Source organism: Apodemus sylvaticus, chromosome 7 (assembly GCF_947179515.1).
Source record: "Apodemus sylvaticus chromosome 7, mApoSyl1.1, whole genome shotgun sequence".
In the NCBI taxonomy this organism is placed as follows: domain Eukaryota; kingdom Metazoa; phylum Chordata; class Mammalia; order Rodentia; family Muridae; genus Apodemus; species Apodemus sylvaticus.
In genome coordinates, this window is record NC_067478.1 from 120693806 (window position 1) to 120805523 (window position 111718).

At 45.6% G+C, this 111718-nt stretch overlaps 4 protein-coding genes across 8 annotated transcripts; 3 read left to right on the plus strand and 1 right to left on the minus strand.

Moving 5' to 3' along the window:
- Positions 1-11755: 11755 nt before the first annotated feature.
- On the minus strand, positions 11756-58523 carry Mre11 (MRE11 homolog, double strand break repair nuclease). 4 transcript variants are annotated; one of them, XM_052189097.1, is made up of 20 exons: positions 58372-58523; positions 57631-57746; positions 56169-56301; positions 54605-54765; positions 49556-49643; positions 48228-48369; positions 45706-45820; positions 40051-40236; positions 38107-38278; positions 35054-35134; positions 32964-33090; positions 31607-31710; positions 30083-30256; positions 27633-27695; positions 24743-24959; positions 23609-23689; positions 20877-20935; positions 19641-19705; positions 16452-16527; positions 11756-12802 (listed from the first exon to the last, which is right to left on the minus strand). In XM_052189097.1, exons 2-20 carry the CDS (start codon positions 57648-57650, stop codon positions 12746-12748), a joined length of 2121 nt encoding a protein of 706 aa, XP_052045057.1. In that variant the 5' UTR covers positions 57651-57746; positions 58372-58523; the 3' UTR covers positions 11756-12745. The 4 variants fall into 4 exon arrangements, with proteins under 4 accessions (XP_052045057.1, XP_052045058.1, XP_052045059.1 ...); XM_052189098.1 differs by having other exon boundaries at positions 58316-58523; XM_052189099.1 differs by lacking the exon at positions 57631-57746 and having other exon boundaries at positions 58372-58522.
- Positions 58524-58563: 40 nt separating this feature from the next.
- Ankrd49 (ankyrin repeat domain 49) lies at positions 58564-63361 on the plus strand. Of its 2 annotated transcripts, none has more exons than XM_052189102.1 (3): positions 58564-58660; positions 60194-60544; positions 61562-63361. In XM_052189102.1, exons 2-3 carry the CDS (start codon positions 60287-60289, stop codon positions 62021-62023), a joined length of 720 nt encoding a protein of 239 aa, XP_052045062.1. In that variant the 5' UTR covers positions 58564-58660; positions 60194-60286; the 3' UTR covers positions 62024-63361. The 2 variants fall into 2 exon arrangements, with proteins under 2 accessions (XP_052045062.1, XP_052045061.1); XM_052189101.1 differs by lacking the exon at positions 58564-58660 and adding an exon at positions 58667-59043.
- An 11645-nt stretch (positions 63362-75006) lies between these two features.
- On the plus strand, positions 75007-95100 carry C7H11orf97 (chromosome 7 C11orf97 homolog). The gene is made up of 4 exons (XM_052189408.1): positions 75007-75211; positions 78367-78471; positions 85332-85457; positions 94970-95100. The coding sequence occupies exons 1-4, from the start codon at positions 75073-75075 to the stop codon at positions 95098-95100; spliced, it is 501 nt and encodes a 166-aa protein (XP_052045368.1). The 5' UTR covers positions 75007-75072.
- A 5715-nt stretch (positions 95101-100815) lies between these two features.
- Fut4 (fucosyltransferase 4) lies at positions 100816-104885 on the plus strand. The gene is made up of 2 exons (XM_052189103.1): positions 100816-103730; positions 104447-104885. The coding sequence occupies exon 1, from the start codon at positions 101229-101231 to the stop codon at positions 102528-102530; it is 1302 nt and encodes a 433-aa protein (XP_052045063.1). The 5' UTR covers positions 100816-101228; the 3' UTR covers positions 102531-103730; positions 104447-104885.
- Positions 104886-111718: the final 6833 nt, after the last annotated feature.

The following is a 111718-nucleotide window of genomic DNA, read 5'->3' on the forward strand; positions in this document are numbered from 1 at the left end:
GCAGGGATGGCTCAATATACAGAAATCCATCAATGTAATCCACTGCATAAACAAACTCAAAGCAAAAAGACCCACATGAACATCTCATTAGATGCTGAAAAAGCATTTGACAAAATTCAGCACCCATTCACATTAAAAGTCATGTTGAAAGATCAAGAATTTAAGACCCATACCTAAACATAGTGAAAGCAATATACAACAAACCAGTAGCCAACATCAAACTAAATGGGGAGAAACTTGAAGCAATCCCAACTAAAATCAGGGACTAGACAAGGCTGCCCACTCTCTCCCTATCTATTCTATATAGTACTTGAAGTTCTAGCTAGAGCAATTAGACAACACAAGGAGGTCAAAGGGATACAAATTGGAAAGGAAAAAGTCAAAATATCACTATTTGCAGATGATATGATAGTATACCTAAATGACCCCAAAAACTCTACTAGAGAACTTGTACAGCTGATAAACAACTTCAGCAAAGTGGCTGGATATAAAATTAACTCAAACAAATCAGTAGCCTTCCTATACTAAAGGACAAACAGGCTGAAAAAGAAATTATAAAAGCAACACCCTTCACAATAGTCAGAAACAATATAAAGTATCTTGGTGTGACTCTAACTAATCAAGTTAAAGATCTGTACAAGAACTTCAAGTCTCTGAAGAAAGAAATAGAAGAAGACCTCAGAAGATGGAAAGATCTCCCATGGTCATGGATTGGCAGGATTAACATAGTAAAAATGGCCATTTTGAAGAAAGCAATTTATAGATTCAATGCAATCACCATCAAAATTCCAACTCAGTTCTTCATTTAGAAAAAGCAATTCTCAAATTCATTTGGAATAACAAAAACAAAAACAAACAAACAAACAAAAAACAGGATAGCAAAAACTATTCTCAACAATAAAAGAACTTTAGGGGGAATCACCATCCCTGACCTCAAGCAGTACTACAGAGCAATAGTGTTAAAAACTGCGTGGTATTGGTACATGACAGGCAGGTAGATCAATGGAATAGAACTGAAGATCCAGAAATGAACCCACACACCTGTGACCACTTGATCTTTAACAAAGGAGCTAAAACCATCCAGTGGAAAATAGACAGCATTTTCAACAAATGGCGCTGGTTTAACTGGCGGTCAACACGTAGAAGAAGGCAAATTTATCCATTCTTATCTCCTTGTACAAAGCTCAAGTCCAACAGGATCAAGAACCTCCACATAAAACCAGATACTCTGAATCTAATAGAAGAGAAAGTGGGGAAGAGCCTTGAACACATGGGCACAGGGGAAAAGTTCCTGAACTTTCCCAGTGGCTTATGCTCTAAGATCAAGAATAGAAAAAAATGCATAAAATAGCAAAGCAAAAAAAAATGCATAAAATCGTAAGGCAAAGGACACTGCTACTAGGACAAACCGGCAACCAACCTATTGGGAAAAGATCTTTACTAATCCCACATCCAATAGAGGGCTAATATCCAATATATACAAAGAACTCAGGAAGAGAGTTTGGTTCCAGAGAACCAAATTAAAAACCTATTTAAAATGGGGTACAGAGCTAAACAGAGAATTCTCAACTGAGGAATACCAAATGGCAGAAAAGCACCTAAAGAAATGTTCAGCATCCTTAGTTTCTGGGCTGCTCTGGCTAGGGGAGCGCTGCGCGTGAGTTCTCAGGACCCGGCAGTAGTTCTGTGGTAGTTAGGAGAGATGTGCACTGACTTCCGCAGTGCCATGCCACCTCACGGGGTCCCTGCAGTAGTGTGAACTGCTCCTCCTGCCCCACACGCCCAGCAACATTGCTTCTTTCTAGCTGGTGGCCACTCTGACCCTGTGAGATGGAGTCAGAGAGCAGCTTTAGTGTGGGGGGCCGAACACTTAGTAATTTATTGAGCATTTCTGTTCCCCTTTAGTTGAAAACTGGCCATCAATTCATTAACCCCTTACTGACCAGATGGTTTAAGATTTGTGTGTGTGTGTGGGGGTGTCTAATTTTCACACTGTGTTGCAGGTATCAATCCCCTGTCTGGTGGGTTTGGCAAGATTTGTTCTCCCATCAGCCTCTCTATCCTGGTGATTGTTTCCTTTGATGTGCAGCTTTTCCATTTTCATGTGATCACATGTACCCGGTCTTGGAAATATGTTCTCTGCTACTAGAGTCCTTCCAGAAAGTCCTTGCCTGTGCCTGGCTACACAGTGGTCAGACAGTTCCTGAGTTGGTTCCCTCCTGCCGTGAGAGTCCTGGCTGTTGAACTCAGGTCGTCAGACTTGTTACCTGGCGACCCATCTCAGCAGCCATTGATCTGTGTTCTATGCTGTCAGACTCCATCTTTACAACTTAGTTCCATGGTGCATTTTGTCAACGACGATGACGGTTCTTACCTCCGGTCTGAGGAGCCCTGCCATGGGATCAGGATGCTTTTCTGTGACGGTGGGAGTCCATCTAGAGTCTGCCTTTTACCCTTTATTGTGTAACTGGGAGTTGGGTTCTAGGTGTGGTGTGGGGTCACATTTCATTTGTTCTGTTCTGACTAGTCCATCTACTGAGATGGCCCCTCTTTCCTGGGGAGTGCTGGGCTGTCTTGGTTATTATTGAGTTCCCACATACACACCAATCACGTTTTTAAACTCTGTTCCTTCCTCAAGGCCTATTTGAAATTAATTTCTGTAGTCTTATAATAAGTGTTTAACAGAGAGAACTGCTCTTTGCTACTTCCCTTTTTATTCTTAAAGGCTGCCTTGGGACTTCTTGGCTCTTTAGATTTTCAAATACATTTAATAATTACATGTACTACTGTGACCTAATGCAAGGTTTTAACAAAAATCTTATATGTTTCAGTTTTATTAAGGTTCATAGCTATTGCCAATTGCAGTTGGTTTAATTTAAACCTTGGTCTTGTTCCCAGGATTGACTAGACACTTCCTTTGACAGAGAAGATAATTATGTTCCCCAGGGCTAAAGCTTGTAGTGTGAGCTTAGCAGCAATTCCATCCTGACTGGACTCTTTCCACTTCCCCTGAAGTGCTGCCACATCACTGACAGGCTAATGTTCATGTGCCCATTTGCAACACAACCCAGTTGAGAAAACTATGTAGTTTCTCAGGACCGCCCCTCATCTGCCTTCTCTCCCCCAGCTGTGCTAGCATTGCATCCTCCCCCCCCAGCTGTGCTAGCATTGCATCCTCCCCCCCAGCTGTGTGAGCATTGCGTCCTCCCCTTCAGCTATGTGAAGCTTTGTGCCCCTCCCTCCCTCCTTCCTGGACCCTGGATTAGGCACAAACCACACCCCAAGACCCATATTCATGCCTTTTGTTGGGCAGAGAAGAAAAGTGGCTGATTTCTGACTCAGGCAGAAACCAGCAGCAAATGACCTTGCAGGTGTGATTTTTAAGAGGAAAAAAGAGGAAGTCTGTGTTAGAATGGTCTTATTAGAATAGGGTAGGATTCAGTGGTTAGCTTTGATTGGTCAAATTAACTAGGGTAGCTCAAAGAGGGCTCTTGGGTGGCTGGACTTTAGTACTTTGAAAGCGGGACCTTGGTGATCAACCGTAGGGGTGAGTCTGGCATGAAAAGTGTCCAAGGAAGGGAGTAGGCCTTGGTGGCTAGGTTCTTGGAGGGAAGCTGTGGCTCGGAGGAGAGAGGAGGAAGAAGAGCAAGGCCTGCGGGCACCATGTTTGCAGGCTCAGGCCTGCTAGATCCCTTCTCTCCTCCCCATGTCTCTTGAGCCCCAGATGTAGCAGTTGCTTTTCTCATCTCTGATCAATTGTCTGGCACGGGCGGCCTTAGCCGTATGAGGTTTACTGTGGCTCTCTGACTGCATGGGACAAGAACTCCAGCAGATGGTCACCTGGCGCCTGCAGTCTGGACTCAGAGGGATGCGCGCTGCTGTTCCGCTGGCTTTTCCACATCCCCATCTGCTCTGAAACAAAGTCTCACAGTGCAGCCCAGGCCAGCCTTAGCTAAGTTCCTCCAGGCTTTGCTTTGAGAGCACCAGAGGTTACAGTCACACCACCACAGCAGTTCCTTCCTCTGCACGGTCATACTTCCCCAACTCCACTGAGGCTTGTAACATAACTTATCATGACTCGCAACTGAAAACGTTAGCCTCGAGTCCTGAAGTTAATTTGTGTGTGTGTGTGTGTGATTTTTTTAATTTAGTTTTTTTTTAATTAATTTCTTTATTTACATTCCAAATGTCTTCCCCTTTCCAGGTCTCCCCTTCAGAAAACCCCTATCCCATCCCTCCTCCCCTGCCTCTATGAGAGTGCTCCCCCACCTATCTAAGGAGACAGCCATATCAGACTCCCATCTTCCCAGCAGGGGTTTGGTGACTATAATATAGGATGTCTAATATCCACTTATCAGTGAGTGCATACCATGTGTGTTCATTTGTGCCTGAGTTACCTCACTCAGGATGATATTTTCAAGTTCCATCCATTTGCCTGTGAGTTTCATGAAGTTTTTAATAGCTGAGTAATATTCCATTGTATAAATGTATTACATTTTCTGTATCCATTCCTCTGTTGAGGGACATCTGGGTTCCTTCTATCTTCTGGCTATTATAAATAAGGCTGCTATGAACATAATGGAGCAGGTGTCCTTATTACGTGTTGAAGTATCATCTGGGTATATGCCCAGGAGTGGTATACCTGGGTCCTCAGGTAGTGCTATGTCCAATTTTCTGAGGAACCCCCAGACTGATTTCCAGAGTGGTTGTACCAGTTTGCAATCCCACCAGCAAAGGAGGAATGCTCCTCTTTCTCCACATCCTCACCAGAATCTGCTATCACCTGAGGTTTTGATCTTAGTTCAGAAATTAGCCTGAAGGCCAGTAGCAGCTTAGTGGCTAGCAAAAAGATACGTGTACACAGTGAAATTTTAGCCAGCTGTGAAGAAAACTGAGATTATGGCGTTTATAGAGAAAGTGGTGTAACCGGAAATCACTGTGAAAGAAGACTGAAAGAAGTACGTTTTGTCTTGTGTTTGGAAGCTATATTTAAAGGTGTGTGTGCATGTGTGCGTGTCTGTGTACATACATGTGTATGCATGTGTGTGTGTACATACATGTGTGTGCATGTGTGTGTGTCTGTGTACATGCATGTGTATGCATGTGTGTGTGTACATACATGTGTGTGCATGTGTGTGTGTCTGTGTACATACATGTGTATGTATGTGTGTAGATGGTGAAACTGGAAAGAATACAAGACAGTGGAGGTAGAGCTCTTCAGGGAAGAGAAAATATGGCAACGGAGCACACGTGTTTAGAAGGCTTTCTAAACTCTAGGGCTAACTAGGGAAGGGCTGGGGGCACTGGGAGGTGCTGGGAGCAGCAAGAACAGCCAATGAGAAGAAAATGCAGCACCGTGCAGGAAAGACCTGATGAAATCCCTTCCCCTGGATCTAAAACAAACAAAAGAACAACAAAACCCCACTAAATTACACACGTGAGTAGAGCTCAGGAACAGAGCAGCCTCGCGCGCACTGCCAGGTCCAGCAGAGCAAGGACACAGGACACTGCCACTCCTTTAGAGTCCCCTGAGGGCCTGCTCTTACAGAAAGGATCACCAAAGGTGAAATGAATGAAAAGATCTACCCCTCCAATTGGTAAAGGCTGTGTGGGGAAATTCTAAAAACATCATCAAAGGGACTTGGACCACTGCCGCCACTTCAACAACAACAGAAAGGGAAACTCATAAGATTATCAATATCAGCACGTTTTTATATAAAAATTACATCTTTGTAACTAAGATTTCCCTCCCCAATGGGCAAAACAAGTGACTTAGCAATCATCCGCCACAGAAATAGAAATGGCCCCTGGCCCACTCGTGAGAAACGCAGGCGTGGCTGCTCTGAGAAGCTAACAGAGCTTCAGCAAGGCGTGGCAGGTGAGAGGCACACACAGCCTCACACCTGCAGCCTCACACACACCTGCAGCCTTACTCAAAGCCTCACACACACCTGCAGCTTCACACACAGCCTCACATACACCTGCAGCCTCACATGCACCTGCAGCCTCACCTGCAGCCTCACACACACCTGCAGCCTCACACACACCTGTAGCCTCACTCAAAGCCTCACACACACCTGCAGCTTCACACACGCAGCCTCACACACACCTGCAGCCTCACATGCACCTGCAGCCTCACACACACCTGCAGCTTCACATGCACAGCCTCACACACACCTGCAACCTCACACACACCTGCAGCCTCACTCAAAGCCTCACACACACCTGCAGCTTCACACACGCAGCCTCACACACACCTGCAGCCTCACACGCACCTGTAGCTTCACATGCAGCCTCACACACACCTGCAGCCTCACACACACCTGCAGCCTCACACGCACCTGCAGCCTCACACACAGCCTCACACACCTGCAGCCTCACACACACCTGCAGCCTCACACACACCTGCAGCCTCACTCAAAGCCTCACACACACCTGCAGCTTCACACACGCAGCCTCACACACACCTGCAGCCTCACACGCACCTGCAGCCTCACACACACCTGCAGCCTCACACACACCTGCAGCCTCTGTGATGGGAATATGGCAACACTGAGCTAACAGTATCTGCATGTACTCATCTAATAAGGGCTCGTACTTCTCAAAACTCTAGAGAAGTGACTCTGAAAATGTGAACACACTAACACAACACTAGCATTTGTAATCATAAGAATCAGAACTATCAAAACGCACAAACCCAGGATAACAGACTACTGGTATTTAAATTCAAATGTATATTCAAACTTACAAAAGTGAGGGGAATATGTTTTTAAAATATGAAGCAATTTCCAGGGGTTAATACTCAAACAAAACAGGCTCAGTAATAGCAAAAATCTTTTGTGTACAAAAGGGCAAATGATAAAATAATTCTATTATTTTGGCAAACAACTATGGAAAAGGCAAATTATAATGGAGCCGTTAAACAGCAGTAGGTAGGCAGAAAGGTTTGGAAGATTTGAGTACATACTGAAAGGCTCAGAATTTAAGAAACATGTTAATGTTTTACATATACAAAAAAAATAAAAGTAAACCCTAGAGGGAAAAATATGCTGTGAGGAAATTATTGGGAACACCTGCTTTTGAGTAGTCTGTACGCTGCAGACCCACCATGCCAAGGTCGTAAGTGGAGAAATCCCGAGATCATCCACGTGGAGGAAAGGAGGTGCGGGGCTGAGATCTACTCTGTAAAGATCAGAGAGAAGTCATACATGTGACGATGTATGAATACATGTGTAGACATGTCATAATGAGCCTATATATGGATATAGCTGTAGAAAAGTCATATATGCACCTATATATGGATATATCTGTAATATACACATATATTAAATGTATACATAAATACATAAAAACAAATATATCATGTAAATATATACATATATTAAAATGGAAAATTTTTACATTTAAATGAGGGATTAAACCCATTATTCTTAGCAACTTTCTGTGACATAAATATTTCAAAATTTTTAGGAGCTGAATTTTCACTCAGTGATAAAGTCTGTGTTTAACATGTTGGAGTCCCTGAGCTCCAACCCTGACAAAAGAAAAGTAATAATGTTTTTGAAGCTATCATGGGGGTGGGGGGCTTGGAGAGATGGCTCAGCAGTTAAGAACGGTGGCTATTCTTCCAAATAACCTGGGTTCAATTCCCTGCACCCACATGGCAGTCTTGTGATTACAGTTCCAGAGGATCTGACACACTTACATGGACACACATGCAGGCAGAACACCAATTCACATAAAATAGAAATAAACTATATATGGCTATGTAAATATATTATTTAAATATATAATTGACATAAACTGTCATCTGGAATCAAAACACCAATAAAAAGCTTAGGGATTGACGGAGGAGCCCCTGGGGTTTTCAGGGGTAAGAGACAGGCTAATTTGATTAGTTTCAGATAAGCTCTTAATGTAGCATATGTACTTTTTTCCTAGGTTACGTCCAAGAGAAATGCAGCTGTGAGTCTCACCCTATCGGCTTTGTCCTTTTTTATTTATGTATTTCCTCACTCTAGAAAAATATGCTCAACGTCAGATACCTGCCACATCACTTCCAATACATGAGCAGAGGGTATTTTGAAGACTGTGCTATAGGAAATACGTCCTTTTAAATAAGCTTCAACAATCTTGAAACTAAACAGGCCTTGTGACAAAGCAACTTTAGCAGCCACTAGGGTTGCACAGCAGCCGACAGAGCCAAGTGTGGTCTGGGGTACCCATGTGAGACTCAATGTCCCAGTGCCAACCACTGGACTGTACAAGGCCTCGGGCCCTTTAAAAACTGCCTTCACTCCGGACATCCAGGTACCGGCATTTAAGACACCTTTTGGAAAACTGTGGTTAGTCCTTGAAACAGGCAGTGATAGTTTAATATAGAGGTTAATGCGGCAGATGTAGAAGAAGCAGGGTACCAAGGTGAGCATGCGGCTGGGCAGGAAGCCTCTAGAACACTTGGCTGGCGGGTGGGGTGGGCTCTAACCCAGCACGGCGCCTCAGTTGTCATGTGAAAAGGATCAGAGAACCAACCAAGTACCTAACTGCTGACAGCTTGTTTGGGAAGAGAGGGTGCAGCCAAACACACGCACTTGGGTCTGATGTCAATTTCTGAACTTTGGAGAACTTTTATTTTATGAATATGAGTACACTGTAGCTGTGCTGATGGTTGTGAGCCATCGTGTTGTTGCCGAGAATCTGAATTCAGGACCTCTGCTTGCTCTGGTTGGCCCTGCTCACCCCAGCTCGCTCCAGCCTAAACATTTATTATTATTATACTTATTATTTAAAGTCCACCCAGTTGCTGTCTTCAACCGCACCAGAAGAGGGCGTCATATCTCTTTACGGATGGTTGTGAGCCACCATGTGGTTGCTGGGATTTGAACTGAGAACCTTTAGAAGAGCAGTCAGTGCTCTTAACTGCTGACCCATCTCTCCAGTTCTGAACTCTGGAGAACTTAATGAGAACTAAACGGAGAGCCAGTGATCTGAAGCACACCCTGATGGCCACTTTACAAACAACAGAAGAAAAGTGTGGTGTGATCAGGTCCAAGAAACCTGTTCAAACAAAGAGACCGTGTTCAAAATTCAACAAAAACAAATCTTTATTATATAATTCTTCTGTAATGTCTTAATGTCAGCTCGTAAAACCCTCAAAATACTAGTTGGAATTAAATGTCTGATAGATACAGAAAAGGGCACCTGCTCACTTTAGGGGGAAATATCACTTTATGCCTGGAGACCATTTTTACTTAATTTTTGTAGTAAAAGTTTTTTCCCTTTATGAAGGCATCAACTGTTGATTCTTCTTGAATCTTTACATGTAAAATGTATCAAATGAGCCATTCTACACAATGGGAGAGGACAGGTGAAATACATAGTCTGCACATATGATCGAGGGTAATTACAGCTTTGCTGCCTATATTCTCAATCACTGCACAAATCTAAGTACGGAGATTTGCTGCTGTGACACTTTAACTGCCACACTGCTCCTGCAGCCAGGGTGCAGGCTCTGCACTGCAGCCACACCACCCCTCGGTGGCACACTCATGCCACTGGTTCCTGCCCAAGGGGCTTCCCTGCAGAGTTGAAGGCATGGCTTCTCTATAGTTACTGTCATCAGCAACTTCAAAGGTTTATAAAAATGTTTCACATGCTCCAAAATTAACCTTTGCCTGTTTAGAGGCTTGACGTGTAAGCAGCTAGAGGTACAGTGATCTCCCCACACGTGCCTACAGGGTGCAGTGCCAGGAAGAGATGGACTCTTTGGTAAGCGTAAAGGACAAAGGTCTTCGTTCATCGTGAATCTATCACATTTTTAAGAGCAATCAAAAATCACCTGGAGGGCTCTTGGGAGCCAGGCCCATGCAAGGCATTCTCAAGATGCCCCATGAGAGGACAAAGGGAGCTCGGATCTGTGTCCTCACCCAAGGCACACTTGGCAAGGTCTGGGCTGGAGCTAAGGCCTTGATGGAGGTAAGATTTTGGTTCCTGAGAACTTATCTTTTCCCCCTGAAGAGACCGAATTCATCAGTCCCAAGGGCACTGTGTGCTCAGTCTACGATGCCCTGGAGATACCCCATGGTTCCTTTGTGCAGCATGGCTTGATTGGCTTCCTGCTGATTTCACCCCATTGTACGGTAGCTTTCTGCTTATGTCCTATTTTCCCACAACGCACTCTATGTAAGATGTTGTACTTCTGAAGAACTTGCCTGGCATAAAGACAGACAAGTCTGTGCAAGACTTCCTGAGCCCAGCATTCCTATCTTCTTTATTTTCTGAACCTGTGGCACTTCCCCTCAGAAACCTGTCCCTGAAGAACAACTTGTTCCAGGTCACAAGACTTCAACCAGCTGACACCCACTGGCCTGAAAACTGCCACCAAAGAACTAATGCCAGATTTGCTGCATCTAAACAAACTCCAAAAAACTTTGTGGTACAGATGATTACACAATGACCTTCAATCAATAGCATTCCCCTTTGTACTCCTGTAAGGAGCCATTCTCACTTAGATCGCAAAACCTCCTCCCTCCGGCCCTCTCACATGCTCAAGACTGCCATTAGAAGAAGAAATATTAGCTCTCAGGGTTGCAAATACCAAGTTGGTCAGCACATATAGAGCTTATGTTAGTTAGAACAAACAGAGCTCACCTGCAGTTAGGTTACTATAACAATCTCTTTCCACTTCACCTCCTCGTGATCATTTTAGTTTGCCAGCTTCCTGGAAGCCCAAGCCAGCTTTGTCATGAGATTCTAAGAGAAAATTCTGAGAGACTACTTCCTAGAGAAAATGCTTAAACACAGTGCTTGCCCCTGAGAGACTGTTCTCTGGAGACAATGTTTTCCCCTTCACCCGTCTCCACACCTGCTTGCTTGCCTATATAATGCCTTGTGTGAAAATTAAAGATTGACAGCTTGATCAGAATACAGACTTGCTGTCCAGTTCTTTTGTGTCTTTCTTGTCTCTAGTCCTCTCCTAGGTGGTCCAGGGACCCTGTTGATTGTCCTGCGGGTCGGGACATACTCCCATACTGCTAGGGCGTGCTGCGTGCGATACAATGGTTGCTTTCACACCGCCCGGGACTCACTCCCCCAGCAGCTCTCAGCATTTTATACTCTAGCTGGGGTCTTTTAATGGCGGGAAGGCCTCACTGACCTTTCCAGGAGCCTGTCAGGGACTTTAAACCAAGTCCTCACTGTCACTCCCCTATGAACATCTCCCTGGCACACAAGTCAAGGCACCACCTAAGGCTGGCACCACTCAGTGTACCAGAGAGTACCACCTCCCACTCGACTCCAGCCCACAGAGCCCCACACTTCCTCTCCATTCGAACCCTGGGACACTTCAGGTTCAATGTGATAAATGTGAGGCCTGAAGGGACCTCACAGGACCAGGCCTTCTGCTGTTAATGCTCCCCTCCGACAGTCCTTTGCCCATATCAGTTACAAAGCTTCTTCTAAGCAGCTCATCAGTACTGAATTATAATCCTAACTGAAACCCCTTTCCAGTCTTGGTGGTTCTGTGAGGTGCTGGGCTTCAAAAACTTGGCAAGTTCCAGATGGGATTGATTTGATGGTCATGAACACTGTTTAGCACAAGCACTGATGTCTACAAGTATGAAGAACATCATGCTGTTGTACTACAGGGATAGAGATTTTCTCAAAGAGTGTTTGAACATACTTGCCTTATAAAATTAAAAGATCAGCAGAGGTTTTTAGAGTGTGGGAGAGGAAATGAGATTATTTAAGTCAACTCTGAAGGGATAATATTTTTATTTCCTTCCTAAAACAAGTAAGAAAATATAAACTTGCTGTTTCAGTCAGTTTTGGGATCATCTCTTTAGAGATGTTTATAGCAACCAAAGCCAGGGTACAGTACTGCTGCTCAAGGAGGCCTTGCCCTGACCCTGGGAAAAAGCTGTATTGCAGTATGTCAGCCTGAACTAACCACAAGGTCAGCTGGCTGCATTGTCAAAAAAAAAGCTTTTCAATATTTTTAAGAAAACAGAAAAATCCTATTAACCTTTTCTCCCTGACAAATATATGAGAAAGAAAAAGAGGTTGTCACTAATGACAGAGTCATCAGGAAAATGACTACTGCCCCATGGGAACAGGGTCTGAATCTCTGCTACAACATGAATAAAAATCAAAACCAAAATGCTCAACAAAAACCTTATACTAACTGTTGAAATATAAGGCCCTTCTGGTCCTAGGAGATGGTCCTCTAGCAAGCTCTGAAATCCACACTAGATAACATACAGGGAGCTCAGGCTGCTCCACACACAGGAGGGCCTTGCTTTCTGGAGATACAGGAAATGACTACAGCACATACCACCCAAGTCCGTCAGCTTTCCAATCGACTCTGTGGCACAGAAGGCTGAGAGTCTCTGATTGTAAAGCAGAAATGAATAATGGAGGGGTTTCTCTAATCTTCATTCAAAAATGGAATTTTAGCAAAATTCTTATGAGCAAGAAACACAGTTATGTCAGGAAATTAACATTCTCAATATGGCAGAGCAGCCCCACCAATAGCCAGGTGAAAGGCTAAGAAGCAGCAATCTTTTCATTGGGCTAGGAAATGGCTTAAAGGTGTCACCGTTCAGGAAACAATACTTTAAAATATAAACCCATATGTTTTAGACTCCATAGTCAGTGGCACCATTAAAACATCTTCAGCTGTAAAGTCAGCATGTGGTGCTTTGATTTCTTCCTGCATTGTGACAATTTCTAAGTTCCATTAAAAACATTATCTTCGGTTTCTTCTTGGACAACTACTGCTCATGAAAGGGTCGTCGTCATCGTCCTGAAATGACACAAACATTATGCTATGTCAGTGACCATGCATCCTCTCTGAGCCAAGAAAGAAACTCTTAGTATTAAAATGGTATCAGGGAAGTCACATTTATCTAAAACCTATTCCTTTTAACTGTGAAATATAAATGCCCAAGTCACTTCTCTGCATTAGAGTACGAACCTGCCAGGCAAGCCTTGCGTGTGACTGCACATATCTATAACACACAATGCACACATTTTCCTAGTCACAAACCTTATTAATAAAAGCACGAGGTGTAGGAAAGCCAGGACAGAAAATATTCAAGTCATTTCTATTCTGTTCGTGATGTTTCTCCCTCACATTACTATTAGTGTTAGTATTACTGTGTTCATGTGTGCCCTCACATGCAGTTGTGTGCTGTGACAGGACAACTTCCAGGGTCTGATCCTCTATCCTCCCTTGTGGTCTCAGGGCCTGGGCTGCCGCTGGCTCGTGCAGAGGCCACTTCACCCACTGCGTGTCTGGCCACTCGCTGGCCTCACTTAGACCTATTACTGTCTACCCTCTTGGAAAGTAGACTGAGGGACAAGAAAGGTGCAGGAAAACGTCCCAAGGACCGTGATTCTTGCTTCCTGTCACCCATTTCACAACAGAGTGGACTGCGTCAGGGGATGCAGAATAGAGTGGAGTAAAGCTGTCTTTCAGCTTTTGCAGAAACAAGCAGACGGAGTATTTCAGATGGGATGGAGACTACACGCATGGTAAGAGTAAATAGGAACATCAGACATTAACTAAGAATTGAATGAGAATGAAAACAACTAGCTAAGTCTGGAATCCCAGGCGTTCATGGGATTTCATGAACTTCCAGGGAAGATGAGGTAGAAAGATTGCAATTCAAGGCCTGTTTGAGCTACAGAGTGAGCCCTGTCTCCAGGGAGAGAGGGAGAAGGCTGGAGCTACAGCTCGGTGGCTGAGAGCCGTACACGTACCTGGCCCAGGGGTCAAACCCAGGCATAAAGCAAAAACAACAGCCTTAGAAAAAGCCTGCTTATATAATGATGAAAGATAGCACTGGACAGACTGTACTTTATAGCTATATTAGAGAGGTAAACACTTTTATAAAAGTGTTACCACTAAGATGTTAGTAAACACAAACGACCCCTTAGTATTAATTAGACTTCTGACTTTAACAGATCCACGTCTGATGAAGTTCACCAGTGAGAAATGACAAATTCTGCTGCTTTGCTGATCCATTTTCCTCATGGTCAAAGGCAGACCTTGTTCGAGACATTCAAGGAAAACCCATGACATGCCTTCGGCTCTTCTCTAGTTAAATGCAAAACAGCATACACGCACTCTCTTTCTTCCGTGTGTCTGCATTTTCTGTTCAAGTGCATCTGCTCCTAAGCTCCTGGGGTCTGTGTGGCCATGCCCGACTCGCACACAGGGATCAGATGCCAGGTCTCAGGGCCTCAGGCTTACCCAGCAAGCCACCTCTCGCCCGTTGGCATACTCGTTTTAAACTCTACCATATCCAGATATGTGCCTGCCTCCCTACTGGCCGTGACATGTCACCACTCAGCAGACAGACTGAAGTCACAGCCTGAGGCGCAGCAAGGCTGGCAAGCACTGCGAACTCACAGCTAGGACATGAGGACTATGGCGGCATCAGCAGATGCTCCCGACTGACCAAGAGCCGAGGCACACAACGATGACTACCAAAGACACACTGCAAGTGTGATAAGCCAACCACACAAAAGTCAACGGAGATGCCATTACACAGGTGCACACAGTCACAGAAAAGAGAGCACAGTGGTGAGCGTCGGGCTGGGCACAATGTACGGACAACGGGCTGTGTTTAAGGGACGTACTTGGGGTTCTGCAAAACGAAAGCCCTTGAAGTTTTTTCCCGCTCATATATCACAACCCTAACCCTTCCAGCCTCTTCTTCCCCTTTCGCCCAGATTCACTCTTCCCCTTCTCCCCTCAGACAAGGGCAGGCCTTCCAGGGACATCAACCAAACATGGCATAACAAGCTGCAATATGACCAGGGACATATCCTCACCAAAGGCAACCCAGTAGGAAGGAAAGCGGCAGAGACAGTCCTGCTCCCACTGTTAGGAGTGCCACGAGAACACAAACTACAGTCTCGCACACACGCTGAGGGCCTCCCTGATCTCCGTGAGCCCACTGAGTCAGCTGATGAGCCTTGATCCATCTGGGTCCCCCAATTCTTCCTTCCCCTCTGCAGGACTCCGAAGCTCTGCCTAGTGTTTGGCTGTTGGACCTGCATCTGCTTCCATCAGCTGCTGCTGGACGAAGTCTCTCTGGTGATGATTACAATAGGCTCTGGGCCCAGCATATCAGCAAGCAGGACAAAGCATAGGTCAGAGGTTTTGTGGCTGGGCTGGTGTTCTAATCCCTGCACTTGAGGCCTTGCTTGGTTACAGAGGGTGGCTGTTTGAGGCTCTATGTCCCCATTACTAGGAGTCTCTACTACTGTCACCCTTGTAGTTTCCACTGTATTAGGTGACTAGCTCACTTCTGAAATGTCCCCCAGTTCCGGCTGTCTCTCCCATATTCTCTCCCTCTCTCCCCCATCCCACCTGACCCCCACCTGCCCCAATCCACCCACAAAATCCATTCTCTTTCCTCTTCCCAGAAAGATTCTGTGTCCCCGCTTAAGTGTTCCTTGTTCCCGAGCCTCTCTGGGTCTGTGGACTACAGCATGGTTAGCCTTGACTTTGCAGCTAATACCCACTTATAAGTGAGTGCGTGCCACGTTGTCTGGTCTGGGTTACCTCACTTGAGGTCTGTTTTACAACAAGGATATATTTAATACTACTAAGCTACATTTAAAATAGTTTGGATGTGATTTTTATGTTATGTGTTCTGACTACAATATAACTGTTTAAAAATAAAAACTAAATGAAAATGAAGACAGGTTTAACAGCTTCTCTAAAGCCCGCAGAGGTTCAAGTGGCCACCAAGAGGTAACAGGAAAGGCCAGGGTCCTGTGTCTCACAGCTCTGACCCTCTTCATTAAACAACAGAGGAACACAGACAGACGAGTCATGACTACACTTCCTCCCACTGCCTATAGAGACCATGACAGCTCAGTGCAGACCGCCACCGTCCTCATGGAGCACGGAGACCGTGACACTGTCCTCATGGAGCACGGAGACAGTGACAGCTCAGTGCAGACCACCACCGTCCTCATGGAGCACGGAGACCGTGACACTGTCCTCATGGAACATGGAGACCATGACAGCTCAGTGCAGACCACCACCGTCCTCATGGAGCACGGAGACCGTGACTCTGTCCTCATGGAGCACCAGTGCTGGGGTAGTATTCTGTCCAGAATGCAGGGAACATCTCACCAAGTTAACCTTAAAAGCGTCTACACTAGCAGCACCCCACTCTCCAAATACGAACGCTAGAAGCTAAATTAAAAAAAAAATTAAAAACCCCAGCTTTGATCCCATTAATGGGACAAGTGAGAGCAGTGTGAACAGCGTGCTTTAATCCTGCAGGCCATAGGCAACCGCACTGAAGGCACTCACTGACTTTAGCATTACAGGTCGCAGCAAGGTTATCAGGTCATGCAGGGCCTAGCCTGTGGTCTCCATTGACATTTCAGAGGCAGTTAAGGTAAGAAAAAGACAATGACATGATCACCTCATCTGATTCAAAGTCCACCCCTTTGGCTGTCTGGCTCTGGGACATCCGTTTGCTAGATGTTGTGCCCGACCACCTGAGGAAGAAAGAAAAACCGAAGACAACGAATGAGAGCATCCGCACAAGCATTCAATTCTATCGTAAGCACTGGGTACAAACAATACGCAGCTCCCCTTCATATATGCAGCAATTCTGTGTATCTATGTGCACTAAGAGACAATAGATTACATGCATGCTGTGTGTGTGCATCCTATGGGCTCTGTTTCTCTGAGTCCCAAGAGCAGCATAGTCTATTTCTCAGTTATCGAATGTTTTTATAGCAAACATTTTCTAATTAAAAAAAAAAAATCCATCTATACTACCCCCCTGCACCTAAATTTCCTCATCTGTCAAATGGGGAAATATTTGTTTTTTAAAGAGCTATGTGCTAATCTGATTGAGCACCAAGCCACAGTGTGATGTGTTAGCACCCCCTGAGTGCTGACTCCTGCCTCAATGCAGGCCCGGCTGAGATACTGCAGGCCCGGCTGAGATACTGCAGGCCCGGCTGAGATACTGCAGGCCCGGCTGTGATACTGCAGGCCCGGCTGAGATACTGCAGGCCCGGCTGTGATACTGCAGGCCCGGCTGTGATACTGCAGGCCCGGCTGTGATACTTCAGGCCCAGCTGTGATACTGCAGGCCCACAGCTGTAATAAATACTGCAGGGCTTTCCCTTCAAGCCGTGGCAGCTCAGGGGGGTGGGGACAACCTCAGCACTCCAAGTATCTCCTGTCATATCCCACATTTGCTCTTTTCCATGAGCACTCACAATCAAGAGCCTGAATCACAACGTTTTACACACAGTTGTGAGCTAATTTACTCATCCTTGGACAAGGTATGTACAATGCCCGGAGGCCAGATGGATCCCTTTGGACTGAAGTTACAAATGGCTGTGAGCCATCATGTGGGTACTAGGAACCAAACCCTGGTTTACCCACAGGAACACCAAGTACACTCACCTACTGCGCCATCTTCCCAGCCCTCTTGATTATGTTCTTAAGTAGAAATTTTCATTAAATTTAAACAGTATTTGCCCAAAATATTAATATATAAAAGAAAACAGTGATTTAAAATAAGGTTTAGTAAATATGCCAAAGTAAGTCAATTACTCCAGAATTAAGTCTATGTCAACTATGTAAGTACTCCAGAGTAAGTCCACTAAGTACTCTAGAATAGGTCTAGCCAGCCATGTAAATACTCTAGAGGAAACTCACATTAGTCATGAAAGTAACAGAGGAAGTCCAGACAGACATATAAGCACTCCAGAGGAAGTCCAGACAGACATATGAGTACTCCAGAGGAAGTCCAGACAGACATATGAGTACTCCAGAGGAAGTCCAGTCAGACATATAAGCACTCCAGAGGAAGTCCAGACAGACATATGAGTACTCCAGAGGAAGTCCAGTCAGACATATAAGCACTCCAGAGGAAGTCCAGTCAGACATATAAGCACTCCAGAGGAAGTCCAGACAGACATATAAGTACTCCAGAGGAAGTCCAGACAGACATATAAGCACTCCAGAGGAAGTCCAGACAGACATATAAGTACTCCAGAGGAAGTCCAGCCAGACACATAAGTATTCCAGAGGAAGTCCAGTCAGACATATGAGTACTCCAGAGGAAGTCCAGACAGACATATAAGTACTCCAGAGGAAGTCCAGTCAGACATATGAGTACTCCAGAGGAAGTCCAGTCAGACATATGAGTACTCCAGAGGAAGTCCAGTCAGACATATAAGCACTCCAGAGGAAGTCCAGTCAGACATATGAGCACTCCAGAGGAAGTCCAGACAGACATATAAGTACTCCAGAGGAAGTCCAGACAGACATATAAGTACTCCAGAGGAAGTCCAGACAGACATATAAGCACTCCAGAAGAAGTCCAGTCAGACATATAAGTACTCCAGAAGAAGTCCAGTCAGACATATAAGCACTCCAGAGGAAGTCCAGACAGACATATGAGTACTCCAGAGGAAGTCCAGTCAGACATATGAGTACTCCAGAGGAAGTCCAGTCAGACATATAAGCACTCCAGAGGAAGTCCAGTCAGACATATAAGCACTCCAGAGGAAGTCCAGACAGACATACAAGTACTCCAGAGGAAGTCCAGACAGACATATAAGTACACCAGAGGAAGTCCAGACAGACATATAAGTATTCCAGAGGAAGTGCAGACAGACATATAAGTACTCCAAAGGAAGTCCAGTCAGACACATAAGCACTCCAGAGGAAGTCCAGTCAGACACATAAGCACTCCAGAGGAAGTCCAGTCAGACATACAAGTACTCCAGAGGAAGTCCAGTCAGACACATAAGTATTCCAGAGGAAGTCCAGTCAGACACACATAAGTACTCCAGAGGAAGTCCAGTCAGACACACATAAGTATTCCAGAGGAAGTCCAGACAGACACACATAAGTATTCCAGAGGAAGTCCAGACAGACACACATAAGTACTCCAGAGGAAGTCCAGACAGACATAATAAGCACTCCAGAGGAAGTCCAGACAGACATAATAAGTACTCCAGAGGAAGTCCAGTCAGACACATATAAGTACTCCAGAGGAAGTCAAGACAGACATATAAGTACTCCAGAGGAAGTCCAGACAGACATATAAGTACTCCAGAGGAAGTCCACACAGACATATGAGTACTCCAGAGGAAGTCCAGACAGACATATGAGTACTCCAGAGGAAGTCCAGTCAGACATATAAGTACTCCAGAGGAAGTCCAGTCAGACACATGAGTACTCCAGAGGAAGTCCAGTCAGACACACATAAGTACTCCAGAAGAAGTCCAGACAGACATATAAGTACTCCTAAGTTCATAAGTACTTCTAAGTACTTCTATTTAGTAAAGCACTGTGTATATACAGCAGAGAAAAATATACAATGAAAATAAATCTGAAATCCAGAATTAAGAAAAGTGTTTTCTATTACTGGGGAGACAATCTTTCATGAAGAGGGCATGAATCAGAGGCTGTTTTTCCAGAGGAAATCTGTACAGCAATGCTGAATCATATGTGTTTTTCATTTCTCTACATAATTGCTAGATGAAAAGAATTCTATTTATCCTCTCTAGCATAGAAAGATGTATTGCCATAGAATTCTGCATAATTATATTTTTGTTTTCAAAGGATGTCACTGGCCTACCTTTGATCAGCCCTGGAACTGGCAGGAAAAATGTCATCTTCATCAGATTCATCCACCTCAATGGTCTATGGAAGGGAGGAAACAAAGTGATAGACTCATCTTGACAGACGAACTAAGTAACAGTATGAAGACACATGCAGCTATGTATCCAGGTCACATCAACACTGTGGTTAACACAGACCTGGAAGCACATGTGGCGCAGTGGTGCAGGAGGAAGAAGGGAAAGGCAGCCTGAGCCCCATCAAGGCCCCTCTTCCTTTACAAATTTTACTCCCTTATCCACGTCCCACCAAGCCTGAGCTCCAGAACACACAGAAGCTGAGTGACTTGTGCGGCGCAGGTGCAGCCCTGCCCTGAGGCTTTCTTCCCAGGTTCTGAGAGGGTGACAGGCTGCCAGGGTTTTAACTTCAAGTTTGTCTTTTCAGGAGTAACCCAGGCTACTTTCAAACTTGTAATCTTTGGACTTCTGCCCACTGAGTGTGACATCATCGATCTGTACTACCAAAATCACCTAGTAGTTACATTTAAAAAAACAAAACCTTGGCTCACATGGGAAGCAGCAGAGAGGTAGGTATTTAGAGTTAAGAGCCGACAGACACCTACCCAGTCCACCAGGCTCTGTGTCTGTTATATCTTGGCCCTTGACAGGTATGTGCTATGTTTTCCCCTACTAAGGTGTAAATGAGGAAGAAGCCAAGGACAAAATTCCAAAAGCATCATGCGAGGCCATGGGCTCTGCTACGCATCCTGCAGTGCTCAGGACATAGCTTCACCAAGGGCTGCCCAGCACAGGAAGAGTCCTGGCCTGGGCCTAAGATCCATGGATTATAACAGTGAGACGGCAGGTCAGACCTATCTTGAATTTGCTTGCAGAATCCCAAGTGGTAGAAAGGCCCATGTTAAATCAGTAACAGGATTGTTACGGGCCTGGTCCTCTCAGTCGTCAGTCCACAGCAGTATGAAGGAGCACGCCTCCCAGCACGTGAGGACTACACCTCCTGTGTCGGGGTTTCTGAGTCAGGCCTTCAGGTCAGCACTGCTGCCCTTTACAGCGCTATCAGACACACGAGACTAATGTATGTGCAGCGTGAAGCCGTGAGCTTTGCTGTTGGCTTTAGGAGTCTGAATAGCCATCAAGTTCTCACCAATGCTGATGGCCACACCACATCCCTATTAGGAAGTCCTAACGATGCACAAAGCACATTATTAAAATCAAATCAAAATCAACTTTCTTACCTCTGAGTAATTCTTAGTGGCTACATTTCTGGAAGGCTGCTGTCGGGTAGATCTGAAAGCTGGTATAAAAAAGATGAAACTCCTGTTACATAGTTCTTAAAGAAACTAAAAAAATGTATTCACCTCCTCATCTCAAGGACTTTAAAGTCCTACCTGCAAAAACCTGCAGTGATCAATTGGAAAACCATCTTTTATTCTGGAATCTGAAAGGATGTGAGACTGTATACACTTAAAGTCTACAGTCTGCCCACCAGGCTCACGGCTTCCCAGCCCACTCAAAGACAGTAACAGGCAGAACTCATAAATACACTCACATTAAAATAGTTATAAGACAGGCCTGAAAGATGAAGTCCTGACACTCAGCCATGTCAGCTACGGTGACCCTCCGCCCTCCCAGCCGAGCAGCCTTCCCGAGGCTCACCAGCCACCACGCCTCTCCCTTGTAGCCACACTGGGCACATGAGAACACACCAGAGGGGAATTCTGCAAATCATGTATCCTTGAGTCCCTGATAAAACTTTCTATAAATCCTCACATTTTGCTTTACAGACACTTCAGATTTCACTAAACTGCCTCTTTCCTGTCATTTGATATTGAACTATGCGATAGGTCCTAACACCTACTCGGAGTTTGCTTTCTCCTACACATGGTCAGTTGCTAGCATCAGACAGAGCTTCTCCAAGACAAGCCACTCTAAATTGGGCTAAAGGTGATAACAGCCAAGGTGTCCCTCTGACTCTCAATGCCCTAGTCAGGAGGCTTCAGCAATTTTCTGTGCAGACCAACTTTATCACTGCTCCCGCTTCCCGCCTCAGGTTTCTGTGTCCAGTTTTGTGATGTCTGAGAGGAAGATGAAAGGCAGGAAGCCCAGGTCTTGTCTGCCCTCTCACTAACAGGTCTCCCCCCACTTTCTTTAATGGAGAAGCAGGTCACATGAACAGAAGGACAGTGTGTGCAGAACTTTCGGAGAATGCTGTTAGCACTTACTAATGGTCCCCAAATCCTGAGGTCCTGGAAATCAAGGAAACTTTCTTTTGCTCCCTAGCGGACAGCTAGCAATGAAGGAGTGCTTAGAAGGTAGGTGACTTTTATCAGAAGACACCGTTTTGTCAGGAAGGCCACACGCCTCGGCAGGTCAGAGGTCTGCTTTTGGAACTGGACCCACTCTGACTTTCTAGAGAGCAGCCACTGCCAAGTTGCTTGGCTTGTTCAAGTGTCACTTTCCACACCTGGAAAACAGTGCCAATATTTCACACAAGTGTTGAAAGGATCAAGAGGTGCTTAATGCAGACTGCTTTGACAAGTGCCTGGCAGGCAGAAGGCACTCGCACACACAGGGCACTAGCATGAAAACGAATGCGGTGACTCGGTAGGAAGTCATGGGAAGGCAGTGGCCATACGGTGTCTTTTCTCTGCTCAGTCACCATCCTCTGCTGAATAACTTCAGTGGAAAAAATCTGGCTGTTATCTCCTAATCTCAGCAGCTGCTGGCTACGCATGTGATTTCTTCCTTTCCCAACAGTAACAATCTTGTGCTGTGTGGGGCTTGACTAATTTTCTTTGTCTGTCCCCTGCTCCCGCTACAGTGGACATCTAGAAGTATAGTTCCAACGCTGCACCTTCTTGGGGTGCTGACAGCCAGCACCTCCAGGCTGAAAACACCTTACGGATATATGCTTTGAACAGTTAATAAAACATTAGAAAGAACATGGAGAGGGACAGGGGAGGGTTTGCAGAGAGGAAAGGGAAGGTTACAATTATGCAAGTATTGTAACTCAAAAAAAGAAAAGAAATAATTGAAAAAACCATGAAAAGATAAAAATAGAAAAAAGAAACCCTCATGAAACTTACTACAATAAAAACATTTCGTGAATCCACACAAACACTCAGTCCATGTTTAGGGAACAAGGAGACTAAGGGGAGTGAGGAGGGGACAAGAGGATGAACAGGGACAGCAGAGTGTTGTGAAATGCCAATGCACTACCTCCACACAGCCCGATGAGTCCTAAACAGTATAACAACAACAACAACCAACAACACCATAGGTAAAGGCCACAGCACTAATCTGAGGGAAGAAGAGGTCTTACTTTAAGGAAAGTTAACAGCTGATACCTTAACAACAGTGGAAACAGGGAGAGTCCCTTTAATTAAGGTGAGTACACACCCTGGAATGTTTCACACAAACCCATTAGCCCTGAAGGAGAGAGGCAGGCTGGGCCAAGGCACTGGGGTATCTAGTCACAGGCTGGGCCAAGGCACTGGGGTAGCCAGTCAGCCCAGCGAGCAGAGCACACTGGGCCTCTGGCAGGGAAGCGCACAGGGAATTGGATGCACTTGTTTTCCCCATGAGATCTCTGAGCTCAGCTCAGTCCCCCATGCACACTGAGCACGCTATGAGGCACCCTACCCCACTGCCTCATTCTCTCTGTATTTGGGATCTGTCAGCAGGGAAGGGAAGCTATACTCTACACGTTAATCCACTGAAAAACTTAGAAGGCTCCAATAACCCTGTTGCATAGCAAAACTTTTTCAGTTTTTTATTTTGTTTCCCAGGGGTGTAGGGAATCAAACCTAGGGCTCGACCCAGGCAAAGGCAATCCTTCTACTGCAGAGCTGCCTCTCCAGCAGAAGAACTACCTCTAGAGAGTATTTCAGCCTGTCATCTCGACGGTGGCCCACGGCGAGTGCGGCCTTCCGGGGCAGGAGTGTATACACCACGGCTACGTACTCACCATCTATGATGGACATGTTTCTAGATGTTGATGAGGCGGTCTTTGAGCCCCTGCCTCGAGTGGTGATCTCCAGCCCAGTGTCTGCAAGAGGAATCACAGTGGTCAGTAACTTCCTCAGCACAGTGCAGAAGGGAGCACTCACTAACGAAGCATGCACAGAAAGCCAGCAGCACACAGAACAGAGTCTGAGGGTCAGATTTCAGACTGTCCCTAGTCACACTGGTCCTCGGTCACAGCTTACGGACACAAGCTGCAAATGGAAAGGACAGGACTCACTATGTAGCTCTCGCTGCCCTGGAACTTACTCTGTACCAGGCCCACAGAAACCTGGGTGTGCACTCCATGCCTGATTCTTCAAAGCTCTTATATTAAGTCACATTTTATGTTACCAGCTTGGGTTCCCTTGGGTTGAATATTCTTTTAATTTTTGTTTTATTTTTATGCACATGCGTGCTTATGTAAGCGTATGGTCTCACATGTGGCAGGGCACTGTAAAGCAGAAACGGGCCTAGGATCCCGGAACTGAACTTACAACATAGTTGTAAGCTGCCACGTCGGTCCTGGGAATTGAACAGCTAGTGCTTTTAACACTAGCTGTTAGAAGAACAGCTAGTGCTTTTAACCCCTGAGCCATGTATCCAGCCCTCCCATGGACAAATCTTCAATGAAGAACTGTTCCTAGTGATAGATTTATGGGTTAAACTAGGAAGTCACTGGACGGCCATGCTCCGTCATCTGGACTATGCCAGGACTACAGTCCCAGTGGTGACAGCTGTGCTGTGACGGCCTTTAGAAGGTAAGATGTTGCGTCCTTTTCACTCTTAAACAAGCTCAAAGAGACTCTAACATGTAAGTACTTTGTCTCCTGATAGTAGCAGTATTTCTCTGATCTGAAATTGTGAGATTTCCTTCCTTCACATTTGTCATCCATTACTCCTCCATACACAAGAGAATACATACAGGAGACATACACAGAGAGGCTCTTAATTATAACTTAAAAACAGCCAAGACCCTATGGCTGCACACACCCAGTTAAATCCATCTATTCAATTCTGACCAAAGGACACAACTTGGCAAGGACAAGACTTGTAGCTTACAAGTCTGCAGTGCTGAAAGGCAAAGATGGGTGCTGACCTCGGCCTCTCTGAGAACCCCCTCTGGGTGCAGTGCTCTGCCCTCTGCCTCCTCTTCGGCCCCGGCCTCGGCCCCGGCCTCTGCTAGGCACTGCTGACAAGCTGTCATCAGAGTCATTTGCTGTCTGCTCCATTGTATCAAAACTCAGGTCATCCGCACTAAAGGCTGAGGCGGAGTTCTCTGATTGTGATCTGAGGGCCCGGGCTCTGCTCATGGCCTGTGCAGCAGAGACAGCACATCAGGAGAGACAGCACCACACCCACCATTCATCCAGTCACATCAACCCACTAACATGCCATGCGCACTAAGTGCTGTACAAATGTGGAAGGAGTGTTCTATCCATCAAGTTCACTCACTACCTTACCTTACCTTACCTGTGCCATGACCTGCAGGAGACCTCTTACGGGGGTCTCCAAGAAACTCAGTTTTGTACTCAGCACTTCTAGAACCAAAGAAGATGCTGAAGATCACTCCTCATCCCACACAATGTTTGTAAAAGACAGTCATTCACTTCTTTTTTAGAATGAGCTCTTAATTAAAAAGATAAAGAAAAAACCATGAAATATTAGGGTGCCTTTATTTTCTTTCTGACCTACGTCCCACCGAGATGCTTATTTGTAAGTGATAAACTACCATTTCCAAAATGATCTATTTTTCTTTGTCTAAATACCATCTTTATTTTCATTTTCTCAAATATTATAGTCAACAATGTTCTAACTCACCATGTCTGTATAACAGCTTTAAGTTACTGACTGTAGAACTTACTCTACATCTTAAACTTAAACTCTACCTATTCTCTACCCCCAAGTCCCTGGGAACCCCAGTCTGCTCCAGCAATATAATATCTGAACAGCACAGTATCACATACAGATGGAATACGCTAGGCCATTGGAATCTGGCTGTTTCCCACGCAGCGTGTGTCCAGACTCCATGCACAGTCTGTAATGATGTGGCAACACTTCCTTGCAGGAAGGTACCACATGTCGCTCACCCAGTGACCTGCTGACAGAAACCTGCTGTATCTGACTTTGCTACTGCCAATCATACCCTAGGAGCACTGGCGGATGAGGATTCACTTGAGGCTCCACCTCCAATCCCCTTGACTGTATACTTAAGCCTGTGCTTCTTCTTGCTCAGGAGTGGCCATATTGCTTTCCACCCCAGGGCATCAGGCCCTCCTTGTACCACGAGGCATAGGGCTCCATGTGCACACAGAGGTGCCAGCCCTGACTGACCCTGTGACTGTTCTGTTCACACGCTCACTCTCTCTCCCTGGTCTCACTCTTGCTTCTCTCATGTGGGTGGCGTCAAGTCTGCATTGTGAATACTTAGAATCCGTAAGTGCTGACCGAGCATTTGAAAACCTTTGAAAAGACCACTAGCCACGGCTTTTGTCCATTTGTAAGCTGCTGTTATTGTTGAATTGAAGAAGCCTTTTTAATGCCATGTGGACACCAATTCCTCCCATCCTATGAATCCCCCTTCACTCTGAGTTAGGGCCGGCATCTCATTTTGTACCAACCCTGTCTGAATTCAGAAAGGACCCAGGAATTTATAAGCCAGAAAACCAAGGAGTGTGTGCCAGACTAAGAACAGTGCTAGGTTTTACAGGCCCATAAGAGACAGCAGTGCATAGGATGGAGATCATGGAAGCCAACAAAACCCAGTCTTTACTGTCTGGTCCTAGTCCTATGTTTGCAAGTCAACCTGTACCTAAAAAAAAAAGTTGAGTTTTTCCCATGTGGACAAGTAGCTCTATGGTATGTATTTTTTAATTTGTCTGTTAAAATAACTAATGCACAGTAATAGGATACATATTCTGAGCTCATAAATTCTGGCAAAGCTGTGAATTACATCGTGGGAAATGTCAACTCTATCACTCAAGTCGAGTAGGATACTGAGGCTGAAACCCTGTCAGCACCCACAGCATTCTGGACCTACAGAGTGCTGTGATTTAATGTATCTTCCAGACTTCACGTGCTGTAAGCTTTCTGCGCAAACACCTGTGAATGCTATGGAAAGGTCACGGCATGAGGCAGGCCTCATGAGTGGATAATCTATTCACAGGATCAATGGACTCATGAACTATGCAGGCAATGGTTCTGTTCTCAAAGAAAGCAGCACACTCACTCCCTACCATGTCATGCGATTTGAGAAGTCAGAGCCCTCCAGGAAGACTCTAATTAGATGCTGCTACCATGTTCTCTGGCCTTCCAGCTGCTGGTACTGTGAGCTCAAACATTTTTCTACACTTTCTGAATTACATGGTCTCAGGCACTTTGATACATCTGACCACTGAGATGAGCCCTCAGCACAGCTCTTACCCTTTTAAAAAGACTAATGAGACTGCGAGGGAACGCTTGTGGTCAAAGACCACACTTGTCCATCCTCTTCCACACTTGTACTCCTCAAAGGATACTCATAACAACCACAAAACAGTGACAATAATCAAACACAGAGAACACACAACCAGGAAACAAACATGCACATTTTAATCGTGAGGTGACGGAGCACCAGTGACAGTCAGAAGCCCAGAACTTCAGGAAGCAGTCTCAAACCCACCTTTCTAGACACTTATGGAAACTTGGGAGGATTCCAACATTCTAACTTAGAAATATCTCTACATGTTCTTTTCAATAATGAGGATTTTCTCTAAATCTGTGCCTATCCCATGTACAAATACATTTCAACAAGAACAGAAGGGGGAAAAGCAATGATAGTCACATACTTGTCACTGATGTGACCTGAGCTCAAATCAGCCAATGGTGGCCAGAAGGTTCACTCCTAGACACAACATACCTACCCTTGGGCAATCTGGCCAACTATACCGACTGGCACTTCTGGTTCACAAACCAACCTACAGACACAGTACGCTGCAGCTGTAAATTACCTCTCGGACTTCATCATCTTCTTCGTTGGTATTTTTCTGTCTGCTTTCTCTGAAACGTCGGACCTAAACCATAACAAAGAAAGTCACTGTATATTCTGATAGCGGAGCCCCATCAGAATACAGGTGACGGAGGACAGAGGCATGAGCAACTTGGTGGTTTTCAGTCTATGTAACTCAAAGACTGAAGTCCATAGAACTCTACTGGAAGAGCAGGGCAGAGATTGGGCATTCTGCTTGGGAGATCTGTTCTTTGTACACAAGGAACAGGCAAGGAACTGTGCACGTCTGGAGATGAGGAAGAAAGCCATGAAGCTGGGTTAGAAAGTAGGGATACAGATAAATGGGCCCAAGACTAAGTAAGCTATGGGAAGTCCAGCTTGTGAGGACGGAGAGATGAAGTTACCAGGAAAGGGAACACCCCGTCAAGGAGGGAGGAAAGCATGCCCAATGTGTGGGAGTCCTTCATGTAGACCTGTAAGACAAACATGTCTCGGGAAGTTTGGTAGCAGTCGAAGTAGGTCCCTGACAGGGGTGCTGGCAAAAGGAGTCCCAGAAACCTTGACAAGAGCAGTGGAACCAGGGTTAAAAGCCATTATGGAACATGGCATGGTAGAACACATCTTTAATCCCAGTACTCAGGAGGCAGAAGCAAGAGGATCCCTGTGAGTACTAGGCCAACCTGGTCTACATAGCAAGTAGTGAGTAGCCAAGGTTTCTGTCTCAGAAAAACAAAAAAACACACAAAAACACACACACAACAAAACCAGTTAACAGAGTAAGACATGGTGCTTTGGACACCAAAAATGCTGCTGCTGCCACAGAACAGCATGTGGAGCAAGAACACTGCATCAGGTAGGAGGCAACCTGATAGACAGTGTTTTAATCCCCACAACCGTGGAGGAGACTTTATTACTTGCTCCATTTTACAGATAAGGTACTGAGAGTGCAGAGAACTCAAGAATCAGCACGCAGACAAGGCTTCTGATTTGAGGCACAGACAGTCTAGTTGAAAGGCCATGCTCTTGGATACTATGATACAGAGACACAAAGACCCAGACACACACTGTGCAGCTCAGCTGGCTCAGCACATCTAGTCACTCAGTGAGTGACGCTGAGGACCCGGCACTGAATGACACACGTGACACAGCAGGCTTTAAGACGACCATGCTAAACACACTAAGGTGAGAGGCAAGGGACTGCATCAATGAAACAATGTTCTGTTCTACAGAGATGGTGAGCTCATGGGATACAGACCTGGAACCAACGCTTGCCGGTGTGTTTGGAACCTCAAAGTATCTATTCACACTTATGCATGCTATGAACCTGAGTAAATAAGTCAGTGTGTACATCTCTGCATCCTTACAGTCCTATTTGCCTGTAACATTATACTGAAAATACTTTTCTATGACTTTCAAACACATACTGCTTGATTATTTAAGACAGGGTCACATGTGGCCCAGGCTGGACTGAAACTCATGATGTAGTGAGGATGACCTTGAACTCCCAATCCTCCTACGTCCACCTTCTCAACTCTGGAGTTATGCAGTTATGAACATGCCATTTCACCTGGCCAAAATCATAACACCTAACAGCATATTACTATATAATACTTAATACTTAATGGAAGTCTTTAGACTTCTAGAGTATGTGACAGTGTTTTCTTTACCCCCCCCCACCCCCAACCACAGTGCCGGCAGCTGTCCTGCTGTGCACTGCTGCCTGCTTCACTACTTCCTCAGGACACCTCCGGGCCAGCCTTGCTGCTGTCAGGAAGCTGCTCGGAGCGCCTCAACAGTGCACCTGCTGCCACTTTTCTCAAATTAAATCTGACAAACAAAATCCAGTAGGATGAATGCCCTTGGTTAACTGTGATTAAATGCCCCCTTCTCAAGCTTATTGGCCATGTATACTTCTTGTGAACGCCCTTTTCATGTCTTTTGTTAACGGCTCTACTGAAATGCCTAGTATTTTCTAAAGCTTTCTATGAGCCTTTTAATACTATATTGAAACGTTAGCCTTCTCTCCTGCACACTTCCCACATTTAAACCTTTAGTTTTGCTTCCTGATGTGGCAATGCACTCCAGTGGAGGCTTCCTCTGTCCCTCACTGGCCTGCAGAGGGGAAGCACGCTCTAGGTGAGATTCGAAGCTCAGTCAAAACTAATGAAAAGAGTGAATGAGAGAGAAGCAGACCCACACTACCCCGCTTCATTCAGAGCCTTCCTGGGAGTTGGAAAGACGCTCTCCACAGGGCAGACCCAACCTTTGCTCAGCACCAGTCACATGGCAAACTCTACAGGCTTCTGCCTAGACACTGCCTCACTTATTCATTGTTTTATCCCTTAACTGTCTATAAGTTATAGAGGGACCCAAACAAAACAGAGACTTAAACAGTGGTGGATCCAAACCAAACCAAACCTTAGAGGACTCTAAAGGCTGTCGGCAGCTCACCTCCTCATCAATCTTGTCTTCCAGAGCATCGATATGGCGCTCCTTAAGAAACCGCTGGGTTTTCTCCAGCTGGTACTTCACTAATTCCTCGATGGCATCTTTCTCTTCCTTGTCCACAAACTCTTGAACTGCTTCACCCATCCCTCTTTCTGTCAGCAGTGAGAGCTGAACATTCTGTGTAAGACAACAAAGCTGTTTGATGCACAAGTACTATCTGTTCCTCATCCAGGAACTACCTAAGAATGAAACCACAATCTGCTTGGGAAAGATAAGCTCTGAGGTGTGGGTAGCGGACAGCGCTTAGACCAATGGCTAAATATCAACAGGGCCAGAAAAAAGTGGGAGGGGAGTCAAAGACAGGTATAGCTAGCGGCAGAGACCCGAATGGCTGACAATCCCAGAGAGGCCACCAAACACTACTAGAGATGAGGATAAAGCATTGGGCTAGGCAAGATGATGGCCTTAAAGATGTCCCCGACTCACTTGGGACCTTTGACTATGTTATATGGCGAAGGAGCCCAAGGCTACTAATGATCTTACGGGTGTTCATCACCCAGCTACAAACTATGGAGCTTGTCAAGGGCTCTCCAGGCAGCCCCACAGAATCACAGGGCTCCAGAAAGAATGAGTGAGACGCAGGGTCAGAAATTCAATACTGCTGGCTGTGCTCATGGAGACTAAGCCAACATAAGGAGCGCTAGTAGCTGGGGAAGGTTAAGAAATACACACTTCCTTACAACTTCCAGAGAGGAATATGGACCTGCTGATTCCTTGATTTCAGCCCAGAAAGACCAGTGCTATTTCTGACTTACACAATTGCCAGGTAACGTACATTTTAAAAATATATACAACTACAGAAATCCAAGTGACTTCACTATCATATGGCTGTATTGGTAAAGTAACTAAAACAAAACCAAAAAAACAAAAAAACCAGGCTACATTCAAACATAAGATCAAGACTTTTACAGCAGCAATAGAAGAGAAACAGAGCCAACAACACTTCCTGTTATTTAGATTAACAATGTTCACAACTACTTGGATCCAAACTATCTCCCACTGGTTACCTCACAGACACACCAAAGAGTCATTTACTTATGAATTACACAGTCTACACTAAAATCTGCTGTGTCACCCATTCTTACAAAACCATGAGTGTGCTGGTTGGATAGGTATGGCCTCCAGAGACTCATGTGTGTGAATGCTTGGGCCACAGGGCCCTAGGGCACCTATTGGAGGAAGTGTGTCACGTGGGGGTGGGGGTGGGGGTTGAGGTCTCCTATGTTAAAGCTCCACCCAGTGTGGAAGACAGCCTCCTCTGCTGCCTGTAGATCAAGAGCTCTTCGTTCCTCCAGCACCACATCTACATGCAGGCTGCCATGCTTTCCACCATGGCGATAATAGACTGAACCTCTGAACTGTAAGCCTGCCCCAATTAAACGGTTTCCTTTATAAGAGTTGCCCTGGTCATGGTGTCTCTTCACTACAATGAAATCCAAAATCAGACAGTGAGTTCTAAGGAGTCACCTTCTCTGCAGTTTGGAAATACTGCTTTACGAGGTCTTCTACTCTGAGCGTGGTTCCTTCTGAAGCAGGTTTTGTGATGAGCATCCCAAAGTTGATTTCTTCTCCTACAGCAAAAAACAGCAGCTTCTATAGCGAGTTAAAATAGTCAAACTCTCACCAACTCCTCAGTGGTTCCACATCCATTTTAAGGAGAAAAGAGAGCTGTATTTGCTAATGGTCTTGGGGTTATTTTGGATTTGCTTCTTTTTCTGCACAGCCCACATTAACTTTCCCCATCTGAAAGGACCATGGCTCTTGCCACTGTTCTGCTAAGATTGTCCCCAGAGCCTTCCTTTCAGGAAGTATCAGAGTTAAAACACACAATAACATAGCGTTACTGACGTCTTCCATTATGTGGCCATCTGCACTAATAAGAGGTGGTACAGAACCTCCAGGTCCCAGGACTAATCACAGCAGTACCAAAAAGTGCTGCTGACATCACCACCACACACCCCCAGTTCAAAATAAAGGAAGCCAGGTCACTGACAATGCCTCTTACAGACAGACTATATTAAGTCTCAACTGTGAGGACCTGTCAGCATTCTGTGCAAACACTAGCAGGAAACATGCTTAAAGCACTTCTGCTGACTCCCTGTGCAGGGCAGTTTAACCATGCCCACCGAGCAGGAGGTCAGCAAACAGCCCAGCTCTGGCTCTGCTGACCCCGTCATATCAGCTGACTGAATATGGTGCTGTGAACACAATGTGAAAGGAACGACTCACTGCCCATGAGAGCAAATGATGGCAGGACGAAGTGGCAAGTGCGACGGAGAACGAGGCACACCGAGAGCCTGGGTCCCCTGGAAGGGCAGGCAGTGCTCATTACCACTGAGCCGTCTCTCCCAACCCCACCATTCTCAATTTCTGCCACTGCTGAAAATCCTCCTACTAGCTACACAGGGAAGGGTACTCTATAATAATAAACATGATGGATATTTCTTATGAAAAAATATTATTGTAGTTGATGGCTGTTTAATAGTTAACAGGGCACTAGGCATTTATAAAATTTAACTGGAAATGAATTATTCAATAGTCACAACTTTAAAAAACAGAATGCAGCTGGGTGGGATGGCACAAGCCTGCAGTCCAGGCACGCAGGACACTGAGGAAAGATCCAGTGTGAGGCCAGAGACCTTGCCTCTAAAGGCAAGTAAGCAATAAAGCACCCCAAATGTTCAGAAGATAAAATATTCGCTTACCTTTTTTGGTCTAACATTACAAATACTAAAATCTTCTATTTGGTATTTATCTTACCAAAGACTGGTTTATACAAATACTGCAAGATAAATTCCTTAACTTTCTAAAATAACCAGTTTACCTGCTTTTCCCTTTTGTTCCCTGTGTCTGAAAAAGTGGATAACATCTTTTGGGTTGGCGACTCGATCCACAAACTTCTGGCTAAAACGAAGAACGTTGAAAGGTTCAAAGCCTCCACTGTAGTCCACCTGGAGGGACAGAACAAATTATTAAATAGGAAACAGTGTGCCAATTTTTGAGAAATACACATTTTTGGGGGCACAGTTTGGTATTTATATCAATCTGAAAGTTCAATATTTTTACATTTCTAAACTGATGTTCTGTAATGACTATGATGATGTTAAACCATTTATTCTATTGACAGAATGAATAATACTCAGGCGATGTTTACATAAACACACTTCCTATTCAATAGAGCAAGGCCATGCCAGCCCAGGATGGAATGAAGGCACTGTCTTCCCTGACAGCCTAGGCACACAGCATGGTACTAGCTGGAAACAAGGTGGGACTTTAAACCAGCTTCTCAACGTTCAAAATAAAGGGAGAAACCCTTAACAAAACAAAATATGCTGCTTACATACGTCGGCTTATTTACCTGGGCCCCAGGAAGACAGCTCCAGACCAGACAAAGACAGTGCAGGAAAATCCAGACAGTGAAAATGTCATGTCAGTGGGTTCTGAAAAGTGGCTTTAGGGTGGCTTGATGAGAGGTCCCCATCGTCTCTGGCTTAGGTGGTGTGGCCTTCCCACAGGTAGGCCTTGAGAGTACAAAGCATCAACTGCTGCTGACTGGCACTCTCTACTTCATGCTTATGGGTAAAAATATGAGCCCTCAGCCTGCACCAGCCACTGCGCCTATCGCCTGCTGCCTCTGCCCACCAGCAGACTGACTCTTAGTTGTCTTGATTGTGAAAATCCACTCCCAAACATGGGTGGTGTGGGTGGCCTCTCGCAGTAAGAGCTCAGATAAAAAGGGCAGGAAGAAGATTTGAGTCCCATCACTCGCCCTTCCCTGCTGCAGCTGCTGCTGCTGCAGCCACAGATTCCTTAACTTACATTACAATGAGCGTTTCCAGGCTTTGGCCTCTGACTGGGGACCCAGTGGCTCTCCAGATTGGGACTGCTGAGGGACCAGCCTCCTGAACTGTGCAATTGCAGAGTTCTTGTTCTCTACAGTGTGAGACTGTGACTACTCTGACCACCGAAGCGCTGTCAGGTTCTCAGCCCCTCAGGTATATCCCGGGACTTCTCAAATGGTAATGTGCACGCAAACGTGCAACAGGGTCACTGTGGGACCTGGAATTCCACATTTTAACCACTGGTGATGCCACGGCTGCTGGCTTGAGGCCACGCCTCCTAAACACAGGACTTACAAAAAAAAATCAGGACTCACCACTACCAAATGCTGTTAAAGCCATATGATTAGAATGAAAAGATGGCTAAGAGACAGGAGCAGCTGGAGAAAGGTCAGAGAGTGACTGAGAGGAATTCAGTGGCAAAAACTGAAGGGAACTCAAAACTACCACTCACCTCCTGCTGCATCAGAGCTTGATGCCAGCGCCTGCAGGCTCTGTGTGTCTTAGGACATGGAAGATAAGCAACACGCAGCAGGGCTGGAGGAGAGGGAGAGGGTGGGGCAGATGAGCATACGCTACCCTGTTTCTATCAGAGTGGAGAGACAGGCTGGCTCACAGGACAGTGCAGCTCACAGTAACCAAAACAGCAAACTGCACACAGTGCATGTAAGAATTTGTACTGAGAACAGCAAGGACAACAGGAGTGAATCGGCATGGCGGGGGAGCCACAGGCTCCGTGTCACAGCTCCAGGCTGCAGGGAGACTGGAGCAGACTTGAGGGGAATGAGAACACATGCAATTCCTGCCAGGAGCTGCAGCTAGACCAAGGTGGGGGGTGGGTGGACAGTGGGGCTGAGCAAGGACAGATCAGAAACAAATTCTTTAGGAAACAACTGAAGTATGAATAAGCTACCAAATCAATAAAGTCCCTGAGACTGGACCAAGCCCACGGCTTCGCTTCCCATTTTTGCGTCTTCCCGTTACTCTAAGCACTTACCTCACTAATTTTCAGGAAAGCATGGTAAGTGGGCATTATTATAAACTAACAGGCCTGGTTAATGCACACAGCACTTACCCGGAGTCGGATAAGAGGCTTCTCCGGCTGCTGAGGATTCCCCAGCCGCTCCCGCTCAGCATTGTCAAGCATTTCTTCAATCTCAGAATAAAAATGGCAGAGTATTAGACTTTGTGTAGACTGATGACATAGCGTCCACTACTGCAGCTCTGCCCGGCTCCTCAGCCACCCTGCTCCCTATCTTGCTGGCTGCACCTTTAAAGCTTGTGCTGCCCCCACCAATCTCATCCCCTAACATTACTTTACAAACATTCTCAGTACTGTGTCCATCCCCATCGTAACTTCTTCAAAAGACAGTCTACAATACTGACTGTTCCAATTTCCTACTCAAGTTTCAACATGGGCTACACCATTTAACTTTAGTTCAAAATAAACCGAGTTGTTCAGTGGTGTCATGTAGACACGGCAGGAATCTATAGGATCTTGGATTGTTTACCTTGGAAAGCTCAAGTAAACAGGATGAGTGTTGCCAATATAAACCAGACCGAGTTTATAACATCTCAGAGATGCCAAAACGAAAGCATTTATCCTACACTGCTCCTGAGAGAGCAAAGGTCCAGGAAGGCAGCTTTGATTTCCAACACATCTTCCTACTGGCTGCAGCTGTTTGCCAACCTGAGGTCTTTTCCAAGTGTGAGATTTTATAATGCTGCCCTGATCTGCCTGCCTCCCACTGCCAAGTACCGGGATTATAGGAATGAGGTACCATGCCTGCTCCTCAGAAATAATTATTTTACCTGTGTAGTATCTGGTGCTACTGCCATGAATCACATGTGGACATAGGATACTTGAAATGTGGTTAGCACAATCAAGAAAGTGAACCCTGAGTGTGTTAGTCTATAGCCACAGGTGCTGGTGACTGTGTTCCTGGACAGAAGGGGGCTTTACGGACATCTGCTCAGTAGCTCTCAGTCAGCCAGCATGTGCACAGCACCCAGGCACCAGGCACTAGCACAAGTGCTAAACAGAACGGTAAGAAGCTGGGCATGGTGGCACCTGTCCCCCTGGAACCCACATTCCAGAGGCAGAAAGAAGGCTGAGCTTTTGAGGCTCCAGTGAGCTCCAGGCCAATTTTGCAATAGAACAAGACTGTTTCAAAAAAACAATAAAAAAAAAAAGTTTAAAGTACAAAACACTTAACAAGTGAGCCTTGTCCTCACAGGTATGAAAATAACAGCATAATTAAGAACCATATCAAACAGATATCAGAAATGACCAAGCTATGCACAGCTTAATACTGTTGCTAATAACCATTCTTCCTGTCTGTATTCTTATGACTCTTCTAAGGGTGGGGCTTGCCAGTAATCCAGGCACTTGGGAGGCATAGGCAGGAGGTTCACAGCAAACTCAAGTTCTAGGCTTGTCAGGGCCTCATGTCAAACACCCTGTCTCACAATGGAAGGAAGGAAGGAAGGAAGGAAGGAAGGAAGGAAGGAAGGAAGGAAGGAAGGAAGGAAGGAAGGAAGGAAGGAAGGAAGGAAAGAAAGAAGGAAAGAAGGAAAGAAGGAAAGAAGGAAAGAAGGAAAGAAAGAAAGAAGGAAAGAAGGAAGGAAGGAAGGAAGGAAGGAAGGAAGGAAGGAAGGAAGGAAGGAAGGAAGGAAAGAAAGAAAGAAAGAAAGAAAGAAAGAAAGAAAGAAAGAAAGAAAGAAAGAAAGAAAGGAAGGAAGGAAGGAGAAGAAGAGCAAGAAGAGGGGGAGGAGGAGGAGGAAGAGAAGAAGAAGGTTTAGAAGGGAAGACCAGAATGGGACTGCAGCAGAGCTCAAGCGGAGGTGATTTCAACCACATGTTGATCCTTCAGCTGTGGCAATGGCCATCTGTGTGATCTAAGGTCCAGCTTGTGGTGGAGAACATGGATAAGAAGGCTAAAGCACTCACAGTAGAGAAATGGTGTACCATCTGTAAAGCCCTAGATTTGATTCCCAGAAATAATAACGAGGAGGAGAGGGGAGGAGGGAGCAGAGGAAGATGGGAAGCGGGAGGGGAACCTGTCCACACACAGGCGCTGTGAATGGACTGAATGACATGTGGGCCAGAGTTCACAGAAGCAGTCAGTACGCACCAGGGGTCACATTATCACCCCACTTCCCACTTTAGGTGAGAATAAGATGTAAGGCAAAGCTGACAGAGAGCCTGGACTAAACAATGGCAGCGACTCCAATGATGGCAACGAAGCTGCAGCCTGTGTGGTAAAAATGTGCGGCCTGACAACAGCAGGACCTCCACGGAGGCTGAGGGGCGGCCGCAGTCTACACCAGAAAGGGAGGCTAAGATTTTAAATGGGGTAGTTTTTAGGGCAGGAGGAGTGTGCAATGGAAATCAGAGGTGCAGGACCACAGTGTCCTCCCATCTCCAAAGTCAGCATCTGCTCACAAGGAAGGTGAGCCAGTATCGAACGCAGATCTGTGAGGAAGCTGATGTGTGTGCTCTTTAAAAGACATTCCAGGAGAATTAATGATAACTTCTCTATGACTAACATTCTTCCATGTAAGAAGTCTTCGCAGTTGAATACTCAGCCCTAAAAGTCCAAGCGCACGCTCCCCTCTCAGGCTCAGGGAACACTGAGAAAGCTGGGCAGAAGATAAGACTGGCTGTGAAGCCTCACCAGGGCAGGGCATAATACTGCAGTCACTCACTGTGGCTGCTCGGCCTTGCCCAAGACCAGGCACCAATCGGTTCCAAACCCAGGGGCACACAGAAGGCCCTGTTTAAACTCGTGAGTCACAAAACAAAGACATGAGTGTGGAAAAGACTTCATATGGGGATCAAGAAAAAAGGAAGAGAAGGGGACATTATATACATATATGAAATTGTCAAAGAACAAATTAGTCAGTAAATTATTCTAAATGAATGAATGAATGAATGAACAAACGGAAGAATGAATGAATGAACAAACGGAAGAATGAATGATGAATTCATGTCCTAAGCACCAGTGGTGCTGCAGCTTCATGAGCCAAGAACACAGATGGTGTCCCTCTACTCTGCTCAACCTTATAACCGAGGGGCAGTACCTTCCAAACAAAGCGGACCTCACTGCTGTCCTCTCAAACAGTTACCTTTTCCAAACAGAAGCTCTGGATGGCCTGGGCCACCTTAGGGTTGTCGGGGTTGAACAGGCTTGGGTGGTTGGCCAGAACCACGTCTTCCATGAAGAACTGTCGCACTGTGCGGAGAGGCAGCTTCTGCATGTTCATCTTTCTCCCTTTAATGCGCAGCAAGCCTACATGTCTACACAGGAACCAAGAGCTCAGACAGAAAGTAGGCATCCTCAGGAAGATGAACAAACACATGCAAAGCTATCAACAAGGCTGGGGGGCACATGCCTGTGATCCTAACACCCAGGACACTGAGGCAGGAGGATAACAAGTTAGAGGCTAGCTGGGACCCTATCTTAAATAAAAGGGTCCATTTTTTCTTAGTTCTCATAAAATATTTGTTTATAAAACAATACTGTTAAAAATAGATGTTTCTGTCAATTTAATTTTAAATAGCAAACATTCTTCCTAAGAATAAAACAAACTCCTCCATCTTTTCCTCTGTCTCTCTTATCTGAGCAAATACAGTTTCACAAAGGGACAACCCTGACTGTAGCATAATGAACACTACCCAGATCACCACAGACAGACAACACCATAACAAGCACACACCCACTGCCACACTCTTGTACATGTTGGTACCACAGTCATCAGGACCTGAGCAGATCCACCGCGTCAGACAGGAGCCCATTTCACAAGATGTCGACAACTTAGATTGAATTAGAAAGCTAGGCATGGTAGAACAGTCTCTTATCCTAGCATGTGGGAGCAAAAGGAGGAGAACCATGAGTTCCAGGCCAGCCTAGGCTACGTGGTTAGACGCCATCTTAAATGCCATCTCCCAACATGGAGACGAAAGAAATTAGATATGCTACAGTCAAATAGAAGGGAGTCAAGTCAGACCTTTAGTGCAGTGACACCGCTGAGAGATCTTGCCAACTGCCATTTAAATGTCCAAATCTAAATCTAATCACACCTGAGTGGAAATTCTAGGAGAGTGACCGACCCTGCGAGGTTGCAGAACTGAAGGCCGAGAGAAGCAAATTCAGGAACATCAACTCTAGGAGTGTCCCAGGCAAGCCAAGGCTGAGCTGGGAAGTCTTAGCCCGGTAGCTACAGCTATTAGACTAAAACCACGGTGGCTTACATGACTGCTCTGTCTCAGAGGAAGAGGGAACCAGAGACTTGAGAGGCTAGAAAGGACCTTGGCAATTAACTAGTTCAACCCTGTTCCTCCTTAGTAACTGAGCAAGACTATGTCCAGACAAGCTGAACAGAAACTATTCAAGATCATGAACTTTCAGAAAAACCTTTTTCCTATTTTATTGTGGAAAAAAAAAAAAACAATGGTTGCACAGCCAAGTTAGAACTTTGGTAGGGAGCCCATTTTACCCAGTTCTTGGATGCTATAGTGAGGTACTAACAGAATTATCTACTCAGCTACTGACGGACCCTTTCCTATTATCCCCACGTATGTTTTCAATGTATTCCAAAGTGAACTACAGATATTTGTACTCTTCTCTTAAAGCAGAATTTCTTTTGTTTTTCATTTTTTACTTGCCTAGGAATAAATGAGACAATTAAAATAAAAGACAACAAACCAACCAACCTTAAAACAGAGGAACTCTAACAGCCACCCTCATACACAGAGTGACCTCAGGGCAGGTGAGATGGCTCAGCGGGGTAAGCACTGGCCTGCAAGACTGTGCGTGATTCCAGAACCCAAGCAAAGTGGACTCGATTCCACAAAGCTGTCTTCAGACCTCACCACAGCCTATGTGCACCCTCACACACATCTCTCTCTCTCTCTCTCTCTCTCTCTCTCTCTCTCACACACACACACACAGTAATAAGTGAAATCTCAGATCTAGACAAGCTGTCCTCTGCTGCCGACAGCACCAGTGTGGGATGATCAGACAGAGCACGGGTTTCTGAAAACCTGACTTAGAATATTAAAGGACTCACTTCTTCACAGCTTCCCCAGGGGAGAGGGATGTCACCACGGAGCTTCCAGGCTGAGACACGTAGAAGAGCTGCTGCTCATTTTTGGTTGGCCCAATTTTACACTCATGTTCATGGCCCCAGATAACAAGGTCAATGAAGTCATCCAAAAACTGCTCAGGGATGAAGTTGGTACTTCCGTGTTTACTTCTACACCAAGATTTAAAAGCAGAACATAAGCTCACAGTAGCAAGGGAAAATTCCATCTTAAGTCTACACAAGTCTCTTTCCTCCATTCTTGTCAGAAACTGTCTAGGGGTTGGTAACTGTACTGAACTCCAAAGCACAGCCTTACAAACTTACAGGATACAATCAAGACAGAGGCATGACAGGAAGCAGGAAGCCTCCAGGTCTTCCCTGTAAGGAGATGGCAGAGTCAGGCAGGAAAACAAGAGCTCTGTCCACCTCAAATCCACAAGTGAACCTGATTACATACCCCAAAAGGAGAAAAAAAAATAGGTTAAATCTAAACTTCATGATAAAATAACAAACTCCCAAATGTTTCCAGTGACTTTAAAATTTGTTTCTTTTATCAATTGGAATAAATTGGTCATTTACATTAAGAGTTTTCAGCACACTGAAACACAACAACTTCAACTGAAAGCTGGGCCTGTGGAATCAGCAGGCCTCTTGAGTGATCCATATGAGAGGATAGAGTGCCTGAACTACATTGAGAATAAGCTCTATGGAGTCACAGAATAGCAAGACATGTAGCTAAACTGAAGAGCTCAGGGAAGATGGATAGTGAGTTCAGGGGAACAGCAGGCCCGTGTGTTTATGTCACATATGAGTCGAGCACAGGGGTGTGGGGAAACGCAGGACACACTCAAACACAGCACAATGCCAGTGTGCCTTCACAGAGCACACAATCTTTTCTGGAAGAAAGGGATAAGGATGCTGGCAGCCTGCTTCAAGACTGCAAAACAGTCTCTTGCCACTTCAGTCTCCCTCCTTCTGCAGTAAGAACCAAGCTGGTCATTGTAAAGAAGTAGAAATACAGTGTGTGTCCCAGCAACGGCTGAAGGACACACACTCAACTCAGCAATCCTGCTTTCCAGGACTCGTACAGATGTAATAACACCAGATGTGTGTAAGAATGAGAAGGGAAAGAAAGTAATCTGTCTATTAAAAACCACACACCTCATGGTGCAAAGGAGGGAGAAACAGGGCAGAACAGCTTTGAACCTGGCATGCTGACCACATGTGGAAGGCCAGGAACTGAAATCCAGACACTGTACTCTGATGACAATGTGCTCCTCACAGAGAAGCAGATGAGGAGTATCAAGGGTTTTCTGTTCACTTTATAAACACCAGTAACAACTGTGAATGCAGTTCAGTGGCAGAGCACTTGCCTACTAGCATGTGCAAGGGCCTGGGTTTGATACACACACATACACACATAGACACACGCACGCACGCACACATGCACGCACGCACGCACGCACGAACAAATATACCCAGAGCTCACATACGTTAGTCCTAAGTACTACCTATAGAAGCAATCAGAACTCATTGGAGAAGTGGTGGACTCCAGGGTGAAAACAGGAAAACAAGATTGGTCTGCAGGATCTAAGGCCATTCTCAACAGATAAACAAACGTACACATACTCTCTCCTCGCTTCCTCTCCCTCCTTTCCATCTCCCCACATTCTTAATGATATAACACATAAAGAAGTGAATAAAGAGGAAGGTCTGGTCTTTTCTACAGGAATACCAATGACTAACATGGAAAGAACCAACAAACAGTGTAAGTCTTAAACCACAATGCTAACTGCTGGGCACAAACACTCTTCAGGCTTAAGTTAGAGCTTCTGCCTAACTTTGTAAGGCTCTGGCAGGGTCTCTCAAGAGATAGTCCTATCAGGCTCCTTTCAGCAAGAATTCCTTGGCATCTGTCTGGGTTTGGTGACTGTATATGGGCTGAATCTCCAGGTGGGAGTCTATGGATGGCCTTTCCTTCTGTCTCTGCTCTATTCCATTATTTGCTCCTGTAAGTATTTTGTTCTCAGAAGAACTGAAGCACCCACACTTTGGTCTTTCTTCTCCTTGAGCTTCATGTGGTCTGTGAATTTTATCTTGGGTATTTCAAGCTTCTGGACTAATATCCACTTATCAGTAAGTGCATACCATGTGTGTTCTTTTGTGACTAGGTTACCTCACTCAGAATATTTTCTAGTTCCATCCATTTGCCTAAGAATTTCATGAATTCATCATTTTTAGTAGCTGAGTAGTACTCCATTGCGTAAATGTACCACATTATCAGTATCCATTCTCTCTTGAAGGACATCTGGGTTGTTTCCATCTTCTATTATAAATAAGGCTGCTAGGAACATAGTGGATCATGTGTCCTTATTGGAGCATCTTCTGGGGAAATGCCCAGGAGTGGTATAGCTGGGTCTTCAGGTGGTACTATGTCCAATTTTCTGAGGAACCACCAAACATTTCTAGAGTAGTTGTACCAGCTTGCAATCCACTAGCAATTGAGGAGTGTTCCTCTTTCTCCAATCCTCTCCAGAATCTGCTGTCATCTGAGTTTTTGATGTTAGCCATTTTGACTGGTGTGAGGTGGAATCTCAGGGATGTTTTGATTTGCATTTCCCTGATGACTAAGGATGTTAAATATTTCTTTACGTGCTTCTCGGCCATTCGGTATTCCTCAGTTGAGAATTCTGTTTAGCTCTGTACCCCATTTTTAATAGGGTTATTTGATTCTCTGGAATCTACCTTATTGAGTTCTTTGTATGTATTGGATATTAGCCCTCTATCTGATGTAGGATTGGTAAAGATCTTTTCCCAATCTGTTGGTTGCCATTTTGTCCTATTGACACTGTCCTTTGCCTTACAGAAGTTTTGAAATTTTATGAGATCCCATTTGTCGATTCTTAATCTTAGAGCATAAGCCACTGGTGTTGTGTTCAGGAAACTTTTCCCTGTGCCCATGTGTTCGAGGCTTTTCCCTACTTTCTCCTCTGTAAGTTTCAGTGTATCTGTTAGGGTACATGGGATTTCAATCTTTTTGTATCTGGTTTGTGACCAATTATATGGTCGATTTTGGAGAAGGTACTATGAGGTGTTGAGAAGGTATTCTTTTGCTTTAGGATAACATGTTCTATAAATGTGTTAAATCCAACTGGTTCATAAGTTCTGCTAGTTTTACTGTGTCTCTGTTTAGCTTCTGTTTCCATGATCTGTCCATTGCTGAGAGTGGGGTGTTGAAGTCTCCCACTATTATTGTGTGGGTGCAATTATGTGTGCTTTGAGCTTTAGTAAAGTTTCTTTTATGAATGTGGGTGCCCTTTCATTTTGGAGCATATTCAGAATTGAGAGTTCATCTTGGTAGATTATTCCTTTTACTAGTATGAAGTGTCCTTCCTTATCTTTTTGTTAACTTTTGTTTGAAAGTCAATTTTATTCGATATTAGAATGGCTACTCCAACTTGTTTCTTGGGACCATTTGCTTGGAAAATTGTTTTCCAACCTTTTACTTTGAAGTAGTGCCTGTCTTTGTCACTGAGGTGCATTTCCTGTATGCAGCAAAATGCTGGGTCCTGTTTACGTATCCAATCTGTTAGTCTTCTTATTGGGGAATTGAGTCCACTAATATTAAGAGATATGAAGAAAAAGTGATTGTTACTTCCTGTTATTTTTGTTGTTAGAGGTAGAATTATGTTTGTGTGGCTATCTTCTTTTGGGTTTGTTGAAAGATTACTTTCTTGCTTTTTCTAGGATGTAGTTTTTCTCCTTGGGTTGGCATTTTTCATCTATTGTCCTTTGTAGGGCTGGATATGTAGAAAGATATTGTATAAATTTGGTTTTGTCACAGATTATCTAAGTTTCTCCATCTATGGTAATTGAGAGTATTTCTGGGTATAGTAGCCTGGGCTGGCATTTGTGTTCTCTTAGGGTCTGTATGACATCTGCCCAGGATCTTCTGGCTTTCATAGTCTCTGGTGAGAAGTCTGGTGTAATTCTGACAGGTCTGCCTTTATATGTTACTCAACCTTTTTTCCTTACTGCTTTTAATATTCTTTCTTTGTTTAGTGCATTTGGTGTTTTGATTATTTATGTGATTGGAGGAATTTCTTTTCTGTTCCAGTCTATTTGGAGTTCTGTAGGCTTCTTGTATTTTCATAGGCATCTCTTTCTTTAGGTTAGGGAAGTTTCCTTCTATAATTCGGTTGAAGGTATTTACTGGCCCTTTAAGTTGGGAATCTTCACTCTCTTCTATACCTACTATCCTTAGGTTTGGTCTTCTCATTGTGTACTGGACTTTTTGGATGTTTTGGGTTAGGAGCTTTTTGCGTTTTCTTTGAATGTTGTGTCGATATTTTCTATGGTATCTTCTGCACCTGAGATTCTCTTTTCTATCTCTTGTATTCTGTTGCTGGTGTTTATATCTATGACTCCTGATCTCTTTCCTAGATTTTCTAACTCCAGAGTTGTCTCCCTTTGTGATTTCTTTATTGTTTCTATTTCCATTTTAGATCCTGGATGGTTTTGTTCATTTCCTTCACCTCTTTGATTGTGTTTTCCTGTAATTCTTTAAGGGATTTTTGTGTTTCCTGTTTACGGGCTTCTACCTGTTTACCTGTGTTCTCCTGTATTTCTTTAAGGGAGTTATTTATTTCCTTCTTAAAGTCCTCTATCATCATAAGTGATTTTAGACATAAATCTTGCTTTCCTGATCTGATAGTGTATCCAGGACTTGCTATGGTGGGAGAACTAGGTTCTGATGATGCCAAGTAACCTTGGTTTCTGTTGCTTATGTTCTTAAGCTTGCATCCTGCCATCTGATTATCTGTAGTGCTACCTGCCCTCGCTATATCTGACTGGAGATTGTCCTTCCTGTGATCCTGGTTGTGTCCAGCTGTCTCTGTGATCCTGAGATCCTGGGTGTGTCAGAGCTCCTGGGAGTCAAGCTGCCTCTGGGACCCTGAGATCCTGGTGTGCCCAAGCTCCTGGGATCCTTGAATCCTGTGACCCTGGGTGTGTTAGAGCGCCTGGGAGTGGAGCTTCCTCTGGGTCTTGTGGGACTGGATGCAGAGTTCGCAACCAAAGTCTGCTCAGGGTACCTGCTCAGACCAGAAGGAACACAAGCAACTGGAAGGGTGGGGTCACTGGATCCCCATATCAAAAATTTTAAGAGCAAAAAATTAGAAATAAAATGTTCACTGACAAGAGAAAAATACAACTGCAAATCAATAAAAGTCAGTAACAGTTCTAAGCACCAGTAATGTTATATTAAAAACCTTGCTGTCTATAACATACACACAGGCGATTTCTACTATACTAAGTACCTCCTATGGATAATTCAGTCACACAGTGAAGGACATGGAATAGTCACTGCTTCTAAGGACCATGAGGAGCAGATGGGGTGGTGACACTCCACACGGGGCACTGGTGTCTGTTCAGTTCCTTTCTTGTCTCACCCACTCCAGGAACCATTTGCTCACAAGTATCAATACTTGTGAACTAGGCTCAGCCTGAAGTCACACTAACCTGAGGCCCATCTGAACAAGTCCTGGTGATGGTGACGGAGTCAGGACTTTATTAAAGGCCTGCACAAACAGGTTTTGGGAACCTCAGTGCTTCACTTAAACATTTTCAGAGTATTTTTACCTGTTCTGATGAATCACAAATAAGTTGAACCATGAGTTCTCATCTTCCTTTGGTCTTAGCATTGTTACTTTTTTATTGACAAACATCCGATAGAGCCTTTCATCTGGAATGGACCCTGTAGAGAGACGTGACACTATTTTAAAACTGTTTTCCTACTGTGGATTTAAAAGGTAAATAGGGTTTTACTCCTAAATAATACATTTCTCAAAAGTATATTTTCCTGTTCAGCTATATATCTGAATTCTAGAATCAAATGTATAAATGGTATCTATTAACCAATATCCAAGGTTTATGCACAACAGCACTCAGTTACATTTAAAAAAACACTTCCCACTTTGGAAATCAGGATAATGTGTAGGGGAAATAAAGGAATTCCCAATGCTTACACCCCACTAAAACATCTGACATCACCCCTCATTCTTTCACCATGAATGTTAAGTAAATGTGTTTTTCAGCTATGATATACCAATAACATGCACAGAAATAATGGATGTTTAAAAGGAATGAGATTTCTAAACTGCATTTTAAAGTATACTAATACTATTTCATATACTAAGTTTATGATTTTTAGTAATTTAATGGTTTTAAATAATTCTTTCTATACTAAGAGACTTGTCTTGGTCTAGTAGAAGATACCAAGAAAACAAGTAACAAAATGGTAATAAATTGGAGCCGGTTTGCCACTTCAAATGCTGACCACAGAAGAAAAGCGAGTGATTGGACGCATAGAGACAGATGTACACTACGTGAACTGTGTATACTATGTGAACTGTGAGGTGGACATGGGACGGGCCCCGCCCAGCACACAGGCCGAGCGCTGGTGGGAAAGCCTACATGCTAAAGCACTTGAAGTGCTGGTAAAGCTGAAGGCCCAGGCTGAGGAAAGGGCCTCCCGCAGGGCAACGGCTTCCTTGGAGCTGAGTCCGTGGAGACAGCAGATTGTGGATGTGAGAGGAACAGCGATCCCCACTTCTGCCCCAACACCCACAGGTGTAAGAACTGTGAGGGACACAGGGACAGCAGGCGTCAGACATGCTTCCCTGAAGACAGAAGGCAGATGTGGGGTCCTGAGAGGACTGAAGGTGTGGAGAAGGTGCTGATCACGAAGCACATGCTCAGGGTTTCGGATGGAGCCCACACCGATGACGTGGGAGGCAAGTGGGCCACGAGAGGGGTGGTGCCCCGGACAGCAGCCAAGACACAGTTCACAAGGAAGACAGCAAGCCATTTTTCTGGAGACATTCCAAATACTGCAGATGCTGAAAACTACCAATGGCTTTTTAAATAAGTCTGTCTCCTTCTGTCTAAGATGGAGACACAAAAGCACAGTGAAATACATTATTTCTAGCCTCAAAAATACTTGAGATACAAAATATACAGAATTTTTAAAATGTGTTATTTAAAAACACTTGGTTTTTCATTCATGTACAATAAGATCTAGCAAACAAACAAACAAAAAAAAGCTTTCCTAGAGAACATTTAAAAAGTATAAAACAGAAGGACAGAAGCCAGGCACAGTGGTGCATGCCTTTAATCCCACTCAGGAGGCAGAGGGGCAGAGGAAGGTGGATTTGAGGACAGCCTGGTTTACATAGTGAGTTTAGAACAGCTAGAGCTACATTGTGAGACCCTATCTCAATGAAACCAAAAAACAAACTAAACAAACAAAAAAGAAATGGAAAACAGGAAGCAGGAGGAGTAGGTGAGACCAGAGGTTGACCTTGAGTATCGTCCTTTGGTGCCATCTGCCTTGTTTTGACAAGAGTCTCCCATTGGCCTACAGTTTCCTGATTTCACTACACTGCTGCCCAGTGAGCTCCAAAGATTCTCCCCCATCTTCACCTCTACAGTGCTGAGATTACAAGCACACAATAGCACACCCAGGATTAAGCACATTTCTGAATCTGATTTAATAATAAGATGTCAGTTGTAGAACAGGAACATAATGTGAGCCACTAATGTAGCAGATACATAAATACTTTCCTTCTGGTCACATTGAAACAAGTAGCAAAATTAATTTTAACATATACAGTCTGTTAATAATAGGTCTTCTTCCATCTCTTATGTCTAGTGTGTCAAACTCAAAATAGCCAGATTTCAGTTTCACAAACTATGAAGGCCAGTGTCACTGTACTGGATAGGATGTACTGAACTCTCAGACTTCTATGACACCAAAATGTAGTTAGGCTAACTAGTCTGCACTTCTATCATCCAGCTTTGCAAGTGTGACTCTAAATAAAAGGTCCAAAATAATAAATAGAAACTAAGCAAAGTTTTTGTTTGCTTGGGTTTTTTTCTACTAAAACTGTCATTAAGTATGAAGAGCTATCAGTCCTAAGAAATACTAAGAACATTTTTACCAGAAAATTCCACCTTCAATAAGAAATCAAATTTGTCCAATTTTCCCCCTTTGGAAGCCCTTTGGGTCCAAACTATCTCTAACAATGTTTTTGCCAACTGTACACACAATTCTCCATTGACATGGACAATGGAATCCCATCCGACCTAAGTCGATCACCTACCTAAGCCATACAGAGCGAGTTTTGTGCTTCCTTTCTGCAGCAGAACCGGACTAATGTCAACCTTCTCCACAGACATTGACCGTCCAAAGTGATTCACAAACCCAGCACAGCTTAAAACATCCAGGGCACAGAGGGCATCTGCCTGTGTCAAAGTTTCAAAGAGCATGAGTGGGTCCGTAGAACACCCCAGGTCAGAAGCACACCCTGCACACAAGTGTTTTTCACTCACAAAATTTAGGATCAAAGTGTTTTCAGAATTTGAGTTTTCTTGACTTTAGAACGTCTGTGCATATCTTACCAGGTGAGAATCCCAAGGTGAAAACCCAAAATCAAACAGGATCTAAAATCAAAATTTTGTGAGTCTCAACTTTAAGATTCTGCAGCACTTTTGGATTAATAATTTTGGATTAAGGACATTCAACTTGTAATTAATTACAAAAACGGATTATGACAGTGTCTTCTGAAAGCTAAATCTCAGTGTTGAAGAAGCTGCTCCCTTCTTCTAACTACACATCACCTGCCGCAGCTGAAAGCACGCAGCACATACAAAGCGACCACCTCATCACTGAGGTCACACCCTGGCCGCTAAAGAGCACACTAATCAGCTGTGAGACAAGTACTGTAATATACAGTCGGTCTCTTATAAAATGGTTTTTTTGCTTGGTTGGTTTGTTTTGTGTTTTGGGGGTTACTTGACCATAAACTAAACTACTGACCTATAGTGACAGAAGACATAAACCTACTTTCTATTAGGACTGCCAGTCTTGCTTCCATATCAAACAGAGAATAAAATAATTGAATCTAGATTTTAAAAATTTAAAAAAAAAAAAAAAAGGTGACTTTTGCAGTGAGAACCCAGGAGCTCAGGTAAGCTGAGGAGCCGTGGTGGGCAATCCCTGTACTCCTCGCAACTCAGCGTGGGCGAATCCCAATGGATGGAAGCCAGGCTCCAGCAGGCCCTGTATCAGGGGCTCTAATTCCAGGTCCTTCTGGGCCGAGGCAGAATCACAAGCTCAAGGCCAGCCTGGGCAACTTAATGAGATCTTGTCTCAAAATAGAAAGGGGACCAGGTGCTGAGCTGGGAGCTGTCACCTGCCAGGTGTCGGGCCTCCTCTACCCTCAGTCCGGCAGAGACAGCATGCAGGGCGTTCTCATGGAGGAACCCTTATTCCATATTAAAAACAAACCAACAAAGAAATATAAAATCATAAATGAAAATAAATTAATTTGAATTCATGGCTCAATTTTATTGCCAATTACTAGAAAAAAGGTGCCTAGCCCCGATAAACTCAATGCCATTTTTAAGATTCCAATGGAATTGTAATTACCCCTGTGGGATCATCATGGTTGCCGTGGATACTAAACACTGGCATGGAAATGTTGAGATTGCCATCCTGGTAGTTCACCCATGGAAACCTTAAAAGAAAACAAAGAATGAAAGTTTCTGTGAGAGGTAAGAGTTGTTTCCCCAAAACTTGCCTTCCAAGAGGTAATGCACTAGGCAGCTATCAACCCGTATCTGCAGACAACCCCAGCTCAGTGTTAGAAATAAACTCAGTTAAATTAAAGTTTGAAAGTATCTTAAGCATATGAGTTATATGAAACAGTAGATAACTAATAACTGGCAAGTTAATAGGCCTATCAAATGTTAAGGTAGGGGAAAACATCTGTGCATGCTGGCACCCAGACACCCAGCTTCCCAGCCGTCCAAGCTCCACTGCCTTCTACACACTGTCCCCTCCTTCCCTAGACTTCCTCTGCTCTGTGACACTAGGGCGAGCGGTTTCTAGTATGTCTTTCCAAACTTACCTATACATGTATAAAAGAGCACATTTTTTCCTTCCTACATATGTTACAACAATATGGCTTTCTGGCCCTGCTATTTTGAAATCTTTCCACAGGGCTCCCAAGCGTTTTGTCAGTCACATGAGTTCTAGTGTAAGGATGCGGCCCAGAGCTTGAGGAAGTCCCCGCCACTTAGACTCTTTCTTGTATTGTTTTCCAATTAAGGATGTGTCATTACTCCCAACCTCAGCAGCATGGCGATTATCAACGCTGTAAATCTACACCAGTGGATCTCAATTCTCACTACAAACTCTAGTTAGCTGGGGATTGTTTAAGAAATACCAATGCCCATGCCACGCTCCAACGCTCACCAGTTGGCCTGGGGACCAGGCACAAACACCTGCGAGTCTTGGGTGACTGATGTGCACTGAGAAGTGCCTACCCACACCAGTGCCTATGAGAAAACCACGTCAGTCTCGTTCATCTGATACCTTACAGACGAGGCAGCTGCTCTTGACAGGCATTAGTGCTGTTTCCATTCTGTACACTACGTACATTCTTCACCTACACTTTATAAACTAATGGGTTTTTTAAATCAACTTGAAGGAAATGGTCACTGGAAATTCAACCTTAATTGGTGCTGAGCTGCATGTACTCTTCCTTAGTGAACTATGGCTTTTAAGTTTGTTCCAGGATTCCTTTTGCCATAATTATATTTATTTTTAAAAAGACAAATGTATCATTCTTTTGCTCCTAGTTCCTGGGTTTTGTACATGACATCTCAAATAAATTCAAACCACAAGTAGTTTGTATGACTTGTGGATAGCTGGTAACTGGGAAGCTAATAGACCTCTAAGATTTAAAACCTCCATAAATGTGCACTCTTTACAGCAAGGAATGAGATGGATGCTTTCACAAAGCCCCCACATACAGACTTTAATATTTAATCAATTTCTTGTAGAACTCTCAATGAGTAATAGCAATTTCCCACACAGTGTGAGTGAGATACCACCCCATCAAAAGCTAACAGCCTGTGACGTGAGGCTCTTTTTGGAATTCCTAGTCTCTTCAACCTCTCTGGCTACTCATGAGCTACATTTTGAATTACTTATAATCTGATCAGGCTACTTGATCTTTGCCAATCCAGTCTTCTTTCAGAATTTCCCTTCTGTGTTTGTCCATTTTTCCTGCATGACATAAGGAAACCAGAAGGGGAAATTAACTAGAATGCAATGCAGAGAAATGAAAGTGCAGTTAGTGTTCATAAGAGAGAGAGAGAGAGAGAGAGAGAGAGAGAGAGAGAGAGAGATCCTAGGTTTATGTCTTAAAAGATGACCTTAGGGCTGGAGAGATGGCTCAGTGGTTAAGAGCACTGGTTAAGAGCACTGACTGCTCTTCCTTAGGTCCTGAGTTCAAATTCCAGAAACCACATGGTAGCTCACAACCATCTGTAATGAGATCTAATGCCCTCTTCTGGTATGTCTGAAGACAGCTACAGTGTACTTATATATAATAAATAAATTTAAAAAAATATTAATCTTTGGAGGAAAAAAAAGATGACCTTAGCCAAAATGCCCACTGGGGAAAGGGAACTCGAAGAGTCTACCTCCAGTAGATAGACACAGCCTCAAGTGGAGGCACAGGGTTACTAATCCACAGTCAAAAATTCCTGACCCAGAATTATTCCTGTTTAAAAGAACTTCAGGGACAGAAATGGAGAAGAGGCTTGGGGAAGGGAGGTCCAATGACCAGCCCAACTTGGGATCCATCTCATGGGAGGCACCAAGGCCTGACACTATTACTGATGCTATGATGTGCTTATAGACAGGACCCTGGCATGGCTGCCCTCTAAGAGGCCCTACCAGAAGCTGACGGAGACAGAAGTAGATAATTACACCCAACTGAAATTGGGTTCCTCTACGGTTGAATGAGGGCAAGGATTGAAGAAGCTGAAAGGGAGAGGGACCCCATAGGAAGACCAGCAGTCTCAACTAACCCAGACCCCAGGGAGCTCTCAGAGACTGAGCCACCAACCAGGAGCATTCCTGGGCCCCTGGCACAAATATAGCAGAGGTCTGGCTGGTCTGGCCTCAGTGGGAGAAGGTGCACTTAATCCTTGAGAGCCTGAGGCCCCAGGGAAGGGGAGGGCCTGGTGGGAGGGAGAGCACCCTCTTGGAGGCAAGGGGGAGGAGGAATGAGATGAGGAACTGTGCGAGGGGGGACTGACAGGGGACAATGACTGGAATGAAAAGAAATAAAATAACTTAAATTTAAAAAAAGATTAAAAGATAAAAACATTCGGAAAAAGCAAGGGAAAGCTATTATTTTAAAAAGGTAATGTCCTGAAATTAAGCCAGGTATAGGGCACACACACAGAATCCTAGCACTTGGGAAGCAGAGGAAGTAGGATCTGTGGGTTCCGGTCCAGCCTGGTCCTCACAGTGAGATAGAGGCCAGCCAAAAATACATAGGGAGACCCTGTCTCAAAAAAAAAAAATCTCCTGAAATTGCTGAGAAACAATCCTTGAATTAAAATGCAGGACGAAGGGCTGGGATGACAGCCCAGCAGTCAGCGAGCATAGTGTGTGAGGTCTCGGTCAGCCCCAGCACCACTGCAGGGGCGACTGAAAACCCAGCAGGTAAGCAGAGTGCAACCCCCAGTTAAAGGCGGCCGAGCCTACGGAGTGCCTCAGTCACCACACGATTCGTCAGGTCAAAGGGTCTAAGGAGTTTTCTTGCTAACTCAAATCTCTGTTCGTTATCATGTACCTGGCACAATTCTGTCCCTTTAAAAACAATGGAACTGAGAGACTGAGGAAGCAAACGACTTAGTCACATGGCCACTAAATGACAGAGCCAGAATTTGAACTGACACCATCCAGAATCCATGCTCTTTTGGAAGTAGGGGAGGCAGGCTCTCACCAAACAGGCCAGACAGACCTTGAGCTTGATGCACGCCCACGCTGGCCTCCTACCTGTGCCTCCCAGATGATGAGATGGCAGGCATGTGTGAGTACGGCCAGGCAATCCATGCATCCATGGTCCAAGCACCATGTTCGACTGGCTTTCCGGCAACTAAGCTGACAACAGATTCAACAGCAATAAAAACATCCAGACCTCACCACTCACCTAAGCAAGCTACTTCAAGGAGGTAGGCAGGGAGGGCGTGCACACCACAACCACAGCTGCCACAGCCCTGAGGCAAGATGGGAGTAAAACAGGCAGACGCTGTGAAATATAGAAGGGGTGAGGACGGAGCTCAGTGACAAAGTTTAACCAATAGCCGTGGATATTTTCATCTTTCTCCCTCCAGCGGGGTGCGCTGGTTTGGTTTGGTTTGGTTTTGGGTTTTTTTGACACAGAGTTTCTCTGTGCAACAGTCCTGGCTATCCTGGAACCTTCTCTATAAACTAGGCTGGACTTGAACTCACAGAGATCCGACTGCCTCTGCCTCCTGAGGCTTTGGCCCCACCCCAGCCAGAGGTGGACTTTATTCCTCTCCCAGAGAGTACAGGCTGGATGTAGGGACCAACTTCAAACCAAGAACAATAGCCAGGAAAACAGCTTTGTACTAGAGAAACCTGAAGACATCTTAGCCTAATACCAAGGTCAACATGACTCTAAACACTGACCTGTACCAGAGTCCCCAAAGACAAGAAAAAGAAAATTAATGACAGCACGTAAGACTGAGAACACATTTCACTCAAAAGTAACATGGTGTCCTTACGTTTATAAAGAAAACAAAGGCAGTGGGAAAGTCCATGCTTAATATACACAAGGCCCTGGGTCTGTCCCCAACACTGACACAGGGTAAGAGCCAGAGCTGTGACCTGGCCAAGAAGAACCCTGTAACCGACTCATCAAAACTACATCTGCAACAACAACAACCACAACCACAGCTAAAGGCCACTGACTAGGGAAAATATACCTGCCTATAAAATGGCTTATTAGCTAGAATATACAGGTAACTTGCACAATTCAAGTCAAAAAAGATAAAAAAAAATACCAAGTTTAAATAAAATAGAAAGCAAAAACAGTAACAAAACACAAACAGAAGATACAAAAGAGAATGAGAGGTCTAGGAGTAAACCTAATCCCAACATTAGTTCAGAAATACAAATTAATGAAATGATTGACAGAAAATCCAAAGAACTGCACTACTGCAAACCTGTCCAGAATGAAGGCTAATGCACTAGTAGATAATGCCTTGGTTTTATCACATGACATGATCTAGACCCACCGGGGAAGAGTCTCAGTGAAGCGTGCCTACTGGCCAGAAAGCATGTCTGTGGGATGGTCTTGTTTTTAGGAGCTGACAGGGGAAGCCACAGCCCACCGTGAGCATTCCCTAAGTGTCAGTCCCGGACTGTATAAGACTACAGGAAGCACTATGTTTGCATTCTCTGCTCTTACTGTGGATAAAACCAGCTGCCTAAAGTTCCTGTTGGCTTTCTCAAAGTGAGGGACTGTAACACGGAATTATAAGCTAAATAACCCCTTTTCTTTTAAAGTTGCTTTGTAAGGGTTTTTTGACAGCAACAACACAAACATCACACCCAAGAAAACCATCCCTCAGATGTAAGGGTACTTACTTACTAAAACCAAAGTTGACTGACTGGTCACTGATGATCTCAAATTGCACAGGGCGGTCACCCATACAGTACTTCCTGAGCAGCTCCAAGCAGCTGTGCAGGGTTTTCCTCGAGGGCTTGTTTTCATGGAAAAGATCACCACCTAACAAAATAAAATCCACCTAATCGATAGAAAAACAGTATTAAAATTAGTTAGCTTAAGGCACAAATTGTTTAAAATATAGACATGATACAAAAAGGGTTCCCCAGCCTCATGTGATCACTTAAGCCTTCTACTTTGAGACCAGCCTTAGCAACACGAGTAAGGTGAGGATACTGCTCAACTTTAAAGAGGGGAAGGGGTAGCCCAGTGGTTTGACCTGCAATGTACGACACCCTTGGTAGGCCCTTTCCCATAGGGATAAGTGGTTCACAGCAGACAGGCAGAGCAGACATCCCATCAAGTGCTGGGATGAAAGGCGTGTGCCACCCACAGCCCACACCTGTCTTCCATTCTAATCTCATGGCAGTACCATCCGCTGCGGAGAACGCAGGCTGCTAGGAGCCAGTGGGGATTTTAGGGCAAAGATCAACAGCTATTAGTGGGTGCCTGGTACAGAGCTAAGCTTTCTTAGGCATCACACAAGAATACATTACTAAGCAACAGGAAGATTTTACTGTCCATAGGGGAACTCAGATAATTACTAGATAAACAACTTAATATACCAATTCCACATGAGGCCATGAGGAGAAAATCAGTGTAACCCAATCCCTCAGTGCTCGACGTTCAGGCTTTTTTTTTTTTTAAATATGGGATCTCACCCATGTGGTTCAAGCTAGCCTGGAAGTCAGTATGGCGACTGAGGATGACCCTGAACATCCTGCCCCAGCCTCCTGGGTGTCCGATGGCAGGTGTACCGCTGCACTCGTGTCACGTAGTGCTGTGGATCAATCCCAGGCCGTGTACCTGGCCCACAAGCAGTCCGCCAACTACATGCGCGGTGGTCCTCTTTGGTATGCGCGGCCCACAGGCAAACCACCAGTCCCTACCATACTCTCCTCTTGTCTTACTCCTGTCCTCCAACTGTGCTCCACACTGACCGTACACTTACTGTGCCACCCATCAGTGAAGGCTGTTGCTCCTTCAACACACGTGTTAAATGTCACCTCCTGGACTGGTCTCATAAACACCAATCTCCTCTGCCTCCAAAGTCCCGGGAAATCGTGTGGGTCTTACCACAAATGACCTTGTACTTGACTGCTTGGGAATTGTCTCACATTCTGGCTGGATATATGTTTCAAAACTAACAGCCATTTTTTTTTTTTATTTCAGGTAGAAATTATGACAGGTTGGTACATTGTTAAACACCCCGTGTTTCGAAATTTGAAGGTTATTTGTCACAGCAGTTTCTGCTCCAATTGTGAACACAAAGAATTCAAAATTTTAACCAGGCTTTTAGTATACTGGTATTTAGCTAAGAAATGCGAATGTATGAGGTTATATATAATTAATTCTGACTTAATGAGAAAGAGCCCATTACCAAGGAAGTACATTAGAGCATGCACAAATGTAACTCAAACTCACTTCATTTTCCAGGGCAAGTCTTAAAATTTCATCAAATGTCACAAATGTATCATTTCCTCTAACTGCATCTTTCTCCATAAATCCAAGATGAATATCAGTGGCAACCAGGATTTTAAATGTGTCTTCATCGTCACTGTATAAAGAGAGAACAAAATTCAATGCAATCCATTACAAAGATATTCAAACAAATGGAGACCTCAGGAGAAAATAAACAATAGTAAAACTATAAAGCAAAATCATTTTTCTATGTTCAGATTTGGCATGAAAGTTGGCAGTGCTCAACAGATCTTTAGCACAGCTTTGTAATCACAAGTTCAACACAGAGCAAGTGTGAGTGACACTTGCAAGCTTTCTGTCTGCTCTGAAATGTATAGCCTTCCTGTATCCAGTTTTATGCAGTCAGGTCTATTCCCCAGACCGCTCCACAAAGATCCCAAAGGCTGTTTGCTCTCTTGTTAAGTATCTGACTGTACACTTTCCCAAGAAAGTCATTTAAAAGTCTTCCTCTAAGTGTAAGAATAGATTTTATACTAATATAGTAGTTGCTTACATCCCAGACTCTGATGCCTGCCTGACTCTGCTCTTCACATAGATTTTAACAATAAATTAGGCCAAATAACAAAACAGAATTCTTTAAATACAAAAGTACTTTTAAGTAAATCGGTAGCTTAACGGTTATTAACACTCACTTAAACTTAACGTTAAGTTTAGTGCTTTAAGATACTTTATATCTCAGCCCTCCAAAGGAGGAGGCAAGCCAGGTCTCTATCTCTAAAAGATAAGGCCAGACAGAGAAAATAACTCACTCATCACACGTCCAGTCGCAGAAACAAGACTAAGGGGCATCAAAAGTCACGCTATTTTCACTCAACTGTAGTTAGTTCAATTTTGTATCTGACTCCGCAAGTCAGATACTTCCACGACTGTATGCACGAAGCCCCAGCTATACCAAACCTCTCAGCTCCCACAGCTGTACCCTTCCACCCTCGCTTAGACCTCAAAATTATCTAGAAAGGAATGGGATTAGTCTAGTTATGCAAATGAAAAATAAAGCCAGGCAAGCCCAGAGAATTGCTGGTCTTCCTAACACTACACAACCAGAGTGGAAGACTCCATGGCCCGTTCAAAGATTTTCTTCTCCCACCTGACTTCTATTTCTTTTATTTCTTTCCATTTTGTTCAAATTCACTTCAACCAGGTCCACTTATAGACTCAGGACTTTAAGACAAAGCCCAAGAGCATCCCTGCACGGCCATGTAATAAATTACTGCAACACATTCATCTATTTCTCCACCTTATTTTATTTATTTATTTATTGCTAATAAGCATACAGTATGTGCTTTTAATTTAGCATCGCAGACATGTTTTGGGGGATACTCTGCCCACTATTAAGTTCTGTGGCTGTTTTTATTAAAATGTCATTTTTCTCTTAAGGTCATCACAGTTACTATGTCAAGCTTACAGTGGATCTGTGGGGCTCATTTTTACGGAAGAGTTCCTCTGGCACCAGGTTCCTCTCCAAGTACCCTGGGGTTGTCTGTGTTCAGGTATGTCAGAAAAACCACCCAAGTCCAAACGCTAAAAAATAAACACCAAAACGCACATATTATAAAGGTTGCATATATTTCACCAACGTGAGTTCAGCTGTAGGGTAGACTTTTTGAACGAGCACTGACAATTTTGCGAAGGTCCTATGTTCGTCTTCAACATTACTATAATTGTTCCATGACCCAAGAACAGAAAGCGACATCCTCAAGTGACGTCCTAATTGCATTATCACGACTATTTGTCTACTATTTTCCTCATGAGACTGGAGTGTAGGAAAATCCCTGGACAGGAAGAATCAAGCGTGACTTTTTTACGTGCATAAATTCAGGCTGCACCGCGCAGGACTCTGAATCAGAGGCCACCCCATTCTCTGAACGCTAACATGGCTTTTATGGGGCTGCCCGCATTTAAAGCCAGAACACATAACCAAACTCGGGGTCCGCGTGGACCACCTCTCGGACCACGGCGGCAGACAGCTCCGAGTGCTCACTCCGCGAAGGCGGCGCTGCACTACCACCACCTTCCACCCGCGGGACGGAACGCAGAGCCCGCAGCCCTCCCAGCCCACCCGGCCCGTCTTCCCCGACGGCCCCACGCACTCGTGGCTTCCGCCCGGGACCCGCACGCTACAACACCGCAGCAAGGCCTAAGTTACCCCAGCTTGGACTTGTCAGAGACGACCAGCGAGGCCACAGGCCACCTCTATCTCAGGAAAAAGGGGCGGGAGTCGCCTGAACCCGAGGAAAACCGCTACCAGAAACCTGAACTAGGCGCGGGAGAGCAGCATCTGTACTTCTCGCGAGAGCTAGTGGACACGTGACGTCACAAAATTTCTAGCTTCTCATTGGCTACAGAATGGCTCGTCCCCCTCACAGGAGCCAATCCTGAGCGGCGAAGGGGCGAACCCGGAAGCGAAGTGCTCGGTGAGGTTCTCTCTGAGAAAGGTGAGGCGCGTGTCCGGAGCGGTGGGCGGGCGGCTGTGGGCTGCCGGCCACCTCGCAGGTGGCACCGGGACAGATTCTTGGCTTTGGGATTCCAAGGCCTCCCCTGCTAGACCAAAGGAAGACCTTTCTTCCCTTGACGATCGCCCCGGAATCCCCGCCTCACCACATCCGCCTTGCTTTGTGTGCTCAGAGAACCTTGAAGAGACTGCAGTACAAATACTTTGGGACCTTGAATTGGATCAGACCCCAGGAGGGCCTGACGTGCCGCGGCGTCTGTCGGTCTGTCAGACCCCAGCGCAGGCCCTGAGACGGGACGTGGGGCTCCACCTCAGGGAAGAGACTCGCACCAGTTCCAGTCTGTCAAAACGGAGTGTTGCCTTTAGGTTAGGAAACGCATCCTGCTCCTCCGTAATAGAGTGCATCGAGCTTTCTACCCAGAGTCGAGATTCATTGGGGGTTGATTTCTTTTAATTAGACATACCAAGGCGATAAGCTCAGAATTCGTATGAAGGCGTTCTCGCGTGTGGGAGGGAGGGCTGAGATCTGGGCCGTATTGTGGTTATTGACATCCATTAAGCGCCTAATGAATTGACGTATGGTAGCTTTTAAGAAAGTGAGTTTGAGGTGAAAGGAAAAATTAAAAACGTCAAGAAAGTAGCAGTTCTGATAGCTCTTTAAAAAAAAAAAAAAAAAGGCAATCCAGCCAAAACTTTAAAAACCCCTTAGTGGAATTTATAGGCTGAAGAAATTACTAGTCATAATTCTGGCGTTCTTGTCACTAATAATGAAGCTTAATAGGACAACAGAATATTAAACATGTGAAATTAAGTAGGACTAAACCGTGAAGAGTGTGTATAGCTGACTAAGTTCCTCTTAGAGGCCATTCAGAGCAAAATTTAAGTTCGGTGATACAAGTAGTTCTTAATGCAGGTTACATACAAATGGCATAATTATCTGGCCATAAAAAGACGGCCCTGTCCTTAAAAGGTTAATGGCAGAACAATATAAGACATAGCACCTGAATTTATAAACATTAGAATCTAGTCTGATCAACAAAATGAAAATGGTAACATTTTTGACCATAGCAATAAAAAACTGCCAAGTTCAACAAATAAAAGATTGATGTTTTTCAAAGTAGCTTCTCATTTTCTCTAGGGCTTATGTGTTGGGTAGCTCTTGAAGCTGATGTCAGTTTATAAATATGACAGTTTAGCAGAAGTCTAATCTTTTAGGACTGGGTGAATTATGGTCCTCTTGTATACTCACTGCCTGGACTCCATCAGTTTTAACATACCTAAATTAACAGATTCAAATTAAGATAGTTGTAGCCATTTACTTAGTAGAAGAAAACATTTTTTAAAAAGTAAAGTCTTTACTCTGAAGTCTTGTATTTAGTAAATTTAATGGATATTCAGAGAAAACACCAAAGCCTTTATGACATAGAATTTATCTGGCTAGTTTGTAAGGTTGGTATTCATGTTGTTGACAATACGTAGTTACTGCCATGCTAACAACTGCTGTTTGTGTTTTCAGGTTGGAAAGAATCAAACAATGCAGACATAATTCATCTCTTTAAAGATTGTGCCTTCGTACTTGAAATGCTTTTTACTTAGAAGAGTAGTAAAAATGGAAAAAGAAAACATAAAGGATGATGGAAATACAGACCTGGAAACCTCTGTGGACTTTGCTGAACAGTTTAACCAACTTGAGTTGCTGGAAACCCATGGACACCTGATTCCCACTGGGACTCAGAGTCTCTGGGTAGGCAACTCTGATGATGAGGAGGAACAAGAGGAAAAAAATGAAGAGTGGTATCAATTGCAAGAAAAAAAAATGGAAAAAGATCCAAGCAAATTGCTTCTTTGGGCTGCTGAAAAAAATCGGGTAAAAAAAAGAAACCATTACATCATTGGAAAAGCATTTGGCTTGGAGCCCAAAGACCCGACCCTAAACCTCAACTTAGCTTTACCTTTGGGCACATTCTACCATTTTTGACCCTTTAATTTCTTGTCCTTAAAAAATGGTAGCTTAATATTTGTCTCATTTATAGGAGTGTCAGATGAAGTAGTGTGTGTGAAAGTGCATATTACCTTATAAGTTGGCTCTAGATGTTTGGGGGTAATTATAAACAGCCCTCTAATTAAATTAGTAGGATCCTTGTCCACATCAGCGTACCCTAGGACAGGTAAGATGGAAACTTAGATACAGCTCCCCAAGTGTCTTACTGCCCTTGTTTACTCACAGAGTCCTTCAAGGAGGCAAATGTGCCGGAATCATCCCAAAACACTGTCAAAATCAGTTCTCCCACATGACCATTTGTAATTTGTACTTAATTTTATAAAGTTCTCCCATATCCATGTTAGTAAGTCAAAACCAAAAGGGTTTTGCAGTTTATAATAGGTTTTCAATCCCAGAGCACAATGTATTCTGTCTGGTCCATAGACCAAACCCAAACTTGATGTCTAGCAACATGAGCATGTTGTCTCAGGGACGAGATGAGTTCTTTAGTCTCTAGGTTGCTTCAGCATCGCTTTATTCTACTGTTAAAAATAGTTTCATTTTTATTTTCTGGTTCATACACCATGTATATTGATATAATCTGATGCAGGAAAATTAGGCTTGCTTTAGAGATGGAATATAAAGTGCAGATAAGCCCTTTGTTCATCTAGGGCCCAGGTATAGGACAGTAGGCATTTAGGATAATGTGATAGCTTATGGTGATAAGAGAACCGTATTCCGGAGTTGCTCCTGAGTGTAATGAACTGTAACTTGCTCATTATTAATCAGTTACCCTCCACTCCTAAAAACAAATCTCAAAGTCTAAAGCCACTGGATGGTGTAATTATCTTTGTTCATTGTCTTTTTCAAGTTGGACTTTTAAAGTTCTCTTTTTTCCATTAGCTTGCTACAGTACAGAGACTACTCTCTGAGAAGGCCGCTGAAGTGAACACTAGGGATGAAGATGAGTATACCCCTCTTCACCGAGCAGCCTACAGCGGGCATTTAGATGTTGTCCGTGAGCTGGTGGCTCAGGGGGCGGATGTGCATGCAGTGACTGTGGATGGCTGGACACCGCTGCACAGTGCCTGTAAGTGGAATAACGCCAGGGTGGCCTCTTTCTTACTTCAGCACGATGCAGACGTCAATGCCCAAACGAAAGGCCTTTTGACCCCTTTGCACCTCGCTGCTGGGAACAGAGACAGCAGAGACACCTTGGAGCTCCTCCTGATGAATCGTTACATCAAACCAGAGCTGAAGAACAACTCACAGGAAACTGCTTCTGATATCGCCAGGAGGACAAGCATCTATCACTACCTCTTTGAAATTGTAGAAGGCTGTACAAACTCTTCACCTCCGTCTTAATGACTCTAGTAATTTTCTTAAGTCTCAAAGTACCAGTGCCTCCCCTGTGTGAGATGTAAAATATTCCCATGTACAAAGAGCAGATGTCTCACTACAGAAATCCTGTTGTACACATCACAGCCTTCTTCCAAGTGAGCTGCCTGACCTTGATGTCACGTGTATTTGAGAGGTATTTGGGTGCATCTGTGGTGATTTCTGCAGTGTATGGTTTTTATCAGAAGTAATTTTACTGGACACGGGTAATACAGAAACTAAGGATATTTTTTGGTGCTGATCCAAGAGAAAAGTATTTTTAAATATCCCCATACCCTGGGTCTTTGTTCAGTTTAGCACATTGACTTGTATTTTTATAAGCTAACTCCAAATTTTCATCTTCAACATATTGGTGCAGTTCGGCTGTCTTCTCTGCATCTCCAGTTGCTTTCATTCTAAACAAGAGACACTAAAAAAATTAGTGACTTAACATCTTTGTAATTTAAAAAAAAATAGTGGAGTGTTTAGATGTTTTGTTTTTTAAGATGTAGGCCATCTGAGAAAAGCAGTTAGGGAGATGTTTAATCCTTGAATGTTTTACACTGCCTCCCCCACCACATTCATAATCCTGTGGACAGTCCTACCTCACCCTGGTCAACCCATGTGACCCTTACTGTTATGGCCAGACAGTGTCTCCATTTAGACATGCACAAAACTGTACCTTGGTCCAAAAGATTTAAACTGCCCTCCGAAGTGTTCACCTTTCTCTCCTATGGGCATTACTCATGAGTTCCAGGAAATGTCCAGCACTGTCCCCACAGCCCTTATTTTCTCCAAGCCATGACAAAGGAAAAAGGATAAGGAATTCTAACAGTGAGGAATGATTGTCATATGGGACCAGAACATCAAGTGGCTCAGGCTTTCTTAAGACAAAAAACAAAAACAAGCAACCAAACAAACAAATGAAAAAGAAAAAACTCATAGTATGGATAGTAACACAGAGTGTAAATACAAATAGAATACAAGTTTTGACAATGCAGAAGGCAACTTGCATATAACTTCACCAGATCTATGGCACATTTGTTCAAATTAACTTTTATCTTCTTGGTGCCTGCAACATAGTTTTTGATGGACTCCCAATCCCTCTGTATTCCCAAGGGGTCTTCTGAACATGAGAACTTGAAACCTAGGAAAAGGACCCTGTGGGCTCATTGTCACTTAGAGTTACCTAGGAGATACACTTCGAGCATGTCTGGAAGGGAGCTCCTCAACGTTTAACTGAAGAAAGGATGCATATCCAGATGTGGGTGGCACCATCACCTGGGCTCAAGTCCCAGATTAAATAAAGAGAAAGCAAGCTAAGAACCAGTGTTTGTCTCTGTTTCTTCACTAGGTATTGTGATCAGCTATCTCACATATGCTGTTTCTTCCCTTCCACAGTGACTGTCTCTTAAGCCATAAGATATATTCTTCCTAATGGCGTTTATTTAAAGTGTTTGGTCACAGCAAGAAAAAAAAAAATAACACCTGAAAAAGTTGTTCTTGTCAATATGTTTAAATGCCTATTTGTCATTTTTAAATGCCTAAATGCCATTTTGTTTTGGGTCCAGCCCATGTAACTCATCTACTTTAGATAATAGTTGTTTAATCAAATGTATATGGAGCTAAAGAGGTAAGCATTCATGACTACTCTTCTAGAGGACCTATATCCAATTTCCAGCACTCAATGGGAAACTCCCAACCATCTGTAACTCCAGGTCCAGGGGATTCAAGGCCTGTTCTGGTTTTTGTAGGCATGTAATGCACTGACATGCAGGCAAGACACATACATATATTAGATTTTGTTAAGCATATGTATATATGTGATGGCTTTTATCAGAACAATATTGGATTGTCTCTTGAAAGCTAATGAATTGGATTACATGGCAATCTTAGACATCACAATAACTGAGCAGATCTGGGACTTGGCTGTGCCTCTGTTCCTAAGTATCTCTAGTACAAGGGCTTTGGCAGGAAATGGAAGGCAGCTGTCTTTTAAGTCTGCCCAAGAAAGTAATACAAATGATAGGAATAGTTCATAGAAGAATGAGTCTGCACACGTCTCAGGGAACCGTTAAGGCTGCATAGTTACCTAAGAGTCAAGGAGTCTTTGGCTCTATTCCTATTTGGAAATGGGATGTGTGTCTGCCTTTGTTACCTTGCTGTGTTACCTTGAGTTTCAGGCCAACAAAGCCTCTGTATTTAAAAGTTTAATTTTGGCTTTTAAATATAGGGTTCCGTGTAACCCAAACTGGCTATCTAGCCAAATATAATGAAACTGATCCTCTACACTTCCCTTATTCCTTCTTTTTTTTTCTTCTTTTTTTTGGGGGGTGGTTTCTTTGTATAGCCCTGGCTGTCCTAGAACTCACTCTGTAGACCAGGCTGGCCTTGCACTCAGAAATCTGCCTGCCTCTGCCTCCCAAGTGCTGGGATTAAAGGCATGCCCCACCACCACCCACCGCTGCTTTCCACCTGGCCACTTTCCTTATTCCTAATAGGGAGCTGACCTGACTACCCTTCAGAGAACAATAAACGAATAGGAGTTCATTTTCCCATTTTTCTGCCTTGTTTGCTCCCTTAAATTTTCTTTTAACATTTATGAGCTGCACATCCACAAAAGGCCTCACTTTGACTTGTGTGGCATACGTGTACTATCTAGTTCATGCAGGCCAAATAGCTCAGTTTATAAGCAGTTTTCTTCAATCTTGGGGCATTATTCCAAAGAATAATTTTAAGGTAGTTCATAACTAAAAAATCACGATCTTCATTTATACGCTTGAGGAAGAAGTAATGTGTTATTGTTTAATGGAAAGAACTCATAACCCCACTAGTTGGCATTGACTTTATAAAGTCTGACATTTCTCCAGAGAACTTTCTGGCCTACAACCTATCACAATGATGTGATTTGTGGAGTCTGTTCTAGAAACCTGAGAGCATTCTATTTGATGGCATCCCACTACTGAAAAAAGAAAAGCTACGCTCATAGGCTGAGGTTTAGTTCTTTTGCCAAAATCTCTCAGATTGACTCATTTACACACAAACACACACACACACACACACAAGGATGGATGATTGATAGAACAGGTAGATTACAAGTCATCTTCACCTGCCTGAAGTGGTTCTAGGGACTATGGAGCTAGCTATTCTGCAGTATGATCCTATGACCCCTTAACTCCTTCATGATGCCTTTTCTCTAGGGGATGGCATAGCTCCACAAGATTCCTTAACGCATGTGTCAGACAGCATTTGCTCTAAATCAACTTGAAATCTGTTGAGTCCCAAACACAGAAAGGATCCAGTGTAGACAATTGATGGTTTTAACTCCTGAAAACTTTCCTTAAAACCCTTAAAATGTTACTTCTGAGAACCTAAGTAGGACATTTAAGTCAATGCTGTTTACATAGAAATATAGCATAAACCACATAAGTAGTTTTAAGAGTTTTTTACTAATAGCCACAACAAAGTGAATGACATTAATTTTTAAGAAAATATGTAAACCAATACATTTAAAATGCTCATTTCAGCATGAGATGAATATTTTAAAACTGAGGGCTGGAGAGATGGCTCAATTGTTTAGGGGTTTGCCAATAAGCCTGATTCCTGGGACAAATACAGTGGCAGGAGAAAATTGACTACCATAAGCTGTAAGCTGTCCGCTGTCTTCCCACATAGGCACATAGCAGTCACACACATGAATGAATGAATGAATGAATGAATATAATTTTAAAATTGAGACATTTGCTTCTTATAGTACATTTTCCAAGTATAGTGTGTTTTGTAACACATCCTTACTCACACTAGTCACATTACAAGTTCCCATCAGCCTCACAATTGAGTGCTGGCTACTGCATGAAACAGACAGGTCTAAGTGCCTAACATATTCCCTAGGACAGTCATTCTCAACCTGTGGGTTGTGACACCCATAGGGGTCACATCAGGTTTCCTGCATATCAGATATTTGTCTTGCAGTTCATAACAGTAGCAAAGTTACAGTTATGAAGTAGCAACAAAATAATTTTGTGGTTGGGAGTCAACAGAACATGAAGAACTGTATTAAAGGGTTGCAGCATTAGGAAGATTGAGAACCACTGCCCTTGAGCTTTTCAGGCTGTATAAATGGAGCACTAAACAAAGTCCTGAATGCTATTATTCGGACAACTAAGTGCAGGTCTTTACCTATTGTGGTATCTCTTCTGAACTGGTGCAAGGCATGCATACAATGGCACCAAGTCCTCATTCATCACGTGGAAGTTGCTCTCTCTGGCACTTCAAGACGACATGCTGTTCCCACCCTAGGCAACTGCATCCTTGGAGACTGGCTACAGCACTCTCCTTGTTTTGTAGTTTTTTTCTCACACATGTCCAGTAAAATTAGCAGCATAGAACTTCTCTCAAATGATTCAAATAGCTGACCTTAAGGAAAAAAATGCCTCCCCCAGTTTGAGAGGCTCCAGCCGTGTATCAAAGGTTTCTTCAACAAGAAAATTAAGGAGTAAGAAAAATTAACAATAAGCAAAATAAAAAAAATAAGGAAATAATTACAAGGACTGCAGAGAACTGAGATTCTGAGAGAAAATGTATCTCTGGGGAAATGCCGGGTCTTGAATGGGTTATGATTCGTTCTGGGTACACCTTCCTGAAGCCCCGCAAATTAGTTACCACATTTTTTTCCTGTTTTCAGGATGGATTCTTGTTAATACTGAGCAAGTGAGAAAAAACACACAAAAGCATTTATCTCTGGTTCGTTATTTTATCCATTCAAAACTCAGGTTCATTCAGTTGTTCTTACTGTGAGTTTAATGATCTCCTCCTCCAGTGGGTCTCGCTGTAGCAAGATTTGAGTGCTCTAAAATGGGCTTAATGAAGGAAATAGCTCTCACAGTCTGAAAGCAAGCTGCTTCCTCCTTTGTTGTGGGCAGGGTTTCATCTCTATGAGATACACTGTAGCTAAGACTGGAAATGCTAATTAGATTGAGTTCAGGAAGGTAATGCTGTGAGCTCCATTTTCACACACAGCCACCCAAACACAGGAGAGTTTTAATAATAAAAGGAAAGAGGGTCTGGGGAGATGGTTCAGAGGGCAGAGTGCATCCCATGCAAAACAAAAACAAAAACAACAACAAAAAAAAAACTGAGTGTGTATCCCCAGTACCTACATAACCAGGTAAAGTGGGGAGGGGACATAAACTATAATCCCAATTAGCAAGGCAGAGACGGCAGGATACATAGAACTCTGCAGTCAATAGAAAAATAGAAAAGGCTATTTTCAGTTAGAGACTCTGCCTCAAAAAATAAGGTAGAGCATGACTGAGGAAGATATCCAAACTCGCCCGCATGAACGAGATCACATGCGCACACACGTAAATAAAAATTTAAAAATATGAGACAGTTCTTTATGTCAAGACATTTTGTCATGGCAACAGAAATAAAATCAGGACAACCATCATATGCTTTAAAATTAAAGTCATTGATCCTACTTTAGATTTCTTATATTTAATTGACAGATTCATTCAAATACATTCAAATACTGAGCTAAAACATGCCGTTAGAAATGGAGACCTGCTCAATATTGGTATTGTTTGAAAGAAAACATTGTTTACTACTAGTTTTGACCTTTAGGAAGTTCATCCCTTAGGTCAAATGAGTTTATTTTTAGAAAATTCTTATGTCTATGATTCAGTGGAGATGATAGCCACATCCTGGTTTTCAAGCTTTTGCACCAATAGAAATGTAAATTATATTGCATTACTGAACAAAGTTGTAATGGACAGTCTTGTCTTTTCAAAAAAGGTGTGTGTGAGGGGAATATTAGCCAACAATAACCGTGTGTTGCTTGTTAGTCTGCCAATACACAAAACAGAACCTTTCATATCATCTTATGGTTGATTAAGGACATAGAAAATATTGGGAGAAACTGTGCTTGTTTTTGTTTGTTTAGTGTATATATTTTAATATTTGTCTTTATTTTTTAATTGTATGCATGTATGTGTGTGAGGGTATGTTTATGTGAGTTTAAGTGCCCACAGAGGCCAAAAGAAGCCAGAAGAATGCATCAGATCCCCTGGAGTTAAGGGCAGTTGTGACCTGCTGACTAATGTGGGTGCTGGGAACGGAACTTAGGTCGTCTGCAAGAGCAGCATGCCTTCTTAATGCCGGAGCCATCTGTCTCAGTCCAGCACTTCAAAAAGATGTACTCTCTTAAATGTGGTGATTCACATTCACATGTATGGCTGTATGCCACATACCTACATGTGATGTATGCATTTTACATAGGCCACGATTGCGATAGTTTGATCTCCCTTTCCATATAAAATTCCATGTTATTTTCTCCTATCTAAAACTTTCCCCTTTTATTGTTGTGGGAAGAATATTTATTGTAAGTCTTCCCTCTTTAAATTGTAAGTACAGAGAAGAGTGAACCCACAGGCACAGTGCCGTCCCGTAGACGTGTAGAACTCAGGCATTCTCATGACTGAGACACCCAGTCTCATGACTGAGACCCATGACTGAGACGCCTCCTCCTTGTTTCCTTCCATGTCCCACCCTGGAAATCACATTTCTGCTCCACACCAATGAGCCTGCTTGTTTGAACAACTTCACATAAGTACAATTACACAATAAGAAGCAAATTTCACTTTGTAGCGTAAAAATACAAGTACAAAAAAGTCTCTGCAATGAAAGATGTCTGCTCACTTACACTGCCTGGCTTCAGATTAGATGAGACAGAGAGGAGTGGGGCAGTGGGTTACTAATGGGTGGTCGCAGTCAACAGAATAAAGCTGAAATGCATCCAGATATAGATAACTAGTTGACCTTTTTCTTGAACTGATTGTTCTTCTGGGGAGAAAGAAAGAAAACTCATTTATAGAGAGAAAGAAATCCTAGATTTGTTTAGTGGCATGGACCATGGTCAGATTGCAGAATGGCTGGACAAGTCATTTCGTGGCTGGTTGGAACTTCTAACTGTTGGCAAGGGTCCACAGTCCTTTGAGCAAAATATTGTTCTTGTACAGAAAGTGTATTTCAATCATGTTGATTTCTTCTAGTGTTCTAATGCTTGGCTTCATGGTCCCCTGCTTCAGCCTCCAAAGTTCTGGGCCACTACACTCAGTTTCCGTGAAGATGATTTTTTGAAGATAGATATCCAAGAATAATTAATTTTATCCTCTTATTTTATTTTCTTATAGCACACAGGAACACATGATCTCTCACCCAAATTCTAGAAAGTAGATCTTCTTGGTGATCCTTTGAGATATTGCAAGTTATCAAAAAATTGTATGTTATCAAGTCACTGGAGTTTTAAAATCCCAAGCGAACACACCCTTATAAAGGAGGAGCTTCACTGTTAACCAACAGGAAATAAAGCCAATTGATCCTAAATGTAATCCGCTCGGAAACGTTTGATAGATTTGAAATGGTGGCTACTTGCTATAGAAGGATTGGTTGGCTTTGAAAATAATTTAGGGCTGTAGGAATTGAGAGAAGATGCTCGTGTGAGTACACAATCTACTTCTCTGAAGAAATACGGCCCAGAGAACCCTGTTACTCACTCATTATTCAAAACCTAAACAGACAGGTAAGAGTTCTTGGAACCTTTTCCCAAATCTAAAGAATTAAGTTTACAATGCTAACTCCATGGCAACGGGCAAAGACAACCCTTGGTGTGGGTGGTGTTGCTATGTCAGTCAGGGGCAGAGCAGACGGCAGTCCTTTGTGCATCCTCACTGGACACCTGGCTTGGTGGCCAAAGCTGTTTTATGCCTAGGACACACAAACATCAAATCGAATCAAATCAAATCCAGGGAGCACAGTGCAGAGGAAGGAAGCCAGCGACCTGCATACTGCCATGTCACCCACAGACCTGCTCTCCTCATGGCTCAGGTGGGCCAACACTCCACACAGCGTGGACGGAGGCCCCTCCAGGGCCCTGCCGAGTATGTGCAGCCGGCGCCAGCCACCACACTGTGTGAGTCTGTGATGGTCAGGTGGGAAGGAACAAGGCATGGAGCAGCTTGAGCGTTATGAAGAGAGATGGAACAGGAGACTTGAGAGTGGAGAGGAGGAGCCTGCTGTGAGCTCCCAGCCTTGCCACCTGGGACCACAGGGAGGTCCCAGCCCAAGGTGATACTGAGTCAGTGGCCACCCACTGGGTCAGTGTTGATGTCTATGTCTTATATTACCACTAGAAAACATGAGGACGTCTGTCTTAGTCAGGGTTTCTATTCCTGCACAAGCACCATGACCAAGAAGCAAGCTGGGGAGGAAAGGGTTTATTGAGCTTACACTTCCACACTGCTGTTCGTCACTAAAGGAAGTCAGGACTGGAACTCAAGCAGGTCAGGAAGCAGGAGCTGATGCAGAGGCCATGGAGGGATGTTTCTTACTGGCTTGCTTGCCCTGGCTTGCTCAGCCTGCTCTCTTATAGAACCCAAGAGCACCAGCCCAAAGGCGGAACCACCCACCAGAGGCCCTCCCACCTTGATCACTAATTGAGAAAACGCCCCACAGCTGGATCTCATGGAGGCACTTCCCCAACTGAAGCTCTTTTCTCTGTGATAACTCCAGCCTGTGTCAAGTAGACACACAAAACTAGACAGCTCAATGTCCCTGATGGAGACAGCCACCGGGGACCCCATAGATGTCCAGGAGCTGTGCAGAACTGGCCCTGGCCCTCACTGGGTGCAGCACTGAGGAGAGCTGGCCCTGTGCATTCCTCAGGCAGCACAGTGGAGCCAGTTCTGAGGGCATGAGTGGGGGAGAGCTGACCCTGCCACTCGACACAGAGCGGATGCTCCCTGCTCCTGCCACCTCTGGCAGTGGGGAGTTGCCCCCAGGACCATGAGCTGAGAAGAACTGGCCTGTCCCTTAGCTCTCAGGAGAGTGAGCCCTGCAGCCTACCCGGTTGCCACAGTGGGACTAGCCCTGGTCGAAAGGGGAAGGTGAGCTCGCCCTGAGGGTGAGAGTGAGGAAGAGCTGGCCCCATCTCTTGTCTGCAGTGAGATGGCAGGGTGCAGGGGGTGCCCTCCCTTCTCCACCACCTACTTTCCCACCCACCACGCCCCTCTCTCACCCCTCACGCCCTGGAGATCTGGTCCCACTCCTCATTGGCAGGAGCGGTTGGGAGAGTGGGCCCCGTACTTGGACTGGTGAAGATGGCTCTGGAGCTGTGGGCGCACTGAGCTGGCTCCGTAGGCACGAGAGCAGGAGAGCTGACCCTGCTTCCTGCTGATGGTGGCCTTAGGTGGCCTGGCCAGAGCAGCGCTGGGAACCTTGCCCTGGTGGTGCAGACAAGAGAGCTGGCAGACTGACCAGTTCAGCTGCCACCCAGGCCCTGATCCAGGGCTCTAAGATGCCACACCCAAAAATCTCTATCATCTGCAAACGGTTGAGATCCATGAAAGGGTCAGTCCTGCTGCTCCAAAGCTGCAGCATCTCCACCACACAGGGCAACAGCAGGGTAACTGGGCGGAGACCCAACGAAGACCCAACATTGATGATGTCACAGAAGCCAGAGACCTCGAACCAGAACATTTGCATGTGAAGATGTGTGGACAGCCTGTCCTGCAGAACACACCGTGACACACTACAGCTTCCACGCTGAGATGTTTTCAATGCTTTGGATTTTGGTGTTGCTGTTGTTTTTTGTTTTGTTTTGTTTTTTGGGCCAGGTTGCAAGGCTGAAGGTTGGATGAGGGGACAGGGAGATAAACGGTACTGGGGTGCATGATGTGACACTAAGACTCAAGCAAAAGTTAATTTTTCTTCTTAAAAAATACAATGTTAATATGTCCACCTATATCTTCACTAAAATACTATTAAATCATCGATTTCATATAGTAATTTTGATAGTACAATAGCTTTTTGTTTCTTTTGCTAAAAACCTTATGTTTTCATACTGGGTACACATGTGTGCATTTGTTTCTCTCTCTCTCTCTCTCTCTCTCTCTCTCTCTCTCTCTCTCTCTCTGTGTGTGTGTGTGTGTGTGTGTGTGTGTGTGCTGTTCAAAGTTAGGGCTTTGGTTTTGTCTCCACCTGGTGGACATTTTGGTCTTTTTCATTTAATTACAAAGATTTAAAATCAACTACCCTGGTTTTCTTTTGGTTTTTGTTTGGTTTTTGTTTGTTCATTTTTCCAGAATAAAAACATAAACAGCTAAAATAATATCTTATAGATTTTGCCAATAATTTATACACAAAAGAATTTGAAGTGGCGAACACATATGCTGACTGAAAACTCTGAGAAGAAAATAACGTACGGAAGTCAATGCAGTGACAGCAACGGGAAGGCAAACAAGCTCCCAGCCTTTGCTGTTGGAGGAAAGAGGAAGCCAGAGCTGTGCCAGTCTGTGTTATCTGAGCAAATAAACCACATTGTTCTTATTATTACATTTTCAGACTAACTAGAATATGCTTAATCTTTACCTTGTAGAGATATAACATACAGACAAAAAATTAGAAACCTTGATTAACTATACAAAATGAACAAACTGTGTTGCTACCCACAAATCAAGGTGCAAAATACAGTTGGGGTCCCTGAAGCCTGCCTTGCACACCCTCGGTGTTTCCACAAAGCCAGCCACTAGCACGCCCTCAGCTGCAAAGACAGCCACTATTCTTCCTTAAAGCTGTCCACCACCCAGACTTCATCATTAATTTCTGCTACACCATGGAATAATTTACTATGTACAGCATCACATCTGTGAATCTCCCACATGTCTACATAAAGACAGAGTTTGCTGCTTCTCATTGTATCTATTATTGTGTGCAATAATCAAATGAACACAATAATGGATAGGTATTTCTTAGTTCTATTTTTTTCTATGAGCCTTTGGGGCCCTGGTGACAGGTGCTGCTGGGACCATTCTGGGTACCTTTTGGGTGCATCTATTACACAGTTCAGTATGTGTCTCATATTAGGACTGTGAAGTACTCATATTCTTTAGTAAAAGCAAAACCAAACAAACAAACAAAAAATCACCAGCTCTTCAACCTGATTAACACTGACACTTTTGCTCCTGACAAGCTCTTGCTGTGTTGCCCCAGCCGAACAGAAACAATCCTCCCACTAAACCTCTATGGCCAGCTTAGGTGAATTCAACAGTTAGGAAGGAGAGCCCGGCTGCTATGCGCCTTCCAAACCCTGCTGCTGATGCCGGGACTGTTTGTTGTTTGTTGGTTTAGCAACCAACGGCTCCTCGAAGGTTGCATTGCTTGGCCTGTTGAGTAACGGTTTGGGACAGTGTCTCCTGCGCTTGTCAGCTGTTTGGATCTCCTCTTCTGTCATGTGTCCATTTGTCTGGTTTTCTCCAATCTCTGACTGAGTTGAATACCCTATTCACACTGATCTGTAGGAGTTCTTTATGTAATCTGGGTCCTCTTTATAAGTTGGCCAATGTGTTTTGAGAAAACGTTCTTCCAGTCTGTGACTCGACTCCCCGCACTCTTAATAGCTGACTTCAGTTAAGAGACTCTCTTAATTTTTATGTTCTCTAAATTATCATTTTCTTATGGTTAATGCCTTTTGTTGTTTGCATAAGAAACTGTTCTCAACTTCAGGGTCACGACCATGTTCACTTGTTATCACCTAGAAGCCTCGGTGCTCCGCCTTTGTGACCAGGGTCCATCTTCATCTGCTTGTGGTGGTTTGAACACGCTTGGCCCCCAGGGAGTGGTACCGTTAAGTGTGGCTTTGTGGGAAGGAGTGTGTCACTGTGGGGGTGGGCTTTGGAGGTCTCCTCCTATGCTCAGGCTCCACCCACTGCAGAAGAGACCCTCCTCCTAGCTGCCTGGAAGATAGTCTTCTCCTGACTGCCTTGGGATCAAGATGTACAACTCTCCAGCACCATGCCTAAACACTGCCATGCTTCCTGTTATGATGATAATGGACTCGGAACCTGTAAGTCAATTAAATGTTCTCATAAGTTGCCTTGGCCTTGGTGTCTCATAGCAACCCTAACTAAGACACTGTTGTTTGTGTTTACCGTACAATAGGAGTCAAGGTTCAAGTTTTTTCCAGATGAGCAACCAATTTATCTAATAAATAAAACACTGCTCAATAGTTCCTTCCTCCTCAGTCGCCTATACACTCATGGGTGTGTGCGTGTACACACACACACACACACACACACACACACACAGCCCTTTGTATTATATCTGGTGCTCATATAGGGTTAGGTCAGTTTCTAGGCGATTCTACTCCACTTATGTGCTTAAATGGTTGCAAACACGAAATTATCAAAAATAAAAGTGGTTGGCACTAGGGTACAGTAGACACATTAAGGAGGGTGTGTCCTGTATTCATTAAAAGCTCTGTAGAATTATTTAACTGTCTAGGATAATGTACACTTAACCTTGGTAAAATCAGTGCCACTTTTTAATGACTGCAAAAAAGAGAAATGGGTGTAACCACTGCTCCAAACTCTCGATTTTCTGACTCATGTTTCCAATTCGGTGGGCTTGTCACCTGAAAAATTGGTGATTTTGTGAGCGGTCATAGGCTATGGGGACAAAAATCCTTGTAAACTAACTACAGCCATTTAGTAACTTACAGCCCCAAACCTGTGAATTTTCAACATGAATTGGTTGGGAATCATGTCCAAGTCCAGATGTGACTGGTAAAGCCCTGTACAGAACGGGTGAGCAGTGGGGAATGGCTGCCCCTGTTCCTGTTGTTGGCCCATCCCAACACTCACCCGGAGGTGGTGACCAAATCTTTGAGGCTTTGGAGCCTTTGCTGAGTCTCACATCCCAGTTGTGTGGCTCGGGCACTTTCCCAAACCTTTGTGACTCTCAGCCACACAACTGAAGCATCTCTCTTGAGAAAACTGGGTCTTTGTAGCTAAGGAATTGCGGCTCCTACAAGCATGTAGGCAGTCGCCAGCCCACATGCACCCTGGGCCTGGGGGAACTGGCAGAGCCCTGGAGGCCCGGAGCATCCGCGGTCACTATGACAACCTCAGACGCCTTGCGTTCCAGAGCAGCCGGTGGCAGGGTTGAGAGGCCTGGTAGCCATAGGCCGTGGAGACCCCGGGGGCATGAGGCGGCAGGAGGCGCTGGTGGTGACCGCAGGGACAGCCTCGGAGGCGGTCCGCGATGGGGACCAGCCTAGGCCGGCAGGGCTGGGGTGCCGCGCGCGTGCTGAGCCTGGTGGCCCCCAAGAGTCTCGCCAACAATGTGAGTTCAGCTCCAGCTTCAAACCTTGGCGGTGACAACAACGGGGGGGGGGGGGGCGGCGGGGGGAGGGGAGAGGACCCCAAAGTGGAACTAGCTGGAGTACTTAAGGTTTCTGGGGGAGGCATGGACAGCTGTTGTTTGGAAGTAAGGGCACTAGCTGAAATCTACAACAGGGACAGCCATGGAAGGGCTAGGGAGCAGCTTTGGTCCTCACCATATCCTCAGGCTAAGGGCTGTGTAGAAGGAGACTATTTTCCCTTCACCAAGGATTCCTGAGCCCAAGGACTGGATATCATCCTCAGTTGAGTAGGGGATAACAGCATTGCTTTTTAAAGGGGCCGTGAATCCATTAACCCAGAGAATGTATATAATGCTGCGGGGCAGGGCTGGCTGGTGTAGCGCTTGTCCAGCACGCTCCAGGATCTGGGTTCACTCCTCCTACTTGTCTGAGAAGCAGGCTAGGAGCCACTCACCCCTCCCCAGGCATCCTTCATTTCCCAGATCAGGAAACCACGTGCTGGTGCTGAGCAGACAGAGAGAAGGAGATGAAATCGGCCAGGGCTGGCAAAACACTTCAAACCCTTCAGCAATCATCTCCAGCAGTCAAAGCCCACAGATGACTACCTGGGTTAGAATTTCACACTGCGATCTTATGCCCACTGCCCAAGGAACATGCAAACAATAGATATTCAAATCAGTGAAGACTGCCTTGAGGCAGTTGTAACTGTATTTCTAAGAGGGTTGCAGCGTGCTGTTCTTGAGCTGTCAGCAGCTGGCGAGGGCCAAGGGCCAAGGAAGAAGGCACTCAGCTTCCAGGGCTGCTCGGAGCCTCCTTGATTGCCTCTCTGGGGGCTAGCTGGAGCATCTGGGGACTCCCTCTGCTCGGGCACTCTCAGAGAGGAGAGCGTTGCTCCTAAATACAAGTCATTATATTCATCTGCAGCAGTGCTATCCTCTTTCTTTCTCTCTCTCTCTCTCTCTCTCTCTCTCTCTCTCTCTCTCTCTCTCTCTCTCTCTCTCTCTGTGTGTGTGTGTGTGTGTGTGAAGGCCAGAGGACAACTCCAGCTCCTATTCCTCAGGTGTCTTTCAAGTTTCACTGAGAAAGTGTAGACCACTGATCTTGGAGTTTTCATGCAGGATAGGCTAGACTGGCTGGATGGCCAGTGACCTCCAGGGATCAATCTGCCACCACACCAGGCTTTTCTTATGACAAAACATAAATAATTTTATTAACTTACAGACAACTGTGAGAAAAAGAAACATGGCCCCCTCCCTCCTTCCTTCCCTTGCTTTTTCTTTTTTTTCTTTTTCTTTTGGTTTTTCGAGATAGGGTTTCTCTGTGTAGCCCTGGCTGTCCTGGAACTCACTCTGTAGACCAGGCTGGCCTCGAACTCAGAAATCCGCCTGCCTCTGCCTCCCAGGGTGCTGGGATTACAGGCATGCGCCACCATCGCCGGGCCTACCCTTGCCTTTTCTTAACAGAGGACTCTCCCTTCTCTGTCTTTTTGTCATTTTCTATTTCCAAGGCCTCACAAATATCCTTCAGCATTTTCCTCTTCGAGTTCTCTTGCTGCCAAACCGCAGTCTGTCAAGAAACCCGTGCGTTGAGCAGGCAGCTTGCCTCTGTGATCCAGGGTAAACTGTGCCTCCTTCCTCGCCACGTCATTTCCCATGGAGGCCGTGATTCTGCAGAGAAAGCCCGTAGTTAGGCTCAGGCCTTGCCGGTTCCCACTCACGTCTCTCCCAACCTCAGAAACAAGAACTAGAACCTTAAAGAGCCCATCTGTGCCTTTTCTGAGTCCGGGGACATGACTGAGGCTCTCGTCCTGACTGGGCTAGCCTGCAGTCAGGACGAGGGCACTCATGCAGCCTGTGGATTAACCTGGGATAACAGGAGACATCAGCCGTGGCTTTCTGAGATTAACATCAAATCTCAAATGTATAGCAAGTTTGCTTGCGTTCTCTCTGGCTCCCTGAATTGTGACAGGAACCCCTCGTTCTCTAGTGCGGACAGACACATCCACCTGCTGCAGTGCGGTGCCCAAGCACACATCTGCTTCCCATCTCTGTGCCCGCCACATTCCATTCAACAGCCAACCACTGGGACAGAAAGACCCCCGCCTTTATGAATTGATGGTGGTTTTAAAAAGACAGGTGCTAAATCATTGGTTACACAAGAATTGTGTACAGATATACAAATGAGGGGACAATAAATGAAACAAAAGAGGAAAGAGGGTTACGAGGCAAGAAACAAAAAGGCAGTTGTAGGAATGCTTCTCTGTGGACTGATACTCCATAAAGCTGCCACTTACAATCTGAGTGGCAGTTACTTAGGCAGAAGCTCCAGAGAGAGGAAGGTGAGATCAGAGGGGAGGGAGGCCTGGGGTGGGAGACTGAGCCCGGATGAATACTGAACCTGAGTGTTCTCTCCTCTCCACAGGCTCATGTGCATCACACACACACACACACACACACACACACACACACACATTGCATCCTGCATCTGGACTGAAAGATCTAGGCACAGGCTCATGTGCATCACACCCACCCACCCCCCCCCCCCACACACACACACACATTGCATCCTGCATCTGGACTGAAAGATCTAGGCACAGGCTCATGTGCATCACACACACACACACACACACACACACACACACACACACATTGCATCCTGCATCTGGACTGAAAGATCCAGGCACAGATCTATCTGACTTAAGCCTTTACTTTGTTCTTATCCCCAAGCCAAATGTCAGGAACAGAGTAAGTAGATGTTTAACCAGAATTCATCACTGTGCACGATTATGCATATCTGTAACCTCAGCACGTTCTACGGCTGCCTGGGACACGCAGGGAGACCTGAACCCCTTCTTGTTGATAAGCAAAAGTTCACGAAGGCAACAAGAATGTTGCCCTACTTAAAGACAATCCAAAGCTTACCTCACACACTCAGGAATTTCAGGAAAGGACTTCAGGTTTGGTCCTCCAAACCAGAAGCTGTGATGAGAGAGAGAATCCCAAGATAGAGCCCGCAGGGCAAGCAGTCTATCGATTCTAAGGAATGACATGCAATTTTTAAACAGTTATTCCTATAGGAATGACGGCAGGAAGGCTGGGCAGAGTTGGTGATAAACCCGTGGTCAACGTCTTTCCAGGGAAGACGTTTCTGTACTGCGAGCCCCATAAGAGAATCAAGGAGGTCTTGGAAGAAGAACTTTCTATCAAGAGGGATGAGCGTCACGTGAAGAGCCCGCCTGCAGGTAACCTCGCCTCAAGGAGGCGCATTCGCTAAGTGAATATGACACTGTGTGTTTGCTGACAGGCTGGCTATTTTATTTGTAGTGACACAATAACCACCTAGAGAAAAGTAAGTTCCTGGGAAATCTTAGAATGCTTTTTGGCCTGTGTCCAAATATACCTCCAATGTAGAGGAAAATGAACTAACTCTTCAATACGTGCTTTGCTGCCCACATTTTTGGGCACTTCATTATGTTTAATCGTAAGTAGGACATTTTCACATGCTTGGGACACACAGTAACATCTTCAGGCTTGCCAATGTAGACTTGCTCAATGGCAGGGGTTCCCAAATGGTACTTTGTGCCTGGATGCCTAGACTACCAAGTTCCCAGGTGACTGGCGCTCCTTGTGCAGAGCCCCTCCCTGGCAACTACTGTCACACCAGAATGTGAGTCACAAGACCACGTCAGATCACAAGACCTCGTTGTAGCGAAACACAGCACACGAGTGGCACAACTGGGCACAGATGGCTCTCAAATGGCTGATGTGATGCTCATGCCCAGACATAAGTCTGGGATGACTGGCCCCATGTGCCCATGATACTTTTTAAGCAACTGATCACAGGGAGAATATTTATAATCAGGTTTTTTATTAGAATGCTCATGGGGTCTTGAATTTTCTAGGAGAAATAAGCAGGTCAGCAGGATGGCTCGTGGCGATGGGAAGGAAGCCCTTTCCCGAGTTCCATCCCTAGAACCTACGAATCCAAACTCTCCTTCATGCTGCCGGTGCACAGCACCCTGAACAAGCAGCTTCAGCGGAGAAGGCTTCCTTGATTCACAGTTCCAGGTCACACGCCATCCCGCCATCCCGCCATCCCGCCATCCCGCCATCCCGCCATCCTGCCATCCCGCCATCCCAGCAGGGATGTGAAGCAGCTAGGCACGCACGCCCACAGTCAAGAGCAGAGAGAGAAAATGCATACCCGAGGCTCCACTTGCCCTCTGTACTCTAGGAGCCCAAGCCTGGGACCGTGGCTGCCCAACCTGTGGCTGCCCAACCTGTGGCTGCCGGGTCTTTGCATATCAGTTAGCGTATTCCCCACCAACATGCCCACAGGCCAACCTGATTTTGACAATCCCTCATTGAAACTCTTCCTGGGTGATTTCAGGTTGTGTAGAGTTGACAGAGCTAACCCATCACATCCTAAAAATGCGTAAAGAGAGAACCAACTCCACAAAGCTGTTCTGTGACCTTCACATGCACGCTACAGCACACGCATTGCCCCACATATAGCACGTACACATACGATACTAATCAAAATGTAAAATAATGAGAGAACCTGACTACAGTGTTTGGAGAACTGGCAATTCTGAGAGGACTGTTCCAGGAAGATGGGTCTCATCAGAGATGCTGACAATCTCAGGCATATCATCCAGAGTCTTAGCCCACTCCACGTTTCTAATCAGCCGTGGCCATTTGCTTCTGGGTCTTACTGTATCACCAATGGCGTGCAGCATCCTCAAGAAAAGCTTTCCGTCTACTCTACATGCTGTGAACAGATGTAGAAAGGCCTATGTATAATATGTTTTTGGTGGCTAAGCAACTTTTTTGTCCAAGTTATTATAACAGTTTAGATTTAGCTTCATTGTTTCAAAGGACCACACATAGAAACTAAATAACATACTTGCCATCCTCTGAGGAGGAAATGAGTGTGGTATCATTCTTGCTGAGTACATTTTAATATGAGACAGCCTAAAAGAATAGGAAAGAAACTTTTGTTTTTTAAAGTATTTTCAAATATTCACTTAGTGTGAAGCTACTAGGGTCGCATTTCTTAAGGTATCCACCAGAAGGCGCACAAAGGCACTATCTCACCTAGAAAAGTCTCCCAGTAGAAATTAGATGATATAAAGTCTTGTTTTAAAGGGCTCCTCCAGCGTAGGGACCTAGTACCCAGGGAGAGTGACAAATTCTTGCCCACTGCAGTGCAGGCAGCCCTAAACTGATCATTGACCTTCTACTGAGGTGTGCAGAAAACCTGATGACAGCTAGAACTTCTCCTTCCAGAAGACACACATCACCACACACAGCCCAGACTCCACACACAGCCTTCAATGTGCCATAGTAGTTATCTTTAGATGCTAAGAGTGAGTGCACAGAGAGTTACTTCTGTGTCTGTTCGTCTTTCTTTCCTCTCTCTTCCCTGTTGTAAGTGCACTTCCCCGAAACCAAAATGCTTGTTTGAAGGCCCAAAACCTGTGATTTCCCCCACCATATCCATCCCTCAGTGGCACCTGGCGTGAACATAGACTCCACCCCATCCTCAGAGCCTCAGTATGGCCTGCAGAGCATCAGTGTCCATTCCCCTGCCTCAGCTCCAATCTTTTTGCCACCCCTTTCTCCTTTCCTTCTCTACCTCTACTTGGCCTCAAAAATATGGATAAACCACCCTCCCCCATATGTCGGCTAGGCTGGCCTCAAACTCATAATGATCTATGTGCCGTTGCCCCCCCCCCCAGATGCCGGGATTAAAGCTTGCACCACTATCTCCAGCATTCCGCTCCCTTCTCCAGCTGTTACACAGGCCCTAGGATGACAGCCACTCCAAAGCGTCTAGCTTCCGTTTTCCCTCCTCAAACCTCGAAGCCTACTTGACTTTCCAACTGGATGTCTGGTTGCACTGGCGGTATAGCGGTGAGCATAGTTGCCTTCCAAATGGCTGTCTGATCACCGCCCCCCTCAAGTTAATACATCCTAAAAAAGAGCTCTAATTCTGCACCCAGATAATTTTTTTTTTACCTGCTCTTCAAGGGTCTTCCCCACATCAAGAAGCAGCACACACTGCATTTACTTGATCGGGGCATTCAGACGTCAGGTCCTCAAGCTCCGCTCCAGCCCACAGCTAAACTTGCTGACTCCACGAGTGGCGTGGAGGAGCCCTAAGTTTCCCCTGCTGCACCCTTGACCGTCTACATCCCTTTCCTCTCCCAAGAGCAGCAGGTCTTCAGCTGCTTCCACTGTGGTCTCCCAAGTCTGTTCTCTACACAGAAACCAGAATAGTGTACAGGACTGGTCAGGTTACCTCCACACTCGAACACACACATTCCACAGAATCTTTTTATTGTTTTAAACTAAATCCCATCACTTGGGAGGTAGAGACAGGAGGATCAGGAGTTGAAGGTCATCCTTGGCTCTCTCATAAATTCAAGGCTAGCCTGGACTTCAGGGGAGTTGATACAAGCCAACGCTTAGAATAAGTCACACTCTCCTGCTCACCAGTGCTCTGAGAGGTTTCTAGGTTGTCTAAGGTTATGCAGTAAGTGGTAGAATCAGATTCCAAATTAAAATCTGATGCCAAAGCCATTTACTTTCAACGTAGGATGTTCTGGTGACACTCACTCAGCCAAGCCCTGCGGGGTTTGTGCCACTGCTCACTGGTTTGAGAGTTCAATGTTTAATGTGCCTGATGGTTCTTCCCTGGTTTCGTGGCACTGAGCTGCCCTGGCTTTCTTCCTGGAACGCTCTTTTCTTGTGTTCCTTAAGAACTGTCGTTACCTCCCTTTACCCAACACTCAGGTTTGCCAGGATGATATCTGCCATCTTCTAATCTTGCCCCACTAGTTCTTTCCAGTTCCTCCACTGTGACCTCACTAGCACACTCCTTCTGATATTTGTGCCTCTAGGCATACTCTCTCCTGGATGTCCCTTAATCACTCAGGATCAGCACTAGGAAGCATAACTCCTCCCACTTAACCCACCCCACCTCCCCAATTTACTCCAAAATCTTCTCCCTCTCTGGGCAGCCATAGCCTACATCTAATATGGCTTAGTTTAGATCAAGCCCCCAACCCACTGGCCATATACCAACGTCACCCCTCAAATACATATATTTTCTCTGTACTATATACTTTATCAGAACCAATTGTCAACATTAAAATGTCAGACTCATACCTGTAACCCAAATGCTTGAGCGGAAGCAGCAATAATCAGAAATTATAGTAGACCCTGTCTTAAAGAACCCAGAAAAGGGGGTGGGGCTATAGCCCAGCATGGAGCATTTGTCTATAAAGCACAAGGTCCTGGGTTTGACTTCCCCCCACCACCAAGCCCCAAGTGCGATCAGGTCTGTGTATCTACAATGTATAAGGTACAATGTATAATGCATAAGGTATAAGGTATAATGTATAAAGCCTAAGCTAGGCCTCCCAGCAGACAGGTCAAGAGCTCAGGAGTTACTGTGCAGGAGTTAAAAATCTCTTGAAGTTTTTCTTCCCCTTGTCAAATCTCAGAGCATGTTTACACAGGGAAGCCTGGGAGATAGGCCTCAAACCTGGCCTTTCAGGCCACAGAAAGCCAACCAGAACAAAAACATATTTTTAAAAATAAGTTTAACTTCCCTGTGAGATCAACTTGAGGCACTGGGTAGAATCTTTAGGGTATGATTTTGTATTTTTTTAAGTTAGAATCAAAATCCACAGAAAAGGGTCCTTGAATAAAAACAGTCAAGGGTACAAGGAAAGAAAAAAATCTCTGGAAGGCTTTAGGACAGGGTCTGCATCTTTGGTGCCTGCTGCTTTCTCCTCCTGGCCATGTGTGCCAGCTCTGAGGCTTTACCGGCACTGACCCGTCCTGTCCTCCTGTTACCTTCTAAAAGGCACATCCTCAGAGCATGGGGGAGTCACTCCCCCCAACAGAACAGCTGGGCTTCAGAACATTTTTTGTTGTACTTGAGTACTCAGCTCCAGTAACCCCTTCACCCATGCATCACATTGAATAAAAATGGTGTTATTAATAGCTTTTCTATCAGTCTTTGAAAGCAGTAATCACTTATGCGCAACTGTGTTTTTGCTTTGAGGTTTTTAAACAGTTCTTAGCATCTGCACATATACTTTGAATGTTTTCTCTGTTCAGTTGTAACCTTTGGCACTGCTGTGATTGTATCAGGAAGAACACGACCAGAGCTGGCCCTCAGGACACTTTCATATCCAATGCAATATGATCTGCAGAGCCCTGCTCTAGATTGCAAACTTCTTTCTACCTGCTAGATCTCCTAGGGCAAATATTTCTGGTCACCTGCCTTTGAGAACCTGTTCTCAGTGGCTGAGAGGAGCCTTTTCTCTCTTTAGAGAGGACAGAGGAGGAGATTGGCTTGAATGGGAGGGGAAGATTTAGGTTAGATTCAAAGAACAGCTTTGATTTCGTAAGATCTTGACAGAGAGAGCGGTGAAGTCTGTCCTTAAGGACCAAGGAAAAGGCGGACTCTCATCCTGATAGGCAGCTTTAGCTGCCCTGCTCCCAGGGGGTGTGAGAGAGGGGAGGCTAGGGTAACACTCAGCCCGGCAAGGCCTCTGGGCTGCACCTCTGCAGACGGACTCTGAGTTCACCCTTAGACAGTGAAATCACTCTCCTTGCTAAAACAACAGCATCCATTTGTTAAACACAAAGCACTCTATATGCATCTGGTCCACATTCAAAAAGAATCCTACAAGGGGGTATTATTATCCCCATTCCAGATCTGAGGAAACAAAGCCAGTGCGTTAATAAGACTTGCCCAGGCTCTTTCAGTTGGTGGTGGGAGAGCTGGGCCTGGAGCCCCACTCTACTCTCAGCCCAGAGACTGTGTTCCCTCCGGGCCTTTGCTTTCTGTGGAATCTTTTAGGGGGGTACCTAGTGCCATGAGAGCGTTAGTGAGACTTCTGCCGGCTCTGAGGGGAACAGTCAGCAATGCAGTGCTCACAGCTGCTTAGAATCATAACAAGTCATGGCAGCTAACCGGAGTTCACTAACTCAGTCAGTGTGGAGTCGGCGTGGATTGTGCTTTTCTTTGTGGTTAAATTTGTCTTAGTCAATGTTGCTATTCCTGCCGTAAAGCCCATGACCAAAGCCACTGGGGGAGGAGAGCTTATAACTCCAGGGCCACACTTCATCCCTAAAGGAAGTCAAGGCAGGAGGTGATGCAGAGGCTGTGGAGGATGCTGGTCCCTGGCTTGCTCGGCATACTTTCTTACTTACCCCAGGGCCACCTGCTCAGGTTTGGTACTCCCCACAGCAAGCAGGGCCCTCCCTCATCTACCATCAGTCAAGAAAATGCCCCCTCTCCCAGGCTTGCCCATCAGTCAAGAAAAGGCCTCTCTCCAAGGCTTGCCCACAGGCCAATCTTGTGGTGACATTTTCTCAGTTGAGGTTTGAAAATGAGTAGCTTGTGTCACATTGACATAAAACTAGCCAGCACAGAAGTTAAAGAAATCACTGAGAAGATGGTTTTAGAAAATGGTGGGGATCAAAGTACAAAATATTAGCAACACTTAGACATGTGCTCTGTGTGGGCACCCTCTCCAGGGTTCCAGGCCTGCCGTCTGCAGATCACAGTGCACATGCCATTTCCAGGTGTTCAGTGCTATAACAGTAGGGTACACTGAGTTCGTCATGAAGTGCTCATGGGCACACTAAGTCATACCTGGCTCATGGCTTTTAGGAGAGTCTGGAATCTTCTGAATGTTTTTAAATCTGTGGAAATATTCCCAATTAATGAAGGAATTAAATTAGAATCAGCTATGGAAAACTGAACAATATATAGCTTGTCTTATTTATTCTTAATCCTTTCTGTTTTGCAATATATGTTACCATAACAACCTTTCATGTCTTTGTGGAGACACACATATAAGAGCACACAGTGGTTTCATTCCATCGCTGAATGCACGAAGTGTATCAAAGACTAAATAGATGGCAAACACCTCACGTGTCTTAATGAATTTGGTCAAGTATATTCTACCAAATTAATTGGAAGCACAATCACCCAGGGAAGTCCCCTGGAAGGCCTTTGTGCTAGGAGAAGAATGCACTGCTCACTGTCCTCATCTTGCTCCTCACACATTCACAGTGGCCCTGGATGGAATCTGGAACATTCGAAGGAACCTCCCAGTGGGAGGCACGATCCCCGGACAGCAGAGCAGAAACAGCTCACTCCCACAAGCCAAGTACTACTCGAGGCACGGAGGACTGAGAAGTAAGACCCCTGGACCCCAGACTCCCACAGGGGACCCCAGGGGGCTCCCACGGCTTACAAACAAGTGGTGTACCCTTAAGCACCTCAGTCCGAGGCCAACCTTTCCTGCCTTGCTCCGTCCAGTCACATTTTACATACCCACTGCCTGTCATCCAGGGCTCACCTCCACAGACCTCAGAGAAGTTCATACCTAGACTTACACATCTGAGTCTACTTTGTACGCACAAGTGTTTCTTGGACACAGCCAGGCTCTAGGGGAGGGATCGCGTTAGTGCCTGTCTTCTAAAGGGGTAGCAAAAGAGGTGAGGGAATTAGGGAGGGGTCTGGCAGGTCTCTTGCCTGGATCCCCTAGTCTGCCCTTAGTCTAGGCACATGGGCCACCTGTGTAGTGTGCTCATCGGAAACACAAGCTACACAGAAGCATTCCTCGTTCCTTCCTGTCTCAATGTCTGCCACAATCTTTAGCGTGATATGGGAAGGGAGACAGAAGTCTCGGCCGAAGAGCAATGTGCAGACACTGTAGGGACATACAGCTGGTACATACAGGAGTCCTGAACATCACTCTACAGCTGGGGGTGGGGCACCCTGTGCACAAAAGCAGCAGCACACAGAAGCCAAGCAAGCTCTCTCCCTGTCTCTGTCCCTGTCTCTGTCCCTGTCCCTGTCTCTGTCTCTGTCTCTGTCTCTGTCCCTGTCCCTGTCTCTGTCTCTGTCCCTGTCCCTGTCTTTGTCTCTATCCCTGTCCCTGTCTCTGTCTCTCTCCTTCCTTTTAAAAGACATTTTTGTTATGTGTGTATTTGCTAAGTGCCCACAGAGGTCAGAGGTCAGAGGTAAGAAGTCAGAAACTGGATTAGCTCTTTTGGAGCTTGAGTTAAAGGCGTTTTATGTTGCTGACGCTGGGACCCAGACTTCGGTCCTCTGATAGAGCAGTTCATGCTCTTAATGACTGAGTCAGCCCCAGCCTGTGCATGCTTAACCAGGATATGAATTATGTCAGCAAATTCTATAAACACCACTTGTTTCATATTCTTAACATATTATTCTGTTTAAGAGTTACACTAGCCACAAGGAATGACACACTCCATTCCTTAGATGAGGACATGGAAGCACAGAAAGGCATTTAGCTGTTGAGGACAAGTGCTTTGAACCCGGGCAGCACATCCCCAGAGCCCATGCCCACATCCACGAGACGTTCCCGTGCCCAGAGCCCAGAGGCTGGTGATGCAGTGTCCGTAAGTGACAAGTGGGTACAGCACAAGTACTACAGAAGAGGAGGCTGGGGATGGGCCTGTGAGATACAGATGATGAGGCTACTGAGGACTGAGACACAGGATTGAAGGACAGAACTGAACAGGAGGACTCAGCTGTGAGCGCGGGTTGGCAGTGATAAAGCAGTTGCCATGATTTTACCACATGCGGGGCGGGGCAGCAAGCCCTTTACAGAGTTGTGTAGGCCACGTGGCCAAACATGGAAGGTGATATGCTCCATCTTCCAGGTGAGGTAATTTGGTGACAGGAAGGGCATTAAGATGTATGGCCTGAGGGGCTGTGTAGTGGAAATTTACCAGCATCTGCCCATCTGACGTCCAGGATTGTGCTTAACCACTGGCCATCCTGTTAGAGATTCTGGTCACTGAACAACAGGGTGGAGCCAATTAAATCGGTTGTGGTTAACCAGGCAAAATGCCAGGTCTGTGAGAGGCAGCCTTGGAATCAGAGGGGGCGGGGAGAAGGAGAGCGTCTACAGCCCAGACAGTAACCACTGCTTGGAGGAAACCTGATTTTTTTTCCTGTGACCCTGATAGGCGAAGCCCAGAGGATCCTTGGAGCTCACTGGTCAGCAAGCCTCGCCTAGTCAGTGAGCGCCAGGTCCAGTGAGTGATCCTGTCCCAAAGAAGAATAGGGTGGGGACAGTCAGGAAGCACTTATACTGACCCCTGGTGTCCATCACACACAGACATACACAGACACACACACACACAGACACACACACAGAGACACACACAGACACACACGCATGCATGCACGCACACGCACACACAGACACAGACACACACAGACACACACACAGACACAGACAGACAGACACACACACACACACACACACACACACGCACACACGCATGCACGTACACGCACACACACCAGTTCTGTGAAGGCAGGGACAGTGTCTCGCTCACCACGGTGTAGCTTACTATTAGTTTGTCATGAGAATGGCAGCAGCTGAAGGAGCGGAAGAATCTGTGCTGATTGTCATTGACTGTGTGTAAGGAGCTGCTCGCTGCTAACCGCATCTCCCTCTGCATACGTGTGTGGGTTGAGCAGTGTACAGCACAGATGAGGGGAGCAACCTAATTACTGCATTACAATTGCACACATTTTATACGTGTCCTGGACCCTGCCACACTTTTGAAGTTTTCTGTGTTTCTAAGAACTCATGCAAATTCTCCCTCCTTCCCTCCCTCTCTCCCTCGTCTCTCCTTCCCTCCCTCCTTCTCTCTCTTTCCCTTTGTCTCTCCATCTCTGTCTCTCTCTGTCTCTCTCTGCCTCTCTCTCTCTCTCACACACACACAAACACACACACACACACACACACACCTGTCTGTCTCTCTCTGTCTGTGCTCGAGTGTGTGATCAAGATAGCGTGCCTCTCCCAAGTGTAGAGTCATGGCTATCTGGTAGACTCTCACACCTGATTTAGAGACTGCACAGTATCCACTGTCCTCGTTGCATCACGAGCTAACTCATTTGCTCTCACCACTTCCTTATTCTGCACCATGTCAAGAAACCGAAAGAGAAAACAGTCATGGAGCCCACTGTGAGCCTGCCGTGGCCACGGAACACATGAGCTCCTTGGGATGACTCAGAGTCTGCTTCAGGTCAGGCTGGGTCCAAGGCTGATCTGAATTTTTCAATGTGCTGACGTTGCCCAGAGCCACACTCCAACAGTGGGGCTTCCGGGTGAATCGGGGCTTCCGGGTCATAAGGAAGTGTTGGCTTCCGGGTCATAAGGAAGTGTACGGCTCTGCCCTTCAGGTGAACTACCATGAAGGTGATGGTGAAGAAGATAAAGTTAGATTGAAATGGGGTTAGGATTAAAGATCATCTTCCCATAAAACACATTTGCTGACATGTTCTTTTTCTTGATTTAGGGTAAGATGAGCACATCTTTCCTCAGAAATGGAACGTCATTCACCTAATGTCCAAAGACAGAAGAAATCCAGGCTTGTTTCTCAGTTAAGATGTATAGGGGATAAAGGTTTTACCCTGTAATACCAATATGTAAGTCAGTCCAAAGCTATGAAAATACTATTGGGAAAATGTGCTAAGAAAAATACACTTGTTTTTTAGTTTTCACAGTTGGATGTATTAGGCTTCTGTTCAGCTTATTCTATTAAATGTAACAAACAAAAAAAATCACAGCTCTTCTTCATTTCAAGTTAAACATATAAAATTGAAACTTTACCTATAGTATAATTGGCTCACTCATTTCCTGTTCAGTATAGAGAGACATGGTGCCACAGAACAGAATGCACAGTACCTGCGGATGACCAGCGCAAAAGAGCTGGCTCAGAGATAGTTATTGAGCTCAGTGGAGCTCATTGGTCCTCTAGAATTTGCTTACTAAATGGCAAGGAGTCAGGTACTCACTATCTGTCTGTCTGTCTGTCTGTCCATCCGTCCATCCGTCTGTCCGTCCATCCATCCATCCATCCATCCATCCATCCATCCACCCACCCACCCACCCATCTATCTTATCTATCTATCTATCTATCTATCTATCTATCTATCTACCTATCTATCTATTCATCCATCTATCATTCTATTTATCTAATTCCAACTAGTTTAAAAAGAGGTTAACAAGAAGAGAAAAGCCCTTTCACCCATTTCATAGAAACATATACAAATTGTGTATATATTGGCAAGCACTGAGAGTACTTGCTGCTCTTCCAGAGAATCCAACACTCATACTGTGGATCACAACTGTGTAATTCCAGTTCTAGGAAGTATGACATCCTCCTCTGGCCTCTGCAGCCACTACAAGCACCTAGTATCTAGCCATGCATGCAAGCACAACATCTATACACATAAAATAAACATAAATCTTTAAAAACATTTAATCTTTTATTTATTTAGATTCTAGATTTTATTCCTCTCCCAGAAAATAAAAATAAATCTTAAAAAAATTTAAAAAATGAAATGTAAAGAAGGGCTGGAGTGTGACTTGGTAGGTAGAGTCCGTTTCTTGCATGCCAGAAGCTCTGGTTTGTGGCAAATATTGGATGTCCATCACAGAAGGACATCTGAGGACAGTGTGAGTTAGATGAGTTTATCTCAAAAGAAATATAAAGGAAAATATTTGATCTTCCAGAGTTGAGAACAGCACAATGGTACTGTGTTCTTTCATGCATATTTTTGTTTATTTGTTTGACCTCAGGCTCTATAGCAGTGGTTCTCAGACTGACCCATTGGAGGTGGAGTCAAAACAATCTTTCAAGGGGGCTGCCTAAGACCATCAGAAGGCACAGGCATTTACATTACAATCATAACAGTAGGCGGTGGTGGCATACATGGATTTCTGAGTTCAAGGCCAGCCTGGTCTACAGAGTGAGTTCCAGGACAGCCAGGGCTACGCAGAGAAACCGTGTCTCAGGAAAAAACAAAACAAGCAAGCAATCATAACAGTAATGAAATTATAGTTATGAAGTCGCAATGAAATAATTTTATGGTTGGGGTGTCACCACAACACAGGAACAGCATTAAAGGGTTGCAGCGTTAGGAAGGCTGAGAAGCACTGCTTGTGGTTGTACATTTTCCATCCTACCTAATGTAACAATACTTCCAATTCAGGTACGTATCCTGAATGATTGCAAAACCTTCCTATAAAGCTGGATGAGGTTCCTCCAGTCTGGAATCTTAGTGCCTGAAGGGTTAAGGCAGGAGGACTGCAAGAGTTTGAGGTTGGCTTAGGCTACACAGTGAGTTCCGGGCCAGCTCAGCTGCAGAGGGAGACAGACCTCTCAAGACGACAACAGATTGTATCTAATTTATTGGTGGATTAGTCTGCTTGCTAGGTATTTGGACTTTTCTAGTTTTTTAACCTCATGTCAGCTGTAGTATACTTGAAAATAAAGATTCTGTCTCTTCGTTTTCCAGCTTTGGAAGTTGTTTCCTCCCTCCCTTAAAACAGAAGTTCATCTTCAGGCCACCCAGACCTCCATTCTCAGACTTAGCTCAGCTGCTAATAGAATAAGGCGAATAATGATTTGCTCACCGCTAGGTCCTGCCCCTGCTTACAAACATTCGCTCAGTCAGACAGCCAGTGTCTTGAGGCAAGATCCAAACTTTTCCAGACCTAATACAAAATTTTCCATGTAATTAGAGTACACCCTGAATGAGGTGAGGTGTGTGTGTGTGTGTGTGTGTGTGTGTGTGTGTGTGTGTGTGTGAGACAAGGGCTGGGTGTAGGTGTGTTTCCAGCTACCGTCATGTTCTGGAAGCCTTCCATCACTGGTTACTTCAAAAACAGTACTGTGAGCCAGAAGCTGAAACCCATAGGCAGCGTGTCAGTCAAGACACAGCTTAGAGTCAGGGCAAAGCACTGACTAATCCTACAGATCTCCAGCTCATAATCTACCATCTCTCTCCCTTTCTGTGTGTGTGTGCATGCGGAGGGAAGACAGTCATAATACATAATATAGACTTCCAGTCACCTAGGGGCAGTGCTGCTCTCATCCTACTTGGGTGAGATGACTTTATAAACACGCTCAGAGATTTCCAGTCTCACTAGACTCTTATTAATATAATAAGCAAGTCTCTCCCCACTCTGACTCCATGAATTTCCAGATTTGCTGTCTGTTGCCTGCTGCCTGCTCCAATCTGCCCTGTTCTGACCAGCTTCTAATGCTGGCAAACTCAGAGCTCCTGAGTCTTTGCTTTTTGTGCGTATTATTCCAGGGCCAGACTGCTTTTGCTTTAAGCATTGTACTTGTCTCTCCCTCACTTCCCAGGCAGATGGATCCATAGGCTGTTCACACCAGCATCATTTATCTTGTAAGCTGCCCCAACACCCAGCACATGGGGGATTCTGAGGATGATAATTTGACGTAAATACTTTGGTGCTCCATTTTAAATAAACACTTAAAAACAAGACCCAGGCCAGAGAGATGGCTCGGTGGGGAGGGCTCTTGGCATGCAAGCAGGATGATGCGAGTTTGATCCTTAGAATCTGTACAAAGCAGATCCAATGGCGAGCATTTGTAACACCACCAGTATTGTGGTGAGGTTGGAGGTGGAGACAGGAAGCCATCTTCAAAGCTTGTGAGGCAGATAGCCCAGAGACTGGAACATGAGACCCTGCCTCAGAGCAAGGTGTGTGTGTGTGGGGGGGGGGACCAGTGTGCTCTAAAGCAGTCCCTCTGACTTGTCGTGCTCTGTCGGCCCTGGCCCTGCTGAAGCAGTGTTACCCCAACCCTGGGACACATCTCCCTTCTGAGGGCTCTCCCTCTTAGCCAGAGGGCCCAAGACCACAATGATTAAAGATTAGAAGTCCTTGCAGCCTTGTTTGAAGATGCTCTGCACTCTGCCCCCCTGGTGTAAGAACTTGCCACGTTCATTTCACGACTGGGATGCTTTTAGAGATGGAAGTTATATGAAGAGGCTTGGGACTTTGTATTCATAAAAATACACAGCACACACACACATTTTATAGCTTACACTTTTTTCCCCACATAGGTATTCACTATGACCATATTTCCGTGGGTGATACATGCTTCTCTTAACTGCAATTTTCAATAATGTAATGAAAGCATATATTCTCTGTTTTATACTATGTTATGATAAGTTTTTACCTTGTGTAACCATGTCTCTTCTGTAGGGACTTCTAGTGTTTCTAAGTTGACATTTTAACTTCCCATCCACTTAGAGGAATCACTTAGATTATCTTCATGAGTTTATACTTTGGAAGTAGTAAACCAGAAGACTTTGAATGAAGACAAAGTAATTAGGTTGCAAGGAAACACTGGTCACCACAGCAACTTCCAACTCCTTAGCTCTCAGAATGTCTCAGAGTGATTTCTAACACACACACACACACACACACACAAGGAATCGGAGGTCAACATGAATAAACCTAGCAGACATAATGGTACATGAAACAAGCCCATTTATGGAATGACCAGTATGTCAGGATTCTAGTTCTATGAAGAATTTAAATAGTCAAATGCAGAAGAGTGGCATGTGGCTACCAGGTGCTGGGGGTGGGGCTGGGGTGGGGTTGGGGGTGGGGCTGTGGAGAGAAGGGAGCATAGCTAATCTACAGGTGCTGTGACTCAGATAATAAACTGTTTGCTGTGTAAGCATAGGATCCGGGTTCAAGTTCTAAGCACCCCAAAGAAAGTGAGCACTACAGTATCTGTAACACTAGTGGAGACAGGAGGATTCCAGGGCTTCAGTAGCTAGCCAGTCTAGCTAATCTACGAGTTCTGGGTTTGGTGAGAGACCCAGTCTCAAAAAATAAGGTGTGGAGAGCAACAGAGGAAGCCACCTGATATCTACCTCTGGCCTTTCCACACCCACACCTGTGCCTACACACACACACACACACACACACACAGACACCATACATACACTATCACCACCACCACCAAAGCTATGAACTTTCAGGTGCAGGATGGGTTAGTTTTTGTGGACCCATTAAGCATGTCTAACTACAGACAGCCTTATTGTCTCATATACTTAAAAACCTGTTACAAGGGCATACCTCTTTTTCAACGTACTTTCCACAATAAACTTGGGGAAAAAAATCACAAGCGGCCGAATTCTGATCCAAATCATGGTGTATGGACAGAGCTTGTTAGCTGGTGGGTTTCCCTGTGCTTTGAAACTGAAGGGCTCCTCAGCTGCCTTTCGTTTTTTGTCTGTTTTAATTACAGTTCTTGCTTAGAGCACACGTGTAGCTACAGAGCTTCCTTCGAATATATAGTTCCTCACATTTCATCCTTATAACTAGAGAAAGGAAAACTCTGGTCGACCTGCTTCCAGAACATGAACTTGCCTGACCATCTGACAACCCTTGCCAAGAAGGCTGCAATGAAAGGGGAGCCCATGTAGACACATGCGCCTAATAGACTGTCTAGGCACGATGGCTCGCCCGTGCCCCAGCTACTTGGGAGGCTGGGGTGAGAAGATGGTGCAGGTCTAGAGTTCAAGACCAAATGGGCAGCAGTGGAAAGACACCCAACTTCAAAGGAAGTTCAAACAACAAACAATACTGGTCAATGTACAAGTAATAAAGGATTCAAGGCAATCAAGGAGATGCAGTCCAAGGGGCACGTCCCACTCTCGGCTTCTAATATCAACCTTTAGACGCCTAGATGGAATTTTCCTGAAGCGGTGACTCTGGTGGAAGGGCTGAATGTGACACTGTGTCCTGTTTGTTTAGTGACAGCCCATGAGCCTGGCAACAGCCGGCTCACCCTGGCCAAGGAACAGCTTGCATTCACTTGGCTATTTTCCATATCACACAATAATTTATCAGCCTGTCGTCTTGCTCACTTTAACCCAACAAGGGCTTGTTGATACTTTCGTGGCCCAGGTGCCCTTTGGAGGGAGGATCACAGGAACGGGTGTGACAGAGCCCAGTCGGACCTCCTGTTGTGCACTCATCAGCTGCTTGAGAGGAATGTGTCCATCAAGGAGAATTTCCCAGCTTCCCGGAGGAGCACATCTTTCCATTCTGTCCCCTGAAGTATTCTCTGGGTCTGCAGGAGAAATGGAGGTCTGAGAGCAAAAGGGATTGGCTAGCCAAGTCCCAGACCCCCTCCTCCAGAGCACCAGGCAGGTGGCTGTCCGAGGTAGGAGCCTGTCACCTCATGGGACAATGTAGAAACTCCAGTGAGTGGCAGGTTGGTGTGGGTTCCTGAAACTGCACAGAGTCTGTGCTAACTCAAGTAGACGTGGGTTGAAGGAAGCGCCTCTGAGGAGGTTTGGCAAGTCCTTATCATTTTTACCCGACACTTAGGAGGCACAGTGTGCAGTGTCATTCATCGCCTTACAGTGTAAAGCATCTTGCATTATCTGAATACCTGCACAAATCAAATCTTTTAACTAATACTCCATGATGTGCAAAATGCTCATTCATTTGTTGGTAAATATCCATTAGCACACAAGCCAGGGGCTGCACTGTGTGACAATAACAGGCTTTTCCTTTATATTAAGAATTTTATAACACATCACATACTACACAATATACATTACAGCTGCCTAAAAGGGGTAGGTGTGCCTAATAGACTTTTCTGTCTATATTCTCCAGCCCTTTTTTTGTCCACCCGGTGTGCTGGTTTGAACGAGAATGTCTCGGGTAGGCTTGTGTGTTTGAGCACTTGGTGCCCGGCTGTGGCACTGTGTGTGAAGGCTCAGGAGGTGTGGGTTGCTGGAGGAGTATGTCACTGGAGGTGGCTTTGAGATGTTAATGGTTCTTGGCATTTCCGGTTTGCTGTCTCTGTTCCCAGCGTCCACTCCCACTGCCATACCTACTGCTCGATGCGATGCGCAAGGAGCTCTTAGCCCTCTGGGAGCCCAGGCCCGTGCACACCCTTTGAAGAGCTGCCTGCCTCATGGCTTGTTTTCAGAGCAGCGGTAAAGTATCGATCAGCTTTGGACACAGCCCTCTGATTCCGCCAAACTGCACTGACCCGGAAGATAAACAACTCTTGCCTCCCTGCTCTGCCATCACTGACCTTGTGGGTGTGCACACCAGGCCTGAGCAAGCACAGGCTCCCCTTGCCGAGCCCAGGGAGAATCTCTGCCTGGTTGCTCAGACCACAGCCTTACCAGGACTCAAAGGTGGTGAGGCTTCAGCTCCCTTTCCAGTCAGAACAACCCGGTCTGAGTAAATCTCACATCCCATCACTTTTATACAGAATTGTAAATGGCTACTACCACAAACGCTTAGCGAATATCAGTGGGCAAATGTCTCTGATTTTACCCCAAATTTCCCCATCTTCATTCTCCTGAACACCCAAAATTCTTGCATTACCTCTTCACCCAAGGAAAAGTACAGGCAGAACACCTTCTTATATTGACTGTAACAACAAACTTTCCATATCAGTTTCCCCAGTTATGTGGATAAAAATGATTCATTTGAGCAAAAAAGAAAAACACGTGTGTTCATCTTATTTTCCTATCAAGGATTTAATGGGGGGCGGGGCCAGCTGACTCAATGGATAAGTGCCTGCTATTCAAGAAGGCAAAATTCCGACTGCTGTGTTGGATTACAGGACCTCTGTAGAGCCAAACACAGCAGCATGCATCTGTAATCCCAGCACCCATGGTTCAAAATGCTACACAGAGGAATCTCAGGAGCCTTAGAGGTCAGCTAGCCTGATGCATATATTTGAAGTGGGGAACAAAAAATTCTGTCTCACATAAGTTGAATAACCAAGGCCTGTACCCAGGGTTTCCTCTGACCTCTATATACATGCATGTACACACACACACACACACACACACACACACACACTACCATCACCACCACTACCAATAGCAACAGAGAATATAACAGGGCAGAGGAGTTGCTGTTAATTTTAAGCAGTTCTTAACAACTTTTAGCTACTGTTCTTTCCGTACCAGTTTCCCCAGTTATGTGGATAAAAATGTGTACCTGACAAAAGAAAGCACCCTGCCTGTTTGCCTTGCCCGCCACGCCTGCTCACTGGCCTTTAGGATAAGCACATAGCTGACTCCCTTAACTCCCAACATAAAACTGGACTTTGAACGGCCTCTTTCTCTCTTCTACAAAAGCAACTGAATGTATGCCTGAGAGGTGTGCATGCAGCTCCAGAAACCTTACGTCCAACCAAACACTACCAGTTCCTTTGCCAACAGGCAGACTCTCACAGGGTTTGGGTACAGACTGAGGCCATCAGAACATATTCTGGGGCCTCCCTTAGGAAACACCAGCTCTCTCTGGTGAGTAACACCAAGGCAGTCTTAGGAAGAACTCTTGTGGTCTTGGTTCAAATTCTCTCCAGCCTGGCATGGTGGCACACACCTGTAACCCCAGCACATAAAGTCAAGGCAGGAGAATCAGCTTTGGCGACCTAGTAAATGTGAGGCCAGCCTGGGTAACATGGGACCATACCTCATAAACCAAAACACAAATAGAAAAGTCAAATGAACTATTTCCATGAAGAAAGAATAAAGAATGAGTTTGAATTTAGGAATTACAGCTCTCCTGTCTCCTTTCCCCACAGAACTTGGTCCTGTATGAAATGAGAGGCAAACATACAGCCTTTGCATATTGTGAATTGATGTCCTCCACCTGACCATTGACACATGAGTTATAGAGCACCAATCTACACAACCTTAGCATGGAAATGCCCTTCTTTTATAGCGACTCGGCTGTTATCTTCATGCAGACAATTGAAAGCTGATTCCCCCTGATTTCTGTGAAATTAGGAGCCCTCTAACAGTCCCTCCTTGTTACTGAGTTAGAACGATTCCCAAGGAGACTGCGAGCTCTGTTAGCCTAGCCTCTCCATCTTCTACTAGGATCTCCTTACTTAACAGGGGGCGGGGGGGGGGGGAGGAGCACATTTTTTGCTCAACTCTTCTTCACACTATCCAGGAACAACTTTCTTCCCATTTTTATCCCATGAAATCTAGATGGGGTCATTTCTATCTCCTCAATCTTGAAAAGGCTCTAAAACCAATCTACACCTCCCTGGCCATTACTGTACCAATGGTCCAGGGGAAATCAACCTTGGTGGAGTGTGAGTTCTGATGAATACATACACGTCTACTGTTTTCCACTGAAAGCCTCTGGGGTGTCTAAAGGTCACAGTAAGCTTCCCCCATAGTCACAGTCTTTTGACACGCAGTCACTTTCTCATAGGGAACAGATGGTGACAGATAGTTTCAGTAATGCACCAAGAGCATGAAGTGGAAGGTGTGGTGCGGACTCCCTTGGTGTGTTGCTGAGGGTGTCCACGGGAGGACATGCGACGTTTGGAGAGAGTATAAACGGACAGTGAGGGCGTGCCTGCATAGCCAGCCCTGCGACACTTCACTGGTCTCACCTCTTCACTGATCTTCACTTTGCTGAGAGAGTCTTGGGTTCTCCCGGCATCACGGCTAGCTCTGGTCTCTCCGGCTGACTTGGGCCAATTTGGCAGAGGCCTGGCTTTTCCGCTGGGTCGCGCCACTGCTGCTGATTTGTGTTTTGTATCCTGACACTACTGAACTGGACTGCTGGTGTCCTAACAGAGATAGTAATCACCCCAAAGAACTGCTTCTAAACAGGCCCGCTTCCCCTTGTCCTAGTCACCATCTTATCTCCGCTTCCTTTGGACAGTGGGCTAGAAGAGGCTGGAAGCATCTGAGAATCCTTATTAAAAGCAGGTTTTAAAAAACTAAGCCTACAAGAGCCGTCATTCATTCAGTTGCTCGTCCAGTGAGAGGCACAGAGATGATGACCATTGCTGGATGGCTGGTTTGGTTCTGTGGACGAACTTAAGATTGAGGGAGTCACAATCCCCTCCCATGATACAACATAGATATGGCCACGCCTACCTATATTCAATTTACAGTGGACGGATGTATGTGGGTATCCAGAAAGGCTTTCGTAGTGCACCTTCCTAGAGTGCTACTTAGCTACCTTCTTTAATAGCCTTCCCCATCCTCACAGTTATTGCCAAAGTTTAGGCCTTCTTTGGTTCATATCTGAATTACAACCTTAGCTTCTGTGAATAAAAAGAAAGGGTAGGGGTTGGTTGGTCGACTGGAAAGGCCACTGACACATAAGAGAAATGGCCTCCAGGCCATTATCAGGTCTCCAGGTGGCAGGAAGAGCAGTAAACAGAAGCAACATAATAAAATATGGGGTGTTTGTGTGATGGAGGCCACACATTGAAGGAGAGGAGAGGGGGCAGGGACACTGCCTGGGTGTGGAGGAGGCAGCCAGAGGAGCTTCTTCAGAGGGTAACAAAGGACATTTTATGAGTTTGGGGAAGGGAGTGGGGGAGGAAGCTTCACACCACCATACAATTGAATTCAATATAGCATAGTGGAAAAGATCCTGGAAGAGCCTGACACCGTAGACTGGAAGTTTAATTCCCCTCTAGAGCTTCCGGGAGGTGTGGCCTGGTTCTTCAGGCTGTGGCATCTGGCCTAGAGGGTCAGGCTGTGTTCTCACAACTCCTCCTTCCCCACGGCACATCACCTTTTCTAGGACCATATAAAAGACCATCTGAAGCAGAAAGCTTGCATTCCTCAACCAACACACCTGTTCACTAGTGAGTACACTTGTGAGTAGGTCAGCTTTTCAGGAGAGTCTGTCTGTCCATATAGTCACCCCCCCCCCACTTATGACAAAAATTTCGCTTTCAAATATGACTCTTCTGATGTCACTTTCTTGTCTGCAGGCTGGACACAGCTGCACAGACGTCTCAGCTCCTCATTCCCTCATGTTAGCTGTTTCTCAGCATTCCAGTGGGCTCTCCCCAGGCCTCAGTGATCCCTTCCCTCCCGACTGTCTGTTGCATACAAGGGAAGACCACTGCACTCCTTGTGACTGAAACATGGTGTTTGTGTCTTTTAGTTCTTATGTTAATAAAACCCAAAATGGAGCCAGGACTAGTGGTTCTCTCTATTAGAGGGCCTGCCTCTAATCCAGGATTCAGAAAGTGAAGGCAGAAAATTACAAAGTCAAGGCCAGCATCCAGGTACACAGTCAGTTCAAGGGCAGCCTGGGCTACAAGCCGCCCCTGACTCAAACAAAAATCATGGGAAATTACTGAAACTTCTTTTTTCAAACAAACATTTTTGAAATTCATTTTTCATTTCATTTCTTTTTCAATTAAAAAAAAAGTACCCTAGAGACACTGCAATATGTGGGAAGAGAAAACTACTGGACAGATGAGTCTAAAGAGAGTATTCATGACTCTTCAAGGGCTTCCCACTCGCTGAGTGCTGAGGAAGTGTCGTGACACCAGAAAACACTTCTAGAAGCTGCTACACCCTACTCTTGATTTCCCAGGACCTGCACAGCAGAAGGAGACATTTCTGCAAGTTGTCCTCAGTTCTCCACCACATGCCACGGTACTCGGGCATCCTTCCCTGCACACACACAAAGTAAGTGAATAAAACTGTAATAAACATTTTTAAAAGTTAAGACAAACCAATGAATATACATCCGAAGGCAAATCCAGGTGTATTTTCTGTGCAGAGGATAAGAAGAACCTGGCTCCCAGCAGGTTCTCCCTAACACTGTCTATGGATACCACAACTGTAGGCTTGGTGCCTTTGGCCGCATAGCAGGAGCCTACTAGAACTTTCCTCAGAGTTGCCTCCTATCCTTAAATCAGCCCTCCCCACTTTAGAACTCCACCTAATAACAGTCGAGTAACTTAATAAGAGAGAGTTCCAGCCCAGGAAGTCATAGCTCTGGGCTGAACCTTCCCAAGTGATTACAGATGTGGATGCCTCTGGGACACACGTATGGAATTGAAACAGCCTTTACTTGGGCACAAGGATATCCGATTCATCGTTTTATAGTCCCAAGTCTTCTGTATAACCTTCCTGGAAGCAGAAATTATTAAAGTGCTTAAAAATAGTGATCCTCAATCAGTCAGCTAAAACTAGAATGAGGCTCACTGGTCATTGGTTGGGGTCTGTGTCTTCAGCCTTGTAGTACAAGGACTGCTGTGAGACAGTACAAGTGTGGGGGCAGGGAGACCTCACTTCTGTAGTGCATCGGATGAGACACGGTCGGAGTTATATAATTCGAGGATTATATCAAAGGCGGTCAGTTGCACTCACATCAGTAGGCATCAAATTGCTTATGAAAATCAGAATACATTTAACGTTAGCATTAATTGAACTGAGGATATATATCCCCGTGGCAATGTGCTCCACATGCCTGTGTGTGTGACCAATCTGTTAGATATATATATGTATGTATGTATATATATGTGTATATATATATATATACATTATAATAAATAAATCTAAAATCTAAAAATCTGTAAATATATGATATGGAGAACTGAAGCAAATTTAGATAGGTTTCAGTGAAATAAACTCCTTTAAAACTTTCTCTCTCTCTCTCTCTCTCTCTCTCTCTCTCTCTCTCTCTCTCTTTGGTGGAGAGTCAAGAAAAGAATGCTTCCCTGTAACCCAAAGAACACGTTTCCTTCTGCCCCGTGCTGGCCTCACTAGCACCTTTTGGAATGCTCTTAGGGCCCCTGCCAGTGCTAACTCCACAACTGACCTGTTTTGTCCCCGACTTCATTCCAGCTGTTCTAGGGCTTGCTCCCTCCCTCCCTCCCTCCCCCGCCCCCCGGGGCGTCGTTGGCCAGGCAGAGTGAATACGGAAGGAAGCTGATTCTGCTCTGAGTTCTGCGGTGGGATCGCACCCTCACCCCACCACCCCTTCGAGGCTTCTTGGGGAGGTCTCCAGGGCAGGACTCCGCAAGGCCAGGGCTCGGGCCGCCTGGACGCGGGAACAGCGAACGCGCACCAAGAGGCCACGACCCCCGGCGAGGCGCCAACCGGGCGCTGTTTCGGAGCCCCGGAGCCCAGGCTGGGCAGGGGAGCCAGCGCCTGCGCAGCAGGAAACGCCCCAGGCCGGGCCCGCAGGGCTAGGAGAGCAGAGTCTGGGAAGGTCAGCGTGGCGCCGGGCCAGGGCTGCGGGCTGGGCTCACCTCATCCTGGACTTGGGAGGGGCGAGGCACCGCCCGTGGGCCTGCCGATGCCCCGCCCGCCCCCTCCATGGCCCCGGCCGGGCGAGAGCAACAGCATGAGAGCCGGTGCCGCCCCTCACGGCCGGTGGACGCGTGGCGAGCCGCGGCGGCCACTCGTGGGCGCTGCATGGGGACTCCGGGAGTCCCGCGTCGCGCGCGGCGCAGAAGCTGGGGACTACCCCGGAGCTTCTCTGCGCTGGCGGCAGCAGGACTACTGTGCACCGCGTTGACCGCCTGCATCTGCTGGGGACAGCTGCCCCCACTGCTCTGGGCGTCTTCAGCCCCACAACGCCCGGTGGGTGTGCTGCTCTGGTGGGAACCCTTTGGGGGGCGCGGCGGCCACCCCAAACCTCCCCCCGATTGCAGCTTGCGCTTCAACATTAGTGGCTGCCGCTTGCTCACCGACCGCGCGGCCTATGGGGAGGCTCAAGCAGTGCTATTCCACCACCGCGACCTGGTGAAGGGACCCCCCGACTGGCCCCCACCCTGGGGCGCCCAAGAGCGCACGGATGAGGCGCTGGAACTACGCGTGTTCGACGACCAGGAGGGAGCTGTGGTGCTGGCTGGAGAAGCCCTGGAGACCACAGGCTCTCGTCCCCCGGGTCAGCGGTGGGTGTGGATGAACTTCGAATCGCCCTCCCATACTCCGGGGCTGCGGAGCTTGGCCAAAGACCTCTTCAATTGGACACTGTCCTACCGGACCGACTCGGATATCTTCGTGCCCTATGGCTTCCTCTATCCCAGGCGCCATACAGCTGACCAACCAGCAGGATTGAGCCCCCCGCTGGCCCGCAAGCGGGGACTGGTGGCCTGGGTCGTGAGCCACTGGAACGAGCGCCAGGCACGGGTCCGTTACTACCACCAGCTGAGTCGGCACGTGTCTGTGGACGTGTTTGGCCGGGTGGGACCCGGACAACCAGTGCCAGCCATCGGGTTGCTGCATACTGTGGCCCGCTACAAATTTTACCTGGCCTTTGAGAACTCACAGCACGTGGATTACATCACTGAGAAGCTGTGGCGGAATGCCTTTCTGGCTGGGGCTGTACCAGTGGTGCTCGGTCCAGATCGTGCCAACTATGAGCGCTTCGTGCCTCGTGGCGCCTTCATCCACGTGGACGACTTCCCTAGCGCTGCCTCCCTGGCTGCCTACCTGCTCTTTCTAGACCGAAACGTGGCTGTCTATCGCCGCTACTTCCACTGGCGCCGGAGCTTTGCGGTGCACATCACCTCTTTCTGGGATGAGCCGTGGTGCAGGACCTGCCAAGCTGTGCAGACCTCTGGGGACCAGCCCAGGAGCATCCACAACTTGGCCGATTGGTTCCAGCGATGAGGCCATTCTGCTGTGAATTGACTACATCTCCTTGGCTGAGTTTTCTAAATACCCAATTTTTCTTTATGGGAAGAAGATGAGTTACCAGTTAATATTATTTAGTACAAGGATGGGAAAATTGCCTTCATGACTATTTTTTGCAGAGAGGTGGGCTGACTCTCCGGTAGGGGGCTGTGGTGTTCTGGGTGAAGGAGGCCCTTCCTTACCTGTCACCCAGGTAAAGAAGTGGCCTATCCTTCTGGCCACAGGCCTTATCAGGGGCCCATGTGACCTCTAAATTTTAGATGTATTTGTTCTGTGATCATGGTTGCTTGGACGAAGGAAGAGCTGTTGGGTATGGGATAGTGGAAGGACTGTGCCCCTCTAGGTGGGGTTTTCTTTGATGGTTGGATTCCTCTGAACCCTCTGAACCTGGAAAAGATAAGTCATTGACTTCCTTCACCAGCAATGTGTGTCCACTGTCCCCAGCCCTGTGAACAGAAACGAGAGACGAGCTTATCCTCAGAGGGAAATTAAGATGAAGACTTGGGTGCCCCTCACTTCACCCTAGAATTCTCCTCCTGAAAAGCTGTATTTAAGTGACACCCCAAATTCTTGGGCCTAAAGGAGAAAGTATTTAGTAGAAATAAATGAAAAGTCCCTTTACAATGTGAAAGACTGTCTTGTAATTACTTCTTCTGTCTTTATAGTTTCCCGTAACCTGGATTAGGAAAACATTAAAAAAAAAAAAAAAAAGATATGAAAGAACCACAATCTTCTCCCAGCCAATGTTTACAAATGGAAGAGACATAAATGGCGATGTCTTGCCCACAAATTTGTTTATTCTGTGTCTCTGCTGGACCTGAAGTTTAAGCTGGAGTGTGAGTCCTTCAGCAGCGTTGGCACTGCTGTGCAGAGAGCAGGAGAGGACTTCAGCGAACTGTGGGTGTGCACAAGGAGGAAAGCTTCGGTGGCACCTGTGTGTGGTTGTCCCGCTGTCTGTCCAGTTTCTGCTCAGTGGAGCTGATCTGCTGCTGTTTACTATGATTAGTCGACTGTTTTGTTCTCCCCCTGCCCTGCTCCTCGGACACCCACTCATTCCAGTGCCTTGGACCCTGCACTGCAGGACCAATCTTGAAAACACAGTCATTGATTTTCCCGCTCAACGGATGTCAGGGCATGCCTGCTGGTGCCAAATGCTGGGCGTGAGCTCCCAAGGAGGTAAAGAAAGGTGTGAGGAATTGTCTCCCCCTTGGAGTCCCTACAGGCTACTACTGCCACAGGGGAATAGGGATTTTGGATACACAAAGTATTGTTCCTAAATCAGCCAGCTGACTGAAGGCCTCGAGTTACTAAACGAGGACCCTCAGACACTGTTATGGGCAGAGCCCAAGATTAACTTGCTGTATCTGACAGTTCTGCCTCAGGACAGTTATCTGAATCTTAGATCAGATTCGCATCCAAGAGCTTTCATTACATATAGGCTTGCAAAGCTATTTAGCCCTAGGAGCTTCTATCCCCTGCCTTCTATTAAAGGAGCCATTAAAGCTGTGAAGCAATAGCATTGCCTCATTACAGTGTTACAGTGTGGGCGGAGCCTCGGTTGTAGACCACCAGCTACCCAACAAAGGTCAGCAAAAGTTCTGGGTGGGGGGGGGAGGTTTGTTGGCTTACTTTGGTTTTCAGGCAGTTTCTCTGTATAGGCCTGGAACTCTCCTTGTAGACCAGGCTGGCCTTGAAATCAAGAGATCCACCTGTCTCTGGCTTCCTTGGGCTGGAATTTAAAGGTGTTTGCCATGATGCCCAGCTTAAGAGTTCTGTTTTTAAGATGACTATTAATGAAATATTGGCCAGGGGTCTCAGTGTTGTCGGAAATCTCTATCCGGCAGCGGGAGAGGCTTCAGGATTTGGTAATCTGGGTTACTTTTGCCTTCCAGCTGGGAACACTAGGATGAAGAATGAACCTGGGCACCAAGTTCCTCTTCTGTGAACTCGTGTGGGAGGAGGGCACCCGAGAATTTACCGTGGGAAGTAGGCGATGCCGCCTCGTGTTTAGTGGGCAGTTGGCTAAACGTGTGTATTCAGAAGCGTACTGCCTACTGTTCTTCGCAGGGATTTTGTATATCCCCATATGCATTTTACTCCTGAAATTAAATTTCAAGATCTATTACAGAACAAATAAAAAAAAAAGGAAAGTTAGTCATATATTATCTATTTCAAATAAATCCTTAAAACTGAGCCATATTTCAGGATCATGCAATTTCTATATAGCATATATTTTCAGTCTCGAAGTATGTATATTTTGATAAAGTTATGTAATTAACGTGGTTTGTATTGTTTCGCCGACACCTTCTGCATTAAATCTGTGTAAAACTAGCCTGTGTTTACGGAACACTTATTATGAGGAGGAGCGCTTTTCAATCTGTTGCGGATTTCAAAATGTATTTTCTGTGATTGCCATGGCTTTGTTTAAGGCCCATGCTTTCCTTTCGAGCTGAACACCAGGGTAACCTTTTTACCCCTGGATGACCCCCATTCCGTGAACACATCTGGAAGGATCTTCTCAGAAGCCAGGAGAACTTGCTGGCAGGACTGATTCTTTTGTGTTCCCAAGCCCTTCCCTGACAGTCAGAGGAAGGCAGCTAGGGTGCCAGGGTGCATTCAGGAAAGAGCTTGCCGTTGGGAGCCAGAGCCTGAGACAGGGGCTTGGCCACTGTTGGCTTCCGTGGCCTGAGTCAGGCCAGTTATATAAGTACTTCTGTTGTATGGGGTGAATGTCCCCGGAAACCATCCTGGTGAATGGTGTGCGTGCCCAGGTGTTTTGTCCATGGTAAGGGGCTGTGCCATGCAGAATCAAATCCTTGAAGGCTCAAGAGCAGTTCAGGATGTTTTCTGTCCAAGGCCAAAGTGGCTATTCCCAGCTTCGCAGACTGGACACTTTGTGGCCTGTGTCCTCTGCTGTGGGCGTGCAGGAGCAGCCTGGAGGATGCAGGCAGCAGGGACACTAGCGGCTCGCCCTAGCCCTAGAGTCAGACAGAGGTCACCAACTCAGCTCCAAGTGTTTACAGGTGATGCAAGACAGTCAGGAAACGTAACTGTTTTTAAAAAGTGTAACCTGACAGGCATCTTTTAAAAGGGATTTAATAATTAGGATTTAAGAATTCTGGGGGTGGAAACTGCTGGGTTCCCAGACTAGCTTTGCAACATTCCCTGGTTGTCTGCTCTTGGGCAAATTATTGAAGCTTTCTGTGTTTAGGTAGTCACATCTCTAACTGCAGGTAACCATGTATGGAGGTACAGAGGGGTAAGATAAGACCGCCAAGGAGCCCTGGCCCTGAGGATGTGCCTGGAAACTGTTCACTGAGATTACCAGCACTGGGGTCACCTACAGAGGAAGGGACCAAGGTCCCGACCCTCTAAAGGACTTGCCTAAAGTGACATTAATGTGCCTTGTGTACTTCACATCCCTTGAGCACTGTCACTTAAACTGCAGGGTGAGGGGGCTGATCAAAAACTCTAGGGACCCTCTGGCTCCTCTCTGTCTCTGTCTTTGTCGTCTCTGTCCCTCTCGGTCTTTCTGTCTGTCTCTGTCTGTCTGTCTCTGTCCCTCTTTGTCTTTCTGTCTCTCTGCCTCTCTCTCTCACTCTGCTAATTGGCTCCCTAGAGCTTAGAGGGTTAATTGCTCTCTGTTGGCCTCACACCTAGGAGCAGAAAACTGGCTGGGGATGGAGCGAGGGAGGGGGAGAGAGACTATGGGATTTAGCTCCAGTGTGTGTGTGTGTGTGTGTGTGTGTATGTGTGTATGTGTGTATGTATATGTGTGTGTATGTGTGTGTATGTGTGTATGTATATGTGTGTATATGTGTGTGTACGCGTGTGTGTATGTGTGTATGTGTGTATGTATATGTGTGTATGTGTGTGTGTATGTGTGTATGTGTGTATGTATATGCGTGTATGTGTGTGTGTATGTATATGTGTATATGTGTATGTGTGTGTGTATGTGTGTGTGTGTGTACATTACACTTCTCAGACACCCAGGAGAGGAGCCAAGGTCTTGGTGTTGAGTTGGGCAAGGCACATATGTCACAGGTCACCCTTGCCTATGTCTCAGGGACCTTTATGCCACATGGTCTCTTAACAAATCCTGTCTTTATGTAAATAAGCTGAGGCTATTTTGACAAGTGATTGAAGTAATCAGATAGAAAATAGCTCCTCATTTATAAGCACTAACAAATTCATCTCTGACCCACGGGCATCTTTCTGTTGATGGGGTGCATCTGTGAGTTGGCCGGCTTGGCACTGGTTTGCCCAGGTGGAGCTGCACCAGGCAGGCCCCGCTCGGCCAGCCTCTCTCTGTTGCTTCCTTTCTCATTTAGCAGTGACTTGTTTGCAAGGGCACACGCTCGGGTTCCCACCGGGCTTGTCCCCACATGCTCCTGTGTTCTCAACAGTACAGTCACTAGCTCTGCCCACCACCGCAAGCGATGTCCATTTTGGGTAGAATAGAGACCGCAAACCTAATGGGGGAGCGGTGGGCCGAGAACAGACAAGGCAGGCCTTACACTTTATAGAGGGCACAAGATTCACCGAGAGAGGAAAGTGTGAGGTGGAACGAACACTGGGGATTCTCTTCTGCCTTCTCCAGCACACACACAGTGACATACTGAAGTACCGAAGGCAATGTCACCCAGGCCATCTAACAGGAGCAGGACCTCCAGGGGAAAAACCTCAGTACCACATGGGTTAAAGTGTGAAGCCAGCTGGAGAGTGACCAGGGGGACAGGCCTGGAGTCAGGAGAACCAGAGTAGAGATCCCAGCAGGCCAGCCTTAGGAAGGAGGGCGAGAGCAGGAGAGGAGTGGGCTGAGGGCCCAAAGAAGTAGAAGACAGTGGGGCGTGTGCACCAGATGAGGACCAGCTAATGAAGCCATCCGCCACGCCCTTCTGCTGAGAAGAACCCTTTGTGCAGCTTGAAACAGCCTCTGTGGGCCATTGGGAGTGAAGTTGTGGCAGGAACTTACTGAACAAGGAATTAACATAAAACTCAGATTCATCATGGCAGGCCCTTGAATGCTTATGAATGCTACTCTTTTTGATCTGGGGAAAAAAATCTCCTGTGTAATTCCAGTTAGCATACGTCATCAGTCCTCAATATCCACTTTTAAAGAAATCAATTTTTGGAAACAATCGCCAACATTCTTTTAATGTGTGGGGGGCAGCGGGGCATGGAGGATAAAGCACATTTTCATTGCCTGCAGAGCTTGTAAAACTACTTCAAGTGAAATGTGAAGAACTGGGTTTTTATGACATCCATCTTGAGATCTTTAGTATTTTTTTTAATTACAGTGCCTTGGGTCAGTGAGATGGCTCAGTGGAGAGAGCGACTTGTGATCGGGGTTTTATCTCCTGGTCCCACATGGTCAACGAGCAAACTGGTTCCCCAAAATGTCTCCTGACCGCCACTCATGTATATGTATGTGTGTGTGTGTGTTTGTGTGTGTGTGTGTCTCATGCATACCCACACGCATACACACATATACAATTAATGAATAAATGAATAAATGAATGGCTCGTGCATACCTACACGCATACACACATATACAATAAATGAATAAATGAATGGCTTGTGTATACCCACACGCATACACACATATACAATAAATGAATAAATGAATGCCATTTTAAATTGCTGACTCTCATATAATACTGCAGGAAAGAGAATGTCCCATTAGACCACATTCTGAGCATTTGTGAAAGATCTTTTCAAAGGAGGAATGTGGAGTGTGAGTAATTAACAAGTGTGTCTGAGTGCCTCCTGTGCCGGGCTCCGCAGTCGGACAGGGAGAGGTAAAGAAGATGGAAAGAAGCGGGGAGGAACGGAAACCCCTGAAGAGCAGCCCAGCAGGGCCGTGCAGGCGGACCCCTGAAAGGGTCTGCAGACTATTGGCTGGTTAGAATTCCAGTTCTGTGGAGAGCCTGCAAAGTTGTGGGTTCAGATGCTGATTGCCTTCCCTTGGGCTAAGTCCTGGCCCTCCAGAGCAGCTGTCTGTGCCTGTCACTCTGTGTCAGAACTTCTGTGACAGTAGACAAAACCCTTGTAAATCTATTGATCTGGCAGGAAACTAGCTTCTACCAACCCCAAAGCTAACAGTGCCACCAGGCAGCCTTGAGCTTCCCCCACCTTGGTATAGCAAGCTGATGTGCTCACCGATGCATTTAAACTAGCCTCGAGTTATAACCTTCTCTATTCTTTAAAACTGTAAGACCTCTGTGAAATTGCTTCCACATTGGAACCTAGATTTCAGGTAACCTAAATCTGTGTTTTTTAAGCAGTGGTCACCCAAAAGGCTCCAGAATAAACTACATCTTATGGAAGATCTCTTTTGTGTCAACAACAAACCACTCCAAAAACATGCTATTGCCACAATAAATGTCTGTTACAGGAAGAGTCCTCACGGGAGCCCTGGAAGCATCGGGAGCCCTGGAAGCATCGGAACCCTGCAAATCAGGGAAGCACCTCACACACACCATCCCACCACCACAAGCTAAGTTCCTGTAATGCTATACAGAAAAATGCCAGTACTGCAGCCTCTGGCCTCAGTCTGTTGTCTACCTGGCGGTTGTCACTAATACTACAGTTAAAATGAGAGCTGTGTTCAAGCAGCACCTTCAAAATGACTAATCCCCGTGGAGGAATTTGCTCTCCTAGCAAGTGGGCACACCTGTCCACACCCCCTGGTTTTCTGCTTCTCCTGAGGTCAAGTCAACACACTTTATCAGGCTCCCACGTCTGCCCACTATCTTGGTGATCAAATAAAAACGCCTCAAGACAATGCTAGAAGCCCTTTCGGTTTGTCAAGTCTTCTTGGGGAGGAATGCAGATATGGTGCCTGAACTGTATGCTCCATGCCAGAGGTTGCAGCTGACTAAGAATTGTTATTTGCAAAGCTCTTGGTCCATACAGGACGCTTTAAGTACATACTGCCTCTAATCATCGTCCTCAGTGAAAGACAGTGGGATGGTGACAGCCATTGGTCCTGGTCTCCTGGTCTCCACAGTCATGTGATTGCCTTCCTAGAGTTTGGCTGGGTTTGGGTAGCCCACCCCAATGAGCATGCAGACTCATGGCTGACTTTCTAAGACAAGGTTATAGAGCCTGGCTTTCTGTCTCTTCCTTTCTTCTTTCTTCTTGATTTTGCTGCCTATCTGCTGTTGTTTCTTTAGTGAATGAGAACACTGACAAGAAACTACAATTACACTACAGCATCTGAGGCCTGCAGTGGCGATACCCTCACCTTTCACTGACCTGCCTCCCGATTGCTCCCACCAATGTATTTTAAAAGTGCTGTAATTTGTAACTTTCTTTGTCCTGTTACTGTAAAAACTCCATGAACCTGTTTGCATATTGGAACCCAGAACCTGGGGTAACCTGACCCTGCATTCTCAGGCCATGGTCACTCGTAGTTTGGTTCCAGAATAAAAGTAGCTCTTACTCCCTTGGGGTTGAGAGGTGTGTTTCTGCACAGACACTGTGCTTCCGCTCCTCATTTCCATCCTCTTCTCCTCTTTCCCCCCTCCCCTCCCATTTCTCCCTTCTCTCTTCCTTCCCCTCTCTTTTCTTTTTTCTCTCACTGGGACATAAGATAAGAAGTCTATATATGGATGAACTTTCTTAGATAATCATAACCCTCTGTTTTCAGATTCTGGGCTTTAATCTAGGCAGTTTACAGAGTATTCTGTGTATTGAGGGAGTTCTTGTTTGTTGTGTTTATGCCTGAGCTACAGCTCACTTGACTTTACTGTCCCAGCTTTCGAATATTCTAAGAAATAGGAGGAATTATTGCGGTTGCTTTAAACCCCCGCTTTCCACATCATTTCTCTTTGTTGTTTAGACACCTGGCAGTGCTTTCCTGTCCCTGGAAGGAAGTGGTTCAGGCTGCTCTCATCCACAATGACCTGGCCCGCATGCCAGCAGCTCCGCTGGGTGCTGCTCCAGACGCCACGTCCGTCCTTTGGGTCAGTGCATCTGACATTGTTCCTGGGGGGAGGGGGCATGAACAGACATCTACTCACGCCAGATTCAGAAGCAACACCAGGTGAACCAATGAGTTTTATTGGGGTTACATACAGAAATATGGGCAAGCGGTTACTTACAGGAGCAGAAGTAATTCAAAGACATCTGCATTGCCAGGACCCGCCGCAGCATGGGTGTGCTTGCCGAGGGGGTCTTTGGCGAAGACCGGAAACTCCACAGCTTGAGGCAGCTCAACAATGCGGGGCCCTTCAGTTGATCTGTGCCTCTCCCTATTTCAGTTGAAGCGTCTCTCTTCCGGATGACTCAGCTGGTCTGAGCCCTTCTCTGGAGCTCAGCTCTGAGAGTGTCTCTCCGCTGTCTCTTACAGCTTCTATATGGTTGAGAACGGAGAGGCCTAGTGTATCTGGTCAGTTTTAGGGACTTGGTGAATCTTCTGAGTTGTTTATTTCCTGAGCCTAAGAGTTGCCTGCAAGATGGAACATGTCACTCACTCACACACACACACACACACACACACACACACACACACACCGGTACTCATATCCTTTCTCCTACCCTGTGTTATTATTATCCAGATGCTGTAGATTGAGAGTTTGGAGCATCCCTCCAGAAACACAAGGTTTCACCTCAGACAACGCTGCCCCAGAGCAACCAGCTCATTATTAAGTCCTCAGCAGACCTCTGGACACAGTACCCTCAGGACTCTGGTACAATACTGACTTCACTGATGGACAGAGCATGCGGTGACTCGACCACAGTGACACAAGTGCTTTGTCTCCAGTGACATCACCCTCGAAGCTCTCCCTCATCGCCCTGCCTGTGCCTCTCTAAGAGTTTACAAGACTGTACGCTTGTTGCCTGAATTACAAACCAGAAACATTTTCTTGTATGTGCTCTGGGTGCACACAGGCGCCAAGAAGGCCAGGACAGGGTGTCAGGTCCTCTGACGCTGGAGTTCCAGACAGTTGTGAGTCACTCTGTGGGTCCTGGGAGTCAAACCCCCCGGCCCTCTGAAAAAGCAACAAGAATATACTTAACCATTAAACCCTCTCTAGCCCCCAACCTAATTTCTTGTTCGCATTGCAACATCCATCTCAGCATCATTCCAAACGCTTGTCTAATGGTCTGGCTACTAGCCCCTCCCCCCACCCCAACCCCACCCCACCCCCCACCCA

Bases quoted from the DNA above. Each gene is read 5' to 3' on its own strand.
- Mre11 (XM_052189097.1), bottom strand. From the start codon at position 57,650: ATGAGCCCCACAGATCCACT. The intron at 49,644-54,604 runs GTAAGTACCCTT...TTTTCTTTTAAG, and splicing joins GTCAACTTTGGTTTTAGTAA to GTTTCCATGGGTGAACTACC. The intron at 23,690-24,742 runs GTCAGCACCCAT...TTCCTCTTGCAG, and splicing joins GGGTTCTCAGAGAGGCCGAG to ACACTGGGCTGGAGATCACC.
- Ankrd49 (XM_052189102.1), top strand. From the start codon at position 60,287: ATGGAAAAAGAAAACATAAAGGATGATGGAAATACAGACCTGGAAACC. The intron at 60,545-61,561 runs GTAAAAAAAAGA...TTTTTCCATTAG, and splicing joins GGGCTGCTGAAAAAAATCGG to CTTGCTACAGTACAGAGACT.
- C7H11orf97 (XM_052189408.1), top strand. From the start codon at position 75,073: ATGAGGCGGCAGGAGGCGCTGGTGGTGACCGCAGGGACAGCCTCGGAG. The intron at 78,472-85,331 runs GTAACCTCGCCT...ACACATTCACAG, and splicing joins CGTGAAGAGCCCGCCTGCAG to TGGCCCTGGATGGAATCTGG. The intron at 85,458-94,969 runs GTAAGACCCCTG...CTCTGTTCCCAG, and splicing joins GAGGCACGGAGGACTGAGAA to CGTCCACTCCCACTGCCATA.
- Fut4 (XM_052189103.1), top strand. From the start codon at position 101,229: ATGGCCCCGGCCGGGCGAGAGCAACAGCATGAGAGCCGGTGCCGCCCC.